The sequence below is a fragment of the Aethalodelphis obliquidens genome, unplaced genomic scaffold (genome assembly GCF_003676395.1).
Source record: "Aethalodelphis obliquidens isolate GAN/ISIS:26980383/991018 unplaced genomic scaffold, ASM367639v1 scaffold7, whole genome shotgun sequence".
NCBI classification, from domain to species: Eukaryota; Metazoa; Chordata; class Mammalia; order Artiodactyla; family Delphinidae; genus Aethalodelphis; species Aethalodelphis obliquidens.
The window spans coordinates 41,095,653-41,239,831 of record NW_020837951.1 but is presented as its reverse complement, the minus strand read 5'-3'; positions in this window follow the sequence as shown (position 1 = coordinate 41,239,831).

Below are 144,179 nucleotides of genomic sequence, written 5' to 3'. Positions count from 1 at the left end.
CCAGCTGATGCTGAGTGGAGCGGGAATGAGATGTCCGCATCAAGGCCTGCCCAACTGTGGCTTCATCTTGTCTTAAGAGAGTGTGATGCAGTTGATGGCAGGCATGCTGTTCTCCTGTCAGGGCTTTTCGGAATTTATAGATGCCTCAGGGCCCCAAGCTGTGTGTGTGCTTGTCTGTCTATCACAAAACATGAAGCTTCTTCTGGGGTTGCCTTTGTGGGGTTTTGGAAGCTGCAGTAGAATGCAAATGCAAAGACCCAACTTTCCATTAACCAGCTTTGTTTCTTTTATATTGTGATCACACTTGGCAAATATCTCTGTCCCAAGGAAATGATTACTGAGTCACATCATAATTACAACATTACTTACTATCTCCTTCCTCAGAATAAAATTTTCTCAGGGAGATTTTTGTCTTACTACTTTTGCATCCCACTGTACAGGGTAGGCACTTAAAGAAGCACCTGTTGAAGAAAATAACATACCTTCTCTGGGTCTTTGTGCCCTGAAGAATTGGGGAATTAGAATCCATTAGCTGTAAATCCTTCTGTGATTCCATAACACCTGTGTAGCTATAATTATGTTTAAAGTGGCTAAGTGCCATGCTTCTGCTACTTTTCAGATGCCAAGGGGATGCCCATCTCATGTGATAAAACATAGAAAGAATATGGTCTCTTCACAATGAGAGAGACTTTGAGAGGTATTGATGGGGTCATATTACAAGATACCTTCTGTCTGACTGCAGTACACATGTTGTGCCCGGTGGTGGAAACAGCTGCCCAGAGTAATGAGATAGGTATAGCATGTATTTTATAGAGCTGTATTGAAGAAAAGGCAATCCACTGAATTTCCATATTATGCATAACCGTGTATTAGTTACAAACATTAGTGGCTCAACCATAGTACTAAAGCAGATAAAGAGTCTGCATTTAAATACTGAACTTTTGATAATTAAAGACCAATACTGATAATTTCCCTAGCAATGAGTATAACCCCAATACAAGGAAGCCATTATTCCAGGGCAGAGTACTGGACATAGATGATGCTGAACCTGGATGATGTTTCTAGGCAATCTGGATCTCATTAGAACTGCCTAAAGAGGTTTTCTAATTTCCTGGTGAAAAGGGATTGTTGTTAACATCAGACCTAAACTTATTTATTTGTACTGTACACACACACACACACACACACACACACGCACACACAAGCACAAACTACAGTACATATCTGTGCTATTTTAGCCCATGCATGCTATACATTCCCTATTGTGAACTCAGTTCAGATGGGCTCACTTGAAAATTGAAGTCAAGATTCTGGTGTTCAAAAATGTACTGCCTCAGGCCTTTGGTGGAAACTATGGGCCAGTTGATTCTGTGCATTTGTTTGTATCAATCAAAAACAACAACAACAACAAAAAAGATTCTGGTGTTCAAAGAATAGAGAGCCCAGAAATAAACCCACACACCTATGGTCAGTTAATCTTTGACAAAGGAGGCAAGAATATACAATGGAGAAAACATAGTCTCTTCAGCAAGTGGTGTTGGGAAAGCTGGACAAACGCATGTAAATCAATGAAGTTAGAACAATCCCTCACACCATACATAAAAATAAACTCAAAATGGCTTAAAGATTTAAATATAAGCATGACACCGTAAAACTCCTAAAGGAGAATATAGGCAAAGCATTCTTTGATACAAATCATACCAATGTTTTCTTAGGTCAGTCTCCCAGGGCAATAGAAAAAGCAAAACTAAAGAGATGGGACCTAATCAGACTGATAAGCTTTTGCACAACAAAGGAAACCATAAACAAAACAAAAAGACAACCTACGGAATGGGAGAAAATATTTGCAAAAGATGGGACAAACAAGGGCTCAATTTCCAAAATATACAAACAGCTCATACAACTCAATAACAAAAAACCAAACAACCCAATTGAAAAAAGGGCAGAAGACCTAAATAGACATTTTTCCAAAGAAGACATACAGATGACTAATAGGCACATGAAAAGATATTCAACATCGCTAATTATTAGAGAAATGAAAATCAAAACTGCAAGGATTATCACCTCACACCAGACACAATGGTCATCATTAAAAAGTCTACAAATAACCAGTGCTGGAGTGGGTGTGGAGAAAAGGGAACCCTCCTACACTGTTGGTGGGAATGTAAATTGGTGCAGCTACTATGGAGAACAGTATGGAGGTTCCTCAAAAAACTAAGTTGCCGTATGTTCCACTCCTGGGCATGCATCTGGAGAAATACATAATTCAAAAATATACATGTGCCCCTGTGTTCATAGCAACACTATTTACAATAGCTAAGACATAGAAGCAACTTTTTTTTTTTTAACATCTTTAATGGAGTATAATTGCTTTACAATGGTCTGTTTCTGCTTTATAAAAAAGTGAATCAGTTATACATATACATATGTCCCCATACCTCTTCCCTCTTGCGTCTCCCTCCCTCCTACCCTCCCTCCCTATCCCACCCCTCTAGGTGGTCACAAAGCACCGAGCTGAGCTCCCTGTGCTATGCGGCTGCTACCCACTAGCTATCTATTTTACATTGGGTAGTGTATATATGTCCATGCCACTCTCACTTCGTCCCAGCTTACCCTTCCCCCTCCCGGTATCCTCAAGTTCATTCTCTAGTAGGACTGTGTCTTTATTCCCGTCTTGCCCCTAGGTTCTTCATGACCTTGTTTTTGTTTTTTTTTTTTTAAGATTACATATATATGTGTTACCATATGGTATTTGCTTTTCTCTTTCTGACTTACTTCACTCTGTATGACAGACTCTAGGTCCATCCACCTCACTACAAATAACTCAATTTCGTTTCTTTTTATGTCTGAGTTATATTCCATTGTATATATGTGCCACATCTTCTCTATCCATTCATCTGTTGATGGACACTTAGGTTGCTTCCATGTCCTGGCTATTGTAAATAGTGCTGCAATGAACATTTTGGTACAAGACTCTTTTTTTTCTTTTCTTTTCTTTTTTTTTTTTTTTGGTACACGGGCCTCTCACTGTTGTGGCCTCTCCCGTTGTGGAGCACAGGCTCTGGACGCGCAGGCTCAGCGGCCATGGCTCATGGGCCCAGCCACTCCGCGGCATGTGGGATCTTCTCGGACTGGGGCACGAATCTGTGTCCCCTGCATCGGCAGGCGGACTCTCAACCACTGTGCCACCAGGGAAGCCCATGACACTTTTTGAATTATGGTTTTCTCAGGGTATATGCCTAGTAGTGAGATTGCTGGGTCGTATGGTACTTCTATTTATAGTTTTTTAAGGAAATTCCATACTGTTCTCCATAGTGGCTGTATCAATTTACATTCCCATCAACTGTGCAAGAGGGTTCCCTTTTCTCCACACCCTCTCCAGCATTTACTGTTTGTAGATTTTTTGATGATGGCCGTTGTGACTGGTGTGAGATGATATCTCATTGTAGTTTTGATTTGCATTTCTCTAATGATTAATGATGTTGAGCATTCTTTCATGTGCTTGTTGGCAATCTGTTTATCTTTTTGGAGAAATGTCTATTTAGGTCTACTGCCCATTTTTGGATTGGGTTGTTTGTTTTTTTGATATTGAGCTGAATGAGTTCCTTGTATGTTTTGGAGATTAATGCTTTGTCAGTTGCTTCATTTGCTAATATTTTCTCCCATTCTGAGGGTTGTCTTTTGGCCTTGTTTATGGTTTCCTTTGCTGTGCAAAAGCTTTTAAGTTTCATTAGGTCCCATTTGTTTATTTTTGTTTTTATTTCCATTTCTCTAGGAAGTGGGTCAAAAAGGATCTAGCTGTGATTTATGTCATAGAGTGTTCTGCCTATGTTTTCCTCTAAGAGTTTGATAGTGTCTGGCCTTACATTTAGGTCTTTAATCCATTTTGAGTTTATTTTTGTGTATGGTGTTACGGAGTGTTCTAATTTCATTCTTTTACATGTAGCTGTCCAGTTTTCCCAGCACCACTTATTGAAGAGGGTGTCTTTTCTCCACTGTACATTCTTGCCTCCTTTATCAAAGATAAGGTGACCATATGTGCGTGGGTTTATCTCTGGGCTTTCTATCCTGTTCCATTGATCTATATTTCTGTTTTTGTGCCAGTACCATACTGTCTTGATTACTGTAGCTTTGTAGTATAGTCTGAAGTCAGGGAGCCTGATTCCTAGAGTTCTGTTTTTCTTTCTCAAGATTGCTTTGGCTATTCGGGGTCTTTTGTGTTTCCATACAAATTGTGAAATTTTTTGTTTTAGTTCGGTGAAAAATGACAGTGGTAATTTGATAGGGATTGCATTGAATCTGCAGATTGCTTTGGGTAGTAGAGTCATGTTCACAATGTTGATTCTTCCAATCCAAGAAGATGGCATATCTCTCCATCTATTTGTATCATCTTTAATTTCTTTCATCAGTGTCTTATAGTTTTCTGCATACAGGTCTTTTGTCTCCCTAGGTAGGTTTATTCCTAGGTATTTTATTCTTTTTGTTGCAGTGGTAAATGGGAGTGTTTCCTTAATTTCTCTTTCAGATTTTTCATCATTAGTGTATAGGAATGCAAGAGATTTCTGTGCATTAATTTTGTATCCTGAAACTTTACCAAATTCATAGATTAGCTCTAGTAGTTTTCTGGTGGCATCTTTAGGATTCTCTATATTTGGTATCATGTCATCTGTAAACAGTGACAGTTTTACTTCTTCTTTTCCAATTTGTATTCCTTTTATTTCTTTTTCTTCTCTGATTGCTGTGGCTAGGACTTCCAAAATTATGTTGAATAATAGTGGTGAGAGTGGACATCCTTGTCTTGTTCCTGATCTTAGAGGAACTGCTTTCAGTTTTTCACCATTGAGAATGATGTTTTCTGTGTGTTTGTCATATATGGCCTTTATTATCTTGAGGTAGGTTCCCTCTATGCCCACTTTCTGGAGAGTTTTTATCATAAATGGGTGTTGAATTTTGTCAGAAGCTTTTTCTGCATCTATCGAGATGATCATATGTTTTTTCTTCTTCAGTTTGTTAATGTGGTGTATCACATTGATTGATTTGCGTATATTGAAGAATCCTTGCATCCCTGGGATAAATCCCACTTGAACATGGTGTATCACCCTTTAAATGTGTTGTTGGATTCTGTTTGCTAGTATTTTGTTGAGGATTTTTGCATCTATATTCATCAGTGATATTGGTCTGTAATTTTCTTTTTTGTGATATCTTTGTTGGGTTTTGTTATCAGGGTGATGGTGGCCTCATAGAATGAGTTTGGGAGTGTTCCTTCCTCTGAAATTTTTGGAAGAGTTTGAGAAGGATGGGTGCTAGGTCCTCTCTAAATGTTTGATAGAATTCCCCTGTGCAGCCATCTGGTCCTGGACTTTTGTTTGTTGGAAGATTTTTAATCACAGTTTCAATTTCATTACTGTTAATGTCTGTTCATATTTTCTATTTCTTCCTGATTGAGTCTTGGAAGATTATACCTTTCTAAGAATTTGTCCATTTCTTCCAGGTTGTCCATTTTATTGGCATAGAGTTGCTTGTAGTAGTCTCTTAGGATACTTTGTATTTCTGCAGTGTCAGTTGTGATTTCTCCTTTTTCATTTCTAATTTTATTGATTTGAGTCCTCTTCCTCTTTTTCTTGATGAGTCTGGCTAATGGTTTATCAATTTTGTTTATCACCTCAAAGAGTCAGCTTTTAGTTTTGTTGATCTTTGCTATTGTTTTCTTTATTTCTATTTCATTTATTTCTGCTCTAATCTTTATGATTTCTTTGTTTCTGCTAACTTTGGGGGTTTTTTGTTCTTCTTTCTCTCATTGCTTTAGGTGTAAGGTTAGGTTAGGTTTATTTGAGATGTTTCTTGTTTCTTAAGGTAGAATTGTATTGCTATAAACTTCCCTCTTAGTACTGCTTTTGCTGCATCTCATAGGTTTTGGTTCATCGTGTTTTCATTGTCATTTGTTTCTAGGTATTATTTGATTTCCTCTTTGATTTCTTAAGTGATCTCTTGGTTATTAAGTAGTGTATTGTTTAGCCTCCATGTGTTTGTATTTTTTACAGATATTTTCCTGTAATTGAATATCTAGTCTCATAGCGTTGTGGTCGGAAAAGTAACTTGATACGATTTCAATTTTCTTAAATTTACCAAGGCATGATTAGTGACCCAGTGTATGATCTATTCTGGAGAATGTTCCAAGAGCACTTGAGAAGAATGAGTATTATGTTGTTTTTGGATGGAATGTCCTATATATATTAATTAAGTCCATCTTGTTTAATGTATCATTTAAAGCTTGTGTTTCCGTATTTATTTTCATTTTCTATGATCTGTCCATTGGTGAAAGTTGGGTGTTAAAGTCCCCTACTATGAATATGTTACTGTCGATTTCCCCTTTTATGGCTGTTAGTATTTGCCTTATGTATTGAGGTGCTCCTATGTTGGGTGCATAAATATTTACAATTGTTACACCTTCTTCTTGGGTTGATCCAAAGTTCATTGATCGTTATGTAATGTCCTTCTTTGTCTCTTGTACTGGTCTTTGTTTTAAAGTCTGTTTTGTCTGATATGAAAATTGCTACTCGACCTTCCTTTTGATTTCCATTTGCATGGAATATCTTTTCCCATCCCCTCACTTTCAGTCTGTATGTGTCCCTAGGTCTGAGGTGGGTCTCTTGTAGAGAGCATATATATGGGTCTTGTTTTTCTATCCATTCAACCAGCCTATATCTTTTGGTTGGAGCATTTAACCATTTACATTTAAGGTAATTATCGATATGTATGGTCCTATTACCATTTTCGTCATTGTTTTGGGTTTGTTATTGTAGGTCTTTTCCTTCTCTTGTGTTTCCTGACTAGAGAAGTTCCTTTAGCATTTTGATATAAAGCTGTTTTGGTGGTGCTGAATTCTCTTAGGTTTTGCTTGTCTGTAAAGCTTTTAATTTCTCCATCAAATCTGAATGAGATACTTGCTGGGTAGAGTAATCTTGGTTGTAGGATTTTCTCTTTCATCACTTTAAATATGTCCTGCCACTCCCTTCTGGCTTGCAGAGTTTCTGCTGAAAGATCAGCTGTTAACCTTATGGGGATTCCCTTATGTGTTACTTGTTGTTTTTCCCTTGCTGCTTTTAATATTTGTTCTTTGTATTTAATTTTTGATAGTGATTAGTATGTGTCTTGGCATGTTTCTCCTTGGATTTATCCTTTATGGGACTCTCTGTGCTTCTTGGACTTGATTAACTATTTCCTTTCCCATATTAGGGAAGTTTTCAACTATAACCTCTTCAAATATTTTCTCAGTCCCTTTCTTTTTCTCCTCTTCTTCTGGGACCCCTATAATTCGAGTGTTGGTGCGTTTAACGTTGTCCCAGAGGTCTCTGAGACTGTCCCCGATTCTTTTCATTCTTTTTTCTTTATTCTGCTCTGCAGTAGTTATTTCCCCTATTTTATCTTCCAGGTCACTTATCCGTTCTTTTGCCTCAGTTATTCTGCTACTGATCCTTTCTAGAGAAATTTTAATTTCATTTATTTTGTTGTTCATCTCTGTTTGTTTGCTCTCTAGTTCTTCTAGGTCCCTGTTAAACGTTTCTTGTGTTTTCTCCATTCTGTTTCCAAGATTTTGGATCATCTTTCCTATCATTTTTCTGAATTCTTTTTCAGGTAGACTGCCTATTTCCTCTTCATTTGTTAGGTCTGGTGGGTTTTTACCTTGCTCCTTCATCTGCTGTGTGTTTCTCTGTCTTCTCATTTTGCTTAATTTACTGTGTTTGGGGGTCTCCTTTTCGCAGGCTGCAGGTTCTTAGTTTCCATGTTTTTGTTGTGTGTCCCCAGTGGCTAAGGTTGGTTTAGTGGGTTGTGTAGGCTTCCTGGTGGAGGGCACTTGTGCCTGGGTTCTGATGGATGAGGCTGGATCTTGTCTTCCTGGTGGGCAGGTCCACGTCTGGTGGTGTGTTTTGGGGTGTCTGTGGCCTTATTATGATTTTAGGCAGCCTCTGTGCTAATGGATGGGGTTGTCTTCCTGTCTTGCTAGTTGTTTGGCCTAGGGTGTCCTGCACTGTAGCTTGCTGGTCATTGACCGGAGCTGGGTCTTGGCGCTGAGATGGAGATCTCTGGGAGTTTTTTGCTGTTTGATATTACATGGAGCTGGGAGGTCTCTTGTGGACCAGTGTCCTGAACTTGGCTCTCCCACCTCAGAGTCACAGCCTTGACGCCTGGCTGGAGCGCCAAGAGCCTGTCATCCACACGGCTCAGAATAAAAGGGAGAAAAAAAAGAAAGAAAGAAGAAGATAAAATAAAATAATAAAAATAAAAAATAATTATTAAAATTTTTTTAAGTAATTAAAAAAATAAAGAAGAGAGCAACCAAACCAAAGAACAAATCCACCAATGATAACAAGTGCTAGAAACTATACTAAAACAAAACAAAACAGAACAAAATGGACAGACAGAACCCTAGGACAAATGGTAAAAGCAAAGCTATACAGACAAAATCACACACAGAAACATACACACTCACAAAAAGTGAAAAAGGGAAAAAAATATATATATCATTTCTCCCAAAGTCCGCCTCCTCAATTTGGGATGATTCGTTGTCTATTAAGGTATTCCACAGATGCAGGGTACATCAAGTTGATTGTGGAGATTTAATTTGCTGCTCCTGAGGCTGCTGGGAGAGATTTCCCTTTCTCTTTGTTTGCACAGCTCCCGGGGTTCAGCTTTGGATTTGGCCCCGCCTCTGCGTGTAGGTCACCGGAGGGCATCTGTTCTTCGCTCAGACAGGACGGGGTTAAAGTAGCAGCTGATTCGTGGGCTCTGGCTCACTCAGGCCGGGAGGAGGGAGGGTACAGATGTGGGGCGACCCTGCAGCGGCAGAGGCTGGCAGGACGTTGCATCAGCCTGAGGCGTGCCGTGCGTTCTCTCGGGGAAGTTGTCCCTCGACCACGGGACGCTGGCAGTGGTGGGCTGCACAGGCTCCCCGGAAGGGAGGTGTGGATAGTGACCTGTGCTCGCACACAGGCTTCTTGGTGGCTGAAGCAGCAGCCTTAGCCTCTCATGCCCGTCTCTGGGGTCCGCGCTGAAACCCGTGGCTCGCGCCCGTCTCTGGAGCTTCTTTAAGTGGCGCTTTTAATCCCCTCTCCTCGTGCACCTGGAAATAAAGAGGGAAGAAAAAGTCTCTTGCCTCTTTGACAGCTCCAGACTTTTCCTGGACTCCCTCCCGACTAGCTGTGGCGCACTAGCCCCCTTCAGTCTCTGTTCACGCCGCCAACCCCAGCCCTCTCCCTGTGCTCCGACCAAAGCCCGAGCCTTAGCTCGCAGCCCCTCCCGCCTGGCGGGTGAGCAGACAAGCCCTCTGTGGCTGGTGAGTGCTGGTCAGCACCGATCCTCTGTGCGGGAATCTCTCCACTTTGCCTTCCGCACCCCTGTTGCTGCGCTCTCCTCCGTGGCTCCGAAGCTTCCCCCCATCCGTCACCCACAGTCCCTGCCTGCGAAGGGCCTTCCTAGTGTGTGGAAACTTTTCCTCCTTCACAGCTCTCTTCCACTGGTGCAGGTCCCGTCCTGTTCTTTGTTTTTGTTTTTTCTTTTGCCCTACCCAGGTACGTGGGGAGTTTCTTGCCTTTTGGGAGGTCTGAGGTCTTCTGCCAGCGTTCAGAAGTTGTTCTGTAGGAGTTGTTCCACATGTAGATGCATTTCTGATGTATATGTGGGGAGGAAGGTGATCTCCACGTCTTACTCTTCCGCCATCTTGAAGCTCCCTCACTATCTCGGAAGCAACTTAAATGTCCATCACACACACAGACACCCACACTCACACACAATGGAAAATTACTCAGCCATAAAAAGGATCAAATAATGCCATTTACAGCAACATAGATGGACCTACAGATTATACTAAGTGAAGTAAGTCAGAAAGCGAAAGAGACAAATACCGTATGATGTCACTTATATGTGGCGTCTAAAATATGATACAAATGAACATATTTACAAAACAGAAACAGACTCACAGACATAGAAAACAAACTTATGTTTACCTAAGGGGAAAGGGGGTTGGGGGGATAAATTAGGAGTTTGGGATTAGCAGATAACACACTAATATATAGAAAGTAGATAAACAACAAGGTCCTACTGTATAGCACAGAGAACTGCATTCAGTTACCTGTAATACACCGTAATGGAAAAGAGTATGGGAAAAAAAAGATTCTGGTATTCAAGAACACTCCTGTCTGTACCGCACGTTTCAGTTTGTTACTCAGTTTTGTTTAGAGGAAATGTGCATGGGGAATGGGGTTTCAGATATTCCAATAAGCTCAGTAAAACGAGAGTTTTAGTAGGAGGCTGAAATGGAAAACACTTAAAAATAAGCAAAAAACAAGATTGCAGTTGGAGAAAAGTGCCATATATGATCAGTTGCCAGTGAGATTAGAACCGTGAAGAGGTGCAGCGTGATTTGAAATTAGGTGCAAAGAGGATGAATATATTTTATGAGGCACAGGTGCAAAATGAGAGTTTGTAATAGGTCTAGTGAGGATATTTGTAGAGCTGGTTCTAAGTCTTGAATTTACATTATGGTGAATCTAACCCAAATGCTGATCTTCAGAAAGAGTGACATCATTGTTGAACAAATGTTTGCTAGTCCTGAGCAATGAAATATATTTTTAAATGTCTACTTTCTTTTTCCTTTTATTTGAATAGTAGAAAAATTGAAATTGTTACAGTGCACTTCCATTTTTGGAGAAATGTACAAGATTTTACCTTAACTTACTTAACCCAAGAATCAATCCAAACTCTGTCTCCATGAAAAACTCGCTATGGCCTTTTGACCTGGAGCAAGTGGTTAACACAAGATTTTTTTTGCGAACCCAGACGATGTAATTTCTAGAAACCACCAGTAGGTGTCTCTTATCAGTAGTTTTGTCTATGAAAGGGGCTCCAGTCATTTCTATTACATTTCAGTTGAGTAATGGTCATTATGAGAAATTTGCCCACTGTGTAGTGCAGACAGTCAAAGCCCATTTAATATATTTCTAAACTAGATCAGTTGATCTTAATTTAAACCCCGACTTTTCAGGTAATGAGTTTCTAATAGTGATTGTTGTGCACATGGGTGTGTAGCAAATAGAATATTAAGTTCAACAATTAAGCTGATTTCTCTTGAAGTCTACCAAAATTATGATGAAAAACAAAAAATTCTTAAAGTAGAAGTTGACAATCCAGCCATGGAAATGAACATTTCCTTCATTAGACTGGCAAATGTGAGACATTTCCTAGGGAGCCCGTCTAGGGGTTTCATTATATATGAGGTTAATGTTTAATATCTGAAGTCTGCAGGGCCTTTCTAACAGGAAAAAATACAAAAGTTACTTCTTTGTGGAAAAGTTTTATAAAGAGATTTCTTTTGAGAAGATAAAATGAAGCAGCTTACTGAAAAGTTAATCCTGAAATGTTCAGTTTGTGCCCCTCTACTTCTTAGAGGTGACAATTTACCACTGCAGACTTTCCAGGACTATTGTCTTATTATCCTGCCCACCCCCTTTTTTTTTTTTTTTTTTTCCTGCGGTACGTGGGCCTCTCACTGTTGTGGCCTCTCCCGTTGCGGGGCACAGGCTTTGGACGCGCAGGCTCAGCGGCCATGGCTCACGGGCCCAGCCGCTCCGCGGCATGTGGGATCCTCCTGGGCCGGGGCACGAACCCGTGTCCCCTGCATCGGCAGGCGGACCCTCAACCACTGCGCCACCAGGGAAGCCCCTGCCTACCCTTTTGATATTGTTTCATTTATTGTCTAAATGTTCATCTGGTGCTGGCATACATTGCCTTGTGAATACCTCCTCTCCCCAACCAGCTGGTGTTCTGAGGGCATATTACATCTTACACTCTCTGATCTCTCACATACTATCTAACCTGGAGTCAGCCTCATCCTAAATCAACACAGAAGGTTCTCAGTTGTCGCAGTATGGCAGTGAATCTTCTGGAGAAATGTGCTGTAGCTCGTGACAGCTTTTGTACTTCCACAGTCCCTGACAAGCACAGTGCCCATAGTAGGTGTCATATTGTTGTTGAATGAATAAATGAAGCACAAGGATGATAGAATAAGAAACCCATATCCTAAGTATGTGTGTGTGTGTGGTATATTTAAAAAGGAGTATTTATTGAGTGTTTCATGCAAACCAGGCAGTGCATTGCACAACAGACTGAAGGTTCACCCTAAGTCCAGCTGAACTCAAACCATCATGGAAGAATTGGAGTTTGAGCTGTGCAGATTTCATGGGATTGATATAAACAGGGTCATGGAATGGGGTTCTTCGTCAGTGGGCTTTTGAGCTGAGCAAAAGGAGGAAAGAATTTTGAAAGCTCTGTTTTGGAATATGCTAAGTGAAAAATTACACCACCAGAAATGCATTAATTATTTGATCATTCTGTCTTAGGTTGGGTTCCACAGAAAACAGACTCTAAGATATTTGTTTGCAGAAGCTTATTGGGGACACCTTCAGGATCAGCACTTGGGAGTGAAAGAAATTGGATTGGGCAGCCAATCCCACAAGGAGCTCTGGAGCCAGGGTGGCTCTTCAGATTTACACCCCCTTGAGTTAAGGGGACTGGCCTTGGTATCCCCACGTCCACCTGTGATTGCATATAGGCTATCCGAGGGAGGGGAGTGACCTTGAATGTGGTGGCTTTCTTCAGTTAAGGACAGTTCTCAGAAGGTGACCCAGCTGGGAGCCATCAGGGGCCAAGAGCTCTGGGAACAGGGAAGGGGTAAACTGGGTGTGTGTCAGAGTATCCACTAAATGTCCCTTCCTTTGTTTTCTCCCACCAAAGAAAATAAAATCCTCAGCTCCTCCATGGAGAAGTGAAATAAGGTTTGATACTCAGATTAGCTCTTATGTCAAGGCTTTTAGGGGACTGTTTTCTGACCTTGAATGTTTTGACTGCAAACCATGCTTGAGCCCCAGTGCTCCAGGGTAGAGGAGGGAAAAAATTCAAGGAAGTAGGTTTTGATAGTTCAGGTTTAGAAGAGCTGACAAAATTGTAGGGTTAGTCTTTAGGGTCGAGAGGCCAGCGGTCCAAGTTGCAGAGTCCAAGAGGGACCAGACTTGATTTGGAGCCCAGACGGTTATAGAGGTGATGGGGATGGGAATGGTGTAAATGGATGATTTGGAGGAGAGGTCATGTCTGCATATGTTTCAGATAGTGACAGTACAACAAGAAAAGCATAAGGAAATCTGTGGTTTTAGTGTATTCAACAAGTTTACAGTAACCAGACAGTTGGGGGCACAGGACACAATGGTCAGGCTTTGAGGCAACCTACTAACAGGCAGCCAGATGGGGTCCATTCAAGAGTCTTAAGGAAGATGTCATAGTCTGTTCAGGCTGCCATAACAAAATACCATGGGCTGGGTGGATAAAGAATAGAAATTAATTTTCTTGCAGTTCTGAAGGCTGGAATGTCCAATATCAGTGTTTTGCTGATTCATTTCATGGTAAGAGCTCTCTTTCTGGCTTGCAGATGACTTCCTTCTTGCTGTGTCCTCACCTGATGTAGAGAGAGAGTGAGTGATCTGGTGTCTCTTCTGATAAGGACACTAATCGTATCAGATTAGGGCCCCACTCATATGACCTCATTTAACTTCAGTGACTTCCTTAGAGGCTGCATCTCCAAATACAGTCATGCTGGCGGTTGGGGGGGGGGTGGTTAGGGCTGCAATACATGAATTTTTGGGAAGTAAGCATTCAGTCCAAAACAGAAGTAACATTCCTATGGAGATATGACATCAGACACCATAGCAGAAACAATTGTCACTAGTGAACAACTGGACAGACATTGGGAATAGGTTGAAGCTCTGTGGTCACGCAGGGGTGCCAGGATACCCCAGCCCCCGTGCAAAGAGGACATTAACTGTTTAAATCAGCAAGGCTAATTCCAGAGCCTAATAGCCATACACCTCAAATCTCTGTAGGGGTTGGCTCAGAAGAGTGGATGAGGCTGAGGTTTTGAAGGAATAAACCTCATAGATAACACTGAATGAATAACCCCTCTAGTTTGGGCTTGGTTCACAACAAAAGGTTTAGCTTCAGAAATAGTACTGTTCTTGGAAACTAATTTCCTATAATGATTTGGGTTTTCTATCAGTTACTATTTCCTTTGGAGAGTGAAGCCTGCTGTTTTGTGAGAGTAATACCTTCACAAAATTTCAGTGCTTTTTTGGAGCAAGGTTATAGCTAAACATTTACTTCCAACAGAGTTGTATAGGTCAGTGCTGTTGTTTTCTTTTTTTTTGCTATTGTTTTCTTAATGACATTTTTTCTCCTTATGACAAAAGTAGAATATATGTTTATTTTAGAAAATTATCTGTAATCTCACCATCCAGAGATGTTAACATTTTTCTTGGTCTCTTCATTTTGTGTGTGTGTTTTTTAAGAACAAGATGGGATCATGCTATATGTACAAAATGAATATCCTAAGTATTTTTCTATTTTAAAAATATACTACTGTAGCACTATGTTAAAAGGCTGCACAGTATTGTTTTAAACAGATTTACTGTAATTTACTTAATCAGTTCCTTATTTTTTTTTTGACATTTAAGTTTTTTCCTATTTACATTGTTATGAAAAGTGCTTTGCTGAACGTTCTTGGAGTATATCTTTGCACGCATGCTTGGTTATTTCTTTATGATACACTCATACAAGTAAAAGTGTTAGGTCAAGTGGCATGAAGAAATGTTTGTTCATTATTTTCAAACATCCATGCCCAAAGATTCTAGCAGTTTGTACTTCCAATTACAATATCATTGTCTTGAGCATAATATATTTTTTTAAACAATCAACAGAATTTACTGTTGAAAATATTCCGACTATGAAGACAATATAAATATGTATTCAAAACATTTGAGTTGTTTTAGTTTATGTTTAGTTTACATTATGAGTAGTAAAGGAAATAATTTCCACAAATCTATAACTACTGTATAAAGACATTGAGAACATGTTTTCATATTAATATTTTTTCTAATGTTATGGTTTTTCATTCAAATTTTTAAAAACATCTTTCATATAAAGATATCAATTTTGTAATATTAGAAAATTTTCCTTTGTGTCATGGGTTTAGAAATTCACACATGACTAAAAACGCAGCCACTTGTTGAGCATAATATTTTTAATACCAGTATGACAGATGAAAAATAGCATACATTTTTTAATAGTCATTTCTCTGACTATTAATGAGGTTTAACATTTTTAAATACATTTATTTCCTTGTTCATTTGTTACGGTTGGTTATTGCTAATTTCTTATTGATTTGTAAAGCCCCATATATATTTCAATTCTTTTGTCACTTCTGCTGTAAATATTGCTATTAGTTCTTTGTCTTCAGTCTTGTTCATAATTTAGTTGGTTTTGTTTTATATCTAGAGATTTTTAATTGTGCACAGAAGTCGCATTTATATATATATAAATATATATATATATATATATATATATATATATACGCCCGCCATTGGTGCTTTGCTTAGGAAGCCTTCTTTTGGTTCATATTTCTGACATGAGTTTCAAAACAGAAGCACATTATCATTTATCGTTTGTATTTCTATGGTCATCTCAATAGTAATTTGTGAGAGGGTAAGAAAGTGTTTCAGTAAAGATGTTCAGGTGGCCATCTTGAAACAGAGGTCAGTTCAGAGTTCCAATAGAGCACTTTAAATGTTTGGATCTTTCTCTTTTAGATCAGAAGAGTTAATTAAATTTAATTAGACATGATAGGAAAAGGAGTTTAGGTTACCTTCACACTGCCTGGGATTGTCCTCTACTCACATCAATGTTTGTTGGCCTTTGGTGTAGACCAGGAGCTGATGAGAGGGCAGAAGTGGGAGGCAGATGGGAGCCAGACAGATACGTAGGTACACTGGCCCAGGAGCCAGCACAGCGAAGCAACGATAGCTCTAAATAACTGTCACTTTGCCGCTCGTATTCATTCTTCAAGATCCAGAGTAAGGTTTATATTCCAACTTTTCCATCCCAGGCTGATTGCTTGATTCTCCAAATAGCTGAGGATATTAGTATATTTATTACTCTCTATCCAGTTTAGTTCTTTTCATATAGTCTCTAATATACAGTTTTGTACTCTCTAGTTTTTATACTGCCTAATGTAAAGCTTAAAATATGAATTTAGCTTTCTTTAGAAGACTTTAAGATTCCTGATATGATTTAGTCATAACCCAGACCATATCAGTCTATAGAAATACTTACTAATTTGTTGGTTGAGCACAGAGATTCACACAATATGAAATAAAACACATAGTGACTACTAACATGTACCTAATGAAGTATAGTTGGATTTCAAGGGATTGTTTGGTTTAAAAATACACATTAAATCTTTCAATCGTTTATCTCTTTTACAAAAGGTATGTATTTAGCAGTACATATTAATGTATATTCTTTTCCCCATAATACTTAAAGTCAGTAAGATCTTGGGCTCAATTCAAAGAAACTCGGTTTGAATCCTGACCCTGCCATTTACCAGCTGTGTGAGCATGGGCTTCAGTTTCTGCATCTGGAAAATGGGGGTAATATATTACCTTCCTCAAGAAGTTGAATTAAGGCATGATCCAGTTCAATCTGAATTTCCCTGAAGTGCATCACAAGGAGGTGATGTAATTCTTTAGACAGAACTGCAAGATTTAAATTCCCTCCAACTCAAGTCATAGTTGTTAGGGTAGTAGGAAGCCAAAACCCAAATCATAACCCAGCAACTAGAAACTCCCCCAGTTCAGTCTTTACTAGAGCTGTTTTGTTTTAAGAATTATTTCACAGTTGAGTTGTTGGTTTTTACTCCAACTCAATTTGTACACATTATTAAAAATGGAATGAGTGAGCCTGTGGCACATCTGGAAAGAGGAAATAGGCCAAATTCCAATTCGTTATGCCTAACCTCCCCATGAAGTTTTCCGGTGGGTGCAGCAATGTTGTTTTTGACTATTAATGTTGAGCCATATGTGCCATGCTCATGGGTGGCTGTTAAGCAGCTGTCATTTCCAGTCCCCAGGGTGGGCAGAGACACAGTTATTATATGTATTTGGGGCAAAATTCCCCTCTTCCTGGCCCCATGGCAGGTTTTGACTCCAATATTCCATTCTCCTGATGTGTGGGTAATCTCTCATGGACATCTGGAGGCCTTGTGCCAGGGAAGCAGAATATTAGCTATGAAATTCTCCACATGGATCTGAAAGAAGGCTTTTCGCCTGCAATTTGGGAAGTTTTTGTGAAGCTCTTTGGGATCCTTCTGGATAGAGCCTTCCATAAACCTCACTTATTATGATGATGACTGCTGGCAGAATTGAAGTTACACATGGGCGTCGGGAGGACAATCTATTCTCTTTGTGCACACATGAACCTCTGTTTATCTATACAAATATCTTTGCAAGAGCAAAGCTGAAATGTCTTCTCTCCAGCTGGGGTGCGGTTCTGTTGTTGCCGCACAGTAAATTGGGTCACCGTCCAGCTTTGCATCCGGCACCTGCTCAGCCACATAATGGGGAAACGAGTGCTTCTATAGTGATGATGGCAGTGTGCAGCCAACCTGGGCCAGGGATCGCCGTGGACAGCTAATAAGGAGTCCAGGAGAGCCCATCATTCAGATTTTGCTGCCTTGTTGTTCTTGGCTGGGAGGAAAGACCTTACCAAAAGGAAAATTGTTCTTTTAACTCCTGCGTTTGAACTCTTCCTGTGCTTTCTGAGGAGAGTGATTTGAAAAGGTTAGATTTTGCTAGCGTGTGCCAATTTGGAGAAGGAAATGTCCCTAATGCACAGGAATACTGGGAACTGTAGATTTTTCTGGAGACTAAGTGGGGTGGTCTGAGACTAATTAAAAAGGATTTGGTGGTTGAATAAACAGAGTTGGGGTAATGGAGTGAGCACTAGACACAGAGTCAGAGCTCAGATCTTAAATCCACCATCCACTTGCTGTGGAGCTTTGCCTCAGTTTCGTCATCTGTGCGAGAGAGGGTTAGTGCAGGTGACATGAGCAGAGTGCCTGGCATATAGTGGGTAGTCATTACACACTCATTGACTCCAAAAAGTAACTGTGTGAGGAAGGGCTTGCATCAGTCAGGCAAGGTGAAGTTTCTCTTGGTAACGTGCAAGTTCCAAATCTCAGTGGCTTAAAAAGCAAAGTTTTATATCTGTCATATTTCATGTCTACTGAGGTCAGCTGTCCTGCTGACATGGTCATAGTCTACATGATCTTCAGTGCAGAGTCTAGGTCCACTCATGACAATGGAAATGAAAGCTCTGGAAGGATTTGTGGATGCAGTTAAATGATCTGGCCTGGAAAAGATGCATGTCTTTTCTGCTTAGAACTCACTGGCCAAAACTAGTCACATGGATCCTTCTGATCACTAATGATCCAGTGGGTAAATCCTAATTTTTCTCCAAACAAGGGAACCCAGAATATTTTGCAAGTAGCACTAATGACTTCTGCAGTGTCTCCCCAGGAGGCTCTGACAGCATATATCTATTCTACATATCAAAGTGCTGCTGTATGTTTTCTTGCCTCTTCATTGTAATATATAATCATTTTCTCTCTTTCGTTGAATTTTTAATATCACTGACTTGTTTTCTCTTTATTTTATTTTCTTCCAAATGGAACACAAGAAGAAAACTTTATATTTTCTTAGGATGGACCAAAAAGGCTTTATTTGACTTTACTGTGGACAATGATAGGAAGGCAATGCTGCCTAGTTTCACCTTTCTTTCTGGTCTTGGGAAGTTGTGGAGGAGGACAGAGTATGAGAAGTTGAGAGGGAGGGTGTGAGCAACCATTTGAGAATTTCATGGAGGGACATTTATGTTATCTGGCAAGGTAAAATCCAATTGGGGGTAATTATTCTGCAATAATTGTAGAACTTAAGCTGGTTATAAAGCTATGCTAAGAGAGGGAAAAGCTGGCTTTAATATATGTATGGTCTGCTTGAGAAAAACCAGAGAGTTTTATGAATTTTTGTATTGATATTTTTTCCCTTTGGGGAATCTTTATTTCTCTTGGCTATTGAATGTATGCTAATGTATCTGTGTTCCTTTAACAATTTGAAGAAGGGACTGAAGGAGTCTGAGGATTTATTGGTATAGCAGATACTGTTAATTGTCTCCCAATATCCATTTTCCCTTCTAACTTTTCATAAGAGAATTCTCACCACCCTATCCTGGCAGAGCTAGAGACTAAAGCCTCCTCTAGCCTGATGGATGCAGGGTCTCCCCCACAAAGTTATTTTTTGGATATAATTAATATTTAATAACTACCAATTATTCCAAGTGTATCTTGCAACCATGTGTGATGGCCATGTATTAAGGTTTAGCTGATGGGATATGGGCAGAAGCAATGGGCTCAACTTCTAGGTCATATTGTTAGTAAGGAAGTTGTTTAGCTTCTGCTTTCTTTTCTGTTGGTTTGGAAAAGACTTGCTGGAGTCATCACTTTGAACCCAAGGATAGAAGCCACATATTGAGGATGACTCTCAGTACTTTGGACTGACCGCCAACCTCTAAACTATGATATGAGAAAGAAGTCTTCTATGTTGATTAAGCCATTGTATTTTGGGCTGTGCTCTTTATTATAGGAGTTTAGCTTCCACCATACCTAACAACTTTCCCCTTTCCCAGCTCAGTTTTATTTTCAGTATCATATTTAGATTGATTTAATCTCTTCTTTACCATTTCATCTTCTCTTATATTGGAAGGCATGGGGGGTGATTGGTCCTTTGCTGATTGTGAAATTTAGGATGATACTTAACTTACACTTTGTGTGTGTGTGTGTGTGTCTGAATTTTTATCTTCCCAAACTAATCAGGCAACTGTGAACACAGGGTTTTTGAGTTCCAGGTTGTACCTAGGACTTGTTCTTCCAAACCAGTATTCTAGCTTGTATCATCAGCTCTATTTTATCCATCCAGGCAAGTTATTTTACCTAGTACAAAACCAAACCCTGTGTGATCAACATTCAGAAATGCAGTAAAAAGACTCCCAGGGCTTAATGGCCTTGTGTGTTATGAGAAAAATTCTGGAGTCATATTTAGGTATGAAAATAAGCCCAATCGGCCTTTGCACAGCCCTATTTTCTTCATTTGGTTCCACTTCATAGTTGAATAAAAGCCTGGAGTGAAGGTCTGCGATTTTAGAAAATGTGACTCTGGCACATTCTCAAGGCAGATGGACTTTTTCTAAGGAGCTGATGCCCTGTGGGGTGGGTAGGTTTGCATAGTAAAGAGATAAATCAACTGTAGCTAGGACAAGGTGGAGAGACAGCAGGGATTCTTTGGGGGAGGCTGGGGTTTTTGCCTTTCCACTTGGAAATTTGATGGTTTATTTAGTGTCTTGAAATGGAATAAAAATTAGTGGGCTGTTTCTCTACATTCCCTTGCCAAACTCGCTTCCTAATGGGTAAAACAGACATAATCCATACCTCACTCCCCCTACCCTCCCCACCACACACAGCATTTGTTTGTTTTCTTGATATAATGATGGAAAATTCAGCCAGCCACCTTGCTCTTTCCACAGAAGGTCAGGCTGGGCTCTTGTTGACAGCTGTTTAGAAGAAACCAACTGAATCATAGAACTGAATGCATTCTTTGTTTTGGCATCTTGGAGACCAAAAGCATATTATTGTTAACATGTTTTGCTCAGCATTTAAGCAGGCTTCAAGCAGAATTAGTGATAGTAATAAGTGGTCTGTCTAAATAATATAGTGAAAATCAGAATGCTGGGTTTTTAATTGTTTTTTTGATAAAAAAGAAGGCTGTTTAGAGGATAAAAATATTAAAATGCTTTCCTGTAGAATTTTGTCTCACTCTTTTCTATCTTTGTATTCTTATACCCAAGCAAGTTACTGTACATCTCAAAATAAAATACCATTATTATAGCATGTATTTATAAAAGGGGTCCACTCTGCAGACTAAAATTCCTGTCAAAAAATTCTCATCCAAGATATTGTTTTATTAAACCACTGAAATACAGTTTTACAGCTGGGGCTAGAAGTCAGTGATTCTAAGAATACACATTTTAATTGATTTATTCTATGATCATTAATCATATTCATAAAATACATTTTCATCTTTTGCTCTGTTACTATTAGAAAGTCACAACTCCTATTTGTTCAGATTTTGTAGTCACTTAAATAAATTACAATGCAAATAAACTTTAGTCATGACATGCTATCTTCATGACAAATTGGCCTGAATTTTGTTCGCCTGTGTAAAAATCTGTTTCCAATGCTGAAATAATGATGGAAGTAACTCATTGGAATTACTGAGATTGTGTAAAGGAAGAATGTGTTCACTCCAGCAGCTCTGGGCAACTCAAAATCTTCACACATCATCTTAACTTACAGAATTGGAAAAATAGAGTAATGGGCTGGGGAACTCCACAGGAATGAGCTGTATTGAAACAATGAATGTAAATAATAAGTCTTGTCAGATTAATGTAACGTCTTGCTATGATCTAACAGAAAACCTTGTGACTTAAAAAGAATAAAGGGCAGTGAGGTTGGTATAATTGAATCTAACTTCAACTCATATAATTCGATCATGAAAAATTCTTGGCTAGCTTCTACATCTAATGGTGATGGAGAGTTTCTTGAAACATCAAACTTTAATTTTGTCTCTGCTTCACCAAACCTTCAGGATTAGGAGTATTATACTCAGATGCCTGTTGGGTTCAGTTAGATAATTGGATAGCTGAACCAGAACGTGTAAGACTCTAGGAAATGGCAGTGGCAGTGACAGTGGAGAATTCATGTCCAGCTGATGATTGCCATGTGCAGATCTGGGTTGGGTGAAGAGATTGTCTAGTTTTCAAGAGAAATGGAAATCTGGGTTTTATGTAAAATCTGATTTTTAAATGTTGGTGAGAGGTTTTAAATACTGTGGGCTAGCTAGCTAGCTGTCTAAACTTATTTTAACTCGGGGACCACAAATTTGAAATTTCTGAACTGGATATAGTTATAGTGAAAACTAATCATACTGATTTTTTTTTTTTAAACGTCTTTCATTGGAGTGGAAATATCTTCATGATTGTCTCAGTGCAGACCTAGTTTGGGGATATATACATGAGATAGTGTCTTAGAATCAGTGAATTTGATCCATTTATTTGTAATTCTCATATTTGGGAATAGGGTGCTGAATAAGCTCCTTGATAACCTTGACGTAGGTGGGTGTAGTAAGCAACTCGGACTTTGCCATTATAACTGTGAAAATTTAGCTGAAAGGAGCAAGTTAAAGTTCCAGTGGTGAAGAACTGCTCACCTAGAAATAAAAAAAGGAACACACACCTATAACATAAACATAAAATAACTGATGGATATAAAGACAATGGCCAGAAATATCCTTGAGGTCATAATGACTTGGAAGTTAAATGTCATCTTTTGTAAGTTGTATGACCCAGGGAAGGTTAGGGTATAGGAAGAGGTCAGAAAATGTCTTTATCTTCACCATATATGCTGTTAATACTCGAAAGTTTATGAAGCACTTGTACCATTTAACTAATCCATTTGATGTAGCCAGCATGTTTTTCTAATAGGCTCATCTAAGGTTCAATACCACTTCAAGCAGGTAAATATAAAAAATAAAAAGAGGGTCTTATCCAAGTAAGAGAGGGATAAAAGACACAAGGAAGGACTTACCGAAGAACAAGGACTCTAGGGCCAGAATGCCGAGGCTTGGATTCTGGCTCCACCATTTAACCAGCTCTGTATACTTGGGGCAAGGTGCCCTCTCTGTGCCTAAATTTCCTAATCTGTTAAAATGGGATAATGAGAGGATCCTCAGAAGCACATACTGATTGGTACATAATTATTTGGTATTACTATTAATGTTATAACTAGAAAAATTTAGTGGAAAGACAAAAAGGAATAAAAAAGTGGTTGTTACTATGTATTATGTTTATGGCCCTCATTTTAAGTACTCTATGGGCTGATCTGCTTATTCCTCACAGTAAGCTTATGTGTTAGATGTGATTATCTTTATTTCACGGATCCAAGACTGAGGCTTAGTGAAGTTAAGTATAGTAGAAACTCTTTTAAACAACTTCCATGTAACTACCTTTCTAGATTAATCTGAACTCTAAATTCCATCTGTAGAGCTCACGTGGGTGCCCATGACTTCTGAATGTCTATGACTACAAGGATGCTCTGGTCACCACTGCTCCCACCAACAGGGTTGTGGACCTCCCAAGAGTCATCTGTGTGTGTTTCCCACACTATTTATATGTCTTCTTGTAATCAGGCCTGACCCTAACATTGATAGGATCATGCACAAGAGTACAAAGGGAGGTCCATATCCCTTGGATCTAAATATTTAAAGGTATAACTTAAACTAATAAACTCTTAAAGTATGTTCTATTCTCCTTACTTGGTAAAATAAATCTTCATAATGATCTGGAAATCTAAATTCCAATTTCCAGTTCTCGAAATCTTTGATATTCCAAAACATGGTGGTGCAAAGAGGTCCCACTCTCACCACCTTGCCCTAAAGCCTTCTTGCCCTGAAGCCTTCTGAAGCCCTGAAGGCTTCAACCTCAAATCTGTCCCACATTGTAAGAGGTCTTCGGTAGTATATGAACAACTTAAACCATGCTTCCAAACTTTGTTCACACCTAAATTTTTTTCATGATATTTGGCCAGGGAATTTCCAGGCTTCGTACCTGGAACATGGTATGGGAAGTGGGATGTGTTCACTGGGCGGGCATGGCACCTTGGCTCCATTGAGAGGAGCATGGCGAGAATAGGATCAAAATGTGAACTTCTAAAGCCTGGGCCCAAAACGGGGGTCCCTGTTCCTGTGTCTGGAGGAGGTATTGATTGTGATTGTCAGTCAATTAAATGTTATGCAAAATAATGAATTGTTAGCATGCAAATAACATGATTAGTATTTCTATGAAAATTATGTTGGAAACTTCAGTTTCCATCTGAGCAGCTAAAACATCATTATTATGTCAGATGTAGGCAAAATTTATGGAAATTTTGGAAGAGAAATAAAAATGTAGAAATTTCCTGCATTCAGCTTGATTACCAGATGTTAAGTTCTTTATCAAATTTAGGAATTGAGAATTGTACGTGATGCATTAGGGATATGAGTTATGCAAGAAAATCAATGAGGAGCTCCAATCTGTGGACTCTTATTCCAAGAAACAGCCATGTTCTGTGATAAAGAATGAAAATGGAATTTACATTTATTTATTTAAAATAAGATGGAAGAAAACATTTAAAATATAATTTCAAAATATATTTCCTGGGCTTCCCTGGTGGCGCAGTGGTTGAGAGTCCACCTGCCGATGCAGGGGACACGGGTTCGTGCCCCAGTCCAGGAAGATCCCACGTGCCGTGGAGCGGCTGGGCCCGTGAGCCATGGCTGCTGAGCCTGCGTGTCCGGAGCCTGTGCAACGGGAGAGGCCACAACAGTGAGAGGCCCGCGTACCGCAAAACAAACAAACAAACAAACCTCAAGAGCAGTTGGTTGTGTGGTTGGAGTGCAAGGTTCTTCTCACTAGAGTGGAGGGAGCTTTTAGGAATGCTTGAGTGTGACATACTTGCAGTGATGCAAGGGAGAAAATCAAGGGAGAAAATCTTGCTCCTTTAAGTTATTATCACCACTGATCTTTTAAAAAATAACTTGTGAAGTATGAGGTAGTATCTTTAGAATAGACTATAAAGAATGGAATACTTCCTTTCTTTCCTTTTACTTCTTCTGTGGCAGACCTCCTGAAATGTCAGTGATAACAATTCTGAAAGAGGCAGCTCTTTCTGTGCTGCCTGTAACATTTGGAAATCTGAATATTTCCAAGTCAACAGGCAGCTTTACGACAGGACCAGTGCTGTTGCTTGTCTAAAGCACTAGCTTGCTCAGTCTCTTACTAGGGACTTAAAACTTCCTATCAGGGCTTCCCTGGTGGCGCCGTGGTTGAGAGTCGGCCTGCTGATGCAGGGGACACGGGTTCGAGCCCCGATCCGGGAGGATCCCACATGGCGCGGAGTGGCTGGGCCCGTGAGCCATGGCTGCTGAGCCTGCGCGTCCGGAGCCTGTGCTCTGCAACGGGAGGGGCCCCAACAGTGAGAGGCCTGTGTACCGCAAAAACAAACAAACAAACCAACAAAAAACTTCCTATAACCTCCACATGTGCTTCTCAAACTCTGTGTGCATGTGAATCACTGGGAGATCTTGTTAAATGAACTTTCTGACTTAATAGGTATAAGATGGGGCCTCAGGTTGTATATTTCTAACAAATTCCCAGTTGATGCCAATTCTACTGTTCTGAGGGCATTTGGAGTAGCAAGGATGTAGGCAATAGCTCTTATCTAAGAATGCAATGTTCACTTTGTGATTCTGAAATTAAGGTGAAGTGGTAGGAAAACTAGTTCTTAGAAATACAGCCTTTTTTATGGATAAGACAGAATCGATGAGAAAAAGGAAAACAACAATAGACACAAAACTACTAACTTCTAGCTTAGTCTCAGTAGCCAAAGCCAAGAGACAAATTCCGCTGCGGGTGAGAAGTGTTGTCTGCAGAAGTCTGGACTGGTGTTAGAGGGAGGCTGTCACAGAGCACAGCAAACACTTTGCACCTGTGATAGTTACAAGTAAATCCCAGGCCAGACTTCTTAGCAACTGCTAAGTGGATTCCACTTGCTCCCCTGATCCCATCCTTCCAAAGCTGATAATGAAATCATAGCGTTGAACACAAACCAGAGTGAACCACCATAAAATTAATAGATGATCTCACCCGTGAAGGGTAAACATAAATGTATTCTGTGCCTTGGAGAAAAGCCCATTGAGACCTATGTCCCTTCTAGTCTAGCTACAAAGGGAAAACTCTGTAGTCAGAGCATAGTGGTTGATCTGTCTTTCCTGAAACATGATGACTTGGGTCAAGATGTAATACATAAGGGCATGTAGCCACAAACCAGGATTGGGATGTGGGATTTTTCCAACCTCTTCTTTTTCCTCAGCCAAATCATTCAGTGTGTGACTGGGCCAGTGCCTGTTTAGTAATACAAAAATCTTACACACTACCACGTCCTGGATCATGGTGCCAAGCGAGCAATTTGGGGAAGAAGAAGGTCAGCTATAGGAAAGATGGCAGGGAAACCAGGACAGGCAAAATTCCTGTTTCTCATTAAAGAGTACTTGAGAGAAAGTATAGAGAGAAAGTCAGATGACAATTTTGCCACAAGAGAAAGTGGAATTAGGAGAATCAAAATTAGGTACAATGGTACTTGCTTTGGTAGAGTGAGTGTTAAAATAAACTCTGTATTCCAGTGACATTTAGTAAAGTTGACCAAATTTCTTGGCCCCTGCTAGGATAAATAAGTCCTCAGAAATCCTGCAAGCTACACATACTTATGTTTTCCACACTTTTTAAAAAAAATGTAGCCTAGAGGTTAGGAGCACAGAGCCAGACCCTCTAGGTTCAAATCCTGTTTCTCCCACTTACAAACTGGGAAACCTTGGACACATTTCCTAATTTTTTTGTACGCCAGTCTCATTTGTAAGACAGGAATAACAGTGGCCTTTTCCCAATAAGATTGTTATGAAAGGCCAGTGGGAGAGGATTACAAAAGTGCTTAAAGCAATGCCAGGCACTGGGTAAGTACAATTCGGGTTAGCTATTATTACTGTTGTTGTTTTTGTTATTATTTTCATCATCTTGATGATAAAGCATGCAGATCATCATTCTTCCAGAAACAATCTGACAAGCAAGGTCAGGTAAAATGAAGAGCAAGTTGAAAATGATTTCTGATAGTTCCATTAATTGTAACATGGAGGAGACTGTTCTTCAGGGGAGCAGTTGCTTATTTTGATTGGCTCTTAAGTTAATATACTGTTTATTTTTTCAGTTCAACAATTGAATAACTATGGTGATCCAGAATTAATTAGATGGCGATGTCTAAAGTATGATTTTTGTTTCTGACAAGCTGTTATTCTAGAGGGGATAGAGAGCAGTTACTACTCTTTCCAAAGTTCTCTGTAGCATTCATTGTGTTATGGCTTTTGCAACTGCACCTCTTTATGCTGATTTCTGTCAGTTGGAATTTTCCATTGGTTTGTTTTAACATTTCATTTAAAAGAGATGTCTAGACCAAGGCCCTGCATAGAATGACTACCAGTAAATTATCGGGGGGATAGTTTGGGAACACAGAAGGTCCAAACATGTACTGTTCTTTTTGTCCTGAAGCTGCCACATTCTGATTGCCACTGTGTGTGTGCAGAGCCTGAGAAATGCTGTCCTTGGACACTGGGCCAGAAAGAAAAATCTTAGGTGAGAGACATGGCTGCTCTGGTGTTTATTTATTGGGCGCTGTATGCTTTTAATTCCGGCTTTAAATTCCACAGCTAGAAATGCAGTCTGTGGGCCAGGGACAGGTGAATTTCCAAAAGTGATCTCAGAAGGTTGACTTTAGAAGCCCTGAAGATGGGGATTAAAGGGGGACCTTTTAAATAAACCAAGTGCCCACAATGGCTTTATTACCACACTGCTTCTTCACACTGTAGATTACACGAAGGCCTGGAGACTGACTTCAGCAATAGCCACAATTTACTAGCTGTACTGGGCCTCAGATGAATAGTTTCTTGTAAAATCAGTGGCAGCTTTATCCTAGCAGAGCACAAATAAATCAGCTCTTATTATTCCACATTCATTTAATCCTGGGACATTAGTCAGTGAGACCTTTCTGCCTCCTAATAAACAGCAGCAGCAGCAGTTTTTCTTTATGAGAGTAGTTGTTCATCCTAAATTAGAGGCAGCATTAGGCGGAGGCAGAAACTTTTGCTGGATGATTTAAAGATATATAATATGAGACCATAATAGTGTATGAAAATGGTACCCATGTGTATAAATAGAGCAGGGCCATAATTTTGCTGTACATGGATTACTTTAGAACACGTGGCTTCTTTTATCGCTCTTTTTTTGAGAGTTTCCTTTGTTGCAGGTGATGTTGTTATCCTGTCTCTCTTGACAGGACTTGAGTGTCCTTTAATCTCAGTTGGGAGCTGAGTAGGCACTGAAGTTTCATCCTCCTGTTTCTGTTTACCCGGAAGGAACTCAACCAATTTCCAAGCTGGTAGAGGAGGATGCAAGTGAGGTGTGTCTGGAATGTACACCTGGCTATTTCAGTTTGAACTGTTGCTCAAATCAAAATCATAACCCAAACCCAAATAAAACTTTTTTAATACCAGCTAAGCTGGGGTCACAGCGTTTCTGTTGTAATGTCATCACGTATGTGGAGAAAACTACTGCACTCACATTGTTACTGATGATGTGGTTTAGTGAGATACTTTCAAATAAGCCTCCAACATATATAAATTGGCCTTACTTCATGTGTGTGGGGGTGTTTCTAAATAGAGACAACTGTGTTTTTCTTCATCCACAGCATAAATATGACCGCAGTAAACTGTGGGCTAATTCCATGCAGGATGTTCTTTCATAACCTCCATCAGAAAAAAATACATCAGGAAGCAATCAGCTTAATAAAAATACATGTGGAATCACTTGCTCTTCACAAGCAAATGGAAAATCAAATATGAATTTGTTCACTTCTGTGTGTAGTGTGCAAATCACTTTTACTATATTGATTGAGTTTATAGACTAATACAATGCTCTTCACAGATCAGCAAGCATTAATTGAATACCCACTATGTGCACTCCATGCCAGTGGAATTTTATGTTGATTTGCTTTTTTGAAATGCATTTCTTGTGGTGGAGAGAAGAGGGAAAATAGTCCAGGCCACTGGATTGAGAAATATAAGCAGTGGAACTAATATAAAATTAATGAGGTACATTTTTCCATTATGGATGTGAAATACAGTTTTCATAACTAGGTGTCATTGATTTGACCAGTAATTCTCACCCATTCGCTTAATGAAAATGAAGGTGTTTTGATACAAGTGGAAATAATAAAAATAGAAACCAGAAACTGAGAAATATTACACATAAATAAGCATTAAGGAGTTGCAGATAGATAGCACTGAAGTTGACTTGTTTTTCTGTAGCTAAAATAACTTGAGTTTTTCAATACAATGTGTATATAGTCAAAATATTCTGTTTGCCCACAAGGATACATCAATACCCATGATCCTTTTTCTAAGGAGAATTACAATGGTTTGACAAAAAATACACTAGAGAATTTAAGCAAAATCCACATAGAAATCATGGATCCTGACTTTTCTATATTGTGTTGCTCCTGTGTGGCTGAAGGGTTCCTTTCCTATTCAAACCCCTGGCTACAGGTGGTAGCCGGAATTCCAGCTCATCTTTGTGCTGTTTCCTAGGGTGGACCAGATGGTCCACAGACCATCTTTGTGCTTAGACACAGAGGATGTCTAAGCACAAAGCCATTGTAGCATTGTCACTGTAGAGAAATGACACCACGTGGTCAGTGCCTTATCTCCATGTGGCAAGACCAGCACATTATTAAACAATGATTTTAGAAATAGACGATCAGCTTTTTGAGCACAGCAAAACAGAGCTCATACCATATTTGTTTCTAGTTTCTAGTTATATGTCAGCACAATTTAAGTGTGACAATGTTGGGTAATATCTGTTTTTCTAATAACGTTTTCAAAGCCTAAAGTAACACTCAGCAAGTAGTAGATGTACACAGCACTGTCAATTGACCAGTTTCTAAGACCAGTTTCTTCCACTTTTTATTCACTTTTCTCGTACACCAACTTATTTATAATATTTATAATGTAAATTTTTTTGGAACTAAGAAATGAAATAGCAACGTCTTCAGTTCATGTTCGTCTCAGGCAAGTAAGGCAGAATTGACAATTATTTGGATAATTTTGGCAAAAGACTTAGAATATGCATACAATTCACGACACCGTTAGGCTGAACAAGCTGAATTTTGGGGGTATAATCATGAGACAACTTGATTTTTGACTCTCACTGCTCTTTAAAAATGTATTCAGTGTGGAAAGTTCCTTTCCTGCCCTGGGTGAAAATTCAGCAGTCTCATGACTTTTCTCATTACTCTTAAGTTATTAAAAATCCAGTCCATATAATAATTAAAATTCCAAACTTGCTTAAAGTTACTTTTGTCCCAATCCTACCTAGGGATTTATCATTTCCCTACTCTTCTTCCCCCAGCTTGCTTCCTGTGGTTTCTGATCCCTTTGAGCTTAAGGGGCTGAAAGGAGGACTTAAGGAACACCAGAAAGTTCATAACTTAACTGATACTCTCAGGCAGTCCAGGTTGCTTCACCTTCTCAGGCAGTTATGAAAAGCTTTTTCACGTGGATGTATTGGGAAACATGCTCCTTCCAGTTGTTGGAATATGTTATTGCTGTTTTATTGATCTGTCTCTCTTGTGTCTGGTTCCTTCCAAAGACCTTAGAAATCCTTTGGCTTCCATCTTCTGAGATAGCTTTTAAGCAACCTTTCAACTCCACACTGAGTTGAAAACAACCCAACCCAACTTCATTTCATTCATGGCCCCCATATAATCCATGAGAACGTCTTATGGTTTTGTCCCCTCCCCTGCCAGTAGACTCTAAAAATCAGGCTGTTCCCTAATTCAGTATTCAGACACTGAGTTCACCTCTCACAGCACCAGTCAAGCTCCCTACATGATCCTGACAATTCTTATACCCTCATTATGGGCGAGGGATTAAAGAATCATCCAAGTTTCCCAGTCTATAGTCTATGCAAGCCCCCCAGCCTCACCCCAGCCTCACAACTCCTCTTGGCATCTGCTGTTGTTTGTACACCTTGTATAAAAATAAGGCAGGAAGAAACTTCAACATTCTGTTATACTGAGTTGCACATTTTCAAAGAATGAAATTGATTCAAATGGTTGTGCTATTTCTTTGGTATTCTTAGTCTCCACCTGACCTTAGTCAACACTGGAGATTTTATAGTTAATTTTGAATCTGTGTATCTGGTGTGCTTTGGGTGCAAAGAATGAGAGGTAGTAATGAGTGCTTTTTCTTGCTTATACCAGTTTTCTTTCAAGCAGATATTACCCAGCATTGCCACATTTAAATTGTGCTGACATATAACTAGACACTAGAAACAAATATTGTATGAGCTCTGTTTTGTGGGTTAATTGTGTGTTTTCACTTTCATTTTGGAGTCTGTATAACTTCAGCTATGAATCTGCATGAGTCTTTTAATGAAAATTATGGCTTTCGTACGTGTCTGTAGTTGTGGGGTAGGGAAGAGAGAACGTAGAGGAGGAAGAGAGAGAGAGTAATTGGTAGAAGGGAAAACAAGCCCTTTTTGTTTGAGTACCTAACTATAATTCTCAATGCTTTATGTCTCTGGACTAGAACCTATATTCTTTGCAAAGGCAAATGTTTTCCTACTGAATTTTAAAATCTGGGTAGGTTTAGAGATGATCGTGTGGAACCTCTTGATTTTACGGTTTACATTGTATAATGGGTTTGGAAAAGTTCATCTCTTTCAGTTGTAAAATTCTCAATTCTATAAAGCTGAATTTACATTTTAAGTGATTTTTTTCCTCCCAGGTCACATAGCTGAATAGTGGCAGAGATGGAGCTAGAACTCAATTGCAATATGTCAAGCTTTTCCTTTGTTGGAGCTAAAACTGGAAAGAGATTTTCCAGTGTTTATTTCAGGATCTTCTATTTCCATAGGATCTAAACAAAAATGCATTGGCCATTAGGGATTTTCATACTACTTATGTCATCCATGCTTGTTACAGCTTTCCATGGTGAGGGAGTGTGCGCAGCTGAGTGATGGTGACAGATACACAGGTAGTACAGGTAATTACACTGACAATTTTCCTAAAATATTGCAACGATTTCTCCCATGACTATTCTCAAGGGTACATTCAAAAGCAAAACAAAAACTTCACTAGCAAGTGCAGTTTATGAAGAATTGATGAGAAATATTTGCTTATGCAACTTAATTGTACTTACCTATCAGACTCCAATATAAATTAGTTCTTTTACTATTTCTCAGACAGTTCTAGGACATTAGATGACTTGATTCTGTATCACTGTTATCTTTGCAGTGTAAAAAACTATCCTAAAATTTAGTAGCATTAAGCAGTAACCAACTTGTTATGCTTCTGGATTCTCTGAGTCAGAAATTTTGAAAGGGCTCAGTGGGAATGGCTTGTCTCTACGCCATGATGTCCAGAGTGTCAGCTGGGGTGACCTGACTGGCTGGCTGACCTGAACAGATGGCTTCTTCACACACATGTGAAGTGTCTGGGTTGAGATAATTGAAGGAAGGGATCAGATATGATTATTGATTAGAGGCCCAATTCAAGCTCTCCAGCATGGTGATCTAAGAGTAATCAGACTCTTTATATAGTGACTCAGGGCTCAAAGAACAAGAGAGCAAGGTGGAAGTTGCACCTAGCCTTGAAAGTCACATATTGTCATGTCTTCCACACTTTATGGATTTAAGCAATCACAAGTCCACCTAGACTCAAGAGAATGGGATATAGTCCATAGCTCTTGATGGAGGAGCATCAAAGGATTTGTGACCATGTTTTAAAGACAACATATCCCAGTTACCTGACTTTATTTTTCTAATTGTTGTCATACTTTTACATTTTAAATTTTTCAAGAGATTATTATTGATTAAAAAAATAAGTATTTGTCCAGTGCAGCACTATTTACAATAGCTAGGACATGGAAACAACCTAAGTGCCCATCAACAGATGAATGGATAAAGAAGATGTGGTACATATGTACAATGGAATATTAGTCAGCCATAAAAAGGAATGAAATTGGGTCATTTGTAGAGATGTGAATGGACCTAGAGTCTGTCATACAGAGTGAAGTAAGTCAGAAAGAGAAAAAGAAATATCGTATATTAACACATATATGTGGAATCTAGAAAAATGGCACAGATTAACCTATTTGCAGGGCAGGAATAGAGATGCAGACGTAGACAATGGACATGTGGACACAGTGGGGGAAGGGGAGGGTGGGACAAATTGGGAGATTAGGATTGACATGTATACACTACCATGTGTAAAACAGATAGCTAGTGGGAACCTGCCGTATAGCACAGGGAGCTCAGCTTGGTGCTCTGTGATGACCTAGATGGGGGGGTGGGGTGGGAGGGAGGTCCAAGAGGGAGGGGAAATATGTATACATATAGCTGATTCACTTCGTTGTACAACAGAAACTAACAACATTGTAAAGCAACTATGCTCCAATAAGAAAAAAAAAAGTATTTGGATTCATCTACATATATACCCCGTTGCACTTTATTTCTTCCTGTGTCTCTATTCCTGTCTGAGATAATTTCCCTTCCACTAGAACAACTCCTTCTATATTTCCTTTAGTGTGAATCTTTTGGTTTCCATTTGTCTAGAAATGACTTTATTCCTCTTTTACCTTTGAGAATTTTTCTTCCTGAGTTTAGAACCCTAGGCATTGGCATTGTAAAGATATTTTTATTTTTGCATCCATTGAAAAAATTAATCAACTATCAGACTTATTTTTATAATGATAATATATTCTTTCTGTGGGTTTTTTTATTTTTGTCTTTAGTTTGTAGCTGTTTGTGATGAGCCTAGACATGGTGTTCTTTGTATTTATCCAGCTATCATTTCTTAAATATGTGATTTGATGTCTTTCATCAGTTTTAGAAAATATTCAATTTTTATCTCTTCAGATTTTGTTTCTGTCCTATTCTCTGTCTCCTTTGCTTTTGGGACTCTAATTATACACATGTTAGACTTTTAACACAGTGTCACACACATACTCTTTTATGTACTCTCCATTCTTTTGACTCCCAGTGCTTTAGTCTGGATATTTCCTACTTGAAAGTTTCAGTTAACTAACTCTCTTCTGCTGGGTCAGTCCGCTTTTCAAGCTGTCTTTTTTGTTCTCCTTAATTTCAATTATTGTATTTTTAGATTATGGAATTCCATTTAATTCTTTTTTATGGATTCTGATTTTCTGGTGATAATTTCCATTTTGCCATTTTTTCCTTTGACAATTAAAATTGTTTTCACATCTGTATCTGATAATTCCAATATATGGGTTACTTTTAAGTCCATTTCTGTGTTTCCCTCTGTTTATTCTGTATCTGTCTGTACCAGTAAGTTGTTTTAATTGAATGCCTGGCACTGATTATGAAAAATATGAATGGTCTGGATGTTTCTTCCTCCAAGGAGAATTTATTCTCTTCTTTAAGCCGTAGAAGGGCAGATCATCTCAGTCCAAGCAGGGACTGAGCTGACTTGAGGCTGATTTTCAGTCTTTGTAAGGCTCAGTCTATTTCTAGTTTGCCATCACGTCCGTGGTATAGCTCTCCAGGCTTCCTGACTGAGACTGTGTCCTGTTCTCTTAGTAGGTCTTGGACTTACATTTTTTTTATCCCTAATACCATAAGACTGCCTCAAACTCAACAGTGTTTTTCAGCTGATTTCTTCTTGGGGTCTTAGTGTTTTGCTCTGTGCAGCTTATTAGGCAAATGTATCAAAGGGAAAACTGAGTATCCAGCTCAGATTTTTGCATCTGCCTTCTTTACAAAATCTTGGCCACTCAAGTCCTTCCTACATTGGTAGTTCTGAACTCAACCTTTTGCCTCTTTGCTCTATGAGATGGCATAAGACTCAACTGGCTTCTCAACATCTTTACTGTCCCAGGAATGAACAGATACTGCCCCAAAAGAAAAGTGACATGCAGAAAGTTTGACTTTGCTCAGTGAATTTCTTCTTTCCTGAGGATCTGATTCCACAAGTTCTGGTACTAGGCAGCTCAATGATGCCTTCAAATAGATGTTTAAAAAATTAAAAATTTCCACATTTCAATAGGATCATTGGTCTGCTACAAGCTATTTCATTGTAGCTAGGATTAGAGATCTAGCTTATTCAGCAAAAGAGAAATTGTATAGAAACAACTTATAAAGTAAATTTAATGTTGTAACCATTTCTTCTAAGTGATTTGAAACTATTTTTAAAATCTCATTGTAGATTAAATGATACTCTTTCTGTTTATTTGCCTGGCTGATAAACATTTTTTAATATTTTAAAGTCTTGAAATAATTGTAAATTCACTTGCAGTTGAAAGAAATAATACAGGGTGATCCCATTGTATACTTTACTTGGTTCCCCCCAGTGATTACATCTTGCGAAACCATAGTACACTATCACAGTCAAAATATTGACATGATATGGGTCAAGAAACAACATTTCCATCACTGTAAGGATCCCTCGTGTTGTCATTTTATAGCCACACCCATTTCCCTCCTGCTTTCATCCCCTCCTTAAACTCTGGCAACTACCAATCTTTTCTCCATTTCTATTGTTTTGTCATTTCAAGAAACCATGTAACCGTTTGGAATTTCTTTTCACTTAGCTCTGGAAATTCATTAAGGGTGTTGCTCATATCAATAATCTGTTCCTTTTGATTGCTGAGTAGGATTATGTAGTATGGATATACCACATTTGTTTAACCACTCACCCATGGAAAGAGTAATTTTTAGCTATTATGAATAAAGCTGCTGTGAGCATTTGTATAAAGTTTTTGTGTCAATCTTGGTCTTCATTTCTCTGGGATAAATGCCCAAGAGTGCAACTGATGGTTTGTATGGTAGCTGCATAGTTTTATAAGAAACTGTAAACTGTTTTACAGGGTGGCTGTACCATTTTACATTTCCACTAGCAATTTATGTGTGATCCAGTTTCTCCTCATCCACTGCTAGCATTTGGTGTTGTCACAATATTTTAGGTTAGCCATTCTGATAGATGTGTAGTGGTATCTCATTTTAGTTTTAATTTGCACTTTCCTAATGGGTAATCACATGAACATCTTTTCATATGCTTATTTTCCATCTGTATATCATCTTTGTTCATGTATTTGCCCATTTTCTAACTGTAATTTTTTCTACTGTTGAATTTTGAGAGTGTTTATTCTAGATACTAGGCTTTTGTGAAGGATGTGGTTGGCAAAAATACTTTCTCCCATTCTGTAATTTGTCTTTTTATCCTCTTCCCAGGGTCTTTCAGAGATCAAAAGTTTTTAATTTTGATAAAGCATGTTTATTAAATTTTCCTTTTATGCTTTTGGTGTAAAGTCCTAGAACTCTTTGCCTAGCACTATATCCTGAACATTTTCTCCTAATTTTTTAAAGTTTTACAGTTTTACATTTAAGCCCATGATTCATTTTGAGCTAATTTTTTATAAGGTGTGAGACTTCTGTTTAGGTTCATTTTTTTTGCCTATGGTTGTCCAATTGCTCCAGTACCGTTTGCTGAAAACATGACCTTTCCTCCATTGCATTGTTTTTGCACCTTTGTCAAAATCAGTGGAGCATATTTGTGTGGGTCTATATCTGGGTTTTCTGTTGTTTTCCATCAATCCTTGTGTCTGTACCTCTGCCAGTACCACACAGTCTTCATCATGGTGGTAATATAATAATTCTTGAAATTAGGTAGACTGATTCCTCCCATTTTATTATTCTTTTTCAAAATTGTTTCAGCTATTTCAGTTTCTTTGCCTTTCCACATAAATTTTAGAATAATATTGTTCTAAATTAACACACTCACACACACACACAGTCTTTTGCTGGGGTTTTAATAGACATTGTTTAAACCAGTGAAGTCATCCCTTGGTATCCATGGAAGATTGGTTCCGGGACTTCCACTGATACCAAAATCTGTGGATGCTCAAGTCCTTTATATAAAATTATGTATTATTTGCATATAACTCATGCACATCCTCCTGTATACTTTAAGTAATCTCTACATTACTTATAATGCCTAATACAATATAAATGTTATGTAAATTGTTGTAAATTCCATTTTAAGGAGAATTGACCATCTTTACCATGTTCATTTTCCAATTGATGAACATGCTATATCTCTCCGTTTGTTTAAATCTTTGACTTATTTCATCCGTACTGTGTAGTTTTTAGCATATAAGTTCTGTTCATGTTTTATTAGATTTACATCTAAGTATTTTATTTTTGTGAGTGATTGTAAATTGTATTGCATTTTTAATTTCAGTGTTCACATTTTCATTTTTAGTATATATGAATACATTGATATATTTATGTTTATCTTGTATTCTGTGACCTTGCTGAACCCACTTATTAATAATAGGAGTTTCTTTCTTTGTTTGTTTTAAGATTCCTTGGGATTTTCTACCTGGACAATCATGTTATCCACAAATAAGCACAGTTTTACTATTTACTTTACAATCTTCATGTCATTTATTTTCTTTTTTTGCCTTATTTCACTGGCTAAAACTTCTGGTGATATCTTACATAAACCTTGCTCTTGACTTTAGAAGCAAATCATTCAGCCCTTCACCATTAAGTATGTTAGCTGTAGGTTTTTGTAGCTGGTCTTTAATCAAATTGAAAAAAATTCTTTTATTCTTATTTTTCTGAGTGTTTTTATCTTACTAGTTTTTGTCAAGGGCTTTTCTGCATTGATGATTATGATCATGTGATTTTTTTTTGTTGTTGTTAATTGGTTGTGGTGGATTACATTGATTGGTTTTGAATATTGAACCAACTTTGCATTCCTACATTCACTAGGTCATGGTGTATAATTCTTCTTATGTATTGTTGAATTCTATTTGTTAATACTTTGTTAAGAATTCTTGCATCTGTATTAATGAGGGATATTGGCCTATAGTTTATTTTTTGTACTGTTTTGTCTGGTTTTGATATCAGAATATTTTTAGCTTCATAAAATGAATTGGGAAGTGTTCTCTCCTCATAATTTGAAGAAGATATGTTGTATAATTGGTGTTAATTCTTCTTTAAATGTCTGGTAGAATTCTCTAGTGAAAACATCTGGGCTTGGAGATTTTTTTGGGGGGGAGTTTAAAACTTCTGAATTATTAAGTTCTTAATAGTCACGGGGCCATTCACATTATTTATTTCATATTAGGTGAGTTGTAACAGATTATATTTTGTGAAGGATCAGTCCATTTCATCTAAATTATCAAATTTATGTATGTGGAGTTGTTGGTAGCATTTTTTATTGCCTTCTTGATGCCTGTAAGATCTGTAGTGATATTCCACCTCATTCTTGATATTGTTAATTTACGTCTCCTCTTTTTTTTCTTTGTCAGTCTTGCTAGAGGCTTGTCAATTTTACTGATATTTTTTTCCAAGAGCCAACTATTTGTTTCATTAATTTTCTCTACTGTTTTTCTGTCTTAAATATCTTTAATTTCTGTTCTTAAAGTTACTATTTACTTTCCTGTTCGTTTGGGGTTTATTTTATTCTTCTTTGTCTAGGTTATTGAGGGGAGAGGTTAGATTATTGATTTGAGACTTTCTTTTCTAATGCGTACGTTTACTGTTATACATCTTCCTTTCAGCACTGTTTTAGTTGTGCCCCGCAAAGTTTGATATGTTGCATTTTAATTTAGTTCAATGTATTTTTAAATTTCTCTTGAGAATTCTCCTTTGGACCTATGAATTATTTAGAAAAATGTTGTTTACTTTCTGGGTGTTCAGAGATTTTCTTCTTATGTGTTTGTTCTTGATTTCAGCCTTGATTCCATTGTGATCAAAGAACACACTATATGTGATTTAAAGTTTTAAAAATTTGTCACTGCTTGTTTTATGGCCCAGGACATGTTCTATCTTGGTGCATGCTCCACGTGCACTTGAAAAAATGTGTATTCTGTTGTCTTGGGGTGCAGGGTTCTATAAGTGTCAATTAGATCCTATTGGGTGATGGTATTGTTGAGTTCCTTTATATCTTTGCTGATTTTCTATCTAGGTCCTCTACCAATTTTTGAGAGAGGCTTATTGAAATCTCCAACTATAGTTATCGTATTTTTCTACTTCTTTCAGTTCATTAGATTTTACTTCACTTTACTTCACTTCATTTTACTTTACTTCATATTGTACCTTTGTTGTTTGGTGCATATACATTTAGCATTGCTTTGTTTTCTTGGTAGATTGATGCTTTTATCATTATATAATGTTCCTCTCTATGTCTGGTAATTTTTGTTACTGAAAAGTCTACTTTATCTGATATTACTATAGTCACTCATGCTTTCCTTTGATTAATGTATGCATGATATATCTTTTTCTGAACTTCTACTTTCATCTTGAATATATCATTATATTTAAAGTGAGTTTCTTATAGACAACATAAAATGATCATGTTTTTTAATCCACTCTGCCAATCTCTGTCTTTTAATTGCTGTATATAAACCTTTTACATTTAACGTAACTATTTATATGTTGAGTGGCTTTTATTTATTTCTTGTTTTCCTTTTGTTTTCTTTTTTGCTCTTTACTTTTTCCTGCATTCCTGTGGTTTGCTTAATCATGTTTTTAGAATTTCATTTTGATTTATCTATAGTGTGTTTGAGTGTACTTTTTTGTACAGTTTTTCAGTGGCTGTTCTAGGCAGTACATTATATATTAATAACTTATCCCAGTCTTCTGGTGTCATCATTTTACCAGTTAGAGTGAAATATAAAAATCTTACCTCCTTTACCTCATTTTTTCCTTTTCTAATATTTCTTCACCCTTTTTTATCTCATAGCCATTCTTTTAGGGTGGGTCTGTTGATGACAAATTCTCTTACTTTTCCTTCATCTGAGAATGTCTTGATTGTCTGTTTCTAAAGAATATTTTTGCTAGGTATGAGGTTCTGGGTTGACAGTTCCGTTCTTTTAGTACTTAAAAAATACTTTACCATTTCCTCCTGGCCTCTGTGATTTTGGATATTATTCAAAAAATTGTTTCCCCTGTATGTAAGGTGTCAGTTTTCCTTGGCTGCTTTCAAGACTTTTTTCTCTGTCTTTAATTTTCAGAAGTTTAATTACTATGTCTTGGCATGGCTTTCTTTGGATTTATCATGCTTGGGTTTGGTCAGCTTCTTGAATCTGTAGGTTTATGTCTCTTGCCAAATAAGGGGAGTTTTCAGCCATTATTTCTTTGAGTAGTTTTTCAGCCTTGCCCTCTTTTTTCCTCTCCTGTGACTTGATCATGAATGTTAGATACTTTGCTGTAGTCTCACAGGTCCCTGAGGCTCTGCTCACTTTTTTCCAGTATATTTTCTCTGTTGTTCAAATTGGGTAATTTCTCTTTTTCTACCTTCCAGTTCAGCAATTCTTTCTTCTGTCCCCTCCTTTCTGCTCTTCAGCTCCTCTGCTGAGATTTTTATCTTGGTTATTGTATTTTTTAGTTTCAAATTTTCCATTTGGTAAATTTATACCTTTTATTTCTTTGCTAATACTTTCTGTTTCTTTGTAGAGGCTTTCTATTTTTTTCTTTCTTATTTCCTTTTAATTACTTGTTAAAGATTTTTTGTCATGGCTTTAAAATCTTTGATAATTCTGCCATCTCTGTATTCTCAGTGTTGGAATCCATTGATTGTTTTTTCATTCAATTTGAGCTCTTTTTGGTACTTGATATGACCAGAGATTTTTCATTGAAATGGAGACATTTTCATATTACATTATAAGATTTTGCATCTTACTTAAGCCTTCTGTTTTAGCTAGTTTTATCTGACATTGATTTGACAGGGGAAATAAGGGCAACATTTTGTTACTTCTAGGTGGAGACAGAAGTTCAATTTCTCCACTCAGTCATCCCTTACATAGAGGAGGGGCCTCCTTGCTTCAGCTAAGTAGAAGTGGGTGTTCTTTCTCCCGTATGATTTTCTATTGATCACTGGTGGGAGCTGGTTTCATTACTGTTGGAAGATGGGGAAAGTCCTAGCTCTCTAGGAGGGCTTCTCTGATACCACCCCAGTAGGGAAGTGGACAGGTGTCTTGTTACCGACAGCTGGAAGTGGAAGTCCAGGATCCCCATGTGGTCTCCACTGACACTGTGGTGGTGGGGGGAAGGGATTGTTACCAGCTGGCAGGGATGAAAGTCCTGACTCCGTTCTTACCTTCTGTGAAAGTACCCTGGTAGAGGTGTTGGGACACCTTGTTACAATCTCATGAGGATGGGAGTCTAGCTTCTCATTTGGACTTTGCTGCTGTGGGTAGGAATGGCACCACAATTTTTTCTGCGTTTGGCTAATATAGAATGATTATTGTCTGCATATTTTCTGTCTTGTTAGGATGTTCCTTTTCTGGTCTTTTGGCTAGAGACAGCAGGTTTTCATTGAGGCTTTTTTGTCTTCTCTTTTTGGCATTTCTGGGTTGTTCCTTCTTTGGCTCCAAGTGTAGAATACACAAGGCAAAAAGAAAACCCAGGGAACTCACTACCTTGTTGTTACATGGGCACTGAGATTCCTAGTGAGTCTTCTTCTCTCCAACTTTGAGTCTTCCTATGTTTGTTTTATGTATAATGTCCAGTGTTTTTCATTGTACTTAGTGGGAAACACAGGGAAAACTATACCTATTGCATCTTCCTGCATGTGGACAGTCCTAAAACTCTGGCAAATATTTTCCTTTCACCTTCCTGTTCAATATAGAACTTTGAACTTAATTTTTGGACGTGATTTTTTTAATGACTATACCTCTTTTGCTTTGAAGGCACAGTGTTTTCAGATGGCAGAATAAGGTTTGACTGGAATGGTAAGAAGAGTCTTCTGAAGTACCCCCTTCAACTTACAGATTCCTTAAGATATCTCTTGACTGAAAACCATTGGTGGATGCAGGCTTCGATGTAGTTAAACCAATGTCATGGCTAATCTAACAGTCTGGAATTAGATCTTGAGATGTGTTCTAAGATAATTTTCATCAGCATATTTGTTGTATTGGATTAAAAATCATGGAATCTTTATGTTTTGAGGAAACTTAGCAGTTGGCTAGCTGGATTTACCATTTACTTCACACCCTTGGCAGATGAAAGATTCATGTATCTCTTAAGAGCTTCCAGTGATTCCTTAGGCAGTCATATGGAGTAACCAAGGGCATGTAGGGAAGCATGTAGGCCAGAGTGGTAAGGGGGGAATGGACACAAACTGAACAGGGATAAAGAATATGCAGTGATAATCTTTTTACTATTTTACTATTAAATTATTTGTATGTTATAAGATGATTTGTTGGCTACAGGGCTGAGTATATTGTAACTCTATTCCTCAATGTTGCCCACCTTCTTCTTCACATTTTTTAATGCTCCTAGTTGAAAGTAATGGAACAGCAATTTTATTACATTCAAACAGCTTCATGCTATATGATTAATTATATGACTTACTGGGGGATAATTCTTGCCAAGAGTGAGGTGATAGAAGAGCTAAGCATTTTAATATAATAGCATGCAGTATTCAGTAGTCTTACTTGTTTACATGCATTATGGTGATAAAAATGGCATACTAGAATTATTATATTTAAGCCACTATTAAAAAATCTTTGGCAAGTGTTAAAAAATATCCTGTGTACCTTCCTCTGAATTGAGGGGTGCCACTGGATCTGTTCAGCTAGTTTAGATTAAAATTTAGCTACTGAATCCTAAGACATAAATACTGCTCTGTCTTCTTGACTGCAATATCTCAGATTTGGAAATCTGCAATTAAGGCTCACTCACATGAGAGCTCTGCCGGGCTAATCAGTGGACTTTTCTCACTTCTTCTCATAATATATTTTAGGATGGGTAGGCTTATCTAAATGACTCAAAGATGGAACTAGGCACAAATGTTATTAATATTACATGAAATTAAATAATTGTTAATGTGGCCATACTGCAGGGTTCCCTGGGGGACAATTCCAGTTGACAACTGTTGTCCTGGCTTACTTATTAATAGTTTCTCTATCACTCTCAAAGTGTCCTGATTTAGACAATAAATTATGTGGTCACCTAGTTATTATGCTTTGTATTTGTTGTCTGTTTTTGTCTTTGCTAGCCATAGATTTCATAAAAAACACCTAACATTTAGATAATGAGACTTAGCTTCTGATCATTCTAGAACTGATACACACCATGAGATGCCAAAAAAAAAAAAAAATCCACTTTGATTGCTTGACTGGTATGTGAAATGGGGAAGTAGAATTTTGTAAAACACATTTATATCGGAGGTGTCTCTAGAATCTATTTCTCCCACTGCCTAAATGATGAAAAGGGGGACTGGATAATATCAGAATTTATTTACAACAGAGATCCTTAACTTTCTTTCTTTCTTTCTTTCTTTTTCTTTGGTATCGTGGATACCTTTACAGTCTAGAGAACCCACAGAGCCCTTTTCAGAATAATATTGTAAATACATACAATAGAATACATAGAATTTCAAAGGAAATCAATTACTCTATTGAAATACCAATGTGTGATACAGTAATATATGTCCTTCTTTATGACTGTATTAAGTGATAAGATCTAGTAGCAGGTTTAATAACAGCTATAATTTCAAAAGAGCAACAAACAAAAATGATGATTTGTGATATCTGTGACAACTGTAATGTGGTGTGATTATACCTGTGATTTTTCTTGGTGACACAGTCACAGATTCTGTCAATGCTCTATGGTCTATATTCAGAATTGACTGAAATGTTAAATTACAGCTGGAGGATAGCGAAAATGAAGAAGTAATACTTTTCCATCCAAAATCTCAGACCTCCTGAATCATATCAAAAGACTCTTAGCTGGGGGAGGGGTTGTCTATGGACCCTTGGTTAAGTACTCCTGCCCTAAAATAATATTCACTAAATTGGAGGAAGTTTAGGCTTCCCTGGTAGCGCAGTGGTTGAGAGTCCGCCTGCCGATGCAGGATACGTGGGTTTGTGACCCGGTCTGGGAAGATCCCACATGCCGCGGAGTGGCTGGGCCCGTGAGCCATGGCTGCTGAGCCCGCGCGTCCGGAGCCTGTGCTCCGCAATGGGAGAGGCCACAACAGTGAGAGGCCCGTGTATCGAAAAAAAAAAAAAAAAAAATTGGAGGAAGGTAGATTATTTTCACACTTCTTATGTGCTGAGGCAGTAAAACCATCCAAACAAGGTAGAAACATGCTTCTGGTAGAGTAAATAAAATCAGGTACTGTTACTGAAAAACTTCTGTTTATTTGCATTCACATTTACAAATTTATGCTTTTCTGTTGCATACACTGCAGATTATGTAAAAGGTCCTTCATTTTTATACAAGCTATGATGGCAACACCTTTCCATTTTACTCCATGATGCTGTTCTCTCCATTCAAATATCACTGGATTTGAAAGCTTGAGAAACTCTCTACATTCAGATAGTAACAGATTACATTATGCAGCCAATCATTCTGCTTATTTATTGGATCAGAGGATCATAGGTGTGTGTTTGTAATCTCTCATGCATTTTTCCCTTTCTCAGGGTTAGGGTTATGCCCAAAGTAAATACTAGCCATACTGCTCAGCGCTGAGGTAAGTTCTCAAGGTATAGGATGACCAGAAGTAACAAGGATGGGTACCCCATGTTACTAAAGAAAGCATTGGTCCATGTTGAGTGGGGGTTAAAAAGGTATGGCAAGGAGTCTGGAGGGATGCAGTTGTAGGGTGGAAAGTGAAGTCTAAGGCAGGAATCTGGTGACAGGCTCTGAGTTGGGTAACAAATGCAGCTGGAGGTGTGTAGGGCTCATCATGATTGGGTCCTGAACACAATGGTGCCAGGATCCACTGTGGAGAACAGTGCCATTTCAAGGTAGATGTGTGCAATCCCTTCTTATCACTTTTCTGTATTCCCAGCCTTTGTCATCAGGGCCATGTTCTTGCCCTTGTATCTGGAATGTATTCCATAACAGGACAGCTGATTTTGGGTGGGGAATCAACAAACTAAGAGAAACATCACCTGGCTTTCTTCCCATTTGTCTTCTGCTTTCCTGGTCTGACCTGTTTCTGGGTTTGGTCATAAGCTTGATCCTCTTCTAGACAGAGAAGTGCACGGGGAGAAATCTGGTTGAGGCATGACCTCTACAATCATGTATCATTTCAGATGAATCACCTTCCCTAACACTGCAACATAAAAGCAATCCCGTTGTTTCTTTTGGCTTGACCCTGAGGTCAGGACACACCTCCGAACATTCTGTATGTCGCAGTCCCCTCCCTGTTCCCAAACTAAGCTGAATTCCCAGAGAAGAAAGAAAGTCAGTCATTTTGGGCCTCAGGATGTGGAAGCATGAGCATATGAGCGTAGGTCAGAACATGAGAGCTGGTACAGAAGGCCCACCAGCAAATCATGCTTATGACCCATCTCTATCATGCTATCCAGGTCCTCTTTAAGTTTTTCTACAGGGTGTTATTTGATTGGTTTTTTTCCTCTACCACATGTATCAAAGACAGGAGTGAGGATCAAAAAAGTGTTAATGTAAGGTGTTTCTGCCATAAATAAAAAAGGCAGAAGAGTTATCTTGCATGTTCCATTGTGAGGGCAGACTTTGCTTCCAGCAGCAGGGGCGAGAAAAGCCTGGAGAGGGGCTGTAGGTATCACAAGATTGGAACGTGTCAGCGGGGCAGCTGGGGGGGCGGGCAGTCGGTGTCCGCCTTTCTCTTCCCTTAGGCTTGGGGACAGTGTGGGAAGAAGAAAGGAGAAGCAGAATGGCGAAGTGAGCAGCTAGGAAGCAAAATGGAGGGAGGTGGAAGGAAAGCAGTTCCCAGTGGCCGACAGATGTCAGTTCATCATTGTTGATTTTGGACTGAAACATTCTTTCCAGCGAAGCAGGCAGGCAGAGGTGAATTTATCAGATGTGATTTTTATCAGAACCCACTGCATGAGGCGGCCAGAGCAGTCACTGCGGGACCCCAGTGCTTGTGATTGGCTCTGACACATCCGGCCGAAAGGGCTCTTATTCCAAGAATGATCTTCTTTTTTCGATGGTATTGAGCTGGGACTGATTTTGATAGCCAGTTTCAGTCAAGAATCATAAAGTTATTGCACATTTAAAACCATCGGTATGAGAATCATTCTCTCCCTCTTTTCTCTCTCTCATCATTTCACAGGGCTGCAAGGTTACAGAAAGGTCTAATCAATTGTCAAACTCTTTTATCACTGAGAAGGTGGTAAAGAAAAAAAGAAATCTAACTGCCCTACTGTAGGGGGTTCTTCGACTATACGGCACCCTTTTCCACACACAATGCCGCCGTGATTAATGTCCTCCCACCTCAGACCTTGTTAAAACCTGTTCTCTCAAGCAGCCTGGTGGAGCACAGTTAAGAGTGGGGCCGAGGTTGCATAAATCAACGTGTTCTCACAGCCCCCAGGATATCCATTATAGATGCCAGCTGGATGGCTGGAAGATAGAGAAAAATGAATATTGTATCCTGTGGCCTTTTGCCTCTAATGACCACTTTTCAACATTTTTGAAGGCGTGATTAAATTTTGATAACCGGGGAAGTCACTCTGAGCAGGCTGAAATAGAGATAAATTGATGGAGGGTATGACATCTCAGTGGAAAGCAGGCAACTAATTAGTGTGGGAAGCGCACTCTGAAAGAGAAGTAAAAGGGAGACAGGTTTAATCAGAGGAGCTGCTGAGGTACAGGAATAGTCGGGATAATTGCGGCCTAGGTAGAAATCACAGGCTCAGTGAGCGGTTCTTTCTGTCCTCTTGATTGGCAGCCGCTGACCTAGTGGCCGGGACCCTTGAACCTTTACAACGGGAACAGCCTTGTCAAAGCAATTTGCTTGCAGCTCTCCGTGACCAGTTATTTCAGCCGCCGGAGCTGGGACACCTGATCTGAAAGGGCACCCTGCTCCCCCGGCTGGCTGGGAGCTGCGCAGAGCAGCCTGTTGTTTGCGATGACTTGACTTTTGAAGCTGTGGCCCTTTCTCAGCCCTGGCCCTCTCTGTGGCCCACTCACACTTAGGTGAGCTCCCAGGACAGCTTCTGCCAAGACACAGTGTCAGGGCAATTTGGCCATTCCTTTGGGGAGCGGGGGAGGCGGGGCAAGAGGGGATGCATGGCAGTTAGGGGGAAAGGCAGTGTCAAGGCAGGCAGAGGGGAAGCCCCCAGAGGATTGGCCCCGGGAAGAACGGCTTTCTCTGGTTGCCTGCTTTTTCACGCCCCAAGGCAAGCTAGGCAAAGCTGGGGTGTAGGGGTCCCCACCTTCTCTTCTGGGGGGGCCTGTGGGGGGAGCTTAGAAGCCTCCCGGTTGAGCCCCTTCGCCTCCCTTTCACGATGGGCTGGAAGGTGCTGCCCAAGCAGACAGGCCTTCACTGCGCTTTGTTCCAGTGACCCTGTAGGATTTTGTTTATTGCTAGCAGGGAGTTTGCTGATTTAAACTTGTGTTGAGGAGGATCATCTTTTTTTTTTTTTTTTTTTTCCCTTGCCTTCAAACCTGCGTTAGCAGCTAAGACGTTATTTTTTCCCTTTGTTACGTTGTTTTGGGGAAAGGAGACTGGATGGGAGGAACCAAGGTTGCAGCAGAGAGATGGATGAGAGGCAGCCAGGGGACTGGTGTACAGGCTCTGTTCTTTAAAGTCATGAATTAGTGTTTCTCCCTCCTTCCCTCCCCCCCTCCCCTCCCCCTCCTCCTTTTCTTTCTCTGTGTTCTCCTCCTTCCTTCTTTCTCTCTGCCTTCCTCTTCTTGGCTAAGAGCTTACTAGTTTCTCTTTTTAAATGCATGTCACCTGGATCTGGAAAAATGCCCCAAGCCAGGAGAGTTAATGTGATTTCTGTTCGTAGTGGCAGCTTATGGTTTCAGAGAAGCCTACAGTTAGAGTTGTCTATTTTCGTTTTTTAATATGGCATTTTTTTCCCCCACATAAAAATGAGGCCTGGTTATTAGAGGACCTAATTACATTCTTTGAATGTACTGATCCTTCTATATTTGCCATGCGGCTTGGCCAGTGGGAGCCATGTGGCCGCCTGCTTGGTGAAAACGGACATGGCATCAAATTGTTGCCCATTGCCCTGAGCTATTTAGAGCTCGGAATGTTAGATGGAGAGGCTGCTCCTTTCTAACTTAGGGGATCCTCTCTCTCAGTCTCATTCTCCTCAGAGACTGGCTGCTCCAAGTGAAGACTGGGGAATATTCTCCAGGTACCTGGCCTAAGGGCTCCTCAGGAAACTGGAAACTTAGGAGTCTTATGTTCCTGTACCCAGAAATGACACCTGGCTTCAGGAGTCCCAGTCCCTAGGAGATGGGCACCTGTCATTTTCAGCATAGTACTCCCATTGCTTACATAACAACGTGGTGATTTACTCTTCCTTTTTCATATCTTAGTTGGGAAGTGCCATACAGAATGACAGGGACAACCCAAAAGATGATGATATCTGGACTGTAGGCTCTCCCAACTCCCAGACAGACAATTACAATGCACCATAATAAATAAGCCAGAAATGCTGGGGCAGACAGAAGAAGGAGTCTGAATTCTGCTTCAGGAGCTGAGGAATTCTTCATAGAACATGGTGTCCCTGAAGGATGAGTAGGAGTTTAGCAGTTGAAGATGGAATGGAAGGGAATTCTCAGCAGCAGAGAGTCTGTGCAAATTCCTGGAAGGGCATTGTGTGTTCAGAGAGCACTGGGCTGTGGCCCGGGCATCGTGAGGAACATAACCAGTGAGGCAGGTGACAGCTGGGTTGCCAGAGGTCTCGGATGAGCTCAAGGCCATGTCTGTATCCATTTTACCACCAAAGCTCATGTAATATGGGGCACACAGTAGGTGCTCAATAAGTGTCTATTTAATGAATGAGCGGAAGAACTAATGAATGAGGAACCCGGATGTTAAGAGGGAAACTTGGGATGAGATTTTTTAAAACAAGGAATGTAACCCATGGATAATGTGGAGGATGGTCCGCCTTGGGGTGAGTGCTAAAGGCAAGTAGTCCAGGTGAAATAGACAAAGAAAAAGGAAGACAGGAAGGCTGAAGCAAAAACATACCAGGAATGCAATGGAGGGCAAAGAGTCAAGAGACAGACATTTCTGGGATGAACCCATGGTGCTCAGTGGATGTGGGGGGATAAGTGGAGTGAGAGACTCCTGAGAATGCCTCTCGGATGTGTGGCTTGGGTGAGGCGGAAATAGTATGGCACAACTAGAGGGCGGTTGTGAGAAAGCCAGAACTAAATAGGAATGAGCAGTTATACAGTCCGGGCAGTCATGCAGAGGGAAGGGAGGTGGGGAGAGTGCCACTAGGGCTTATTACCAGCATTTCCCCTAAATGTTCCATGTGGGCCTGTGGGTCTGTGTTCATCTCAGCGGGACATCTCTGCCTTACTGGTATCTGCTCTGAAATTTTGATAAGTATATAACATTATTTTCCCTGAATTTTAATACTGTTACTATGATTTTTATTCTGTCATAAGAAAATGTTGCATTGAGTGGATTGTCATTGGATTATGTAGATTATGTGGAGTGGGGTATAATTTTTTGAAAGTAATAGAAACATGAATAGCGTCAAATCAAGGCTGATACCAAAGAAAATGATACATGTAATATTTATTTATGAAAAAAATATTGCTTAGCACGTACCAGGTATTTGTCTAAATGTTTTCAAGTATCAATTAAATAATTGTTTCTAATATCCCCCATGAGGAAGATACCATAATTGTGTGTGTTGTGCAGATGTGGAAACCGAGGAACAGAGAGGTTAAATTATTTCCACGATTGCCATTGTAGCATTAGCTAACACCTCTATCAACATCATATAATTATCATTTCTTCTTTGTGGTGAGAATAATTAAGACCTGTTCTCTTAGCAAGTTTGATGTCTGTAATACAGTACTGTTGTCTATAACCACTATATCGTGCATTAGAGCTCCAGGATTTATTTATCTACAGTTGCAAATTGTACCCTTAAACAGCATCTCCCCAGTTCCCCCACCCCCGACCTATAGAGCTAACAAGTAGGAGAGGTCAGATTCAAACCCAAGACTCTCTCCATAGTCCCTGCACCTACCCACTCCTGCAGGCTGGCTTCTCTGGTTAAACTGTGTCCTGTGTGGTAACGGCCAATGCAGGAAGTGATGAGTGGTGGGCCTGAAGATTAACCACAAACAAGTGACATCACAATTATAAATACTTTTATAAACGTGGAGATGATGTAAAACTTTAGAAAGTACTCATTGGTCGCAACTACTGCGGATCTGTTTAGTGTTATTTTCAGTCTTTCAATCTGTTTACCTCTGCTGATGAAATGTTTAATGATTGGCAAATACAAAATGGCTGAGAACCCTTTGTCAAAACTTGCCATTGATTTTGTCCAGAGATAAAATCCCCGGGGTAGAGGATTTAGATCCAGGGGCCATGGAGTAGGGAGGATCTGTGAGATTGAGGGAGAACTCCAAAAATAGTTCAAGAACTGTTCTGCTTTGTACGAGTGTTTGTTGCAGCTGTCTGGAGCCCCTGGTAGTGAAGCAGAAGAGATTCAGGAGTGAGACCACCTGACTGCAAACTCTGCCTTCACTACTCACCGGTCATGAGACTTTGGAAAAGATATATTACTTTACTGCTCTGTGTCTCAAGTTTCCTCAACTGTGAAATGATGGTAAAAATAGTCCCTACCTTAGAGGGTTATTGAGAGGTTTGAGTTAATGCTTGCTCAGATAAACTCTTAATACGTGACTCCTTTCATTATTAGTGTGCATATAGGACCCCAGAAACCCATCCACCTACCTCCTCTCCTCACAAATTTACCTCCTTTTTGTTTTGTGTCCCCATAGCATCTATTTGAATTGTTAATCCAGCAAAGATAAGGTGTTTAGGGATGCAGATCTGTGATTTATTCCTCAAATGAGATGGCAGGTGTTAAGGAAGCGGGGCATTCAGATGGAGGCTTTCTCCTGACATACTCCTTCCCAGCTAGGCTCCTCGTGTCCATAATTAAAACAAAAAAACAAATTAGAAAATGGTTGGTATATGAGGCATTTTTAAAGTGTCAGTGTGGCTTCAATCCTCTGGTTTTTAGAACGTCTATTGATATAAACCCTTTACTGTTTAAAAAACACACATATGATCAACGTTGAGGACATTATGCTAAGTGAGATCAGCCAGAGAAAGACAAATATTGTACAGTATCACTTAGATGTGGAATCTAAAAACAGCTGAATTTGGAAAAACTGAGTAAAATGGTGATTACCAGGGGCTGGGGGGTGGAGAACTGGGGAGATGATGTTTAAGGGTACAATTTGCAACTGTAGAAAAATAAATCCTGGAGATCTCATGCACAGCATAGTGATTATAAACAACAATACTGTATTATAGACATCAAACTTGCTAAGAGGAAGATCTTAATTATTCCCACCATAAAAAAGAAATGATAATTATGTGATGCGATAGCGGTGTTAGCTAATGCTAAATATCAGTCATCTTGCAATATGTAAATGTATCAAATCAACATGGTGTACACCTGAAATTTACAGTGTTACATGTCGATTATACCTCAATTAAAAAAATATAAAACATTGTCTCTTCTGATGATCATAACTCTATATAGGTCAGTGTAATTTTATTCTATTTCTTTTTGTGCTTCACATGTAAAAATTAGTGTGGGTGATAACACACTCTCATCATCAGTCTATACACGGTGGCTTCTTCAGTACTCTTTGTTGTTAAATTGCCTGCCTATGATAAAGTGCCCCAGTGACATGCCTAAAGCAGGGCAGTGGGAACTGTTTGGCCCCAATAGGAAGAAGTATTTTATCACTGGCATAGTTTAGAATTGCAAGGACATGGGGATTAATAAAAAGAAGACCTGACTTTTGGTCGGTGTTACTATTATTGTGAATTCTCTAAGGATGAGACACCCTGTGTTGCCTGAGCCTGGGCCCTGCCCTTGGTGCACCACTATCATGTACAAATCATACGTATTCACTTGATTAACTTTTTATAAGTACACACTCTGACAGCCACAGTGTTAGTCAAGATGCAGAACATTTCTACCACCTTAGAAGTTTCCTTCACATCCTTCTCCATCAGTACTCATCCTCACTCCCAATTTAGAGGGAACCACTGTTCTGACTTTTATCAGCATAGATTAGCCTTACGTGTTCTTAACTTTGCCTAAATGGAATCACACAGTACGTACTCTTTGGGGCAAGGCTTCTTTTTTTTTCACTTTGTGCATGAAATTCATCCAAGTTGTTGGGTGTAGCGGCAGTGTATTCCGTTTTACTGCTGGCTGGCATCATTTATGTGACTATGTGACAATTTATTTATCCATTCAAATACTGGTGGACATTGGGTTGCTTCCATTGTTTTGACTTCTATGAGTAAAGCATCTATGAAGGTACTTGTGAATGACATGCTCTCATTTTCTTTGAGAATCTACATAGAGGCGAGGTTGTAGGAGCACCCCTCCGGCATGGGGCATGGCTTAGCTTTAGTAGATATGTGAAACTGTTTTCCCAAGCGGTTGTGCCAGCATGGTCCACTTCTGTTTATCTAACTAATTAATTATTTTTAATAATTTAAAAAGTATCCATAAACCCATCATTGAGTGAAATAAGTGTTATCTTCCCTACTTTACAAATGAAGAAACTGATTGGAGTGAGGTTTAATGCTCTTACGTATCACACAGCTAGAAAATAACATAAATGGGAGTGACGCCTGGGCCTTTTGAATTCACCCTCTCCCTGCTATAGCTTTATATAACAGCTCCTTTAAAGACATTGAGTTATCTGTAAGCAGAAAAGGCACTTGTAAAGCATTCACTGGGACAAAATCGGGAGAAAAAAAAAAACCTCAAATTCTGGCCAGAAAAAAATAGGCGTTTCTCACTACTGCCAAAGAACTTGCTGGCAGAGAGCAAAATGCCTGTCGGACATGGATGCTGGCATGATTCCCGGCACAACCTGCCTATAGCTTGTTTGGCATCACAGATTCAAGGTTTTATGCCTCCGTGGGGCCAATGCATGGCATCCTTGCACAGGTCTACTTGTATTTGCCACTAAAGGTTTCCCTTCATTAAAAAAAGATAACCTACACCCTTGCTGAGCAAAGTGTGGCCCAGGGACCAGCAGCTAGGCATCAGCAGGAACTTGTTAGAAATTCAGAATCTTGGGCCTCATCCCAGACCTTCAGATGCTGCTTTTCAACAAAACCCCCAGGTGATTCCTATGTTCATCCAATTTTGAGAAGCACTGATTTGTACAGTTGCGGATTAGAAGTCACTTCCTCCTGCTTTGGGTTTTGGGGGATGCAGTTTTTCATCCCTCAGTCTCAGTTTCCCATTCTGAAAAATGGGGCTGACAATATGTACTTTGCAGGGTTGTAATAAGGACTAAAAGATAAACTAGAAGAAGAACAGCGATCACGATTCCAGATAAATGTCGGTGTTCAGCCAAGTGCTAGCTGCTTTCCTTGGAGGTTTTCTCAAGCAAGGTGGGCCTGACTTTCTCAGTGGTAAAATGCGAGCCTTTAATTGTCCTAAGTGCCCAGGGCCCAGCCCTCCTCTTACCTGCACCAGTGCTGCAAGAGAATCACGTGCTTGGAAATGTCAGGACAGAGTTGGAGCTCTCCCTGGAAGTTACCCAAGCGTGAGGGCCAGGCTCCAGGCCTCAGCTGATGTTCTTTGCTGACTGTTCTCTGAAAGCCACAGAGCTTAACTTAAAAAATGGAGAGCTGCAGCCATGGAATAAAAAGAGCCCAACACCTGCCAGGATAATAAGCAGGTTCTCCAGAGGAAGTTTGTTATACAATAGGACAGAGACATTCATGGGAGCAGAGGAGGGGAAGTGGGGTGGGAGATTTGACATGTCAGAGAGGCTGGTGTGTATAAATATTGCTCATAGGCAAATTAAGAATTTTTTAAAAACAGGCAAGAAAAGGTCTTCCCAGCTGAGCTGTCCTGAAAATTGAGATGTCCCTGAAGTACAAGTTAGTGTATTTTTCCTGGTTGAATAGGAAAAATTATGTTTGATTGGACAAATGTCTTTAGCAATGATAATTACATGGGTACCTGAAACATTACCTGCCTGGTCATTTTCTGCAGGGTTAATATCAGTGGAACATATTAAAAAATACGAGTTTTATTTAATGACCTTTCTTCTCTTTTCCTGGTACCAGTTTTCACTGCGTGATTTCTGACTTTGGTGTCAGATTGTACAGGAAAGCAGTTTAGAAGGTATGGGTGGTAAAAACAGGCCCAGTCAATTTTTATAGGACCAGCAGCAGTGATGACTTAATTGCTACCTTGGTGAAAAGGCTGTGATCCTTATGCTAAATTATTTAAAAAATAGCTTTCAATGTATGTTTTCAGAATTCTGCTCAGTCTCTTGGCATTTGAAATAGTACCAGCAGTTTGAGTGCAGAAAGGCTTACGAATGGAAAGCTCACAGCTAATTTGAAATACAGGATTTCACCAGCTCAGTGGAGCTGGGTTGCTGGTGAGGGTGGAACAGGCGAAGGGAAATGCAGACTATGTACATAATGAGGGCAGTCAATCCAACTTGGTAGCCAGCAAGCTCTGTTGTGTTTTAAATGGAGTATTGTACCTCCTGTCATGATGACATATTCAATTAAGTGATATCGTATTATTTATTATTCCTCACCCTATGTGATTTAACAAAAACGTTATTGAAACTCAGAGAAATCATTCTAAACAAGCAAAAGAAAATTCTTTGATTGGGATTATAATGATGTCTTTCACAATCTCTGACAGGTAAATTATGAACATTTGCAGCAAAACTTTGGAGCATAATGTTAATTTGAAATAAGTTCAGACTATCTATGGGGCTTTTATTTTTATAAATGAGGGTCGATATTAAGAGGGATGGAAGCTACTGCTTCTTCCTTTGAAAGGCAGTGACTTTAGCGTTTATCTTATAGATAGTAATAACAAATACAAAGTGGTGAGGGTCAGTTTAGGACACAGTGCTTCCCGGGAGGAGCCCCCTATGGACAGCCATCTGTCAGGGCTCTATGTCCCCAATGTTTTCAAGTTGAGGTGGATGGTTTTCACTTACTGTGTATAACACTTTCCAAGTATGACGTTTGCAACTGATAATATTTTCTAAGCTACTAATTTTCTAATGTTTCAGCCTAACCATAAAAAAAAAAGAGTTACATCAAATTATTGTTAGAAAGTTATATCAAATTACTGCTGGGCCAAACTTGGGAGATTTTGAATTTCATTTTCTGGAAGAACAAAAAAAAAGCCCCCAAATGTAAACAACAATATCAAAACTTGAAAACAGACATTGAAAATATTTTGTTAGGAACGAGATGGGCCAAAGGCAAGGTCTTAATATGCATCGTTTCTTGTGTCTGCTTTACACAGCCCAGAAGCTCAGATTCCTCCCAAGAATTTTGTAATCTACAGACATTGCAAGCAAAATGTAGCTGTAGTGTCACTACAGCTGCTGCTCCCTGAAATGAGTCACTAAGAAAACTTAAAAGGAGGTTCATTGGAATCTTAACAATGATGCAATAACTTTGAACACTGAGCAGTATAGGAGATGAATGAATGAATGCTACAGCCAATAGAACAGTGAACACATGCACTTTTGTAAAACATATAGGGTGCTATGAACTTCAAATAGAGTCACAGAATCATAAAGACATAAGGGCATTTGGTGTCATATAATCCAGCCCCTAATCTGTAATCCTCCAACAGTTTTATTGTTTGACTTCTGCTTGAACACATGAAATAAAGGGAAAATTAGAAACCTCATTAGATCTTAAATACATTCAATTTTTAAGAAAATTTTAACATTCAACCTATCTTTCCCTCTCTATTGATTTACTTTATGGTCATGGATCTCCCTCTATGGCCACATGGAAACATACTGATCCCTTTGCTGGAGGAAATAATTTCAAATATCTATAAAAACTTGCATATTTGGTTGCCAGAGGTGGGCGGTAGGGGGTGGGAGAAATGGGTGAAGGGGTTCAAAAGATACAAACTTCCAGTTATAAAATAAATGAGTCATGAGGATGTATTGGGTTGGCCCAAAAGTTCGTTCAGATTTTTCCATAAGATGTTACGGAAAATCCCGAACGAAATTTTTTGGCCAACCCAATAATATACAGCATGATGACTATAGTTAATAATACTGTATTGCATATTTGAACGTTGCTAAGAGAGTACATCTTAAAAATTCTCATCACAAGAAAAAGAAATTTTGTTACTATATATGGTGATAGATGTTAGCTAGACTTATTGTGATCATTTTGCAATATATACAAATATCAAATCATTATGTTTTATATCTGAAACTAATACAATGGCGCATGTCAGTTATACCTCAAAAAATCAGCTTATCAATCCTTGTTGAGATTTTGACTGGAAAAGCATTGAACTTATAGATGTATTTGAGGAAAATTTGCAATAGGAATATGTTATTACCATTTAGTCTGGAAATTGGTTTGAAAATATAATAGAAATACAGTTGTGCCAGACCAATGATGTTTTAGAATTCATTCCCTTTTTTGGGGGGAAAAGATCTCATTCACAGTAACAATAAAAACTACAGGTTGTATAATCAGTTAAAGCCATGAAGAAGAAAGAGAGAAAGAACTTTAAACCATCATACAAAAACGAAAAACAAGAAACACAAACTTCTAGATTACTTCAAAGTGTTTCTCTCTCTGTTTCAAGCATTCATACAGTTATTTATTCATGCAATCACCCATGCAACATTTACTGGGTGCATACACATACAGTGTGTCACAGCTGTATTGGGCACAAGAAATACAATATTAAGTGTACACAATAACATTAAAATGAACTCACAATGATTTATCACTTACCATTGTTATTGACACTTCATATGCGTTACGCCATTTAGTTCTCACAATAACCTTATGAGAGAAGTACAAGTTTTCTCTCCATTTTACAGATACGAAAACTGAGGATAGAAGGAGTTAAATATTTTCCCTCTAAACTTAGATAGTGGTGAAACAGAAATCTGAACCAGTGTTTCCTGGACCGTATAATGCATGCTTTTAACTATTCACATCTTATTCCATAGCCTAAGTTGGGAGAGACACATACAAGAAATTACAATACAATTTGGTATGTACTATATAATGTAGATAATATAGGAAACATGGGAAGAGATGGTTTTAAGTCTGATTACAGGTTTCAAGAGCAGGTAATTCTTTGAAAGATGCACCCTTGAAGAATGAGTAGGACAGCCAGGGAGATGAGCAGATAATGCACAAAGTAGATGAGCATGAAAACTTAAGGTAGTGGCATATAGTAAATATTAATGGAGCATAAGGTACAGGAAGTGGTGGCTGGACACATCAGGAAATCAGTAAGAAATGAGGGATTAGAATTTGGAGAGTTGCTAACATCAAAGATGCTAGAAAGCAATCCTTAGAAGATGGTGGGAAACCATTATTGGGAAGTTAATAATTAGATTTGCGTTTTCGAAAGTTATTTCTAGCAGCATTTTCAAAGTTAAATGAGGGAGGGCTAGGCTGGAGACGTGAAAAACAGTATGGGGGGGATGTAGTACAAAGGAATACTCTCGAGGTCTCCTATAAACACTATACCCATAGAAGAAAATACTGCCCTCCCAGTGAGTTCAAAGAAGAACAGAGGAGAGCAGGGGGGACAAGATATCACGTGTGTCTGCTTTGCATCAGGAACTGTTGACTTTGGGGCCCGTATGTGCTTACCTCCCAAAGTATGCTTCTTAATTTCATGGGGCAAGGACATTTGTATCTAAATGAATGGTCTGCCTTTGTTGCGGGTTGGTGTGACTGGCCAACTTTGGCTGTTGTTCAGCAGCAATTAATGGATATTTCCTGTTTCATCAGAGCCTTGCTGTGCTGGCTACCCCTTGTGTATTATCAACTGCCCTTTTTATACCAATTAAGCCCCAAAGATGACAGAAGCAAACTAATATGTGATTCAATAGAATCTTTGCAATATTTAAAAGTTCTAATATTAAGGACTATATTGGGTTATTGAGCATTCAATTAAAGAGCCTCAAGTGTTTAATTTAGGATTTTCCATAGGACAGGTATTGTTTGTTAATTAGTTAATTAAGTAACAAATGATTATTGAAAACATGCATTAGGATTAAGCAAGCTGCAAGAGAGATAAAGATATCTCCAAGGCAATTAGCTCACTGTAATCTTAATGATAAATATGTAATTAGACTCTTATTCTAAAGAGATTGTTTGGAATGGTTTTCGCAAGCATTAAACAGGCATGCAACAAGATTATTTACTTACATAACAAGCAAAATATAATTCTAATTCTTATTCGGCATTAGGCATCAGCCAGTGTGTTCAAATGATACCTAATTTGCTAAAAGCAAAAGTTTACAAGTAATAGTACTTAAAAATATAATCCATTAAAAGCTTATATAACTAACAATTATATTACAACTAGATTTATCCCCAAGCCTGTTTATTTCACCTCCTGGGCAATTATCTGAGACTTTCAAATGTATTATGACTTAATAGCCAACATTTATACATTTATGTATGCAATACTTGAGGGGATTACTAGTGCATCACAAAATGAAAACCCTTCCCCCTTCCTGTAGCGTCAGCTTGTCAAGAGAGAAATAGATTCCCTTCTCGGATGGCTAGAAACTACCACAGTTCCTGGCACATGGCACTCCATAAATGTCTACTAAATTGATTTGAATGAGTGGAATCAGGAAGTCTAGATGTTTCTTAAAGTATATCATTTGGTTTAATCCCCGTTTTGTTGAAATTTCCTGGCTGCCACCACTGCATATGCTATTCTTCTGTATATTTTTTCCTATATCCAGCATCCCAGTTCAGTAGGGCTAAGGAAATTGTATCTTCAAAGGACTAGCATGGATTGGAGATGTTGTGAGAATTACAATAATGATGATAATCATGATAAATACCAACACACATTTATTAAGTGCTTACTATTTCCCAGGCGTGGAGAGAAGCTTTTATCATTGATTACCACAGTTTAGACTGTCAGTAATCCTAATAGGTAGATCCTACTGTTATCTTTGTATTTCAAATGGGGAAACTGAGGCTTAGAGCAGTTACATAATTTCCCCAAGATCACGCAGTTAATAAGTAGTGAAACCAGGATATAATCCCAGGTACCGTAAAGAGAGAGTCCATTTTTGCCTGAGATTGGGTTCTCTTGAAGCAAATCCTGGGATGGAGTTACTTGTGCAGCTGTTTTATGAAAGCACGCTCTCAGGGGACTCTGCAAGGGAATGAGCCAAGCAGGGTAGGGTGGGGAAAGAAGCTAGGCAAAGATGTGAGTTCATTTCAAGTCTAGCCTCAGTCTGATTGCACAGGAAGCTCTGGAGTGTAAGTAACACCACCAATAGTCCCATCTTCAGGCATGGGGACAGAAATTTATATCCCTGAATTTGTCTCTCATGGGCTGTTGGCTGCCACTGGGGAAGGAGACATAAGCTCACAGGTATGTTCTAGTGGGAGATAGCTCATTTTTGCAGAAGTCAGTACCCAGGACAAGTTTGTTTGTTACCTGTTGCAACTAACTCTCACAAAAGCAGGGGGATGCATGCCCTAACCAGCTGCAGAGCAAGCAGAAATGTCTATAGCAGAAGCTGCTTCCACAGTGGTTCTCTTGACTTCCAGGCTCCCATGGAGAACACAAGATTTTTGTCAAGCAGACTAGATTTTTATCCTGATCTGCCTTTTCCTAGCTTAGTGCCTTTGGGAAGTTTGCTTCAACATCCTGAGTCTCATTTTCACTGTCTGTAGAGTAGGTGTCTTAATACTACTAGTCTCGTGGGATTGTTATGATGACTAACTTGAAAATGTATGTGAATGCATTTTGTAAACTAAAGCAAAACATGAATGTCGTTTGTGGTGTTGTTTATTGCTGTGTCTGACTTCCCAGGCTCAGGGGCAGCTAGTGGATGGGAGCTATGGAAGCCCTGGTCTACATGACAAATAAGGAAATAAAAGGACGAAGATGAAACTGAACCTGTAGGGAAGATGGCTGACCACCTAGATAGACGCTTTAAAGATTTCTGCTGAATATTGATAAGCTTAATTAACGTGCAAAAATTGAGGGTCAGAAAAATGAATCTACCCAAGTTCCACAGTGAGTAAATGGCACTCGAAACCTAATTTCACAGTAGTTTTCAGTTATACCATATTTCTTTGATGCCTTCAATATTGGCAAACCCAAGTGATTTTTGCAAAGAGATCTCCTCCTACTATCTTGAATCCATGGATAATGTCCACTCTCCTATCTCAAGAAGTTCCCATCTGTAGCATCTTCTGCCTTGGCTCTTTCTCCTGAATACATGGCATCCATTTAAACTAATAATTACAAATTCCGAATAGAGCAGAGAGAGACAACTTCTGACTCCAGTTTGGCTCAGAATCAGCACTTACCCTGAGAGGCATTTGGAACCTTATCTGAACATTAAAAAGGCAACAAGTTCACCATAATATCATATTCTGTGGAAGTCAGCACGGAAAAGTGACTTCCTGCACAGTTCCGAAGCATTAGTGAAGGACCATAAAGCCGGTTGATATGGAAACTATGGTTTCAGTAGAAGGCCCATTATTAGTGAAGGAAAGAGATTTAATTTTTCAGGCGAGTCTAATTTTCCTCCTGAGAACATCTTTCAGGCAATACCCAAATAGCCATTAATTCAAAGGAACTGTCTTTGGAAGAAGAGCACTTAGAGAGTGATTAATTCTAACTGATAACTAATCCAAGCTCTCTCTCTGATAAATAGTCCAAGTACTCCCCACCCCCTCCTCTCTCAACATGTAATTATAATTAGACAAAAATACCGAGTGCATCCAATGTCTGCCAATGTCAACAGGGGTACCATTTATGTTTTCCCTATTTTCTTGTCTTTCCTCGTAAAGTGGGAAATATTCCTCTTAACAGAGCAGTCTCAATGGCCTTAATTGTGGTTTATGAACATTCCTTAATCAATCATTAATAAAGGGTAGAATAACTCTTAGACTATTTGCAACCACTCCTTGAGTAGGGTGAGTCCACTTATCCTTCTGAGATGGTGTGAAGGTGACATGGTAACTGAACAAAATTGAGCTTCTGTTAGGAAGAGGGAAGAGGAGAATAGATGATGGATAGATAACCAGCAAAGTATATAACAGAATAACAAAGACGATACTATATGTTGAAATAAATACTGTATCTTAATCCTCGTATTGATTGGTTAGCATATTTAGAAGAGGAAGAATATAAGTTCTGCAGTTAGCATCTTCAAGTCCCTAACACCAACCTATAGAGACCTTTTCTTCCCAATGAGAATGAATGCGTCCTCAAGCTTGAGGCCCTGAAAGCACCTGCAGAGCCACTTGCTAGGAAATTTCCATATGGCATGATAGCCACCATGAGTTACTCTGAAAGTGTTATAAACACTTCTTTGGAAAAGGGAAGATATTAAACCTCTTGCCATAGCCTGATGAAGGAGCACAGGTTTTGGATTTAGGCAAATCGATACTTGAATTCCTGCCCAATAATTTTTATCACATGACATCATTTTATGCTTTAGCTCTAGTGAGTTCACTTATAAGATGGAGACCACAGTTTCTACCTTATAGATTTGTTTTGAAGATTCAGTGGGATAAAATATGAAAAAATACTTGGTGCAAAATGGGGAGTTGATACCGTCAGTTCTCGCTTATTGTAGGCATGAGAATGGGCACAAGGTGGTGAGGGAATCACTGGCCAGTAAGTAAGAGAAATGCAACCCATCACTTACATAACCTAAGCTTTTTTGCGGGCCTCACTGGGTAGCACAAGGATTGGCAGAAGAAAACTGAGATTTGAAACAAACTTAGTTCTGTATTGATTTTGCTGTGAGATCTAGAAACAATCAGTTGACCTCAAGATTTCATCATGTCGGTCAGGACACTTACTTCCTGGCTTTATAAAAGAATATGTGAAGAAATTCCTAGGTGCTTTGAGCTTTCACGTGTCTGTATATTGAAGAAAACATTATGTAGAAATATGTGACGATGATGAATGGATATTTGTAAGCATGTATTTGTGCTTTGAAAAGTGATCTGTACTGTGAAATTTGATAGGCAGTGTGTTTGAATGTTATGGTGGGTGCTTGGAAGGGAGGGGGGCATGTGTGCTCAGGGATTAATGGCTGATGAACCCCTCTCAAGAGGTGTCATAATCTTTCCTTCTACACCAGACCGTAAAAACCACATGACATCTGTTCATTGCAAGGCCACCATTCTAACAAAGCACTGGATCCCACATGTCTCAGAACTTGGTTTTCATTACACAAGCAGGCTTAATTATTTTAAAATTCACCTTTTTGAGGGATATCATCCAGAGACTGTTGCCATGCTTGGGGTGATAGAATACTTGTTTTAGGTTCTTTAAGCCATGCTTAACTGATTCTCGAAGCCACACTTTTAGTTTGGCAGCTCCAAATAATCTTGCCTCACAAAGCATTTTTAATAGCATTTGTGAAAAATCTCTTCTCTCCGAAAGTCAAAATGTTCTGCATAAACAATAAAGCAAAATGGAGGCATGGGCTATTGAACAAACAGCAGTGGCAGACACCAATATTTCACGATATCGCTACTTGCTTAATAGGGTGCCAGCAATTTAAAAAAAATCTGAAGTCGTTCTCTGTTTCCATTAACTTTTGAAATCGGAGCTTTCTCATGATGTTGGTTATGAACAGTAAAAGTAAATCAAGTGATACTACTAATAATTTTCAATTAAAAAAAAAAAACTAGAAAGTGAGCTGGTGCTTCAGTCCAGTTGTTTGAGGATATACATTCCCTTTTCATTAACACAAGACCTAGTTAAATAAATGTCATTTTATTCTTGAGCATACAGAAAGGTTTTCCCAAGACTCAAAAGATTCTAGGCTGGAATCTCTCAATGTTGATCACTTCTCCCTACCTCCTTGTTCCTTTATCCCTTTTCTCTTCTGCCCTCACCATCTTTTATTTTTTGTGTGTGATTTTTGGGCTTTGTGGGGAAAGGAAAGTTAGGTTAGGAAGAGGGAGGAAGTCAGGATCAGGCATTCCAGAGCAGCACAGGCTCAGAATCCAGGGATAAATAACATCCTCAGAAAGGAAAACTGAAATATTCGTGGACCAGTGTCATCCTTCTGTGTGGAAGGGAGGAATATGAGCAGGGCAAACAGAGGGAAGAGCTCTCTAGAACCTACTTGAACTTGATTTTAGAGCTTCTTTGCTCTGATATCTACCTGATTCCTGAATTTCAATTGCAGGGAAAGGACTGTGGAGATGGTTTGAACTAAGACTTGATAGCCAATGACTATAGGCTCATTAACGAAGAAGGGTTCCATTATATTATATAGGTATCCACTGCTTTTCAGGTTTGCTTTGTGCCACTTGGCTTTTATGAAGGACCTACATTAGTACCTGTTTATGCTAACAGAACTATTCGAAGATAATTTTTGCTTTTATAAAAAAAGGCAAAAAGTGAAAATAGCGTTCAGTGTTTGTTTTGCAGGGAGTCATTTTAGAGGCAGTGCACCCCACTCTGAATAGCGGGAGTGGCCCCGCCAAGCTCCTTCCCCAGAAACCACACTCAGCATCAAGCCACCATAGCTTTGACCTGTATCTGTGTACATCTGTGCTTTATCTCGATTTATTTCGTGCATCCATTAGCAAGATGTGTTTTAATAATGCCTCTTTGCTTTATGCCATTTCAGCTTATCAGAGTTTTCGCAGGAAAGCTCTTTTTTCAGATAGTGGAGGAAACCTGTAATACCAAGCCTAAAAAACTTAGAGACCTTTGTTGAGATTTCAGTGTTGAGCTTCCAGATTGTTGCATGTCTTGAAATACTCTCAACTGTATTTCTGATTATTGGGTAAAATTTTATATAACTTATCTAATTACTATAATTTATCTAATTATCTAATTACTATATCTAATTTACTTATCTTAATAAACTTATAAACTTAATAAACTTATAAACTTAATAAACTTACTTAATAAACTTATCTAATTACTATAAGATTATATATGAAAGAAAAATAGAAAGGTAGTTACCAAAATGATAATATGTGGTTTGTTTATTGGAAATAGAGAAAAATCTCTCCTCTCCTTCCTGTAGTTACTTAATGTTTAACAATTACATAATAATAATTCCTTTTATAATAAAAGAACCAAAAAAACGAATAAGTATGGATGTCTGAAGAACAAAGTCCAAAGTTGAGATGAGCCACATGTTAGCTCTACATGGATTAGTTGATGGGAAGGGGAGTCAAGGCTGGCAGAATAGCCAGGAACCATTAAAAACTGTAGTAAGAACCCAGTGGAGGTTAAAACGGTACTAGGAGTTGTGTAATGCCCTCATCCTTTCTTCTTCCTTTCTCTAAAGAAATTGATGGTAGAAGCAAGGCAAGTAGAAATCTGGATTATTGTCTTAAGTTGCAGTAGGAATTCTCAGCCTGGCTTGGTGTCGGGTCACCTGAATGGAAAAGATACAGAGAGACTAAACCTAATACCTTAACAATCTTACTCCACTTAGGTCAGGATGACTCACACTTCTCAGGGGGTCCCTATCTTTAAAATGCTTCATTCCAGAATAATGACTTAATCCCAACTTTGTACCATTTTTGTTTTTGCCTAGACTATTCAGGGCCGTGAATTTCTTGAAAAGTTATAACTGGTTTTGGTTGAACTTTTTTATGCTCAGAAAAGGCAACTATCCATCATCATCTCCCCTACCTCAACAAAGGCCTGTGGCTTATTTATTTCAGCATATATTCCTATTAATCCAGGACTCTATCCTTTTAACTGCCAAAGGATTGGAGAAGACCAGCAATTTCAGCCCAGCCCCACCCCCGCCAATTCTTTCTGGGACTCATTTCTTACACAAGCAGTTCTATCCTGAAAAAGGGGGTATGCAGTAACTGAATACGGGTGCATATTTTGAACAGCAACCCAGAAGTAGTATTTTTTCCCAGCAACACCCAAATTTTGATCTTATGGTTTAATATTTAACTTATCTCACACATTTAGAGAGCCTCCATATTGATGATTAAGTGGCAAGTGGTCTATTGTATTTATTGGGAAGAAGAAAAGGAATTTGCATTCAGTATTTTAAAAACACGCCCAACTATTTGATCCGTACGGCAATGTGGACCATTGAGTACGTGTACACTTTAAAAAATTCAGTCCTTTGAAATCTTAGTTGAAAATGTCAAAGTCGAGCTGCAGTGAGCCTCATCTGAACATGAGAAAGCCCCCAACCTCACCTAATAAAACTTTCAGATTTTTTGATTGAATGCCATTTGAAATTGCCCTCATCACATTACCGTGCACTAGGTAGCATGCAGTTAGGTTGCCTCTCGACATGACCCTATTAGAGATTGCCACTTGTGAGGAAATCTGTTCAAAAGCAGAGGCTGTATTAAGCTGGATACCAGGTCAAATGACAGTATTTGGGAGGGAAATGGAGAGGTACTTCAGTCTAACGATTCGTGAAAAGTTAAGTAACAACAAATTCCATGAATATGAAATTGGGGAAAGAATGCTCTCATCACTGCTTTTATCTCTCAGCACTCTGCGCAGATGGTAGCCTGAGGAATTAGAAATGGCACCTGCTGGTGCGCCTGTCTCTCTCTGAAATTATGCTTTTTAAGATTGTGATTTTAGAGCATTGAAGATGGAAAGGGGGAATTTCAGTTTGGGGTTCTCAACGTTTTTTCTTTAAGTCAGTAAAAGGGGATGGCAGGAAGTGCAATATGAGTGTTCTGACATTTCCTACTTATTTTTGCTTCCAGGAACCTTTGTATATTCATGCAGCTGGCTGTAGAGGACTTTGACAGTTTTAGTTGGAAGCTGGGGAAATCTCAGGAAAAAGCAAACTCAGTTTCTGCATTAATAAATCATGGAAATAGATCTGGGATCTTCTACTAATTTATATTGGGATTTTGGAATTTTAATTTTTATAAACTTTTTGCTGGAATATGATAGCAAATCATATATATATGATTCATGGCAGTGGGATGGAAATCAAATATAACAGTGAAATAGACAATGCAATGTAAATATATAATATAAACAGAAAAGTATGCATGTTATAAATTTTCACAAACCGAACACACACCTGTATAAAGCCATACGAAAAAGAAATAACAATCCAGGAGCCTCTCTCATGCCTCCTTCTAGCTACTCCTCAAGGGTACCCACTCTCCTGTCTTCTAGATTCATTTTGCCTTTTGTGTACTTTCTGTAAATGGAATCATACTACATAGCCTCTTTTGAGACTGGCATCCTACTCTCAACATTATAAGACCCACCCATAAGTACCATACTTCATTTTAATTTATTCATCTGCATTGTTGTATATTTTTCCACTATGTGATTATGCAATTTATTCATTCTTGATGGGTGCTTAGGCTGTTTTTGGCTCCTACAAGCAGTGCTGCCTTGAACATTTCTTGTGTGGATCTTTTGAAGGACACATACACATATTTCTGTTGGGTATATACCCAGGAGTAGATATGGGTAAGTTCATCCTGAGTAAATACTGCCGAACAGACATCCAGAGTTGTTGCTACTTCGGCTCCTACCAGCAGTGAATGAGGGTCCTGGTCGCTTCACATCCTCACCACACTTGGTATGGCTCTAGGAATTTTTGAGGTTCTTGAGGATGATGTTGTTTTCTTGTTCATCTCAGTGTTCAGAGCATTGAACACAATGATAGCACTATATTAGGTTACCAGATTACTGTCAGCCTAATGATAACAGCTGGATTTGTGAGCAGAGGGATAGCAGAAGCAGAACTGAAGTCTATATTGAGCCAGGAAGTTAGATCCTAGGGGTGAGGAGTGTGGTGGCTGCCTGTACATGCCTCAGTTGCAATCTCCAAACTGAGGAGCTAAATAGCAGAAATTTATTTCTCACAGTTCTGTAGGCTAGAAGTCCAAGATCAAGGTGCTGGCACGTTTGGTTTCTTCCGAGGTGTCTCTTCTTGGCTTGTAGAGGCCTGCTTCTCTCTGTGTCCTCACATGGCCTTTCCTTCTGTGCACATGTCCCTGGCATCCCTTTGGGTCCTAATCTCCTCTTTTTATAAGGACACCAGTCATATTGAATTAGGGCCATTACTAGAGGCCTCTTTTTAACTTAATTACCTCTTTGAAGCCCCTCTCTCCAAATGCCGTTACATTCTGAGGTACTGGGGGTTAATGGCTTCAACATATGAATCTGGGTGGGGGGGACACAACCCAGCGCATAACAGGACACTATTAATTTTCTCAACATTACAGAAAGTAAATATGAGACCTAGACTAAATTCATGGCAGCGGAATGGAAAGACAGATGATATAAGAAATACATACAATTATGAGGTTTCTATCTCGAGTGAGAAGGAATAGGGGTGCATTCACTGAGTTAAGTAATTCAGAAAAGAGGCAAGTATTAGAGGGGACAGGTGATTTCTTCATCTTTGACTAGGTTGAATTTTAGACACTAACGTTTTTGAGAGAAGTTGTCTAGTATGCAGTTGGCTAGGTGAGGTTGAAGCTGTCATACTTTAGATATTACTTATATTTAATAAACTTTTCTTAATTTCATTTAACTCTTTCTGGTAAATGGACATCAATCAATCATGCATAGGAATGAGGGGGTTTATTGGAGGAGAAAAAGCCACAGATCTTTATAATATTTCAGGAAATGTTTGTATTCACTAATTCTCATTGTTTTGGAGAAGCTCTTGAAACTACCTTGCCTCAGTTTCTCATGTATTTTATCAAACACACTGAAAATAAAAAAATATATATCTTTCGCTTATTGCAAGGAATAAATGTTCCTTTTTAGTAGAAGCTTCATGGAAATGAATGAAACTAACACACAATGATGGGAAGTTTCAGTATCAGAGAAGTGTTTAAAATTTGACAAGCTAACCTTTTGAAATAGCAAACATTACCTGACTGCTTGTTACAGTTGGATGCCTTTCCAAATGTGACTTTGGTAAACAAAGCTGCATTTGAACTACAAGAGAGAACAAGGGTCAAAGAAACAACATTAATTCCAAGGGATAGGGGTGGGATGGGCAGAAAGTCTTAATTTTGTTTAAGGGCAAAAGTGACATTATTTTATGATGAGTAATAATTGTAGGTAAGCGTGTAAACTATTACAGAATAGTTGACATAGAAACTTTATAAATCTCAAGGTCTTATTTATTATATTTCTCAGAGCTAGTTCATATACCCTCAGGTTAGATCAGGGGTTCCCAAGCTGGGTGATTTTGCCCACCATGGGACATTTGGCAGTGTCTAGAAATGTTTTGTTTTTTGTCACAACAAGGGACTGAGAGGGGAGCTTTGGGGGTGTTTGTTAGTAGCTGGTGGGTTGACAATGCACAGTCAACCCCCTACAACAAAGCATTATCCAGCCAAACTGTCAGTAGCGCAAAGGTTGAGAAGTCCTGGGTACATAACAAAATAAATACCATTTGCTTTAAAAAGTAAAGAGTCTATCTTCTGAGTTGACTTTGAAGTTTGGATCAAATTTCTCCCTATGTAATTACTTGGTGGGGTGGTAGTGGTGGTGGTGTGTGTATGTTTGTTTGTTTGTTGTTTTTATCTGGGGTTATTGTTGTTTTGAACTGCATTTCATATCTTAAATCTCTGGGTTTAGATGAAATTAAGCTGTATCAGCATTGTATTTCTTTAATCTTACTTTTGCACATAGATACATTCAAATAATCGGAGATTTTTATAATCTCTGAAAACTGCTATGGTTCTCAGAATGAAAATTCAGAGCTCCACTGAATACTCATATAAATCATTGAGTTTTGAATGACTATATAGTCCAGTGTCTATAAACTCAGTGTCTTTTTCTTTTTCTAGTAGAACACATTAATGTGGTACGTTTGTATATTGCATTATTACTTATGAGATATTTTAAAACACATTTCACCACTGAATGCTTATAAACCCAGTGTTAGTTACTTCTTCTTATTGTAACCTTTTGAAAAGTGAAAAGATGAGCAGACAGGAAAACCTTCCCCAGCTCTTCTGGGCGTATTAACTTTAAAATAAAGCCAAAGATTCATTAGTTCATTTGAATTCAACAGATATTTATTAGGCTTCTTCAGTGTGGCAGGAACTGTGATAAAGTGCTGTGCTAAGTTCTGAAATTAAAGCCAGAGTCTGTTTTGAATCCCATGAGAAAAGTTTTAACCTCTTGGGATTAGAATTTGGGTTCTTTGAGAAATTCCAGTACCAAAAAAAGATTTGTATTTTGTATTTTAATAGAATAATGTCATTCACTCTTACAGAGTTGTAAGAGGTGGAAATAAGCATGGGGTGCACCAGACGATTTATTAATTAATATCCTTAAAGTGTCAGTAGTGGCAAAATTCTGAATTTGAATATCATATTCCTGTACCTAAATACATTTTTTCCTGACCCTACTGGCTGTGGATTATGGATCAGCAAAATAAAACAGTTGTATTTATAACCATACGCATCTAAAGAATTATAAAATACCAGGGTTAGAAAAGTTCTTTGAGATATCCTATTTCATGCTCCTCAGGGTCAGAGGGGCCAATTGACTTAGACCTCAGGGTCTAAGCCAATTACTAGGAGAGTTAAAACACAAACTCTCAGGTATTCAGATGTGTAGACTTTTCCACAAAATTTCTCATCTGCTTTCCTCCCAGACCTCCATGTTTGATGACAGGTAGGGTGACTAACCAGTTTTTCTGGGACTCTCAGTTTTAGCACTGTAAGTCTTGCATTGTGGGGAACCTCTCAGCCCCAGCAAACTGGGACAGTTGGTCACCCTAAACTGACAAAGACACAGCAATATTTGTTATGTGCATGAGTATTGCAGATAATACTGTTACGTCATTCACCAGTTTTCTTGCTGCATGTTCAACAAAAATGAGCTTTTGTTTCCATCTTACCAGTGTGAGGTCATACTGGCTCAAATTTGATAAAATTTGAGCCTCTGTACAATGGTCTGATTAAAATCAATCCTTCCTATCTCCATTATTGCTGGTTAGCTTTACCTGTCTTTCTCAATCAATTTCCTAATTAATGATTTCCTATTGTAAGGATGCTGCTTTTTATTCATGGGGGGGGGGCTTTCCTTTAGGTATTACCTTTTTTTAAAAAAAACTGAAGTATAGTTGATCTACAATATTATATTAGTTTCACATTTACAACATAGTGATTCAATATTTTTATAGATTATACTCCATATAAAGTTTTTATAAAATATTGGCTATATTTCCTGTGCTGTATGTTATGTTCTTGTAACTTATTTATTTTATACCTATTAGTTTGTAACTCTTAATCCCCTTTACCTATCTTGCCTCTCTCCCCATCCCTTTCCCCTCTGGCAGCCTCTAGTTTTTTCTTTGTATCTGTGAGTCTGTTTTGTTATGTTCCTTCATTTGTTTTGTTTTTTAGATTACACATGTAAGTGAAAACATACAGTATTTGTCTTTTTCTGTCTGACTTACTTCACTAAGTATAATGCTCTTCAGGTCCATCCATGTTGCTGCAAATGGCAAAATTTCATCCTTTTTATGGCTGAGTAATATTCCAGATGTGGTGTGTATATATATGTATATATGTGTATGTGTGTGTGTGTGTATGTATCCACACACACAGCACATCTTCTTTATGCATTCATCTGTTGATGGATACTTAGGTTGCTTCCATATCTTGGCTATTGTAAATAATGCTGCTATCACCTTATAGCATTTCTTCAGCCTGCTCAAATATTTTCTGAATGACCACCGGTTACCCAGAATGGAAGTCTGCCTACAGTCTTACAGAGTATTACAAGATATGAGAAAAGAACACAAGCGGTTATGGGCATGTTGAGTAGGAAGTGGTAGGAGATACTATAACATTTCCCGTATATATGAGATGTGTTTTAAGTGATAGACAAAGGATACTTGTTTAACATGTCCCAATAACACCCGAAATAAGATCTAAGTCTATTCATTAAGCATAAGTCTTTGACCTGTTTGCTAAGAAAACTAGAATTAACCCCCAGACAGAGTTTGTAAAATTCTACTTTGAGTCTCTAAGTGCTTAGAAAAGAGACAGATGTTTTCATTAAAATGTGAAAATTTTCCATCTTCCTGATTTATGGCAGTAATATTAAAGGTATTTATCTGAGAGTCTTAAGACTTTTTACCTCACAATGAGATACTGCTTCACATACCAGAGAGTGGCTATAATAAAAAAAGTCAGACAGTAGCAGTCATTGGTGGGGATGTAGAGAAATTTGAATTCTCCATAGATTGCTGCCAGGACTGTAAAATGGTGCAGCCATTTTGGAAAATAGTTTTGCAGTTTTTTAAAACGTTAAACATAGATATTTTATATCACCGAGGAATTCCGCTCCTGGGTCTCTACCCAAGGGAAATAAAAACTCTTGTCTACACAAAGACGTGCGCATAAATGTCCATAGCAGCATTGTTCATAATAGCTAAAAAGTGGAAACAACCCACATGTCCACTGACTGGTGAATGGACAAATGGATAAACTGGTGAACGGTTAAATGGATAAAACTTGGTGAATGTGGTATATCTGTACGGTGTAATACAATTTGCAGTAAAAAGAATGAAATCCTGATACATGATGTTGAACCTGTCGGTTGAACCTGAAAAACATTATGCTAAGAGAGAAGTCAGGCACAAGAGATCACATATTTATAATCTCATCTATATCAAATGTCCAGAAAAGGCAAATCTGGAGAGAGAAAAAGTAGATTAGTTATTGCCTGAGGCTGGACATGTGAATGGGGAGTGACTACAAGTGGTGTGATAGAAATTTCTACAGTTAGATTGTAGTGATGGTTGCACAACTCTGTAAATTTACTAAAAATTGTTAAATTGTGTACTACTTAAAACAGGTGAATTTTATGGTAGGACAAAACCCCAGCATACCTCAATATATCTATGTTTAAAGAAACCATGTTCACCTGAATTAACTTTCCTTGAAACAACAGAGCCAAGGACTTCCCTGGTGGCGCAGTGGTTAAGAATCTGCCTGCCAGTGGGACAGACACGGGATCGAGCCCTTGTCCAGGAAGATCCCACATGCCATGGAGCAACTAAGCCCATGTGCCACAACTCCTGAGCCTGCGCTCTAGAGCCTGCGAGCCAGAACTACTGAGCCTGCGCGCCTAGAGCCTGTGCTGCGCAACAAAGAGTAGTCCCTGCTTGCTGCAACTAGAGAGAAAGCCCATGCACAGCAATGAGGACCCAATGCAGCCAAAAATTAATTAATTAAAAAAAGAAAAAAAGAAAATAAACAACAAAGCCAAAAGGGACAGCGTAGTTTAAAAGACCAAGAAAATTTGAGATTGTGAGTGGAGGGATTTCGTGAAGTCCTTGGTTTTTTGTGTTTTTTTTTCATGGTTGTTACTTTATGAATAGAATTGAACCTGTGCTAACTGGCAGACATTCTCTGTCAATGCTTTTTTGGATGGCATAAATTCCCTTTTCTCAGTCTAGCTCTCTTTAGTTCCCTCACTCTCTCTCATCACCCGGTAACTGTTTGGTGGCATTTAGAGCAAGGGTATGAATGCATTTTCTTTATGTAAGTTGGAACAGAGTTTGGGGCCCCCCTATACAATGAGAGAACAAAAACTGAGGAGAATCCTCATACAGTAATAAGATTCCTGGAATCTTTATTATCCAGGAATAATGGCCTCCCTCATCCTCTCCTACCTCCACTGAAATCACCTGCAGTGAGGGAGAGAAGAGTCTGGATTCCACAATCAGACTCCAAGAGAAGAGAAGTGAGCTGTCCTACTACACCCACCACAGGCACAGCGTGGGCAGAGGCAGGAAGAGATGTGTGGTAGACAGTTGAAAAGGGCAAGAAAGAGGACAGCCAATTAAAATTTTTTTGGTGAGATTTCTTAAGATGCCTATCTGCTTGTCACTTTTCCTTGAAGTTCTGAGACCAGTCTGGCTCCCACATGGGCTCTCCCTCTCGTCCCCCTGCCACCATGGCCCCCTGCCGACACCTGGCTCATTTTCTATTGCAATACCTGGAAGTCAGCCCTTTGTAGAAGTTAGGGACCAAATCAAAGCTGGCAAATGGAATGTGTAGGTTATTTACGGATTGTTGCCGAGCAAATTTAATCACTGGCCTTCTGTAACTCCATCATCATTTCCCTTGACGAGAACATCACAGACTTAAATTTTGCAAAGGAGGGAGAGGTGGCCATAATCCAACTATAACAGTAACAGCCAATTCTGCTGTGATGGGAAGAGGCGCTGTATTAGTGCCAATACATTAACCAACTTTCCAATTGCAGTGGGGAAACTGATTGCCATTACAATTCCCACAGCACTCCTCCATGAAGGTAACAGAACTGCTTGAATAAGCACTCATTTCCAGCTCTGCTGGAGTGTGTGCTTCTGTGTGTGTGTGTGTGTGAGAGAGGGAGACAGAGAGAGAGAGAACACAAATGACTGGTTAAGACTTGAGGGTAGGCATGAGGGCTAGACATTTCTGAATTGTTCTTTCACTACTAGTTGTGTGACCTTGGGCAAGTCAAACAGCTACTGTGAAACTTGGGCTGTATTTGCAATATGAGAATAATAATAATAATAATAGTTGATTAAACAGGACCACACACTCTTTAACACTCCTCCCAGCAAGAGATGAAGTCTGTGTCCCCTCCCCTTGAATCTAAGTGGGCTCCGTGAGTGCTTTGATTGATAGAAAATGGCAGAAGTGACACTGTGCCATTTCTGGGCAGCGTCTCCTTCCTGACTTGCTGGGAGTCCCGAGCTGCCATTTAAGAAGTCTGACTATGCTGAAACTACCAAGCTGGAGAGGCCGTCTGTCGGTGTTTCAGTCGACTGTCCCGGCAGAGTTCACTCTTCCAGCCGTCCCTACATACCAGGGGTGGGAATGAAGCCATCTTGGATTCTCCAGGATGGAGAATAGTAGTTCTGGATTCTCCAGAAGAGAGAACTGGAATTCTCCAGGACAACCAACCAAAAGCCCCAAGTAACCTCAGTGGGTAGCTGCGGAGCAGGAGAATTGCCCTGCTGAGCCTCGTTCAAATACCTTGGCCACAAATTCAGGAGGTATATTAAATTTGTTGCTGCCTTAAGCTGCTAAATTTGGGGATATTTTCACAAATAAAAGACCTGCCACAAAGCTGTTGAAAAGATCACATGGAGCAATAGAAGTGCTCATTAAATAATAGTTTTTGATGCTATTTTATTAATCACGATGATGATAATACTAATAAAAAGGAACATACTCTAGTCTTGCCTAAATACTAAAAAAAGAAAAAACCTGACCTCTTTTAAATGATTTAGAGGGCTAAAATCCTTCCTGACCTGTGGTTTTCATCTTTAACAACAGATGAGATGCAAACTTGTCTGGAGTAATTGGAGAGTCACAGACATCAGGTAAAGTACGCATTTAGTGGATACTTCTAATATGCCAGGCACCAAACACACATGTTCTCCTTTAGTTTTCACAGCAGCCTTATGAGGTGACTCCAGTGAGTCCATGTCTTACAGTGGGCTCAGAGAGGTTGAGTCACTTGCCCAAGGTTTCACAGCTAGGAAGCAGTGGAGCCCAAATCTGAGTACAGGGCTGTCTACCTCCAGCGCAGAGAAGAGGCCTGAATTGAGTAGGGTCTTGAAGGACATGTTAGTGTAAAATGACAGAAGGAGGGACAGCCTGGAGGCTTTGTAAGGATAAGGATGTCTGCGCTGGGAATGGTGAGGAGGTGGGCTGTAACCTTCTCTGAAGAGCAGGGGAAGATGAGCTCCCATCAGCAGAATCTTATTCTCAGAGCTGAAAGCAGTCTCCGAGTCTGTACTTTTCATCCACAAGTCGGCCCTGATGAAGAAGGGTGTGGTAATGGGCCTGGAAAGAGAAGCTGGGTGCTAGAAATCAGGGTGAGAACGACTGAAAGCGCAAATGCTGCTTCAGGACTCCTTGTTTCTGCTTAAGTCTGACTTTCATCTCCTCTCTTGGCTTTCGGCAAAGCAAATGCTGGCAGAGAACAAAGACTGCTTCCTTTAGTGCCTGAGGGACACAGCCAATATCAAAGTTGTTGAAGAAACAGATTGGACTTGTCAGGGTGTCTTCTGAATTTCTTGCTAAATCATTGTAGTCCATGACCTAAAATAATCCCCACATTGAAACTTCTGGCGCATCCTTGCCTTCAGTCCTCTGTGAGCAGCAGGGTTCCCTGCAGCCCCTTGCAGCTGTGAATTGGGTACAGGGCGTCGGGAGTTCAAGGCCGACAGGAACAGAATTCTAGGCTCCGTAATATACCCCTGCTTACTTCCTGGACCACAAAGCCTCATGCTGCGCTGAACTTCTCAGATGACTCACCTCATCCCTGGTGCTCTGACTTCCCATCTTCCCCAAGTACCTTGACCTTAAAAATAACATCTTATTGATTCCATCAAACTTTCTTTTCTACCCGCGTGGTCACAAATGTGCACAAATCGGGAAGTCCTCGTGACACCTCCTCCCCAGTCTCCAGCTTTGGAGCAGTAACTGATTACAGCAACTGAAATAAAAGCACAGACCATCCTGAGCAGTTATGTTAACGAAGTGAAAAGAAAAGAAAAAGTCCAGCTGGCTTGAATAAGCACTCTTAGAGTTAAAGCAACTTTCTTAACTTTCTTTTCTCTGGAGTCTCTCCTTCTAGAATATCGTAAGGACAGTTTCGAAGGATATGGTCTCTGTAATGCCGTTCATCTTATATTTGTTGGAGAAATAAATCTGCAACGCAAAAAATTGTTAATTAAAAATAATAGCTATTCCAAAGTAAAAATTCGATCTGGACATAAAGCCTATTGAAAAGGATGATCTTCAATAGCTCTTGAAAGCAAGTCACTTGTTACTTTATCTGTGGCGAAACAGAAGAGCTCATTTGAGGGGAGTAAAGACTTTGCTAGAGTATCTGGGCTGTGCTTTCTCTTGTGAAATTTTGCTAAAAGTTTCCATTCCAGGTTTTATAATATCTCGTCAAGGATCTGCAACCTATTTCTATGTAGAGGGAAAACCTTACATTTATCATCTTTTCCCTAATTCACTGAGGTGACCTAGAATGTTCATTCCTGACAGCAAAAGTCAGCCTGTTTGTTCAGTTCTTCCATTTTCGTGGTTTTTAGCCCAGCAATTCATTTCACTATTCCCAGAGTTAGATGATGAAAAGATACAGGTGCCACTAAGTTCACTTCTCATTTATTGGGTCATTTTTGTTCTGTTCTGCCAGAATGGTTTCTTGGTGGTAGAAAGGAGAAGTGAGAATATTAGGAGACCTGCCATGATATTCTAGAATCCTCTGTGTCTTTCTATTTATGGAATGAACTATGCCTCTTTTTGTATTTGCTGCTAATGAGGTTTCGTCACGGTCATGGTTGATGTAGTTAGATGTTTGGGAAGAAAGAGTCTGTGACCCATATTCACCCAGTTATCCTTATGTGAAAATACCAGGTCCATGTGATTTTATACATTTCTCTCCAAATCACCAACCGTCTTTACTACCTAATAACTATATGAATTGCTACCTTTTATTACACATTCAATAAATTCTAGCTGTTCTGTGAGCTTTTCATGTTGGTGACTTTAGTCCCCACAACCACCCTAGAAGGCAGCTACTGTTATCATCCTACCATTTTTCAGATAAGACACTTAGGAACAATATGGCTCAGTAACTTTCCCAAGGTCACTCAACTTTCCCAAGGTCACTCAGCTAAGGGGGGACCAAGATTTGATCCTAGGCATTCTGGAATGTGTGCCTGCAACCTTAAGCACTGTGTTGTTTTCCTTCAAGAATTCAGAAGGATGAAGGAATCAGCTGTGTTCCATCAAATATTGCCATTGCCAAGCACGCATCTTTGTGTCCGTGCCTGGTTTCATCCAAATTTGGCCCATGTAGTAAGTATTTTTCACTTTAAGTGCTTAGAAGGGCTAGATTTATACATGTGGTGACAACATCATTCCAGAGACTTTCAATATCTTGTGTCGTTTTAGAGTGAGCCACACTTCTGGGTCTTAGTAGGCCTGCAGTGATAGCAGGGCTGTGTCTTTTGTTCTTAAAAATATATAATACACTACTGTCACCTACTCTATGAAAATAGCCATTATTTATTTGGACTTGCAAGGCTCTATCTGTCTAGTTGCTTTGGACAACAAGCATCTCATTGTCCTTAGTGCATTGCTTTTCACGTTCTGTTTTCCCAGGTGCAACACACATTCCTCATTCTGCTGAACTCCTCCATATGGGCCAGGAATGAGTTATTCTTTGATGAGTTCTGAAAGAAGAAAGATAGAACACAGCAGTGAGCTGAGATAACTTGTGTCTGTTTGCCCCGATAGCCTTCTTAGGACATCATTTCAGAACATTGGCTAGAGCAGTGGAAAAAATAAATGAAAACATGAGTGAGAGTTTTGAGTCATTCTTCTAAATAAATAATTGTTCCCATTCCTTCTCCCAACCAATATGTCAGCATAAAGTCTCCCTTGACCCAGGAACGAAGAATTATATTGGTGATCAGTAAATGCATCACTCTCAGAAGAAAAAAAAAAATGACATAATGTGCCAGAGAGAACGAAAGTCTTTTGAGAATCGGTGCAGGGGGGCAGGGTCAAGGGATTGACTGATTACATATGGCCAACTTCTCATTCCATGGGTGATTCACACTCTCTACTTGTGTCCGTGCTAGAAAGATAGTCTTTTATTAGAACATATTTCAGAGCTCAGTGTAGAAAGAAGCCAAGATACTGTTCTTTTTTTTTTTAATTTTTTATTTTTGGCTGTGTTGGGTCTTTATTGCTGCGTGCGGGCTTTCTCTAGTTGCGGCAAGCAGGGGCTACTCTTCATTGCAGTGCATGGGCTTCTCACTGTGGTGGCTTCTCTTGTTGCGGAGCATGGGCTCTAGGTGCACAGGCTTCAGTAATTGTGGCACACGGGCTCAGTAGTTGTGGCTCACGGGCTTCAGAGCGCAGGCTCAGTAGTTGTGGCGCACGGGCTTAGTTGCTTCACGGCATGTGGGATCTTCCCGGACCAGGGCTCGAACCCGTGTCCCCTGTGTTGGCAGGCGTATTCTTAACCACTGTGCCACCAGGGAGGCCCCAAGATATTGTTCTACAGTTTGAGCCCTGTCTAGATTCTGAAATGGTTGTTTAATATTATTTAATGAAGAGTGAAATCAGAGAAAAATATGCGATGTTCTTCCATTTCTCACACAAACAAAGAAAGGAAAAGCTGAACCTTGTACCCTTAGTGGCTCTAGATCTAGGGGAACTTGGATTCTGAATAATAAAGCAAAACTTCCAGATGGCTGGGTTGTAAGGAACAGTGATTTATACTGTCTATATTTGGATAGGTACCTCTACCGCCAAGAAAATGTGAAGAGGGGTTTATGTGTGGTATTATTTAGGTTGCAGAGACAAGAGAGTACAGTTTTTAAGCATACAGACACTGGTGCTTGCCTGTGATGTTGTGCTGAGCTCTGCTACTTACTGTGCAATCCTGGATCACTTGCTTAAGTTCTCTGAGTTTCTTTGTCATTAAAATGGGTATATTAATATTAATTCATAGAGTTGTTGGAAGGATTAAATAAACTAATAGAGTATCTGGAATAGTAATAGTTTCTGGCACAAAAAGCACTCATTTATTGTTAATGACAAAAATTATTATTGTCATCTTGTGACTGCCTCATACATGGGATCTCCCCACTCAGATGTCATCCAGACAGAACATAGACAGTTTGGAAGTGACTACCAGTGCCCATCAGGTTTTTGTGTCACTTTATGCTTTTCCATGTGCTTTCGCCTTCATTTCATAACCGCCCAGGTCTAGCACCATTGTAACCCCAACTGTGAATTGTTGCTAGTCTTAAACCTCTCAGGGCCTCAGTTTACTCATCTGTAAAATTTACTCAGTGCCCATTCTGTCGTAACAAACTAAAAACAGGCTCATATCTTATGTTGCCCTGAGTCTAACCCAATTTTGTTTTTAAAGAAAGTAACAGATTAGCAGTCTATAATGTGAAAGAATACCGTCAAAGAGTCACTCTACTGCCGCAAAGCACCCCTCAGCCTGGGAAAGGGGTAACAAGGACAGTCCTATGCAAAGGCATTTTCAATGAATTTCATGGAACCAATGAGGTATGCAGTGCACACCTGCCTCTTAGGATTAATTCTCAGGTTACAGAGAAGCTCAGAAAATTGCTATTTCTTGACCTAAAAGGAGGTTAAAACACTTTCGGTGGAAATCAATTCACTTTAAGGTATTTAGCACTGTTCATATTTTGTACAAGCCTCTGTGACAGGGCTGGTTTCAATTGGCACTTTATGTAGCAGTGGCAGGAAGCCCATCACAGGGAGAGTGGAATCTGAATCAGTGTTTAGCAAGATGGGCTATTCCCTTTGTTTCGCTTCCAAGGTAAAAAGGTAACATGCCCCAGACCCCCAAACTGGCTGGAGATATTTTACACATCTGCTCCACAAGACGGGGCAAAGTGATTGCTGGAAAAATAAAATTAATTTTTCCTGCTGCTTTTATTTTTCCTTTGCTAGTGGAATTTATGTTACACATGGTCAAATAGCATTGTGTACAATGAAGGAAGTGAGGTGTGAGGGAATCATTCAGTAAAAAATGACAAATCATAAAAGATCATTTAGAGAAAATGCTGTTAGCAAGAGTTTGAGAAGTATGAAGATCTTTTTTCATAGGTTTTTAGGAAATGCTATCACAGGAAATTGCACCATTTATACAGTTGTTCTTCTCTTCCTTGAAAAGATAGTGATACATTTCGAATGGAATTAAAGAAGAAATGATGCAGGCTTTCCGTCACTACCTGAGACTGGGTGGGGAAAACTGCTTTTTGAGGAGACAAAGTATGATCATCGTCATGACCAACAACTCAGAAAACGAAACCTCAATTACGAGAATGATTTCAATGACTAATATGTGACCAGTGGGGAATAAAGAATGTCAGGATAAGATAAACCAAGGGGTTAGGAGGATGTAGAGAAATGGGAACCTTCATACACTTCTGTGGTGCAGCTATTTTGAAGAACAATTTGGCAGTATTGAGAGAAATTGAATATGTGTATATTGTAAGGCCCAGCAATTGCAGTCAAGTGTGTGCTTGAGAAAATGTTTTGCCCAGGTACACAGTGTTACCAGGTACACAATACCCAGGTATGAGAATGTTATTGATAGCGTCGTTCGAAGTAGCAGGGATGAAAACAAACTAGAAATAAATAAAAAGAAAGAATATATATAAAATGTAAAAAATTCTTATGAGTCTACTACATAGGATTCCAAAAGACTAAACTAATTGTACATATATTAATGTGAATAGATCAATATATTATTAACAATAAATTGAATAGCTGTGTAGCTCAACGCTGTTTAAGCAAATGAGAGTTATGCAAAGCGTTGCTAGATATGATACATTGATATGCATATACAAAAAAAAATAAAGTCTGTGGGAGGTGGATCCCAAGCACAGGCATGTAAAATGGCTAACTTTGGGGGGAAAATATGAAATAAAACAGAGGACAAATTTGAATCAATGATAATATGTTAATGACATAATGTTGCAATGAAGAGGTCAGATAAATCCAGTTCTGTACCCAGAAATCAAAAGTTACATCTGTATCAACATATAAAGGATGTTTGTTTATCTATAAGTATATAAAAGATATCTATCAATCATTGATCTCCCTCACCATATATATTTATGAATAAATATATGTGTGTATATATATATGTAAATATATATATAAAATTATATTGAGTTAGAGGGTGGTAGTGTTGTATTCCCAAGGGAAAATCAAAAAATTGGGATGATTATTCCCCAAATGAAGAGAAAAGTTTGTGAAGAATGCCAGAAAAACAAGTGTTTATGTCACTCAAACCTTGGAAACTTGGAGAAATAAAACACAAAGTGATGAGATAAAATGGAGTGATTTAGAGCAATTAAATTTTTGGAAAAAGTTTTTCCCGAGAAATATATAAAAATTGAAAACATTTATTGATGGAAAAAAACCCCCAATCAGGCTGACAATGACTCTACTAGTAGGGTCTCCTGAGCAATGAAAGAAAAACAGTTTGACTTGGAGATGCCAAAACTTAAGAGAGATGAGACACCAGTTATGTTAATGAAAGAGTTCAGTTACTTTTTGTTGTTTCATAAGACACAATTAGGGTAATTAGCAAATAATTGAAAGGATTAAGTAATAGGAAGATAAAATTTTCTATCTGCCTTTTCTAATGCAGTGTATTGGGGGCTGTGGACTGTAATCTCTCTAATTGCTTAACACCTGCCAGGGATGTTGGTGAAGGTCTTAACCAGAGACAGAGGGCAGACAGAATGGCCTAATGAAATCTTCCATCTTTAGTGGTCTGTGACTATCCAAGTAAGTGCCCGTTTTAGAAGTTGCTGAACATGATGTGGCTTTCTCGGTGGTACTGAAGTTTTTATATTGAAAGATAAATTTTTTTAATTGAGAAATGTTAAAGTCTCAACAGTCTTATTCATTGAGAGATCTTGGTATATAACGTTTTTTCCTGTGGTTATTGGTGAATCATCTTTACAATAGTTACTCAAATCATTCAGATAGTTAGAGAAAAGCTGTACTGCTAATAACAACAGAAATTCTGTCCCCTGTGATCACTCACACAAGAAAAACAAAAGACACCCTTTTCTAACCTTAAGTATTTAATTAAAAAAACATTTTTCTATTACCAATTCAGAGTAGAGATTTTGCTAACTGCTTTAAGAAAATGCCCAAACTATAATTCAAACATCATCTTTTAAGGCGTTCTAGAGCTATTTTACTAACCTACAAGGCAAAGAGAAGTGAGAAAGAATTCTTTGTGCTTCAGGAAAATTAGACATGTGAGCTGACATCTGAGGGAAGCACCTAAAAAGCTTGTATAGTCTGAGACACAATTCCCAAAGGACAAGGAAGCAGGAGTTAAGTTATAAAAGAGAGAGCAGATTTGAAAGTATTAATTTTAGAGGAATGATAGTTTTGAAAGAACCACAAGATGGAAAAATCTTGCATTGTAATTGCTAAGTCAAAAATAAGTCCCCTGTTCCTAAATGCCTAATATCACACCTTTATGTCTCTTCAAAAAGCGACTGTCCTTGCTTTATGTCATTCTCCTCCATTGTCTGGGACAAAGATACTGGGATTATTAGACATTTCTCAATTGCCTTAGCTCTACCTCTGCCGTTAACCTTTATCCTTGTTCTGGCACCCTGAAGACTACACAATATAACCACCTTCCTGTTTGGATCAGGTCTTTAAAAGGAGATGGCCTCAAACACCAAGTCATGGTGATAAAGAGCCAAGATGCTATCACTGGAGGCACAAGTTCCTGATTGTGACTTACCAGAGCCTGCATGCAGGTGTATCATGAGGCTGAGGGAACTGTTATATCAAGAAATGCGTTATCTGTGTCGAACACAAAGTTGTCTGGGTATAAACGTTAAACACATATGAGTTATGCATATGAAATTTATGCATATATTTATACACACATATGATTTACGTATATGAAATCAGTCTAGCAAATGAGCTTCTGCGGTGCAGGATACTTTAATAAAGATTAATAATGAGGTGAATACTCTTGGTATGGGATGCTTGTTTCCCATTCCCGATGCCGCCTTCCATGGGACGTGCGCTCTATCTGTATAACACTCCTGACCTTCCTCCTCCTTTTACTCCCTCTGCCCCAGGGAAGGTATAACAGTTTCCCAAATTGGTAAAATTCAGAAGAAAAACATTCTTGGCCCAGCTCCCCGTTTTGTCTCTAATGATTTCATCTGCTCATAAAGGTCAGGAATCCTTTTCGGCCCTGTTTATCGATAGTCTTCCCAGGTCCAGAAATGGTGCCAGCAGGTTGGGAATGTCTGTTCAGTTCTGAAGTTCGATATTTGGAAACCCAAGTGGCCTCATACTAAGCTATATCTTCCCAAAGCTGTTAGCAGACATGATAGCCATAATTTGACCTTCCTTTAGCCTTAACTTTTTCTCATTTTTCAGTTTACTCAAAACCTAGTGTTAGGTGAGACGTATCACCACTGAGGCATTAAAAGGCCTCATGTTTCAACATACAGGATTGTAGTGACTGGGTGCTTCTGCTGGGTTACATGGTAGAAACAGTCAATCCTCCTTTTCTCAGAGAGAGGACCTTGCACCTGAGTCAGTTTCTTACAAGACAGAGGGTTTTTTTTATCTCTAGCAAGATGGGTGCAACTTTCTTTGGATCCCAAGTTTTCTGTGTGCTGGCTAGTTGGTCTTACCAGCAATTCCTCTGAACAGCTAACATTTACACCGAGACTGCCTCACACCCAAGTACTCAGTTACCCTCCCACTGGCCTGTGGGTGTTCTTGTACCTGTCTTATTAGAGGAGAGAGTAACATGGGGCAGAGTCCCCCTATTAGGACACAGATCCACTCCATGTCTAACAGAGTCCGACCTTTGGAATGACTGTTCCTTATCTTGGAAACCCTTGACTCGTAAGTTTCCCCAGTCAAGTCCATTTTTTTAACCCTTATATCATGTTCTGGACTTCACTTTTACCCAGCTTTCACAAAACCCCAGTAAATATTTTTATATTGAGTGTAATTTACGTATAATGAAATTCATCAATTTTAAATGTACAATTTGATTGGTTATGCCAAACGTACACATTCCCGTTACCACCACCACTATCAAGATACAGATGGCTTCACTTACCCCATCCCCCCCAAGACTCCTTTGTGCTGCTTTACAACCAGTCTCTTACTCCCACTTCTACTCCCACTGTTCTGATAATTTTGCCTTTTCCAGAATCTCATAGAATGTCCAGAATGGTAGCATACAGTATGTGGCTTTTAGTTTGCTTTCTTTCACTTGGAATCATGCTTTTGCGATGCATCCATATTGTTGGGTGTATCAGTATTTTCCTTTTTATTGCTAAACAATTTCGGTTGTAAGCATGTACTATAATTTGTTTATCCATTCACCAATTGATGGATATCGAGTTATTTCACATTTTTTGGCTATTTTGAATCATGCTACCAGAAACATTCATGTACAGGACTTTGTATGGTCATATAGTTTTCATTTCTCATGGGTAAACACCTAGAGTAAGAATATGGGTCATGTGATAGTTACATACTAACTTCGTGAGAGGTTTTCAAACTGATTTTTAAAATCGATGTATCATGTTTAATTTCCACCAGCAATGGACGAGATTTCCAGTTGTTCTATGTTTTCACAATCACTTTGTGTTTTCAGTCTTTTAAATTTTAGCTGTTCAAGTAGTTGTATCATGTTACGGTGGTTTTCATGTGGTAGTTATATAGTTTTGTTGTATGGCGGTTTTATTTTGCATTACCTAATGACTAAAGGACGTTCACAACTTTTCATCTATGTGCATGTATTTTCTTTGTTGAAGTGCCTGTTAAAACCTCTGCTTTTTGAGGTCATTGTGTAGCTTGTCTTATTATTATTATCTTTAAGAGGTTTTTAAATATATATATTCTGCACATAAGCCCTTTGTCATACGTATATTTTGGAAATATTAACTGCCAGTCATTGGCTTCATTTTTATTTTCTAACTGAAACATTCAAAGAAAATAAGGTTATAGTTTAATGAAGGCCAGTCTATCAATGTTTATGGTTTATGCTTTTTATATCTTTTTTTAACATCTTTATTGGAGTATAATTGCTTTACAGTGTTGTGTTAGTTTCTGCTTTATAAAAAAGTGAATCAGCTGTATGTATGCATGTATCCTCATATCCCCTCCCTCTTGAGCCTCCCTCCCACTCTCTCTATCCCACCCCTCTAGTTGGTCACAAAGCCCCGAGCTGATCTCCCTGTGCTCTGTAGCTGCTTCCCACTCGAGAAATGGAAATAAAAACAAAAATAAACAAATGGGACCTAATGAAACTTCAGAGCTTTTGCACAGCAAAGGAAACCATAAACAAGATGAAAAGACAACCCTTATAATGGGAGAAAGTATTTGCAAATGAAGCAACTGACAAAGGATTAATCTCCAAAATATACAAACAGCTCATGCAGCTCAATATCAAAAAAACAAACAACCCAATCCAAAAATGGGCAGAAGACCTAAATAGACATTTCTCCAAAGAAGATATACAGACTGCCAACAAACACATGAAAGAATGCTCAACATCACTAATCATTAGAGAAATGCAAATCAAAACTACAGTGAGGTATCACCTCACACTGGTCAGATGGCTTTTTATATCTTATCTAAGAAATCTTTGCATTACTCAAAGTTTCAGAGCTTTTAGCCTATCTTTTGTTCTAAAGGTTTTATAATTTTGGCTTTTATATTTAGGTCTGTGATGTATTTTAAGTTATTTTTGTATACTATGCAAAATAAGTCTTTTGTTATTTTTTGTTGTTTGTGTGTGTGTTTTCACATGGATAACTGTTCCATATTTTGTTGAAAGAAATAGCTTTTTACTATTGGATTGCTTTGGCACTTTTGCTGAGTATTAGTTGCATATATGTATACATATACATGTATGTGTGTATGTGCGTGTGTGTGTGTGTATCTGTTCCTGGACTCTATTCTGTTCCATTGCTACATATGTATGTCTTTCTTTGTGCCCAAACCACACTCTCTTGACTACTATACTTTATAGTAAGTCTTAAAATCAGATAGGGTGAGCACTCCAATTTTGTTCTTTTAAAATTATTTTGGTTATTCTAGGTTTTTGCATTTATACATAAATTTTAAAATCACAGTATCAGTTTCTACAACAAGGCCAGCTGAGACTTTGTTTGAGATTGCACTGCATCTGTATATCAGTTTGGGGAGAATTGACGTCTTAACAATATTAAGACTTCTGATCCAGGAACATGGTGTATCTCTCCATTTATTTTGGTTTTCTCTAATTTCTCTCAGTAATGTATTATAGTTTTTAGTGAATAGATCTTGCATGTATTTTTCTAAGTACCTCACAAAAGATTCTATACTTTTGTTGTTATGGAAGTGTTTGTTTTATGAATGTGTCTGATAATTTAAATTTCCAATTATTTGTTGCTAGTAGGAGAACTGCAGTTATTTTTGTATATTGTAAATTTTACGTCATTGGCTGCTAGATTATGCTGTATTCCTTCAAAGAGTGTTGGGTTTTGTTTTAGTACATAGCTAAATTAATTTGAACAAGTTAGATATTTTTGAAAACTGTTTTCAAGCTTTGTTAGGGTATTCCCAAAGTGACCTTTAGTCTATTGTTTTTATCTCCACAACTAAGATGATACTCTTCCGAGGATTCTGTCAATGCTTCATGTATCACAAAGTCTTTCAATTCTACCTGGTTCAAGAGTGAACTGTTCCTAGAGCTCATATGAGCTCTGGAAATTGTTCTTCTTATTGATTTCCCATTGTTCTTACCCTGGCATCAGGTGGGTTTCTCTCCCTCGTTCACAGATCAGTAGTAGTCATCTAAACTTTCAAGGGTAACTTGCTCTCTGTACATTTTTCTCCTTTCTGAGGTGCAACCTCACAAATTCTAGCCACCTCTGTTTCCTCAACTCAGTGAGAACACTGGGCTCCTTTGGGTTCCCACTCTGTGCTGTGGCCTGAAACACTCTTCACGCAGTAAGGTGGTATAATCTTTGGGCTAATCTTATTCATCTTCCTTTTCTCAGGGATTGCTTTCCTGAGCTTCCTATGTCCAATGTCTGAAAACAGATGTTTGATGTAATTTGTTCAGTTTTCTAGTTGTTTACTGTGGGAGGGAAATTGCTGCAGCTGTTTATCTTTCATGGGCAGAAGCAGAAATCAATACTTTTTTGACCTTTCAAATATCCTGGATAGAACACATCCATGGCTTTTGTTTCATGGATGACAGCAGCAATATAGGAGACTCATGGTAGCTTATTCTGGAAAGACTGACACCACCCTCCACACAGTTTCAGTTTACTCTCTTTCTTATATGTAGGTGACAAAATAACTTTTTCCTGATTTAACTAGTCTAAGTTTAATACACATCCTTTGAGCCTTCCTCAAAGAAGAGAGATAAATTTCAGTATGGCAGACAACGGCTTCTGTACTCTGTAGAAAAGAGCAAGAGACTAGATGGATTTTAGAATTGCATTCTCTGAGCATGCGCAAAACACAATTATCAGCGAGGAGCTTCAAGATGGCGGAAGAGTCAGATGCGGAGATCACCTTCCTCACCACGAATAAATCGGAAATACATCTAAATGTGGAACAACTCCTACAGAACCCCTACTGTGAACGCTGGCAGAAGACCTCAGACCTCCCAAAAGGCAAGAAACTCCCCACATACCTGGGTAGGGCAAAAGAAAAAACACAAAAGAATAGGGACGGGACCTGCACCAGTGGGAGGGAGCTGAGGAGGAAAGGTTTCTACACACTAGGAAGGCCCTTCATGGGAGGAGACTGAGGGTGGCGGAGGCGGGGAGCTTCGGAGCCACGGAGGAGAGCGGAGAAACGGGTGCGGAGGGCAAAGCGGGGAGATTCCCGCACAGAGGATGGGTGCCGACCGGCACTCATCAGCCTGAGAGGCTGTCTGCTCACCCACCGGGGCGGGCGGGGCTGGGAGCTGAGGCGCGGGCTTCGGTCGGATCCCAGGGAGAGGACTGGGATTGGCGGCGTGAACACAGCCTGCAGGGGGTTAGTGCGCCACGGCTGGCCGGGAGGGAGTCCGGGGAAAAGTCTGGAGCTGCCGAAGAGGCAAGAGACTTTTTCTTCCCTCTTTATTTCCTGGTGCGCGAGGAGAGGGGATTCAGAGCTCTGCTTAAAGGAGCTCCAGAGACGGGCGCGAGCCGCGGCTATCAGCGCGGACCCCAGAGACGGGCATGAGAGGCTAAGGCTGCTGCTGCCGCCACCAAGAAGCCTGTTTGCGAGCACAGGTCACTCTCCACACCTCCCCTCCCGGGAACCTGTGCAGCCCGCCACTGCCAGGGTCCCGTGATCCAGGGACATTTCCCCGGGAGAACGCACAGCGCGCCTCAGGCTGCTGCAATGTCATGCCGGCTTCTAAGGCCGCAGGCTTGCCCCGCATCCGTACCCTCCCTACCCCTGGCTTTAGTGAGCCAGAGCCTCCGAAGCAGCGGCTCCTTTAACCGCGTCCTGTCTGAGCGAAGAACAGACGCCCTCCGGCGACCTACACGCAGAGAGGGGTCCAAATCCAAAGCTGAACCCCAGGAGCTGTGCGAACAAAGAAGAGAAAGGGAAATCTCTCCCAGCAGCCTCAGGAGAACCGGCTTAAATCTCCACAATCAGCTTGATGTACCCTGCATCTGTGGAATACCTGAATGGACAACGAATCATCCCAAATTGAGGAGGTGGACTTTGGGAGCAATGATATATATATATATATTTTTTCCCTTTTTTCCTTTTTGTGAGTGTTTGTATGTGTATGCTTCTGTGTGTGATTTTGTCTGTATAGCTTTGCTTTTACCATTTGTCCTAGGGTTCTGTCTGTCCTTTTTTTTTTTTTTTTTACTTTAAAAACAATTTTGGGCTTCTCTGGTGGCGCAATGGTTGAGAGTCTGCCTGCCGATGCAGGGGACACGGGTTCGTACCCTGGTATGGGAATATACCACATGCCGCGGAGCGGCTAGGCCCGTGAGCGACGGCCACTGAGCCTGCGCGTCTGGAGCCTATGCTCCGCGACGGGAGAGGCCACAACAGTGAGAGGCCTGCATACCACACAAAAAAAATAAAAGCAAAATAAAAACAATTTTTTTCTTAGTAATTATTTTTATTTTAATTATTTTACTTTATTTTATTTTATCTTCTTCTTTCTTGCTTGCTTTTTTTTTCTCCCTTTCATTCTGAGCCATGTGGAGGACAGGCTCTTGGTGCTCCAACCAGGTGTCAGGGCTGTGCCAATGAGGTAGGAGAGCCAACTACAGGACACTGGTCCACAAGAGACCTCCCAGCTTCACGTAATATCAAACAGTGAAAATCTCCCAGAGATCTCCATTTCAAAGCCAAGACCCAGCTCCACTCAACGACCAACAAGCTACAGTGCAGGACACCCTATGCCAAACAACTAGCAAGACAGGAAGACAACCCCATCCATTAGGACAGAGGCTACCTAAAATCATAAGAATGCCTCTGGTACAACATTAAACACACCAACATTCGAATTATAGGGGTCCCAGAAGAAGAATTGAAAAAGAAAGGGACTGAGAAAATATTTGAAGAGATTATAATTGAAAATTTTCCTAACATGGGAAAGGAAATGGTTAATCAAGTCCAGGAAGCACAGAGAGTCCCATACAGGATAAATCCAAGGAGAAACATGCCAAGACACATATTAATCAAACTATCAAAAATTACATACAAAGAACAAATATTAAAAGCAGCAAGGGCAAAACAACAAGTAACACATAAGGGAATCCCCATAAGGTTAACAGCTGATCTTTCAGCAGAAACTCTGCAAGCCAGAAGGGAGTGGCAGGACATATTTAAAGTGATGAAAGGGAAAAACCTACAACCAAGATTACTCTACCCAGCAAGTATCTCATTCAGATTTGACAGAGAAATTAAAAGCTTTACAGACAAACAAAAGCTAAGAGAATTCAGCACCACCAAACCAGCTTTGCAACAAATGCTAAAGGAACTTCTCTAGTCAGGAAACACAAGAGAAGGAAAAGACGTACAATAATAAACCCAAAACAATTAAGGAAATGGTAATAGAAATGTACATATTGATAATTACCTTAAATGTAAATGGATTAAATGCTCCAACCAAACGACATAGACTGGCTGAATGGATAGAAAAACAAGACCCCTCTATATGCTGTCTACAAGAGACCCATTTCAGACCTCGGGACACATACAGACTGAAAGTGAGGGAATGGAAGAAGATATTCCATGCAAGTGGAAATCAAAAGAAAGCTGGAGCAGCAATTGTCATATCAGAAAAAATAGACTTTAAAGACTATTACAAGAGGCAAAGAAGGACACTACATAATGATCAAGGGATCAATCTAAGGAGAAGATAAAACAATTGTAAATATTTATGCACCCAACATAGGAGCACTTCAATACATAAGGTAAATGCTAACAGCCACAAAAGGCGAAACTGACAGTAACACAATCATAGTAGGGGACTTTAACACCTTGCTTTCACCAATGGACAGATCATACAAAATGAAAATAAATAAGGAAGCACAAGCTTTAAATGATACACTAAACGAGATGGACTTGATATTTATAGGACATTCCAACCAAAAGCAACAGAATACACTCTCTTCTCAAGTGCTCATGGAACATTCTCTAGGATAGATCATATCTGGGGTCACAAATCAAGCCTTGATAAGTTAAAGAAAACTGAAATCATATCAAGTATCTTTACCGACCACAATGCTATGAGACTAGTTATCAATTACAGGAAAAAAACTATAAAAACTACAAACACATGGAGGCTAAACAATACACTACTAAATAACTAAGAGATCACTGAGGAAATCAAAAAATACCTAGAAACAAATGACAATGAAAACATGATGAACCAAAACCTATGGGATGCAGCAAAAGCAGTTCTAAGAGGGAAGTTTATAGCAAAACAGTGCTACCTCAAGAAACAAGGAACATCTCAAATAAAAAACCTAACCTTACACCTAAAGCAATTAGAGAGAGAAGAACAGAGAAAAACCCAAAGTTAGCAGAAGGAAAGAAATCATAAAGATCAGATCAGAAATAAAGGAAAAAGAAATGAAGGAAACGATAGCAAAGATCAATAAAACTAAAAGCTGGTTCTTTGAAAAGATAGAATTGATAAACCATTAGTCAGACTTACCAAGAAAAAAAAGGGAGAAGACTCAAATCAATAGAATTAGAAATGAAAAAAGAGAAGTAACAACTGACACTGCAGAAATACAAAGGATCATGAGAGATTACTACAAGCAATTCTATGCCAATAAAAGGGACAACCTGGAAGAAATGGAGAAATTCTTAGAAATGCACAACCTTCAGAGACTGAACCAGGAAGAAATAGAAAATATGAACAGACCAGTCACAAGCACTGAAATTGAAGCTGTGATTAAAAATCTTCCAACAAACAGAAGCCCAGGACCAGATGGCTTCACAGGCGAATTAGATCAAACATTTAGAGAAGAGCTAACACCTATCCTTCTCAAACTCTTCCAAAATATAGCAAAAGGAGGAACACTCCCAAACTCATTCTGTGAGGCCATCATCACTCTGGTACCAAAACCAGACAAAGATGTCACAAAGAAAGAAAACTACAGGCCAATATCACTGATGAACATAGATGCAAAAATCCTCAACAAAATACTAGCAAACAGAATCCAACAGCACATTAAAAGGATCATGCACTATGATCAAGTGGGGTTTATTCCAGGAGTGCAAGGATTCTTCAGTATACTCAAATCAATCAACAGGATACACCATATTAACAAATTGAAGGAGAAAAACCATATGATCATCTCAATAGATGCAGAGAAAGCTTTTGACAAAATTCAACACCCATTTATGATAAAAACCCTCCAGAAAGTAGGCATAGAGGGAACTTTCCTCGACATAATAAAGGCCATATATGACAGACCCACAGCCAGCATCATCCTCTATGGTGAAAAACTGAATCCATTTCCACTAAGATCAGGAACAAGACAAGGATGTCCACTCTCACCACTATCATTCAACATAGTTTTGGAATTTTTAGCCACAGCAATCAGAAAAACAAATAAAAGAAATCCAAATCGGAAAAGAAAAAGTAAAGCTGTCACTGTTTGCAGATGACATGACACTATACATAGAGAATCCTAAAGATGCTACGAGAAAACTACAAGAGCTAATCAATGAATTTGGTAAAGTAGCAGGATACAAAAGTATTGCACAGAAATCTCCTGCATTCCTATACACTAATGATGAAAAATCTGAAAGAGAAATTAAGGAAACACTCCCATTTACCATTGCAACAAAAAGAATAAAATATCTAGGAATAAACCTACCTAAGGAGACAAAAGACCTGTATGCAGAAAATTATAAGACACTGATGAAAGAAATTAAAAATGATACAGATAGATGGAGAGATATACCATGTTCTTGGACTGGAAAAATCAACATTGTGAAAATGACTCTACTACCCAAAGCAATCTACAGATTCAATGCAATCCCTATCAAACTACCACTGGCACTTTTCACAGAACTAGAACAAAAAATTTCACAATTTGTATGGAAACACAAAAGACCCTGAACAGCCAAAGCAATCTTGAGAAAGAAAAACGGAACTGGAGGAATCAGGCTCCCTGACTTCAGACTATACTACAAAGCTGGAGTAATCAAGACAGTATGGTTCTGGCACAAAAACAGAAAGATAGATCAATGGAACAGGATAGAAAGCCCAGAGATAAACCCACGCACGTATGGTCACCTTATCTTTTTTTTTTTTTAATAAATTTATTTATTTACTTTTGGGTGTGTTGGGCCTTCGTTTCTGTGTGAGGGCTTTCTCTAGTTGTGGTGAGAGGCAGCTACTCTTCATCGTGGTGTGCAGGCCTCTCACTATCGTGGCCTCTCTTGTTGCGGAGCACAGGCTCCAGACGCGCAGGCTCAGTAGTTGTGGCTCATGGGCGTAGTTGCTCCGCAGCATGTGGGATCTTCCCAGACCAGGGCTCGAACCCGTGTCCCCTGCATTGGCAGGCAGATTCTCAACCACTGCGCCACCAGGGAAGCCCTCACCTTATCTTTGGTAAAGGAGGCAAGAATATACAGTGGAGAAAAGACATCCTCTTCAATAAGTGGTGCTGGGAAAACTGGACAGCTACATGTAAAGAAATGAAATTAGAACACTCCCTAATACCATACACAAAAATAAACTCAAATTGGATTAAAGACCTAAATGTAATGCCAGACACCATCGAACTCTTAGAGGAAAACAGGCAGAACACTCTATGACAAAATCACAGCAAGATCCTTTTTGACCCACCTCCTAGAGAAATGGAAATAAAAACAAAAATAAACAAATGGGACCTAATGAAACTTCAAAGCTTTTGCACAGCAAAGGAAACCATAAACAAGACGAAAAGACAACCCTCAGAATGGGAGAAAATATTTGCAAATGAAGCAACTGACAAAGGATTCATCTACAAAATTTACAAGCTGCTCATGCAGCTCAACATTAAAAAAAACAAACAACCCATTCCAAAAACGGGCAGAAGACCTAAATAGACATTTCTCCAAAGAAGATAAACAGATTGCCAACAAGCATATGAAAGAATGCTCAACATCATTAATCATTAGAGAAATGCAAATCAAAACTGCACTGAGGTATCATCTCAGACCGGTCAGAATGGCCATCATGAAAAAATCTACAAACAATAAATGCTGGAGAGGGTGTGGAGAAAAGGGAACCCTCTTGCACTGTTGGTGGGAATGTAAATTGATACAGCCACTATGGAGAACAGTGTGGAGTTTCCTTAAAAAACTGAAAATCGAAGTACCATACGACCCAGCAATCCCACTAGTGGGCATATACCCTGAGAAAAGCATAATTCAGAAAGAGTCATGTACCAAAATGTTCATTGCAGCTCTATTTACAATAGCCAGGACATGGAAGCAACCTAAGTGTCCATCAACAGATGAATGGATAAAGATGATGTGGCACATGTATACAATGGAATATTACTCAGCCCTAAATGGGAACGAAACTGAGTTATTTGTAGTGAAGTGGATGGACCTAGAGACTGTCATACAGAGTGAAGTAAGTCGGAAAGAGAAAAACAAATACCATATGATAACACATATATATGGAATCTAAAAAAAAAAAAAAAAGAAAAAAAAGTGGTCAGAAGAACCCGGGGCAGACGGGTAAAGAAGAAGACCTACTAGAGAATGGACTTGAGGATAAGGGGAGGGGGAATGGTAAGGTGGGACAAAGTGAGACAGTGGCATGGACATATATACACACTACCAAAGGTAAAATTGATAGCTAGTGGGAAGCAGTTGCATAGCACAGGGAGATCAGCTCAGTGCTTTGTGACCACCTAGAGAGGTGGGATAGGGAGGGTGGGAGGGTGGAAGATGCAAGAGGGAAGAGATATCGGGACATATGTATATGTATAACTGATTCACTTTGTTATAAAGCAGAAACTAACACACCATTGTAAAGCAATTATACTCCAATAAAGATGTTAAAAAAAAACCCACAATTATTCCAGTTATTAATGAAAGGAGACACATATTTTTGTCATGCAGTCTTTATGCAGGCATGATACTGGATAATTAACTCCAGAGATAACTTCATAAAAGTGCAGTTGGACAACTTTCAGGACACATTTTATCTGTACCCCTGCATACAATCATGACTTCAGCAAGTATCAATCCCAGTGGGCTCAACTGATGGAAAACTATTTCTGAAACCAAGAAAAGGATGACATACTACAAGAAGAAAACTTATTGTGACTGATTAACCTTACAAGGTTGAACATGATTTATATCTAATTTGAGTTCCTTCACAGTTTTGTTTGTCTATAAATATGATATATAAATAAAGATAGTTAACAAATACTATCCTACTTCATTAATAGCACCATCAAAGTCAGAAGTTGGTAGCAATGTATGTGTGAAATGTGACTGGTTTAAGCATGCTGTGTTGCAAAGGGCACCCAGAGCCTGGCTTTGCACACTGGTTCCGTAGCTACTCATCTGGGTGACAGTAGACAAATGTCATTCTCTCTATACCTCAGATTCTTTATGTGCAGATTGACTTAGTTGGACTAGATCAACAGTTGGCACATGCTCAGAGCATGAAAGTGGTTCAGGTCATTGAAGTTGATAATGGGCTCTTTTAAATAGGGCAGCTTGGGATTGGCCATGTCAGTGTCCAGGGAACAGTTGGGTGCAATGAGGTGTTTTCACAGTTTAGTTCATCATTAGGCTCAAAGCCTATGGTCACTACATATGTAACCTCTCAGAACTGCTTTATCTATGTCCCTTAAGTTTTGGTATATTGTGCTTTCATTTTCTTTCATCTCAGAATGTTTTTTAATTGCCTTTGTGATTTCTTGATCTGTTGGTTAGTTAGGAATCCATTGTTTAATTTCCATGTATTTGTGAATAGCCTAAATCCTTCTGTTATTGATTTCTTATTTAGTTTCATTGTGGTCATACTTTGTATACTTTCAATCCTTCTATGTATATTAAGGCGTCTTTGTGATGCAGACTAACATATGGCCAGTCTTTGAGAAGGTTCTATGTACATTTGAGAAGATTGTCTATCCTGTTGTTGGACCTCTATTATACATTATTCATATTATTGAGTAATATATAAAAATTTTTACTAATCTACAACTTGAATTTTTTATAGAATAATTTTTATTTTTTAAGACAGTATTTTAGTGCACTTGGTGGTTTACAACAAAACTGAGAGGAAGGTAGAGATTTTCCATATGCCCCTGTACCCATATAGGGATAGCCTCCCCCATTGTCAACATCATTCACCAGGATGGTACTTTATTTTTTTTAACCAAGGATGAACCTATATTGACCCATCATAATAATCCACAGTCCATAGTTTACCTTACAGTTCACTTTTGGTTTAGTACATTCTGTGGGTCTGGACAGCTGTATAAAAACATATATCCATCATACAGAGTATTTTCACTGACCTGAAGATCCTCTGTACCGTGCCTATTCACTCCACCCCAACCTGGCAACTGCTTATCTTTTTTTTTTTAATTAATTAATTAATTTATTTTTGGCTGTGTTGGGTCTTAGTTGCGGGATCTTCCATTGTGGTGCCTGGGCTTCTCGCTGCACCAGGCGGGCTTCTCTCTAGTTGTAGTGTGCAGGCTCCAGAGCGTGCAGGCTCCAGAGTGCATGGGCTCTGTAGTCGCAGCACGTGGACTCTCTAGTTGTGGCCCACGTTCTCAGTAGTTACAGCACACGGGCTTAGTTGCCCTGCGGCATGTGGGATCTTAGTTCCCCGACCAGGGATCGAACCCATGTCCCCTGCATTGGAAGGTGGATTCTTTTTTTTTTTTTTTTTTTTTGGTGGTACTCGGGCCTCTCACTGTTGTGGCCTCTCCCGTTGTGGAGCACAGGCTCTGGACACGCAGGCCCAGCGGCCATGGCTCACGGGCCCAGCCGCTCCACAGCATGTGGGATCTTCCTGGACCGGGGCACGAACCCGTGTCCCCTGCATCGGCAGGCGGACTCTCAACTGCTGCGCCACCAGGGAAGCCCAGCAGGTGGATTCTTAACCACTGGACTGCTGGGGAAGTCCCAACTGCTGATCTTTTAAGTGTCACCATAGTTTTGCCTTTTCCAGAATATCTTATATTTAAAATCATGCAAAATGTAGCCTCTTCAGATTGACTTCTTTCATTTAGTAATTTGAATTTAAGATTCTTCCATAACTTTTCATGGCTTCATTGCTCATTTCCTTTTACTGTCAAATACTGTTCCATTGTCTGGATGTACCACAGTTTGTTTATTTACCTATTGAAGGTTCTGTCTTGGTTGCTTCCACGTTTTAGCAGTTATGAATAAAGCTGCTATAAACATCTGTGTATAGGTTTTTGTGTAGACATAAATTTTAAACCCTTTTGAATAAATACCATGGAGCATGATTGCTGGATCATATGGTAAGAGTATATTTAGTTTTGTAAGAAAATGCCAAACTCTCTTCCAAAGTTACGACATCATTTTGCATTTCCACCAGCACTGTATAGGAGTTGCTGTTGCTCCACATCCTTTTCGGCATTTGCGGTTGTCATTTTCCAGATGTTGACCAATCTAATGGCTGTACAGTGGCATCTCATTGTCTTAATTTTCATTTCCCTGTTGACATATGATGTGAAGCATCTTTTAATATGTTTATTTGCCATCTGTATATCTTATTTGTTGAAGTGTGTTTTAAGGTCTTTTGCTCATTTTAAAAAATGGGTTATTGTTTTCTTATTGTTGAGGTTTTTTAGAGTTTTTCATATATTTTGGATGACAGTCCTTTATCATATGTCTTTTGCAAATATTTTCTCCCAGTTTGTGGCTGTCTTCTAATTCTCTTGGTATCGTTTTTCACAGAGCAGAAGCTTTTAATTTTAATCAAGTCCAGCTTATCAGTTTTTTCTTTCATTGATAACGTCATTGCTGTTGTAACAAAAAAAGCATCACCATACTTAAGGTCATCTAGTTTTTCTCCTTTGTTATCTTCTAGGAGTTTTATAGTTTTGTTTTTTACGTTTAAGTCTATGATTCATTTTCAGTTAATTTTTGTGAAGGTTGTAAGATCTGTGTCTGGATTCGTTGTTTTTGCATGTAGATATTCAGTGCTAGTACCATTTGTTGAAGAGACTATCTATGTTCCATTGTATTGTCTTTGCTCCTTTGTCAAAGATCAGTTGACTCTATTTGCAGGAGTCTGTTTCTGAGATCTCTGTTCCACTGATTTATCTGTCGATTCTTTTGTCGATACCACACTTTCTTAGTTACTATAGTTTAATAGTAAGTCTTAAAGTTGGGTAGCATCAGTCTTCCAACATTGTTCTTCTCTTTCGATATTGGCTCTTCTGGGTTTTTGCCTCTCCATATAAAGTTTAGAATCAGTTTGTTGATATCCATGAATTAACTTTCTAGGATTGTGATTGGAATTGCACTGAATCTATAGATCAAGTTGAGAAGAACTGACATCTTGACAATATTGAGTCTTCTTATTCATGAACATGGAATATTTCACCATTTATTTAGTTCTTGATTTCATTCATCAGAGTTTTGTAGCTTTCCTTATATGGATCTTGTACATATTTTGTTAGACTTATAGCTAAATATTTATTTTTTGTGTGATAATGTAAATGGTATTGTGTTTTTGATTTCAAGTTATACTTGTTCATTTTTGGCATCTAAGAAAACAATTGATTTTTGTATATTAACCTTGTATCTTGCAATCTTGCTGTGATCACTTATTAGTTCCAAGAGTTTGTTGATTCATTCAGATTTTCTACAAACATCATATCACCTGTGAACAGAGAAAGTGTTATGTCTTCCTTCCCAATCTGTATACCTTTTATTTCCTTTTCTTGCCTTGTTGCATTAGCAAGAACTTTCAGTATGATATTGAAAAGGAGTTGTGGAGGGGACATCATTGCCTTTACCACATTTTAGTGGAAAAGCTTTGAGTTTCTCATCGTAAATTACGATGTTAGCTGCAAGTATTTTTGTAGATAGTCTTTATCAAGTTCCCTTCTATTCCTAGTATACTGAGAGTTTTTATCATGAATGGGTGTTGGGTTTTGTCAAAAGCTTTTTCTGTACCTATTGATATGTTCATGTGATTTATCTTTTTTAGTCTGTTGATGTGATGGATTATGTTAATTTATTTTTGAGTATTAAATCAGCCTCACATACTTGGGATAAATTGCACTTGGTCATAGTATACAAATTGAATTTTTCACCTAAATTTACATCTTTTTTGGATACCAAGAAAAAATTAGAAATGATTATGAAAGTTCATGTTTTAAAAGATCATGTGAATGGGTGTTGTGAGTTAAACTGCTCAGGAAACACTGGACCAGACAGTCTCTGCGTCTTCGTGTGGGTATATATTCAGTATTTAGGGCCAGATTTTAGCCCAGCAGAAAAGCAACTGCTTGTCAAGAAGGAGAAAGGAAGATGAGCAATAAACAAAATTGTAGTCATTTTTGCTCTCTTAGGAAAAACAAGATATAAAACTATTCATTTGCAGACATTCTTCCAATTCCTATTCTATGTAGATTTTTGCCTTTGACATTTATGCTTATATGTAATATTTTTATCTATTATTTCAGAGCGTGATGCTGGTTTTCTCAAATACAAGATCTGCTGTCAAGAACAAATTACCTAATCCTGCCTCCAGCTAAATTTAGAATGAGACCTAATATGTGGGTAGTATAGGACAGAAAAGGAACAAACAAAACAGGAATCAGAAACTCTAGTAGTAGATTTACTTCTGCTGCTCATAATGCTGTGACTCTAGGCAATTAATTAAACTGCTGTATGACTTAGTTTCCTGTTTTGTTGAATTGGGAAAATACCACCTGGTATGTCAGGGAGATTGATGACTTTTTCATCTAGATTTCATACTACATGTTGAAAGTTTTGTGATGGATTTTCAAGGCAGAAGTATTTCCTTATTCCATATTTTACTTAATTTTCCATGTGTTTACAGTTTTTCTCCTTAGTTTTCAACTTAGGGACATCTCTATTTTCTGCAACCATACTTTTTCAGTATTAATAATGTATGTGTGATATCCTTTAAATCCAGTGGAAATTCAAGAGTCACAGCAAGAGAATGAAGAGAGGGAAGAAGAAATTTAGGTCCAAATATTTTCCTGAGTATATTGTATTCTTTTAAATACTGATCCTCTTACAAACGCAGACAAATTTTAGGAGAGATTGGGAAGAAGAAAAACTTGTCTTTGATAACTTCCTTTTCATCTTTTCTCTTTTCTTCTTTTTCCTCCCCAAATCTGATACTTCTTCTGGTATATTGTGTCTTAGTCGGTGCTTTGTTGCCCTAGGAGGAACACCGTGTTCATTGATCCATTCATTGATCCATTCATGAAGTATCTATTGAGCATCTACTAGGTGCCAGGCTTATATTAGGCTCCTAAGATCTTATAGCAAATAAAATAGAAAAAAGCCTTTCTTTCAAGAACCTTATATTTTCTGGGAGAATGCAGATATTAAACACATATATATTAAGTCAGGCATTACTCAGCAATGAAGAACGATGAAGCATGGCAAGGAGGTTAGAGAATAGCTTCAGTGGAGTGAGGTGTCATTTTATATAGGGTTGTCAGGGAAGGCTTCTCTGGTAAGGTCCTCTAACAGAGAGGACATGTGAAAAAAGCAAAGGAATGAGCCATGCAGATATCTGTGGGAAGTGTATTCTAGGCAAAGGGAGAAGCAAGTGTAAAGCCTAAGCCATTTGGAAGCTTGACATGTACAAGACCAACAGAGAGTCTTGATGTGGCTGGAGCAGAGTGAGAGAAGGGGAAAAAGTGGAAGATGAGGCAGAGAGGTAGTAGTTGGCCAAATGATGGGGGATATGGAGGCCATTGTACGAACTTCAGTTCTATTACTGACTGTGGTGGGAAGCCATTGGAGAGCTGAGCAGTGCAATGACATATCTGACATAATTTAAACTGTTCCCTTGGCTATAGTGTAGAGATTCGATTGTAGGGGGCATGACACTCAGTATTGCTGTTCAACTAGTGGTAGGATTGCACTTCCTGGCCCTGCTGTAGGTAGAGCCATTTGGCTAATTTTGATCACTGTATTGTGACTCATACGAACATGATTTACTTTTAAATTGGAGAATCTGATTCCTTGTGTGTGAAACTCTAATTTTGCTTTACCACAGCAACTGACAGGAATCTACAGAGTGACTGCTTTATCATCGAGTGAAGACCACATGGAGTGGAGTCCCTGGCTGATCTGCAGTGGACATAAACTGTGAGTGAGAAATAAACCATCATGTTTGAAACCACTGAGCGTTTATATTTAAGGTGCTTATTTGGTAACTCGAAGTAGGATGCTGCCATAGCGAAAAAACAAAAAATATTGTCTTAGAGATGAATGTGGACAGCAAGGCTATTATCAGAATCTGGAAGGATGGTATTTCATGGTTTGCAATGGCAAGTTATGTGATAAAATCTTTGATAACAGGGAAGGTAGACCAGGTAATTATGAACATGTTATCCTAGGGAAAGGCATTGGAAAACTAAATATTAGTAGTGTATTTTTTAAAAAGTTTACTTTATTGAGGTATAGTTGATTAGTAGTGTATGTAGATTGATGCTGGCTACTTTTCATAAAAGATTACACCAAGAGTTGACCTCAGAAAGAATATCCTGATTTGTAATCATGAATGAAAGAGAGTAGAGAATGTTCATAAATTTGGCAATATGTGGAGTTGGAAGGCACTCACTTTCAACAACAAATAGTAAAAGATAAAATTTAGAAGTGCTTTGAGATATAAAATTCAATTAAAGTTGAGACATGTTGCAATAATCAAATTGAGACTGTAGCCGCCCCACTCACTGTGGGGCAAACGATTTCAACTGGACAAACAGCATAGAAAAAAAGAAGACTGAACATACAACTCTTCCATAGAAGCTAATGAGCCCAAGGTGATCACCACACAGACTAAAGGTAAGTGGGTGAAAAAAAAATCAAAGAAATATAGCAAATTAAGAAGTCTGTCAAGAAGAAGAAAAAGCTGTGGATGAGGCTTCTGGCTCACGAACTGAGTACCATCAGACAGGTAAGAAGTCTACTAAGCTTTTAAGACTGTTGTACTGTAAAAGAAACCATGAACTAGACTATAATGTCTCTAACTGTTGGAGACCATGACCCATCGCCCCTTACATCCTGCAGGCAGGAAACAGAATGTGAAATCTTTGTCCTTGAGGTTACCAGTGTCTATTTCAGCTTTGGCCAAGTAGAAAACTGGAAAATGTAACTCCTTCCAGAGAGTAGAGCCATGAACCTCACGAGGTTGTTTTGAAGTTTCCTATTCTTCCTCCATATCTTCCACCTTCTCCACCTCCTCCTCTCCCTCTTCTTTTCCTTCTTTGTCCTCAGTAGGACCAAAACCTGGTTCTGAAATCAAATTTGTTTAACTAGAGCGGATATCTTGAATATTTGTTTCCAGTTCCTTTCCCTCAAGGTAGGCTCCAGGGAATGGCTAAGGATTTAGGTCTCAAGTCACCATTATCAGCTTATGGGAAGATGAGTCTTATCTGTAACCCAGTATCTCTCAAGCATTAGCTATATATTAGAACTACCTGGACTCTTGGAAAAAAAAATACTGATGCTTGAGCCTCACATGTTTTTGTGACCCTCTGGCTTCTGGACTTCAGGTTCTTGATATTTTTAGCTCTCTGATCATACTAGTTTTGATATTACTCCTTGTTATAAATGAGAAATTCTTGGGCCATGACAAGGAAGAGAGGGATAATTTGGGACAACTGAGCTGCATAAATCGTGAATGGTTTTGTCAATTGTCTCGTCTCAAACTTTTGATAAATTTTGTTGGAGGGAAATAGAGCAAAACTGAAGGAAATGAACCAAATGTGCCTCATTTTGTTGGATTAAGTGTGAAGGTTTTTTTTTTCCATCAAACAAATATATGTTGCAAGCAAACAATCAAATCCCTTTCATCTTTATTCTTTTATATGCATTTTCACATCTGCTTTGGCTAACATCTGCTCACCCCTGTTATGAACTTGAATACTGACTAAGTAGTAATCAAATGTCAAGGTGGTTCCCCATTCTCTTGTCAATTTCAAAATAATAACAATTACCGTATTTCCCCAAACTTACTTGTTCTGCATCTGGAGAGCATGGACTGTTCTCTCCCGCCAGGCTGCTGCCGCCGCTTGCCTGTGTGATTTGATTCTGTGTGTACAACCCTCTCATAGCTACAGCCCCAATTGTATTACTAAAAGTCCCTAGATTCTTTGTTTTTCTTTCAAGTCCTTCAAAGGACAGAACGTCTCATACATATATATTTGATCACCAGTATTGTATTTGCTTTGCTTTTCGGTCACTCCTCAATGCAACCAACATTTATCGAGCACTTACTGTACACAAGGGGTATGTGCTGGGTATTGGAGGCATATGAAGATGAGGAAGATGGAATCAAGGATTGGAAGCAGATTCCAATCTGAGAAGGCAAAGGATATGTGTGTGGTTAACACAACACAGATGTTTTTTACATACTTTGATAGTAATGCAGACAGAATGCATAAAGTTGGAAGTGGCTAGCTCAGTACTGGCACGTGGACATTTGAGATGTACTAAATCTCAAGTTGTGGAGTAGAGACACTTTTGGAAGCGATAGTTTCCCATTTCACTTGCCTATTTACATACTTCATGTGTTCATAGAGGACTGTATTCCCCCAGAGCAAGTCTGTAAAGGAAAATGACCCTAAGATACCCCTTTTTGCTTGACGTATGTTTCTGTCCTTCTAATGGGCATATGCCCTCAACTCTGCAGTAGATTCTATGGGTACTGACTGAGCATTTGAACATGGTTACTAAGCTTCACAACTTTAGTCCAATCCAAGCCTCACAACAGTGTGTATGGAAGGCATTATTACTCCTGGATAAAAACGAGGTAGAAAGATCAGACAGTGTAAATGAGTTTTGTAATGTCTAGAATATGGCCAAGCCATGTTTTGAACACTAATGTCTTGAGTAAATGTTCAGTGGCCACACCATGGGTGCCACATGAATAATGAACTATTATGAAAGCAACAAGAAGTTTTCTTCCCTTGCTCCGTCTCACCACTGTGGTCAGTGCTGCTCTTGTGCTCCACTTTGATGTATTACACAGTTCTGGGAGCATATTCATAAGGAGCACAATAAGAATGATGCTCCTCTGCCAAGGTGCTCGTGCACCCTGACCTGTCCACATACAGAATAAACGGGGCGTGGAGAGTGGGCTAATCAACTCTAGGCTAGGTGTTGGTGTATATTTTAACTCCATAGAGTATTTGATAGAAATTAACATGTCTCTTGGTAACCTTCAAATCATAAATACTTAAAATGCTCATGTACATTATTTATAAAGATGTGTTATGAATGGGTATGTGTGCTTTTATAGTTAGAAAATGTATGTGTGTACGTATGTATGTTTAAGTGTATGTATATTTGGAGGGTCGGTCTCTTAAAACTAAGCTATATATTCAAATGCGAAGTATATTTAACTCATTTCATGTGATAATATATTTATTCAAAATTTTCAGGCTACATATATGTATAAATTCTGAGGCTGCTTATGATAACTGAAATGGAAATGAAAGGTGGCTTATCCTACCTATGTGTTTATTTGAAACTTGAATTCCTCTCAGATTGAGGAAATCTGTGTGCTCCTGCAGACGTGCTCGATTCATTTTCTGCTCTGATGTTTTGTATGTGATGGCTAAATTCTTGAAAAAGTATGAGCATATGAGAGACTAAAGCTGTGCTCCCAGACTGGGCAGAGCCTACCATACATCCAAGCCAGAGTAATTGTATACAATGAGATTCTATTCTTGTAACTTGCATTTAGATATGAAATGATAATTATAGAAGTTATTCTGTTGCGGTTTTTTTGTACTAACGAGTTCAGTTTGTAGAAGACTGATGTTTCTCTTGTAGAATTAGATGGGCAAAGGCTTGACTCTGGCTCCCCTTTCCCTGTATGTTAGGAATCTTGATTTCTTTCTATAGGGCCGATGGCTAGACTTTTGCATGCCCCTTGGATAGGAAAATCAGACCCCTGATAGTAAAATTTAGATAACCTAGGTGTTGTTATGGCTCCCTAACCAGTTTGACATCAGGAAATGATGAATGGTGCAAAGAACTTTAGAATTTAAAGAAAAAATTAGGGAAAAGATGGACTAGGAATGTATTTTCTGATCTCCCTTTCTCATAGGCTGGGAAAAATTGATCCCCTATGAATGGACTGTGGGCCATTATGTGTTGAGAAGGAGTGAGAGCTGGAGGAAATTAAGAAACGATATTGGATTGCCAGGTCTTCGTAAAATTCATCCCTCTGTGTTGGTCTTGGGCTAACATATTTACAGAATTCAATAGAGAGTGAATGCTATGGGGTCATGTGGAACGTAACCACAGATATAAGAGCTTTTATGGACTAAATTGATGTGTTGTTGCAAAAATTATGTTTTTTCTCTTAAGGTCCTCCCTGACTTTGGTTTCTTCCTTATTGGTTCTCATTTGTTTTAGATTTGTCTCTGGTACTGTTCTACTCCATAGTGTAAAAATGTCCTGGAGAGCAGCTTTCTATCCAAGGACTACAATTTCCAGCACACCTTGCATTTAGGGGTGGATATATGAGTAGTTTTTATCAATGTAATGAGAACAGAGTTGGATTCTGTTACTTTTGGGCCAAGTGTATCATCACCATATTTTCTTGTTGCCATTCTGCTGATTAGATGCTGACAGTTATGAGGGCTCTTTTTTCAAGGTAGAAGGAAACCAAATTCCTGAATTAGACTGAACACCAGCAAGTAGAAACATACAAATTGTCTGTTAGAGGAGACAAAAAGCCCCAAAACTTCTATTGGGTTAGCCACTAAATTTGTGGGTTTATTTGTTATAGCAGCTAATGTTACCTTAATAAAATACATAAGAAATATTTGAGTTAATATTCTGAGTAGTGGAATTAGGAGTTAGACTGCCAAAGTACAGTGAGTCAAGAGTAGAGAATACGAGAGCACTAAATTTGGAAACTTAGCAGTGAAAGAAGTGAAAGTGTTAGAATCATGAACAGCTAGAGATATCTAGAGAATAGACACTACCCTCCAATATCTCCCAACCACATGTGAAAAGGAATTCCTTCATACTGTTAATATTTACTCTAGTGAAAACCTTCTAATTAATTTTGATTCAGACATCTGTGACATTGACTTGTTTGGAAACCAAACCCAAACATGAGTCTCAATTATAACAGAAGAGTGACCTTGTTTGAATTTTATACAAATAATATAATCATTTAAATTTTTAAATGCCTTTACAAGTACCAATAAATTTCTAGTCTTAAAACTAGTCCCCTTTGGAAGAAAATATTTATTTACACTGGTCCTCAGGAAAGACACTCTAAAAGTTTCATTGTCATGTCATCTGTTTTTAAAGCTTCATTTAAATATACTTTTAATCTACTAACCAAATATTAAATGTATTGATGGACTATATATAGCAATTGTTGGGGCCAAAGAAATACTAAGACTTTTTTCCCAAGAGACAAAATGTCTATTGAGGACATCATGTAGAGCTGACAGAAAAAGGCTGGAGTTAAGTTTCCACCATATCATATTGCAAGTATACCATACTCAAGTATTAATATGTAAGGATTTATTTTCAAAGATGTTTATTGAAGTATTGCTTGTCTTGGCACAAAATAGAATACAAAGGAAATGCTCAACTGAAAAAAAGAGCAAACAATAGTTCAATAATTCTCTATTCTCTACCCTATGGAATATAATACAGACATTAAAAAGAATGAACTAGAGCCAGACCAGTTAATATAGGATAAATATCTTTTATTGTTCCCTCTTTTCATATCCATATTCATTCAACCACAATCTACTGACCCTACTTCTAAACTCTCTCATAAATGCATTCATGTTTCTGCATGTCCACTGTCCTTTATTTCAGGCTACCATGAACTCTGGCTCCATTACTCAACATATTCTTAATATGTTAAGTATCTAATCCTGCCCCTCTGAACTTCCTCTTCACATGGAAATCAGAAATATTTTTCTATAATGAAAATGATATTAGTTCTGTCCACAGCTTAAATCCTTCAGTGGTTTTCCTCAATTACTCTCAGGTTAATAATCAAGTATATTTATATGAATTCATAACTATAATAGCATATAAATTTGTATGATCTACTTTTGAAAATCACAAATGAAAAGAACAAACACAACAGCAAAATTAATCATTTTTAAATAAAAAATTGCTCTCCAGAATAATTCTTGTAACAAAATGACATCAAAATGATAATTGCATACTATAAAAAAAAGAATAACACTTCAATCTAAGCTGTACTCAGAGGGAAGTCCATAGCCTGGAATCCTTTGATTATAAAACAAGAGAAAATAAAACAGAACATTCAAATGTAAGAAGCTGCACAGAAATAAAAATAAAACACTGAGAAGCATAAAGAATGAATTAGTAAAACTGAAACAGAAGTTAATGATTTAGGAAGCAAAAGAACAGGGGATTGATCAGTAATTGAAAAGTTAATACTCAACCTCATGGAAGGTTTACTCAAGGGAACAAAAGTAAGAAAAGAAAAATACATTAAAGTGGAGAGAAGATAGGGCCACATATAGGAAAGATGCTGAAATATTTGTGAGAGGATATCTTTTAAAGTTTATATTGGGACTTCCCTGGTGGCACAGTGTTTAAGAATATGCCTGCCAATGCAGGGGACACGGGTTCGAGCCCTGGTCCGGGAAGATCCCACATGCCATGGAGCAACTAGGCCCGTGTGCCACAACTACTGAGCCTGCGCTCTAGAGTCCGCGAGCCACAACTACTGAGCCCGCGTGCCACAAATACTGAAACCCGTGTGCCTAGAGCCCACGCTCTGCAACAAAAGAAGCCACCACAATGAGAAGCCTGCGCACCACAACGAAGAGTAGCCCCCTTTTTTCACAACTAGAGAAAAAAGCCTGTGCACAGCAACAAAGACCCAGCACAGCCAAAAAAAAAAAGTTTATATTAATAAAATTATTAGTCTTGATAAAATGGGGAGTTTTAAGGAAAATATAAAGTGAACCAAACTGTCTAAACAGTAAGTAAATAAGAGGAACAGACTAACATGAAAGTGTTTTAAAAAGTTAGCAAGAATTACTCCCCCAAAATGTCCTCGCCAGTATGATTTTACAGGATTCCCTCTCCTCCACACTGGTTCAAAAAAGGCTTAATTCTTCTATGCAGAAAATAATGGCATGATTCTGAATTAAATTCATAAAGCTATCATAACCCCACCCAAACCAAAGACAGATCAAAAGGGCCAAAGACAAATCAACTGACCTGTTATCCGTTGATTCAGATACGTAAATGATATCTATTTAGGTGTGCTGATTCAAGAAAAATACACAATGACCAAGAAGGACTTAATCCAATTATTAAGATTGAACACATTAATACAAACTAAAAAGAACATATGATCTCCATCAAAACAATGCTTTTAAAAATTTCAGCATCTGTTCCTAATCAAATTCTTAGAAAACTAAGAATAGAATTCTTACTCACTATCACAAAGATTATTTATCTTAAATGAACACTCAGTGTTACATTTAACAGTGAAACACCAGAGGTATTCCCTTTAAAACCTCGAAAGTAGACAAGGATGTTATCATTTAACATGATTCTAAACGTTTTACTGTGATTCTCAGAAAACAAAACAAATGACTTTTAGTATTGGAAAAGAGGAAGTAAGAAGTCAGCGTGTGAACCTATGTGAAGACCATGATTGTCAACCTGAAAAACTCAAGACAACCAGCTGAAAAACTGTAAGAACTAATAGCATAATTCAATGTTACAAAAATCAAAGCAAACACAAAATCCTATGAAATTTTCAACTGATATATTATCACTAATCAGTTAGTAAATATCTTTTGAGAGTCACATTTTCAATTATAGGGATGAAGTTTCCATTTATACTGAGATGAGGAGGACCTCAGAGGAATAAGTTTGAACTGGGGAGAAGCAAGATGTCTATTTGAATATGCCAAGTTAGAGACACCTGTGAGATTCAAATGCAGTTGAATTTATCATATATCAGTATAGAGTTCATTGGGCTAAAGATACAGGTTGGGAGATGTTGGGATATATACAGTATTTAAACTCATAAGACTTGATTTCACTTCAGGGGTGAGCATAGTGAGAAAAAAAATCCATGTAAGGATCGAGCCTTGGGATGCTCCAAAATTTAGAGGTTGTTAAATACATACGAATCAGCAAAGGAGGCTGGAAGGCTGATAAGTTTAGAAGTGAACCATGAGTGAGTGCTGTTCTGGAGGCCAAGTAAAATATGTATTCTAAGAACGAAGACATAATCCTCTGTGGAAAATGTTGTCCATTAGTCAAGTAAGAAGAGGACAGAGAAGTTGACATTGGACTTGACAATGTGAAGATTATTCATAATCTTGACGAGCATTTTGGTGAAGTGATATGGATGTAAAGTCTGATTAGAGTGGATTCAGGAAAGAAAAGAAAGGGAGAGGGATTAGACATGTGAGCACCAAAAAAATCTCGTGAGGAGTTTATCTATGGAAGGAAATAGAAAAATAGGACATTAGTTAGACAAGTCTGCAATTAAGAGCTTTTTACTTTTTTTTTTTTTAAAGAGAGAACATATAACAGCCTTTTGGTGTGCAGAAGGGAATAATCCAGGAGCATATGGGATGTTGATGGTATATGAGAGTAAGGTAGAGTTTCTGAAACTGTACCTTTGAATGAGCAAGAGTCTATAGATCCGGCTAGGGTATAAGTGGAGCCGTTGGTACTGGGGGCAGAGATAGTCCACTCATAACAACAGTAGGGAAAGTATATAGATACAGATTCAAGTTGTCTGGTGAATATGATAGTTAGAATGTGTCAAAATTTTCTTCATCTTCTTCTGTTCTGATTATAACTTTGTCCTTTTTATTTGGTTCTCCATTTATCTTTTGTGGTAATAAAAACTGTAAGAGCTCCATGACATAAATAGTTATAAAAAAACTTAAAGTCTTAGAAAAATTTAAATAACTTTTCAAGAGTCTCGTCTTTAAATACCTTAGGATATTTCACTGCAAAACTAGTTTACCTGGGTATGTAGTTTTGAACATTTTTCTACTAAGCTTGTTTTTACTTTAATGTATTTATACTTGCTGTTTCTTCTGCATGGCTCATCTTTCTTCCAGATATATACATGGCTGGCTTCCTGTTATTATTTATATCTCTCCTTAAATTATACTTTGTCTGATAAAGCTTGACTGCCCTGCCCAAAAGAACCCTTATCCCCCAGTCATTTTCATTTCTATTGTCTTGATTTTTTTTTCATGGAATTTGTCACTTTCTGTAATTATCTTATTTATAATTGTTTTTTGTTCAATTTCTGTCTCTTTCCACAAGTCTGTAAGTTCCACGAGGTTAGCAATATTGCTGGTCTGGTTCACCTGTGCACCCAGCGTATTAATGTTTGTTGTGTCTCCAGCAATTACTGTGTGTTGAATGAATGCATAAATGATCAGGAAATTATAGCATAAAAACACTAAAATGGTAACACACATTATATATTTCATTATTTTTAGGAATTCTTCCACATATGAAAGAATGAAATTATAATCATCCTAGAAGAATTGTATACAAAAATGCTGGAGACCCATTGAGGACAGGAATCATTGTATTTTGCTTTGTATCTTCCACCTTGACCAGTGCAGTGTTTCATAAGTAAAAGCATTATGGTTAATACTCACTAAATGAATTCATGAATAAATTGATGGATTAATGAAATTTGCTAAAACCGAGGCATACTTTAGGTTTGTTACCTTATTTTTCCTAAATCAGTATTTTACTGTGGGTAATACTTTAAAAAACAGGAATTAGCACATGTGATTGAACATGCCTGGTTTTTAAAGCAACTTAGGGCTTTAAAGACTTTAGCATCCCCTCCTAGGTACTAACTAGAGAATTAAGGAGTATATAATTAGCTTTATAATAAGCTGATTATAGAGCAACACCAGTGTGGAGCAACAGATCATCTTATCATCTAGCATACTGCATGAGATCAAGGAGAGAAACATTTATTATATTAAAGAAAAGTTACATTGCCCATTTAGTACAAAGGACTACATAAAACTGGTTATGTTGTAGGGAGAAATGCTTAGACGTAAGCACTTTGCTTTTATGTATTAGTATCCTACTGAAGTTCTTAGGGTAGAAGGCAGTTATGATTACTGGCACGTGTTCATAGGCATATTTTATTATGAGTAGCACATGGAAAACTAAAGACTGCCTCATCTCAACAAACCCTGTGCAGAAAATTATTCAGAAGGTGATGGATTAGTCAAAATCAGCTTCTTAGCCACTTACAATGCAGAGGTTGGCATTGTGACATTCAGATGGGTAATTTTTAAATTCCTTAACAGACTGATGTTGAAAGTCAGTGTAAGTGTATTGACTTTATATAAACTCATTGTCTAGCTCCTTTATTATCTTGTTAATTAATTCATTTAACATTACAGAGTTAACATTATATGCGTCAGATAATCCTAAGCATCAAAGATAAGATGTCATAAAACCTGCCCTTCCTGAACATATAATGGGCCAAGAATCTGAAGTGAATATAAAAGAAAGAATAAAGCCAAGAGGAGCATTTCTTAAATTTTAATGAGTATATGAATCACCTGGAAGGGGGGATGGGCGAGTCTTGTTAAAATGATTATTGAATCGAATGATATTGAATTAGATAGGTCTGGGTTTGGGCCTGAGCTTCTGCATTTCTAATGAGCTCCCAGGTGATGCTGCTGATTCTTGGACAATACCATAAGTAAGGAGACAGTGTAAAACAAGGGGAGGTCTTTGATTTTCTGAACCTTTCAGTGATTTGAATGGATGCAAGGGATAAAAGCAAGACAGAGTGAAATGCTGAAAAGCCTTGTATGCACATGTGAGGGTACTCTGACTGGCACCTCTGAACCTTGTTATTACCATATGCAAATAGCTCTTTGGCCACTCTTCACAGCTACAGCCCTGCCCACCCTTGAGAGAACCAGCCTGGGAACAATGCCCACTCAGGCCCTGGAGACATGCTTGAGACCACTTAGGAAAAGAATTCTAGGTGCTTCAAGATATAAATTGTCTCCAGTGCATGGAAGCATGAGAGATCATAGATCCAAATAAAACAGAATCTACAGACATAGAACTGGATTCAGAATGTGGAAGGACTCAAATCCTCATGTATACTTGTGTACACATAATTGAGTAGAATGAAGGAGCTGGGGGCAAGATCCCCAGAACAAGGATAAAGTGAAAAATGTAGACAGTTGGGCTTTTGTTATATATTCTCAGCTCTGTGCTGTGCATATGTCCTAGGGATTCTCTGATATATGAAAGGATGAGGTTCCATATCACAAAATAAGGAATAATATATCAGGTAATTTGGAGTTCCTAAGACTTAACTTTAGAATTATCAATCTCATCATTTTTCTTCACTCTTTAGTCAGTGGCTAGCCATTCCAATGGGAAGAAGGCATGCCAATGAATGATCTACTAGTAGTTTATTGCCATTTAATAATCACTTTCATTATCCCTACTTCCTATTTTCATCTTCTCTATTATCCTCAAAAAAAGATAAGTAAAACAAATATAAAAATTAGATTATATGACAGTAGAACTCCGACCCACAACCTGGGCAGCAACTAGCTCAAGAAGCCAAACCACAATCTCTGTAGCAATCATTCCAGAACGGTCAGGACTTAATCAATGACTATAAACTTCTCTATTTTTTGCCCTCACTTCCAAATCAGAAAGCAATGCGAGACAGACAGATACGCTTCTGAAACCAATCATATAAGATGTCTTATATCTACTTGGCCCACCTACAGCTTCCCCATTCCAACACAAAGACACAAGCATCACTTACGACTAACTGTTGCTAGATCTCATGGGATCATCTAAGTCTAAATCCTCTTGTACTCCAGGAAAAAAACTCCTGTTTCTTGTATGTATTCCCATTACATCTTAATTCTTGTGCCTTTCTCTTTAAATGGCATAACATCACCAGGAATGATTCGGGCCTTCATTGTCTACTCTGGGGAAAGGTTGGCTGGAACAAAACTGTTCACTTGAGAATCATCTTAGAAAATAAAAGAAAGGCGGTGGGGTGCTGTGATGAATTGGGAGATTGGGATTGACATATATACACTACTATGTATAAAATGGTTACATTTATACAAAAATAAATAAAATATAATTCAAAAAAAAGAAAAGGAAATAAGGGCAGCATTTTTTATTGGTATATAAGGGCAAACAAACAAAATTCTGATTCAAAAATTGCTTTACTTAAATGCTCTTTGGCCAAATCTAACAAGCAATTTGACAAACTTAAGCAATAACAAACTAGACTCATTTTCCTAGAAATCTTTACTCTCCTTGTCCCCCATTTGACTCTTTACATCTGGCTCTCCTCTAACCCTCTGTCTTCTGACTGTTCTTCCACACTTCTGTTGATGTCTTCCTTCTCCTCCTCTTGTCCAGACCTTCTCCCTTTTCCCAGTGACTCTCCTAAGACCCCAGAATACTGGTTGCCTCTTAACAATACATCTCTCCTATAAGCTAGGTCTACAGGCAACTGTAGAAGTCAAATCTTAAACCCATGTTAAATTGAAGCTATCATTAAAGATTTTCCTAAACCCCAAGAAGACCAGCAACTATTTATAGGAGAATCTAGAATTCTTTTGGTTGCATAGGATCCAGGGTTGCCTGGACAGTATCAACTTGTGCACACATTGGTTAGAACCTCAGACTAAATCTTGAGTGACAAAAGGTGATTGAACTGATCCAGAAAGGGACATTATTTCTGCAAAGGAAAGACTCTCCTTTCTGCAATAAACCTGAGGGTCAAAAAGGATCCCCAAAGTAGGGAAACATCCTAAAAGCCATACTGAAACATTTCCAATAAAAATCAATTGGACCATAATTCATTCACACAAATAGAGAAAAAAATGAAATTAGAATGGGAAATATCCCCTTTACTTGAACTACAGGTGTTATAACACCTGGCAGAACATTTTGAAGCTGTTTTTGAAGAATAACAAAATAAGACTCATACTTGTGGCCCTGCAGATCAAACTGCTGTTGGCACATTTCCCTTCAGACCACCTGTTGACAGGACATTTGTAGATACTTTAAACAGAAGGGATATTTTGAACAAAAGCTATTCCATTTTACAAAAGATAAACCAAGACAAAGAAAAATCTCTCAACTCAGATCAAAGAGAATGATCCAAGGAAAGAGAAATCATTCAGTATCCTGCCTTACCCTTAAATACTCAAGATGAATTAAAAGTATATATGGTCAACCTCATCAGTTCCTGGTAGATATTCCTGGCACTACTGTTTTTACATTAAACTTTGTCATCTTTGCTCAGCTTCTTCCTGGGAGTAAACATAGGACACAGGTGCTAGGTATTTATAATAACTCACTGATTTTTTTGCTTTCTCTTAGCCTTTAAATGTAACCCTTGGACCTTTGACTAAACAACATTACTTCCTGCTTTGTAATACCACCCATGAAAATTTAATAGGGAGAGATTTACTTTGCTAATGGAATTATAATATTAAATGCACACCAGAGGGACTATCTTTTGAGGTTCCAGAGGGCTGCAATATTCAGAGTCAAGTTGTGTCTGCTCTGCATATACCTTTGCCTTTTCCATTGTATTTGGTGCAGAACATATTAAAGTTGATAGATCCTACCAGACTGTTACACAAACTTCCCCAATACCCCTTGAAGCCAGAAGCAAAGAAAAGACTTAAACCTGTATTTGTAGGCCTTATCTCCAAAGACCCTCTCAACTCTGCACTAGCCCTTGTAATACTCTTATATTACCAGTAAATAAACCAAATAGATGAGGATATCATTTGTTAAAGGTCTCAGAATATTCAAAAAAATTAACTCTCTCTTCCCAGTAGTACCTAACCTAAATACCATCCTGGCATCAAGTCTGCCCAAAGCCACGTATTTCACTATAGTGGAATTTTTCTCTGCTCTTTTCAGTGTTCCCCTAACCCAGGACAGTCAGTATTTGTGGCAGACAATGATATCCGTGGAAAGTTATGCTCCAGGGTTCAATGAAGCCCCCTCCTATTTTTCCCAAGTCTTCATTCAAGACTTAGAAGATCTAAATTTGCTGTGTGACTCAGTTCTGATATAATATGTAAATGATTTGTTCAGAGAACAAATACGTTGTTTAGAGAACAAGAAGTTTGTAAAAAGATTCTATTTACTTGCTCTCAGCCTTAGCAGAAGAGGGACATAAAGTTTCAAAAGATAAATTGCAAATTTGCCAAAGCATAGTCCATTATTTATAGTATGACTTAACGAAGGAGGGAAAAACACTCTCCAAATAGATCAAAGGTTATCCAAACATAGTGTAGACCCCTCATAAACTGATAGCTAAGAGAATTTCTAGGCTGATATGGACATTGCAGGCAATGGGTGTCAAATTTTTGTGAGATTGCAACACCTTTTTATGAATTGACCAAGTCATCAGTAAGAGATCCTCTCCTTAGGGAGCCCAAACATGAACAGGTCTTCCCTATCTACAAAAGGCCCTTTTGTCTATTTGTGCATGTACAATATGGGCAGTCCTTGGGATTTTAGCTCAACATCATGGGGACCATTAAAAACCCATCACTTACAATAGTTTTACGCTTGACCTAGTTGCAAGACTCATTTCCCTTGTTTTAGAGCATTTGTTGATGCTTCTGCTGAACTAGTTGTCAGCAGCCCATTTAACCTCATGGTTCCTCACACAAAATCATTCCATTATTGATTGAGAACACAAAATACTTTTCAGCAATCAGATTAACCTCTTGAGATTCTGTTAGTTTCTCCTTCTCACATTACTATTCACTGTTACAATATCCTGCCCCTACAATGAAAAGGGAACCTCACGGTTGTCTTACCTCAGATAGGGAACTTTCTGTACCTTGCTCAGATTTATCGAGATTTTCATTGAGAATTGTGACCTATTATTATTTGTTGCTGGATCATACCTCAAAGTTGAAACTGAAGCCTATGAAGCAAGATATGCTCTCACTAAATTAATCTCTCCTTTAGAATAGAATTCTCTATCTGACATAAAATCAACCCAGAACGCAGAGCTTTTTGCACTTACTAGAGCATGTAAACTAGAAAATAACCTAGAATAAACATTTATACAGATAGCAAGGATGCTTTTGGAGTAGGACATGATTTGGGATTGCTTTAGAGACAAAGAAGGTCTCATCTCTGCTGCAACATCCACCAAAATGGACAAGTTGAGGAACTTTTAAATGCATTTCTACCTCCTAGAGAGCTGGCTGTTAGAAAGTTTGAGGCCCATGCAAAAAGAGAAAATATGGAAGCTAAAGAAAAATCTCTATCAAATGATTATGCAAAATGATTAGCCTTAACTAAGGTTATGATCCTATCTAAACCCTTACAGGATAAACTGCTGGAGGGTTTCAAAGAGGCTATTAGACAATATCAGTGTATAGCTCATTATTTTGAGAAGGAAGAACAGAAAAAATCTGGTCATACCCTTCACTCAGATAATCCTGACGATCACAAGATGGTCTGGTTGGTGGCACCAGATGATTTCAAATAGATACTAACTAAATTTCTCCATGAAACCACTCAACAAGTTACAGACACAGTGGTTAATATCTTAAATCAACTTTGATTAGGAAACTTCAAAAAAAAAAAAAAAACAACCAGAAGAGTATATATTCAGTTCATGAACTATATGTTAGCAATATAATGTTGGAGAAACCTTAAAGATAGGACATGGACATGAAACAAAGACTTAAGGGACATTTGACCATCTTGGATGAATTTTATCTAGCTGCCTCCCCTACATGGGATTTGAATATGTTTTCATTATTATATATTTTCAGAACAGGTTAAACCCTTTCTTTGCTCAAAATATACAATGTCTAAAATGGTGTTCGATTTTGTGTTTCCAGCCTAGGTTTTACCAACTTGTATGTAAAGTGACTGAAGTAGAAATTCATGGGAAACTTTAAAGAACTCTGTAAGGTGTTACTCAACAACTACACTATACTTACTACCCACAACCTTCTGGAAAGGTTGAAAGAGCCAATGACATATATCAAGTACACCTAACAAAAGCCATCAGAAACCCTTGAGTTTCCTTGGCCAAAGCTACTCTTATTACCCCTTATGCCATATGGCTCACTCCCTTGGGGACATACCAGTTATCCTTCTGTGAAATGCATGGAAGGCCCACACATTTAGGGGTTTCACTTCTGATACCAGACTCCGATCTGCTACATACAGGCATGGTAAAATATTTCAAGGGACTCTGGTACTACGCCAGAATTATTATCAACAAGTTAAGGTTGCCTTTCTACACCATCAGTATGATCTTTAGTCTCATCATGATCTTCAGCCATATTTTGTCTACTGGAGGAGACATCAGGGAAGAACTTCTCTTGAAACTCATATGGAAAAAATCTTACTAGGTACCAATAATAACAAATAAAGCAGTGAAAATCCAGAAGGTTGATCCTTGGGTTCATGTTTCATCACTGAAGAAGCAATCGAGAATCTGCACAATTAGAAAGCTACTCTAATAGAGGAACTCATACTGAGAATTCTCAGAAATCTTCTAGAATCCACTTGTCTTCAGAAACAGACAGCTCACTCAGGACCTTTGGAACAAGATGATGACCTTCGAATGTAGCCAATCTTATGCTCAAAGTAGCAGATAAAGACCCCTGTATAATTCCTGTTTTCCTTTTAATTGTTTGCTTATTATTTCTCTTCTTTTCCTTGATGTTGACAACTCTAATAACGTTTTTCTCTTTTCTTTCCTTTTTATGATAATTGTTAGGTCAGAACATATTCTAGTGCCTTTCATAGATTTCCCAAATAGTAGCTACTGCCCTCAATCTTACCAGTTGCTGTATGTACTACCCATCATAAGATCCCCATGATAAAAACTTCTGGGCAATTCTGATCTCATCAAGTGAACCATAGGAAATTACAGCTGATAGCATTTTGGCTTGAATCTACATGGAAAATGACCTTTAGCACATCATACTTTAACTTTGCTAGTGTTCCTCTCAGAAAAAGAGCAAATTACTGTAATCTATTGATCAGACCCTAGGTAAATCTAAATTTGAATTTAGTAATCTTTGTAAGGCAATGAGCTAAATACTTGCCATATGAAAAAGAATAATAGAGATCCCAATATGTAATTCAGCTAATGTAAGGCCTTGGTCTGTACAAATCCTTTTCTTCCTGGATCTTCATGTATTCCTATTGGATATTACTTCCTTTGGGGCTAGGGATGCCTAGTCCTTTTTGCCTCATGTTAACACCTCATGCACTTTTGAAATTTCAAGGTTTGTATGTACATAGAGAACCTAATTCTGTAAGTCACTAAGGATGGGAATTCTGAATCCTGTTATGAGCTCCAAAAGAAGATCACCTTTGACTATTGAAGCACTCCTACTGGGAGGATTACTGATTCACTGTTTATACAAGCTATCAGAGTGATCATACAAATAGAAGAGGCAGTAAAAACTTATCATTAACTGACAGAAGTTATTAATGATACTGCCAATGTTCTAGATTTGTTGTTGGCTAGTCATTTTGGTGTCTGTTGCCATTTCCATTATTTCTTGCTGTACTTGGGTCAATGAAGCAGACAAGATAGAACAGGCTATACATGGTCTTAAGCAATGGTCCCCAACCTTTTTGGCACCAGGGACCGGTTTAGTGGAAGACAGTTTTTCCGTGGACCGGGGAGTACTTTATTTCTATTATTATTACATTGTAATAAATAATGAAATAATTATACAACTCACCATAATGCAGAATCAGTGGAGCCCTGAGCTTGTTTTCACTTGCCACTCACTGATGGGGTTTTGATACGAGTCTGCAAGCAATTGATTTATTATGGTCTCTGTGCAGTCAAACCTCTCTGCTAACGATAATCTGTGTTTGTAGCCGCTCCCCAGTGCTAGCATCACTGCCTCAGCTCCACCTCAGATCATCAGGCATTAGATTCTCATACGGAGCGGGCAACCTAGATCCCTTGCATGTGCAGTTCACAGTAGGATTTGTGCTCCTATGAGAATCTAATGCCACAGCTGATCTGACAGGAGGCGGAGCTCAGGCGGTAATGCGAGTGATGGGGAGCGGCTGTAAATACAGATGAAGCTTTGCTTGCTTGCCTGCCACTCTCCTCCTGCTGTGCAGCCTGGATCCTAACAGGCCATGGACCAGTACCAGTCCATGGCCTGGGGGCTGGGGACCCCTGGTCTCAAGGACAAATCTACTTGACTCTCTAAGGATGATTCTCATGGCCTATGGGATTAGTTCTCTTGGCCTGAGTTGGGCAGTTGGGGATCTTTGTACCAAAGATCTTACAGGGAATATTAAGTGTCCTTGTTTTTGTCATGGTGGTCATGATGCTGGCTTATTGTGTTCTGTTTAGAGTCTTAAGTGATTCAGTGCAGTCACTTTCTTGTCAGATACTTGTCATGATGTTACAAAAATAAAAAGGTCAAGAGCTCATGATGCAGTGGACTCTGGAGACAATTGAACAATGCCAGGGCAGTGAAGATATGGATCTTTACCCTGATTTGTTCAACTTCTCTCAAGAGAGAAAATGACTAAAGGGGGAGGGGGGACTATGAGACTGAATATACCAAAAGACAATAGCCAGACCAAATGTGATCTGGTGATCTGACCCGCAAATCAATGCAGCGTCCAGTCTAGTAAGCCAATCCACATCTCTGCAGCAACTGTCCCAGAAGGGTCAGGATTTTGTCAGTGATTACCATCTTCTCTACTTTTTGACCCTGCTTCCAGCTCAGAACCAAGCAGGGAAAGCCAAATATGTTTGTAAACCCAGTCACATAAGATGTCCCATTTCTAGTTAGTCTGCCTTCAGCTTCCCCATGCCAACAACCTCCAACCACAGCATACCTGAAACCTTCTCCCCTTTTTTAACTATAATGCTTTCCCACTTCCCTGTCTGTGCCAAATGGATTGAGATAGCCAACTCCCTTGTCATAGAAAGCTCTGAATAAATATCATGTTTGTTATAATTTAGGTGGTCTTTATTAATTGTACAGCTCTTAGCCATAATCCCTATTACATGAATCAAATATTTTACGTGTTACTTCTTAAGACTGTGGTTGTCAAAACATCAGCTGTTTCAATAACTAGATAATGTTTCTTGTTTTTAACTTTATCCTGCATTTTTGCTTGAGTTTTAATTTTTAAGAACTTGGTAAATTGAAGTTTCCTGTGTAATCTGCCTTTTCCAGTTACGATCTCCTCATGACAGAAAATAGTCAAGCACTTCTTTCTTTGTGCATTCTACACTAGAGAGCATTTCTCTCCAGTGCCCTGAGAAAACAATTTTTGCAATAGCCAGTTTGGGTGTTTGCTTTTTAAAATTTGAAAAACAGAAACAGAATAATAAAAACACAAAGAGTAATGATGAAGAGGTAAAAAAAGGTCTAAAGGAGACTATTTAAAGAACTGGATTATTTAGCCAAGTAACAGAGCAGATTCAAGGTTGCATAAAAGCCTACCTTGTGGTGAAAACATGGCTACCTAATGATTTTTTATGAATGACATCTGGGAAAATGAAGAATGAAACTAATTACAATTTCTAATGGAACATTTGATCTAGACAATGATTCTGTGGCACCAAATGCCTTCAGGAAGCTTTCTTCTAAGCTGGAACCTAATTTTACTGGACCCATTTTACTCTGTATGATAATGCGGATGTCCTTTGTGGCTTCTTTGAGGTCAAAAAGGCATCACTATGTGCTGTTTAGGAGTTAGTTCCTTTCTAAATAAGATCTCACTGGGTCATTACCCAGAAGCAATAATTGGGCCATCAGGGACAAGATGAGCTCAAAATGAAAGAATTATTCACTGGCTGAAGATGATAAGCCACTAAGGCAAAAATCAGCAAAGACCACAGATTGTATCATCAGCTTTAGACCTTTTTCCTGCTTTTTAAATGGGAAGAGGAACTGACCATATATACTTAGTTTTATAAATGTTTTAAGGTGCCATTTTTAACCAAAAATGTTTATTGTTTCCCCTCCTTACAAATAAAAAGGAGAGAAAATAGGAAAATCTCAATTACTGTAAACCAGCAAAGAGTTAAGGAGAAAAGAATATGTACACTAAAGAGAAAATAAATAAAAATACTGTCTAACCATGGATATGAAGGAATTGGGCTACTTTGAATAAATTTAAAAAATAAAAGCATTTCCTATTTTTAAAATGAATAGTTTTATTTGGCATATAAGATATTATGAACAATGGTTTTTATACATATAATTGTAATAAAGTAAATGCTTTACAAATAGGCATTTTATTCAAATGATACTGAAATATTTTCATCATCAGGGAACAAATATCTATTATCATCTCATTTGCATTGCTTTTATTTTATGTTATGTATTTGAAAATAGGGAATCAGTGTTTTTTTCAATTCAATTGTTAAACTGCCAAAAATGAAATAATAAAACTTTATCTTTAATTGCAACCCTCTAAGGGTTGCTTTTCTTTCATGGTTTTCTTCAATGCAAAAAGCACTTCTTATGTGTAGAAAATAATGAAAATAATAACTCTACACTTGTGTCTTTTCATATGTTAAATTTTTAATTGGAGAGTTTTATTAAAGGTATATTGTATAGCACAGGAAATATAGCCAATATTTTTATAATAACTTTAAATGGAGTATAATTTATAAAAATATTGAATCACTATGTTGTACACCTGAACCTAATATAAAATTGTAAATCAACTATACTTCACTTTTAAAAAGTATATTATCATACATGGCATCACTTTGAAAATCAGTTGTTTAGAATCTAGAGTAGTTGGTTGTTTGCAATCTACAGTAAAATTGTGATTAGAGCCCGTAAAAGCCAATTTAAATCCATGATTTAAATGAGAAGGTGACTTAATTGAGCCACTACGAGAAAGTGGACTTATTAGTTACAGGTTATGAGCACGTTGTAAAGTGAGCAACTGTCCCAATTTGTCCAGGACTGAGAGGTTTCCCATAACACGAGGAGGCTTTCAATGGTAAAACCAGGATCATCCCAGGCAAACTGGGAGGAATTGGTTACCCTAAGGCATGTCTTCTGTTGGCTGCCTTGGAATGGGCACCCCCATCATAAATTCCAGCCAGAGATATCACTGTGCTCTTTCTACCACCTCATGTAAGTGTATCATTGCAATGGAGGTGAGGGAAGAAGCCAGGCAAATATCTTGGGCAAAATACCAGGATAGAAAGGAAAGAATGTTAGATCATATTGTAAGGGTGAAGGGAAGCCAATGAAGAGTATTAAACTGTGTGACAGGATGTGACTTTTTTTTTTATCTGACTTATTTTTTTGATAGAATCCCTCTGGCTGCAGGTGGAGGACAGACTATAGAAAAGGCAAGAGTGGAAACAGGATGACCATTTAAGGATCTCTGTGGAAGTTCAGGAGAGAGTCATTATAGGGTGGTACTGGTGGATTTGATGAGAAGTAATTGGACTGGGATGTATTTTGAATATTGAACCAATAGGATTTATGCATGCATGAGATGTAGGATATGAGAAAAAGGGAGAAGCCATGGATTATTACAAGATTTTTGCCCTGAGCAATTGGGTAATTGATGTTGCCTTTTACTCACATGGCAAATGCTAAAAGAACAACTGATGTGCAGGGAAATCATTTTGTTTCCCATGTGTTAAGTTTGGTATGTTTATTAGAAATTTAAATAAAAGTCAGGTAGTCTATTGTTAACAAAAGTCTAGACTTTAGGATAAATACAGATGTAAATCTAATGGTCAGCGATGTTTGTATTGTATTTAAAATCATGGAACTGGAGGGGTTCATCTGATAGAAAAGGAAAAAGTTGAGGACTAAAGCCAAAGAATGTCAACATTTAAAGGTTAGAAAGAGGAGGAAGAGGTGACAAAGGAGCCTGAAAAGGAGAAGCCAGTGGGGCAGAAGGAAAACTGGAATAATTTAGTGTCATGATGTCAACAGAAGAGTCTCAAGAAGGAAGGAGCAATTAAGGATGTCAGATACTGTTAAAAATTTAATAAGATGAAGATTAATGATTTCAATCGGGTTTGGTAACATGTAGACTTTTATGAGAGTAGTTTCCATGCATGAAAGCATGAGTGGAATGGGTTTGGGAGAGCATGGAGGAGAATGAATGGACCCAGAGAGTGTGGTCTGAGGATTGAAGTTACCACCATATAAATTTAATCAAAAGTGGTAACGTTTAATGTTTTTAACAGCGGGGCTGTACTTAAGTATGTTGTATACTTGTGAGTTCAAAGCATTCTTCATAAAACCATGCGTAATTCTAATTTGTGCTTGTTTTAAAAAAAAAGGCAGGACATTTTATCTGTGGATTTGTTGCTCTTACAAGCAGGCTGTGGCCACCATTATACAGCTATAATAAGATGACATATCCGTACCTGTTGTAGAAATAGTTCAGGTAAAATGAGGCAGGGACTTTCCCTGAAAAGCTTATTCACTATGGGATTGAGATCATTATTATTAACAGATCATCAGTCTTGGTCTTGACTTATCAATATGGAAAGGAAAGCCACCTTTCACCCATTTGCTCAAGATGATGACATCTTGGTCTTAAATTACAGTTATAGTAAAAATGGTAACAATGATGATAATTGTGTTGGTACCTGACATCTTACTGTATAACTGTTACTGAATACAGGATCACAAGTGAGTATGCTTTTTTTCACACTGGATTTCAATGTCAACAATTTAATTATTTATTAATTAGTGAGCATGCCTAGTGCTAGGTTTAGGTTTTAAGAAAAAAAAGTAAAATAGATCTTGAGATGACTCTGACTATAGATTGGTCCAAATTGAAACATAGGGTAGAATGCAAAATTGGACAAAATTAAAGTTATTTCACTTTGAACTACAGCCACATCTGCAAACAAGCAAAGCAAAGGCCAGACAGAAAGTCCAGATTATAAGTAAATGGATGTTGCTCCAGGATGCCTGCCTTGTTCTTCTCAGAAGCAAGCCTACCTTCCATGGTGTCAGGAGCCAGCAGAGTGAGAAATCTCTCAGATTATGAGAGCCCAGAGTTCAGGCTTGCTCCCTTTGCTAATATTATACTGGGAAAGAATCTTATTAACAATCAAATATCTATCACATTAAAAATTCTTAGTGGTAAAAGTTGAATTGGCTTTTAGGAAAAAAAATTTGGGAATGAGATGAGTGGATAACAATCTACTTAGGGCAAGAGCACAAAACAAAGGAATAGGAGAATGACCAGAAGGGTAACAGTACTAATAACATTGATTAAAGTCTTATTTTGTGAAAAACTTGCAAAAACCAGTGAACACCAGTCACCTGGCGGGGGCGGGGGGTGTTTCTTGTTCAAATGCAAAATTCTGATTCCGTAAGTCTCCAAGGTGAGGTGGATGCAGCTGGTTAGGGCACAGTCTTTGAGTAGTGAGGGCCAAGATGCTTCCCATGGTGAAATCGAGTAAAATGGGAAAGACAGGCTTAGAACAAATTGTAGAGGGTCCTGAAGACTGGATTCAAGAGTTTGATTTCTAAATGTAGACAATGGGGCATTGATGGATTTAGATGAACTGCCGTGAAAATGTATCATAACTTTAGGACTAGTCGTAAGATAGAGAGGCAACAGAAGAATCAGGCAGGATGGGATGGATTTCTGAGAAGTTTAAAAGACTTGATAGGATTTGGAGATATATAAAATATGTTTGAGTAAAGTGAGATAGTCAATAAAGATCCCAAAGTTGTGAGGCAGGATGAAGAGAAAAGTATTTCCATTACAAAAAGCGGTAAGTGAAGAGAGTTGGTGGATGGTGAAAGTGATACTTGAGAACAGTGCCCCTTTATATCTAGAGATATGCTAGTATCATTAATAATATTGGCATAAGATAAAGTAAAACTGAGCCTTTGGCTGAGAGACAATAAATATGTGCATACCAAGAGAAGATGAGAAGTTTGGGGAAAAATTAAATGTTAAATTTTTGAAAGGGTGTTATTATGAGCTGTGGAGTGAAGGAATACAGGAAATGAATGGAAATGAGAACTTATATTCAGAAATTGATATGAAACTTCTAAAGCGACATACAAACATTGCAGAAGAGAGAGCAAACAGGCTTCAACTGAGGTCTTATTCATAAAACATCAGCTCGAGTATGTCATTCAAGCTCTTTACATAATTATAGTTCAATACTTTGCTGCATTTGCTGTTTATGTGGCTCAGTTTATTATGCACCTTAGGACCAGCATTTTTGGGGATTCATTAATTCATGTGGGGGTAAGGGTGTGTTTCTTTTCAACCTAAAGATGGCTTACCCACATTTAACTCTGAGAGGATTCTGATTATGAAGTGATTCTAATGAGTGTTTTGCTGACAGAGAGGCTTGAGCTCTTAGAATATTTTGTTGTTGTTGTTCCTTATACTGAATCATCTGGTAGTGTTGCTGTGGCGGGAACTCCTTGTTGTCTTTCAGTATCCTTTTCTCCTTTTTTTCATAACATTACATTTTTATTTACATAAATGTCCAGTAAAAGACTACTTTTCCCGGCTTCCCTTATGGCTAGATATGGCCATACAACTAGGTTTTGGCCAGTGCTATATGAGTAAAAGTGGTTTATGAAACTTCTTTAAAGAGTAATAAGGTTGTGCCCTCCTACTGCAGTTTCTTTCTACATCTGATTATTGAAACATGGTCATGGTGGTAAACTACCTTGGACTATTGAGAACATGAGTGTTGCACAGTCGGAGGGCAGAGCATTAAGTTGCTATCAGCCTGGTGTCCCTATATCCTTGAGTTGCCAGTCACCTAAGCACTGAGACTTTTCCAGGAAAGAGAAATACATTTCAGTCTTCTGTATTTGGGGCTTTGTTATAGTAGCCAAATCTGTGTTCTAATGAATACAAGTAAGTTTGAGAAAGGTGTTTTCAAAAACCTATTGCACACAGAAGTAGAGGACAAATGTATGGACACCAAGTGGGGAAAGTGGGGGTGGTGATGGTGGTGGTGGGATGAATTGGGAGATTGGGATTGACATATATACATTCATATGTATAAAATATATTACTAATAAGAACCTGCTGTATAAAAAAATAAATAGAATTCAAAAAAACAAACAAAAAAAACCCTATTGCACCTCTAGACCTTCCTCCCTAAGCAGAGGCCCTCTCATCTATTTCAGTTAACTATTAGCGCATCCTTCAACATTTGCCTTTGTCCCTAAAGTCTCTATACCTATCCATGCATCGCTCTCAGTTCAAGAAAACGAAACATTTTCTTATCCCCAAAGCCCACTCTTCCACGTATACCCTCAATCATATTCTTTCTTAATTCATTAAGTGACAGAAGCTAGGCATTATTTCCTTTTTGTATAGTGCCCTTCATTCCTGCTTTCAACTGTTTTTTTTTCTTCTAACATGCATAGTTCTCCTTAAACTGAGAAATGAAATCTTCAGTTGAGTATGTTGTGGTTCCATATCTTCATTTCCTTTTATGCCAAACGATTCAAATGATGGGGATATGTATACTGTTTCAATTTCCTTTTCACTCACTCTTCAAATAGTACTCTAAGAAAAGTCTCCCATTCTAATTATTTTATTTAAACTGCCCTTTTAAAGATCATCTTTGGGTTTTTCCCTGATTATTAAAATAATAAATGCTAATTTCAAAAAAAATCAGAATGTATAAAAGAGACCTAAATCTCTAATCTGCCATCTAGGATATATGTACATGTAATAAATATAAATGACATAGAATAATTATCCTATTATAAATATTATGACATAAACCAAATAGTATATGTAATATTTATATTATGTATGTCTAATATTAATATAATTTTATAATTTATATAATATAAATATAATTACATTTATTAATATTAATGTTTTATATATCTTAACCAAACATTGGTATATTTATAATATTTTGTATATATTATATATTGTAATATATAATGTTTGGTGTATATTTATTATAAGTATTAATATTCATGCCAAATATTTTATATATAATATAAAATTGTTATATAATATTTGGTGTGCATCCTAATATTTACAATTATATCTATTTTTATATTTCTTTTCACAATGAAATCATGCTCCATATACACTATATTCTACTTTGATACCTTCAAGTGATTACTATCCTATCCTCCATCAGTCATTCTAGTCTTCTCAGCTGAGGCCCCAGACATCATGGAGCAGAGACAAGTCATGCCCTGGCCCTGGCCAAATTCCGACCCATAGAATCATTGACCATAATAAGATGGTTATTGTTTTATGACCTAAGTTGGAGATGGTTTGTTATGCAGCATATATAAACAGAACAAAATCTAAGATATGACCGTAATTATTACTATAATAAACTGGCTTAGAATAACAGACTAGCATCACCTGATTTAGTCTCTGACAAAAAACAAAGATGAATGAGTTGGAAGCTACCGTAGGAAGTAAAGGAGATGAGGTATCATCAGTGCTTTTTTCAGAAGTAAGGTTTTAAAGCAGAGAGTGTCTGTGGACACAGTCTGACAAATTAGAGACCCTTTGCCCTGGCATCAGCTGGGATTATGAAGTTCACCAAGATTCTCTGGCCTTGGTCTTTAACAATGAACCTGGGAGAGGTACAATCTGTCCCAGTCCCCAAGTGCGTCTTGTGTCTCTGCCAGACCGAACATCATGAGCCAGCACATGCAAACTGTCGCCCTGATCCAGAGCAGCTGTCTAATTACAATTTTGTTATTATTAATTACAGAGTAGAAAATCATTTGTAATTAGCTCAGCCTAAATCATAGTTTAAACAGCCAAAAATTACATTACAAGCTAAAGTGTAATTAAAGCACTACACTAAAGTGTTTATTTAAACCCAGTTAAGTTACTGCAAATTTTTCAATCAGCTTCTCAGGCTGATACATAGATTTAATTAGTCTCCAGTACTGACAGTTTAGTGCATTTATTCATTAAGCATCAATATTGCCGAACAAATCTAAATAAAATATAGACAGAGCTGCTTTAAAGGGGCAGTCACGAAACATCTGGGCGAGATAATGAGGCTGGGAAAGATGTGAATGCTAATGAGTCTCCAAGGCTGCTGGAGGAACACTGGCTCTGGGAAGCAGGGGATCTCAGTATTGAGCACATTTGCAGTGTAGGTTTCTGCTGCAGGTTGACTGGAATGGTCCTGTGGGGTGGGGCAGATATCAACTGAACTCAATTCTCGCCCCTACTCTAGGGTCGATCTCAGGTGCCACTCAGTAAAATTCTGGATAAAGATAAAGGAGAACATCCCACTCTGTCGACCTCTGAGGCTCTATGTATCTTCTTAAGAAATAAAAGAGCTTATAAAGTGATTTTCAGGATGAAGCAGCTTCTTTCTTGAAGGGTTTAGAGAACGTGGTCTCTGTGGTGATAAGTATCAAGCACATTCCAAGGAATGAATTTTCTGTTTGAGGACTATTGTTTGGAAAATCGTCCTTGCCAAACACATGCAAAAATGCCTGTGCACAGTTCTAAATGAGTTTCAGATTCTTTGAAGCACTCTTCAGGGGAGCTCTACACATTCCTTGATGAGGCTGCCATTTCTCAATGCATTCTTGGTAGTTCTTTCTGAAATGCCTTCAGAATCACCCTCATCATTTCTTGCTGGATTGCCTTCATAGCCTCCAAACACTTCTCCCATTTTCCAGTCCTGTTTCCCCACATCTTTTTTTTTTTTTTCTTCATCCTACTGCCAGAATTGCTACTCTAGAATGCAAGCCTCTTTATGTCATTGCTCTGCCTACAACTTTAGGGTAGTGCCTCACTCCCTCCAAGGTTCAGAAGCTGAAACTTCTCTCCCAAGGTCCTCTGTGAACAGTCCGTTCTCTGCTTCTCTGTCATCATCTCCGCACTCTGTCCTGTGGCCTAATTCTTTAGGATTCCCTAAAACCATCAAGATATCTTTTGCCTCCATGCATTTTGCAACTGAGGTATCCCCATTAAGTGAACTGATTTCCTTGCCTTGGCTTGACCAAATCCTATGCGTCATTCAAAATTCAGCTCTGGCAATATCTTTGGGAAATGTTTCCTGATCTGTCCTTCACTTTAAGTGGCTAGCCTCCCACAATGTTTCCATGCTTTTATTGCTTTTGTATCATTTACACTATATGCAGTAATCATCTAAGCCTGCTGAGACCTATAAAATAAGAGCTTTTTGAATTCAAGGAGGTGGTAATACATAATGACTTTAGGCAGTCATTATTCATTATTAATTTCAGTATCCCCAGCACTGTCCATGGTGCTTGTCACATCCCAAGTGCCATGTAAATATCTGATGCGTGAAACATGGCACTATTATTTTAGGTGGAATTGATGATTGCCAACCTTTACTTATTTGAAGATAGACTATATTTTTGCAAATAGTCATAAATTGTTTAAAGAAAAGATTAATAAATGGCATGGGTAATAAAGCTGTATTATAATTTTTGGTAAAATAAAATCATATATGAGTAAAAGTAATGTTTTGTAGAATAAACTAGATGTAGATTAATTATTTCTGAAAAATCTCTCAGTAACATTAGAATAAGGTTGATACTAATTTGGGTGTTTTTAAATACTTATCAAAATCAGTTTGAATGTTTTATAATTACCTATAGCATTTTGTTAAAGATTTTTTTGATGTGGACCATTTTTTTTAAAAGTCTTTATCGAATTTGTTACAATATTGCTTTTGTTTTATGTTTTGGTTTTTTGTCCGTGAGGCATGTGGGATCCTAGCTCCCCGACTAGGGATCGAACCTGCACCCCCTGCATTGGAAGGTGAAGTCTTAACCACTGGGCCACCAGGGAATTCCCACCTATAGCATTTTTGTCATAGCTAAGTATTAGTATGGCCACTGGACAGAAATATTTTGACAAATTTTGTGTTATAAGTAAGTAACAGCATTGGTCATGAACACGCTACATTCACCTTTTCTTTGGTGTATACCAGTTTTGCCCTTAACAGCTATGTGACCTTGGGCAATTTATTTAACCACTTTGTGGTTCAGTTTCCTCATCTGTAAAATCAGCATTATAATAATATGTGTCTCATAGGCTGTGGTGAGATTTAAAGCAGTTAATAGATGTAAATCTTTTAGGATAGTGCCTAGTATATAGTAGGTGCTACACAATAGTTTGCAAGTATTACTTTTAGATTACTAATATTATTTGCTTTCTTATCTGAGATGTCAGGTTTTTTGTAGAAGAATTTAAAGAAATCATTGATACTTGGAAGGGGAGCAATTTCAATGCAACAGAGCTGGAATGAGCTAGTGGATCTTAATTTAGATGTTGATATTTGTCTAATTATTTTACTCTTATTTGTGTTCATGGTATGCATTATTAGATGAGAAATGGATAAAACATCCATAGTGTAACTAACAGTTCCTCCTGGACTGTGCACATATTTACCTTTGAGATGTAAGAATGAATAAGGAGAGCAGTATAAATCCACTTATAACTAATGAAAGTATCTAGATTTTAGTTGCAAACTGTCAGATTACGTCTCTTTGAAAATAAAGTCTGCAAAAGCATTGAAATTCTTGATATGCAATTATGAGACATTCAAATTTTGAGGACTTACTTGAATACATTCAACAAGTAACGAAGAACTGACCTTGTCTCCAACCATTCATCTTTCACTTTGTTACCATTTAATATCCATTCACAGAACAACTTCTGGTACCATGTACTAATAATAGTTCTGGGAAAGTTTTTGTTCTACTTAAGTTAAAGATAATACTCCTAAGAATTTAAATATCCCTATAGAATTGCTCTTTTCAGGACAAGTCTTTGGTATTATGTCACTGGCCTAGGTTGAGAAATGTCATCACAAACAATTTAATGAGACTAGTCACTCTATTTGTTGTAAGAATGATTTGTTCATTACACAACTCGACATCCTTCTTATAAGAATCAATGAGACAAATTTCTTTTTGTGTTTTCTTGTTTATTCAGAACTGGTCTTGATTCATTCCTTGTACAGATGTCTAGTAAATCCAGAGTCAAATTCATGACCACCTTTTAGTAAATAAATGAAATTTTGCAATGTGCCTTTTGCATATTTATTTTTATTACTTCTCTCTTACTGTCATTTCCCTTTTGTTTTCATACCTCATCCACTTATTTCAATATGTTATTATTGAAACACTATATATTACTGAATGTAATATGTATTATGAATCTACCTTATATGTTTTAGAACAAGGACAAGTATAAATAATGGAAGAAGGAAAGGAGGAGAAAGGAAGAAAGAGAGGAAAGAAAAAGGGAAGAAGGAAGAGGAAAAGTTTTTAAGGAACTTAGTCCAAATGCAGAGTACCATATGGTGAGATTTCTTATAGGCAAAGCAAATAAATTATATTCCTTGTAGAATAGGACACTAGTAATAATGGGTAATACCTATATCTACACATATGTGAGCTCCTTCACCCAGTTTCACTCCAAGAATTGTTGTGTTACCATGAGAAGGAGTCATTCAATTGGGTGATAGCTTGTATATACGAAACACATTGGGAACCCCAAAGCTGGACAGATTCTGATAAGTCAAGAGAGCACTTCCATTATGAAGCTAAGTCTGTCTAATGTGTGCATTTCTTTGTGCAGGATGGTGTTCATTAAAAAACAAAATCTGTTCTAACTTATAATATGCTTGCTTAATATCTTGGAATATCATGCAAGATCACTGAACTTATTATTTAAATTCTTCCTCTTATTTGGATTTTCCTTCCTTTTATTTTATTTGAAATGAATTTAGACCATTATAAAAGCCTGCAGCAGCTTTCAGCAAATCAGCTGCTTCCACCAAAGTTCTTCACACCCTTACAGCAAATTGTTTGAAGTTTCCAAGGTTATAAAACAGTTGGTCTTCAAGAAAAAACATTTTCATTTGAATATTCTTTTGCATTTTTCTTTATTTTGTAAATTTAAAGTGGAGAATGAAAATTTAGTGGATGAATATAATATTATTGTTATAATGTCAGTTGAGAATATAAAATTCAAATCAGTAAGTGGTCTGCAATTTCATCCTAGAAATTGTAGAAGGAGCTAGTCTTATACATTAAAAGCCTTGGACTCCAAAAAGATTTCTTTTTTCTTCCCTGAAAATTCCTCAGAGGATAAAACTCATTATGCCATAATTGGATATAAAGCTTGCTATACAAACACCCTAGGGAGAAAGACATGTTTTCTTAAATTTATGCTAATATAAACAAAATAAATATCTCCCAGGTTTAGGACCAAGTTAGGAGCTGAACTCTGAGACAGTGTACCTCTGGGCATAAATTCGAGTTATATTTCAAGGTCTGATAGTAGAAGTTTGTGGTGTTGTTTCTTATTCCCTTTTGCTAAGATGCCGTGGAGAATAAGAGCTAAATCTACTGGCTCTCTAAAACAGAGAAACCAGAGCCTGGCATGTAGAGAACTGCCTCCTACCATGTGGAACACCCTCAGAGTGTATGATGGTTCTGGAATTGACTGATAGGAGCCCATAAGATCCAATCTGGTAGTTTTAGAATTGGACTTAATTTGGGTCCAGATATCTGAAAAGAAGAATTACACCAAAGCCACGACTTCTTACCACTACTACCAAGAGATCTGAGTTCTCTTCTCTGAATAGCTGGAGTAGTATACGTCCTCAAAAGGACAAATCCTGGAGCTGTTATCCCTGGAACAAGCCCTGGCCCTTTGGTTCCTGGAGACGTGATGCCATCACGTCTTGCCAAGACACAGCTCTGTTTATGCCACTGCTCTAGTTAAAAGACTTTAATGGACCAAGTTCTTCCTCTTAATATACCTGATTTTCTGGGTATATTCCAAGTATTTTTGGAGCCCATGGCCCATATGGTAGGGGTCTCTCCTCCTATTCCCAGCTCTTTCTCTCTTTTTCTCATTCCTCCTCCAATCTCTGTGAACCACCAAAAGTGACAGTGCTATCAGTGGCCTGACTTCAAGCTTTCACTTGGACTTATGGTCAGCCCCCCTTAGTCACAGCCTATCTTGGGCCCACCTTTGAATTCCCAGCATGATGCTGCCTTCTCATATACTCTTCTTCTATGGTGTTCAGATTATGTGCTTGTTTGCTATAAGATTCATTTCCCACCGCTTCCCCACTCTGCTTTGTATTACAGGGTACTGGGCTATGCTAATTAGATTTCCCAGGCTCCAAGGTCTGTTGGCTTCCATTGGAGATTTACGTAATGCACCCAGAGATGTGGGATATTGGAGGAAGGAAGGAGCAGGTGTTTGTACGCCTATCTTTCTCTACTCCAGGTAGCTGTCATCTCCTCCATGATTGCAGCTCCAACTGGGTAGCTCTTGCTGTGGTTCCAGTACCCTGTGGGTGGCCTCAACTCATTGGTTCAGGTAACTACATTTCCTCATTTGTTTCTCCATCCCTACGGGTGATAAGGGGTTTCTGCTGTTGCTGTTCTGTCACTTGCCTCACGATGAGGCTTTCCAGGCCTCCTAGCTCTTTGGGAACTGGTCCCCAGTACCAAAGTCCCTCTACTCAAATTCTTTTTGGGAAGTGCTGTCTTCCTCAGTGGACTCTTGTTGATACAATATAGTTACCTTCATTATTCTCCTTCTGCAGCTCACTCAAACTGAACTTTCTTTTATTGACTAGTTATTTAGCAAGATGAGTCATTTCGTAATGAAGAACAAAGTAATTCATTAACTTTTCCAGTTAAACATCTGAAAGTTTGCTTAATGTCTTCAGATGGTGTGAAACACAGTATCCCATGCCTACAGCATGATAAACAAAAGAGGAATGTGTTTGTAGGCCTTCTGCTGATGGTGCTAGAAAATCAATCTCTTGTGAGAAAATGCTCCCAGCAATATAGATCCTTAGAACTATTTACCATTATGTCAAATTCACTTTAGCATCTGCAAAGAGACGTAATGTATGAATACTGAGAGAAGCACTGTTTTCTCTGTTTATACTTAAAGTCCTAAAGGTTTATAGATTTTTATAATCAAGTAAACTTTATAATTCAATAACGAGCCCTTTATTTAACCCTTACAGTAACATTTGATGTTCTGGGTCAATTTCTGTCTCTCTCTCATTAAAAAAGAGTAAATAAGTTCACCCATGGTTCACTCCATCAAGACATAACTAAGTATTAAGGAGGAAACTTTCATTTTGAATGTTGATGTCTCTTCCTTCTCAATTCCCTGAAGACTCATGTTCCATTTCTCTTCCACCTCGAGCAATGGTGATATTACAGCCAGTTCAGTCAATGAAACTCCCAGAGAAAAACACATTTCCATAAGACTTCAGCAAAGTGTACCAGCTGCTTCAATCCCAGGACAAATTAGGTGCAAACTATGTTTTAAATTTTTCAGTGTTAATAGTCAAGGGCTTGGCTAGATATCCAGTGTATATTGATGAGCATTGAGGAGACGATTGGATGAGGGATGCAGGTGTGTTCCATTTGGTCAGATGCTTACCTACAGGACAGAGGGAAAAGATGCTTGGGCTTCTTTCCTGGAAGTGTGTCTGTTACTCAGAGCAGTTCACCATGGCATGGACTCCTTGCTGCTCTCCAGGTAGTACTTCTGCATCCAGAACATCATGCATTCAGTCATTCACTCATTCAAATGTTCCCCGACACTGACCCTCCCAACACCTCATGCCAATGACTTCGAGAAAAGGGCCCACACTCTTCATGTTCATATGCAGATCTCTTATAACAGAAATACTTTTTGTTGTACATAAAATCGTTCCGGACTACTCTAAACTGCAATGTTGTAGTCATAACTCCTTATGGTCATGTGTTCAGGGCTGATTTCAACTGTGATGCTCCCATGTATCAAAGAGGTGATACCCTTGCCAGGCTAGTCATTTAATAGTTTGAATACATCCTACACTTGTCAACACATTTAATGAACGAGTTCCTAAAATGTGCCAGGCACTGTGCTGTTAATATATTGTTGAATAAGACAGACATGATTCTTAGCCCATGGAGAGAAAACAGTATTAACAAATAAGAAAAATAAAGTATGACGATAGTTTTGACAGGAAAAAGGGTGAATATTATGGAAGCACACTGCAGGTAGTTTAATGTAACATAGAAAACAGAGAAGGCCTCCTTGAGAAAGTGACATTCAAGATGAGATCTGATGGATGAGTGGAAGTTACCTAGAAAAAGTCTGTGTTATCTAAAAAATGTATGTCAGGGACGGGGGAGGGAAGGGTGACAGTTCCAGTAAGAGGGAGCAGCATGTACTAAGATGTGACAGAAAGAACAGTGATGAAAGAGCTGAAAGAGTTCAGAAAGGCTGGAGTGAAAGGTGGATTCCCCACCAGGTAAGGCTAAACAGGTAGGCTGTGGTGGGACTCTTGGGCAGGTTTGTAAAATATATTGTAAAGTTGGAACTTACCCTAAAGGCAAGGGAACATCTTTCCAGCATAGAGTGTCATTCTTAGAAGATCTTTCTGCAGAGTTAAAAAATGGTTTTGAGATGAGAAAAATGTTACTGCAATCCAAGTGAAATAATTGGTGATGGCCAGGAGTGAATTCTGGTAATTGAAATGGAGAGAAATGGATGATTCAAGAGGTATTTAAGAGGTAGGGCCATTTGTCACCAACATACATTGTGCAGCTTGAATACTTGGTTGGTTTCATATATGTGTGTGTGTGTGTGTGTGTGTGTGTGTGTGCGTGTGCGTGTATAATTTCTATGCTGCTTATATATTCTGAAACAAAAATGAGGACCCATTGTTCATCAATGGGGCAAAATGCTATAAATTGTACCTATCTTGGAAAAATCTGGGATTTTGATATTTACACTGATCTTCCTAATTGTATTAAAAGTCTGTAAAGGATATATCATGGTGTATCCCACAGTACCTAGCACATATTAAGCATATGTACCGAGCATACATTAGTTGCTCAATAATGTTTGATGAGCTCAAGCGTGCCTATGTGAAATTCACCAACTCCAAGGGCACATGTTCTGACCTCTTCCTACATGAAGGGTGGCTGGATTGTTTGTTGCTGATATTCTTTTCTTTATGACCTAGGTAGAGTTATATAGTAGAAAGTGATAAACAACGTGGTATTTCTGGAATATCTTGAGTCTGGTGACCCCTGGACCAACACTGAGTTCACCACACTAGCATTTCATAAACACATTCACCCTTAGGCTGTGTTTGAGAGGCAGAGGGCTTTCATTTAATATGAAGCTGATATTATTGATTTTTCTCCCACACATGGTGGGGGTGTGATAACCCAGACCTTATATTTATTAGCCCGACTAATCATCAGTAGTGGTTGAACTTCAGAAAGTTCAGGGCTTTGGTGGAGTTTCAAATACTCAAGACTGGATGCTCATCAGGAGTGGAGGGAAAACACTGAAGATTTTTTCTTTATTCCTGAACTGTTTTCTTAGTGGTATCTGTTTTCTTTTATCCCAGCCTTTCTGTTTAAGAACAATCCTGTAATTATCTCATTTATAAATTCCTTTTCTGTACATTTTTCTGTTCCATCCAAAAATTGTACAGAACTCTTTAACAGAAAGATTCATTTTTTTAAAATTACCATGGGAGAGGGTATTATTTCAAATAGTCTCCAATGTAAAACATGGTGTAGTAGAAAGAACATAGAATGTGGCAAAATACCCCAGGTTGAAGACAGTTTCATCCACTTACAGAATAAAATTGGGCAAATGACTTATCTTTTCGGCTTTTGTGCCCTTATTTACTGAAGGTGGATAAAAATAATGCAATTCACAGGTTTTTAATCCTAAGTGACATATGTAAAGGGTTCTTTTTTTAACACAACCTGGTATATAGTAGATGGTCAAAAAATACTAACTTTACCATCCCATTTCTTTTTATTATCAACTTATCTATTAGAGATTGAGCTGAGGCTGTCTAATGCTTCTTAGCTACCACTCTCAGACTTCCAAATAATCTATAACAACCTAAAGAGCCATATCCATGATGGGCTGATTTTGTATTTCCCAGTCTTGACCTAGTCCATGCTCAATAAGCTTTTCTGAAGAAATTCACAAAATAAACTTGTTGAAGAGGGTGTTGCTACTATAAGCAATTTAAGAGAAGGAGCAAGCCTCATTCACTGTTATATTCCTAGTCTTTGTCTCACAGGAGGTACTCAGTTAATATTTGTCACTGAATTAGTGAATAAGTGAATGACTGAAAATCATGATCTATTCCAGCTTGCAATGATTTGGTGATGCAAAGCCCTAAGTAGAAAGAAAATTTATCTATCAATGTAGAATGTGCTTTGATTTGGTAGCCTGTAAGAAAAGACATGAAAAAGGAAGAGAAAAATTGCAGAGTAAGTAGATTTGATCTGAGAAAATGCCCTTACAAGGACATTAATATCATTTTAAATAAATTCTCAGAATCAAGGAACAGGTTTTTGAGTTAGGGAAGAAATCAGCATATTAAGTGTTTCTACTGAAAGTGTAAGTCAGTTTGTCAATAATCTGGCATAATTTTGAGGAAGATAAGGTTTATTTTTGTACCTCTTCTGTCTTTTATTCATTATCGTTTTCTTTTTCCTTCAATTTTTTTTTTTTTAATCTCCCAAACAGTGACTGTTCCTTTTTAACCACACTGCATGCTGCCTGGGGTCCTAAAACTTTTCTTGCTGGTCATTCATTCAACAATTACAACCGCTCAAGGGCAGCCTGTAGCCAAATGACTGTCTGATGGCAGGTCTGAAAGTCCATCTCCTTGTCTTGAGGCAGGAAAAATTCTGTGATATCATTTATGTTCAGATCTTCCTGTAGAATTAGGGTGGGTCTGGAAATTACCCAAAATTGTATTACTTCTTGGCTTTTCTCCCTGGCCTTTGTCCCACTTCCTCACTGATATCTCTTGGGACTGCTTTCTTCATAAATCACTGGCACAGGTACCCTCATCTCAGGCTCTGCTTTTTGAAGACACTGGAGCACTACTCTAGGCCAGGTATTTCTCTCTAACTCTGCACCTGAAAATACTACTCACCATATATCTACTGACTAATGAAGCTAAGATGATGTCACTCCAATTACTTTTGTGGTAATAATTCGGGACTACCCAAAACTTGCTTATTTCTAACCTACTCTTAGTTAAATTCAGTTTCCTATCCACTTTTCATTCTAATTTCCTTTGAACATGTAGCAGCTCCTATGATCTTAAAGTTTATTTTTACTCTTTCAAGCTCCTGACTTTGACTCCAACTCAAAGATTCTGGTTTGGATTGACCAGTAAACATTCCTAATTTTAGTTATCTAATAGTTGGATGTTTTCCCCACTTGACTCAGGCCTACGACTCTAAGTGCTTTCTTATCATATGCAAGCTTGAAGAGGGGTAAGGGTGGTGAAGCTTCAGGTACTCTGCTAGACAACTAGAATTCAAAGATGGCTAAAACTGTGTCTTGAAAAATAGCACCAAGTTAGCAATTATTGGTGCAGTGGCTCTAAAATTCTAAGGGAACACCCTTAAAAATACATGGAAAAAGGAGAAAATTTGCAACACTATTCCAGCTCTGAGTGACAGTTAACCTACTGCAAGTAGAGATGTCCACTTATAACCAGGTCTATGGAATAGAACTGACAAAACATTGGTGGCATCTGCTGCATAGCAGCTATCTTGAAAGACAATAAGGAGATCTTTCATCAATTATATACTGCCTATTTCTGGAATTTAAAAGGCAAGGTCTTTTGTTCACCCTATCTAGAAAAATGGACAGCTTTCTTTCTAACACAAAGAAAATACTTTCTACAATGCCAGAATGCACTCTTTTCTCTAGCATCAATACCAGTTCCAAGATTTTGTACCAAGCCAAGTAGCTGTTCATGTGTAAGGGAGAGACAAAGATGCTTAGAAATGGGTAGAGGCAGAGGCAGGTGGGCATACTCAATACCACCCATGAATAATTTATTAAATAATAATGTATAGATGAGAGACAGTTGACAAGGAGAAAAATCAACACTGAGAATTTAGGAACAAAAGAGGTGTTAGTATAAAATATTGTCCGGTTAGGAGTAAAACCAGTTAAATTTGACTAAAAATTATAAATATAGTTTTAATTTTAAAATTAGTCTGAAAAGAACACATATGTATGAAGAAGTAATCTGAAGCTATAATTTGATTCTAACTCCAGATTTTATTTATTTTAATGCAGATCATGAAATGGAAGGAAAGTTTGTAGAAAGAAATAAAAATTAGTAAATTCCTCATTTTATATGGGGGCAATTATTTTTAACTTTGTTAATTAGCTTTATATAGGATAAGGTTCTGTTTTGAAAACCTTGAAAGTAACCACAAATAGATTAAGATTTATAGCTTTCAAATTACTAAGGAAAAATGGAGGCAGGCATTTTGTGAAAGAGAGGGAAAAGAAAGAAAAAAGCAAAAATTACATTTTAAAGAAAAGTTTTAAAAGTTATCATATAAAAATATTATAAACAGTTTAAATTATCTTGGTGAAAAAACAAAGACCCAGACTTGGCTGAAAGCAAAATTTAAATGTGTGATGTTAAATTGATATACAGTTGGCCCTCTGTATCCATGGGTTCCACATCTGCATCCACATCCACTGTGGATTGAAAATATTCAGGAAAATAAATTCCAGAAAGTTCCTAAAAGGAAAACTTGAATCCGAATTTGTCATCCACTGGCAACTATTTACAAAGCGTTTACATTGTACTTACAACTATTTCCATAACATTTACATTGTATTAGGTATTATAAGTAATCTAGAGATGATTTAAAGTATACGGGTGGATGTGGGTAGGTTATATGCAAATACTACACTATATTCTAGGAGGGATTTGAGCATCTGTGGATTTTGGTATCTGAGGGAGGTCCTGGACCCAACCGCCCATGGATGCCAAGGGACAATTGTATTCTTAAAGCAAAGCATAATTAAACAAAATTTACTTGGGTTTAGAATTTAAAATAAAAGGTATAATTCATAATAGATATGGAATAGTAGTTTATCATACAACATAGCATCAATAATTCGAAAGCAAAAATAGAAATACAAAGAGTAATTGATTCTAGCATAATTATTGCTGAATATTTTAATGGAGTTAAAAAACTGAATAACAATTTTATATCAACACACTCACATACACACGTGCGCACACACACACACACACACACACACACACACGTACCTAGTTGAGACTACGTATTTTTCTTATAATTCTGTAAACATTTCAAAATTGATCATATGCTAGGCCACCAAGATATGTAAAGATACTTTTAAAAATTTTAAATTAGAAATAAACAAAAAGAAGTTTAAACTAATAAAACACTGAAAATGAATCTTTTAAAATAAAACAAACATAATTTTAGGTAACTATTGGGACAAAAAGAAATTAAATTTAGAAATACATAATTTTAGAAAATAATTAAAATTTAAATTCTACGCATCAAAATTTATGAGATGTGACCAACATGGCGAAGAGAAAAAAAATGCATAGCTTTAAATGTTTTCATCATTTGAAAATAAACACTGATAGAAGTGATTAAAATGCTTCATTCAAGAAGTTATGTAAAACATAGCATACTTGCTTAAAGAAAACAGGAGAATATGATAAAAGCAGAAATCATTAAATTGGAATGCAAAGTTAAATTGATACATCAGTATTTTGTTGAGAAAACATTGAAATAAAAACTTCTAAAAAATCTGAAAAAATGGATATGACACATAAAGAGAAAATGAAAAAAAAACATGGTCTTTTCATCATTCACATCCCTGAAGACACATAAGATAACACATCTGGTTAGTAATGCAGCTGACAGTTAACACCGCCAGAGATACAGTCTTAAATCTTATTGCCTGGTTAAAAGAAAAGAAAAAAAGAAAGAAAATAAGTAATTAAATTTATCTCAAAAATTTCAAAGCAGTTTCTTTAGGAAATAAAGAATAGGAAACTGAAGCTTAGTCTTAAAGAGTAAGTTACATAAAATGTCAGTTAAGAAATGGTAGAGATAGGATTCAGATTTAAGTTTGCTTGATCCTAACACTTTAATCTCTGGAGAACTTGCACAGAGCACTTGTCATATAGTTCTATGTCTCACATTTGGCTAACACACAAAGGCAACTCTAGCAGTATCAGCCTGCATAGCTATATGTGATTTTCTCTAGCAGTACTTTGCAAGTGAATATAGGACTAGATCACAAGGTGTAGGTCCATGCTTTCCTAAGGAGAAATCTACAAAGGACGCTCTAGTTTGAACTTGCAACAATAACAACAAAAGGAGGAATGCCTGAGGAGCAAGTTCCTCTTCAACTAAACTTCATCAACTAGAAGAAGGACAATTTGCATACTTCCCAAGGTCCAAATACAGGTGCTAAAGAAGGAAGCAGGTCTGGGTTCATCGGAAAAGGAATACCATATAAGAAAGTTTCCTTGAGGTGGGGATAAGACCCCAATGTGTGGAGGCCAGATGGAAGACTAGGGACTGTTTGGAGGTCCTAAGTGGCAGTCAGATAGGAATTCTTGTTCTCACCAAGTAGCTTCAGTCAAAATCCCAGCAAGGGATCCCTAAGGAATCCATCTAAGTGCTCCAAAAGAGGAAGAATCCTCTTTTTACACATTTTAACACATGGTATCCCAGCAGATAACACTAACCCCAGATCATTAGTGCTTTGATCAAGTATATCCTGTCTGCTCTTTTCTTTCCTTCTTCCTTCACCCCAGCCTAAAGAGATCAGAGGAGCAGTTAGGGAGTGGAAGAGGAGGTGGAGAGAGGAAGAGGGAGGAGTTTGGCCACTGGAACTCCATTGTGGGTTCCAGTCTAGGGCAGATGAAAGCCAGGGAAGGAAGAAGCTTTAAGTGGGACAAGAGTCTAGAGTTCTGAGATTACACTGCATGGAAATTGTTAATTACAGAAACAAGATAAATCTTACGACTGAAAAGACTTTTAAAAACTGTTTCTGACCTGAGATTTTACATAAAGGATGGGAAAGAATGAATTCATAGAACATGGCTGAAATGGCAAAAAAATACTATACGTACAGACTTTCAACAGGTACATGAAAAGGGGCTCAACCTCACTAATCATCAAGGAAATGCAAATCAAAAACACAATGAGCTATCACCTCACACCTGTTAGAATGGCTGTTATCAAAAAGACAGGAGATAACAAGTGTTGACAAGGCTGTGGATAAAATGAACCCTTGTGCATTGCTGGTGGGAATGTAAATGGTGCGGCCACTACAGAAAACGGTATAGAGGTTCCTCAAAAAATTAAAAATGGAATTACCATGTGATACAGCAATCTCACTTACGGGTATATATTCAAAGGTAATGAAATCAGGAACTCGAAGAGATATCTGCACTCCCATATTCATTGCATCATCACTCACAGTAGCTAGGATATGAAAACAACACTTGCACAATGGAATAATATTCAGCCATGAGAAGAAAGGCAGTCCTGCCATTTGTGACAATGTGGATGGACCTTGAGGGAATTATGCAAAGTGAGAAAAGTCAGACAGAGAATAACAAATACTGTATGGTCTCATTTATATGCAAAATCTGAAAAAGCAGAACTCAGAGAAGAATGGTGTTTGCAAGGGGTAGGGGATGGGGTGGTGGGAGAAATGGGCAGATTTTGGTCAAAGGGTACAGTTACAAGATGAATAAATTCTGGAGATTTAATTTACTGCATGATGACTATAGTTAACAATACTGTTAAGTTGCTGAGAGATTTAATTTTAAATATTCTCATCACAGAAATGAAATGGTAATTATATGAGGTGATGGAGGTGTTAACTAACCTTACTGTGGCTATCATTTTGCAATATATAAGTGTATCAAATCATCAATATGTACACCTTACACTTACACAATGTTATTTGTCAATTATATGTCAGTAAAGCTAGAAGGAAACTAACACCCACAAAATCAAACCAGTAAATCTAATCATCCAATGATCGAATTTTATGCTTCTGTTGTTTTTCTTGTCACCATCTGATGTCGCTGTGGAGCGCATATTGAGTGAAGCATGGTGAAGTCCTCTAGAATTGCAGTAGCATGATGGTGACCCAGGGACATATGGCTAAATAGCTGGCACTCTAGTAGGTACTTAAGCACTGTCACAAGCAGTGTGGTGACGGAGGTCAGAGTTGCTTGCTGGACAGTAATTTCTCAAGGTTTAAAATAAGTTGAAGTCAGTGTTCCATATGATTCCCCTAAGCTACAGTAGCCCCACTGTCCCTTTAGCTCTGCACGTACAATGTTACAGCCCTTTGCTACATCATTTCCCAGTGCACAGAAGTCCTTTACCTTACCAGTTCCAAAACTTGTTCCATTCTCTGTTCTAGGACATCTGACATTTCCTTGTTCAAATGGACAAGAGAAGGAGATACTGAATTGATTTTGTTATAATTACAAGATTGGAAGTAATTTCTTTTTTGCTTTTGATCGTTGTAGGAGTACTGTTTATGTCATTCATTTTCTTAAAAAGAAACCTTCCAAAAAGCATGCTGGACAAAGTCTTGATTTGACCTCCAAATGCTGCATTGTCTCCATGCAGATTAATCAATATCTTTCTGTTGCTTTGTAAATTGCCAGTCTAATGCACACCAGCCTCGACCAGCCAAAGAACAGAATGGCTTTACAGCACTTGTGGATAGATGGACAACCATCTTCCTCTAAGTTGTGCCTGCTGCCCAGTTTATTACTCTCATTAATGACTCCAACCTCCTGGGGAAATGAAGTGCTTTGTCACACACTGATCTTGCTTAAAAGAACGTGTCTTCATCCTCTGCTCTTATTATCAAACAGAAAGTCTATTGTTACTCACAGTTCACTATTAACAGTGCAGGAGGCAGGGGTGGACAATGCATACTTGGGCTTTGCAGTGAGGTCTGGCAGGTCTCCTCAGGGAGAGACCAGGAGAAGCGTTTCCATATAGATGTTTTGCCCAGCTTCCCCCATCTACCTCCTGCTCCCATCAAAAAGACGTCATGATTAATAAAAGATGGATCTTTTGAACAAACTTTGAATTTGGTCTCTGAGGCTTTTATTTTTGTTGCCACAAATGGATTAGCAGAGCAGCTTCCTGGCCCCATTGTGTATCTCAGGGCAAGGCAATGACAGTTGTTTCTTTCAGCTTTGATTAGTGTTTGCTTATCTGGGTTCATTTTCAGAAAATTCTAAGCTGAGTACTTTTGTTCTTTTAAGATGTGAATTGTCTCCCCTCCCCCAAAATTCATATGTTGAAGCCCTAACCCCCCGCTTTGACTGTATTTGGAGACAGGGCCTGGGAGGAGGTGATAAAGGTTAAATGAGGTTGTAAGGGTGGTGCCCTTGTACTGTAAGTTCTATGATAGGAGGGTTTGTATCTGTTGTGAATTTATCCCCAGTAACTGCCACAGACTTGCCAAAGGATAAGTGCCCAATGAATATTTATTGAATGAATGAATTTGAATAAATGAATTCCTGTTTCATCATGGCCTAACTTATGTTAGGGCTCAAGCCAAAATCCCTGACATCCTAATTCAGGTGACAGCTCTACATCTGGCAAGATTACAGAAGATCACACATAAAGATGTTTGGATGCATGTACTCAGTTTTGGCAGGAGGGACATTTATCAGAATCTGATCATCCATATCTGCATCAATTCCTCTGCTTTTTTACCCCTTCCCATACAGCCCACACAAAATCTTTGTAAAATTCTTTTCCCCTTCCCTCCAGTTCAGGGATTCCGAGTTAGATGGTTGTTATCTACCACAGTTCAACCCTAGAAAATGAATCTGATCAAGCAAATCTAAAGACTGAATGAAGAGGTTAGCAGTAAATGGATCCAATCCCTGGATGGCTCTGTCTAATTATTAGCAACCTACACTATATAGAATTAATCAAATTATGAAATTATTTTGGCCAGCATGCCTGTTAATAAGTTTAATTATTTTAAAACATACATGCAATTGAATTTATTAAATTGTCACAAATTAGGGTCACACCTGAATTATCCACAAGTTTGTGCATTGTGAATCAGGGTCTTGTCTTTGTACTGAATGACCACACCCTAATCTAAAGAGAATAGATCTGTACTGACAGGGGTCCAGGATAAGCAGAGAGTGCTGGACACTCCAGCACCTTGAGAATTTCCCTTTGCTAAAAATAAAAAGCACTGTTGTTGACCTGGGGATTCATACTTTCTCTAGGTTCTCTCTTCCCTATCTCTCTTTCGTCTGCATGGAGTCTCACTGTGTCAT